Here is a 144,179-nt window from a genome sequence, read left to right on the forward strand (position 1 = left end):
GAAATCCAAATAGATTTGAGATTCTTCAAAGTAGCCACCCTTTGCCTTTGCTATGCATACTCTTGGCATTCTCTCAACCAGCTTCATGAGGTAGTCACCTGGAATGCATTTCAATTAACAGGCGTGCCATGTTAAAAGTTAATTTGTGGAATTTATTTCCTTCTGAATGCGTTTGAGCCAATCAGTTGTGTTGTGACAAGGTAGGGGTAGCATACAGAAGATAGCCCTATTTGGCAAAATACCAAGTCCATATTATGGCAAGAAGAACAGCTCAAGAACAGCTCAAATAAGCAAAGAGAAATGACAGTCCATCATTACTTTAGGACATGAAGGTCAGTCAATCCGGGACATCTGAAGAACTCTGAAAGTTTCTTCAAGTGCAGTCGCAAAAACCTTTACGGGCTATGATGTAACTGGCTTTTTTTATTTAACCTTTATTTAACTAGGCAAGTCAGTTAAGAACAAATTCTTATTTTACAATGACGGCCTACCCCGGCCAAACACTCCCCTAACCGGACAACGCTGGGCCAATTGTGCACCACCCTATGGGACCCCTGGGATCGAACCAGGGTCTGTAGTGACGCCTCTAGCACTGAGATGCAGTGCCGTAGACCGCTGTGCCACTCGGGAAATTAGATAGGTGGAAATCTGTCATTTGGTCTGATGAGTCCAAATTGGAGATTTTTAGTTCCAACGGCTGTGTCTTTGTGAGATGCAGAGTAGGTGAACGGATGATCTCCACATATGTGGTTCCCACCGTGAAGCATGGAGGAGGAGGTTTGATGGTGTGGGGGTGTTTCGCTGGAGACAGTCAGTGATTTATTTAGAATTCAAGGCACACTTAACCAGCATGGCTACCACAGCATTCTCCAGCGATACGCCATCCCATCTGGTTTGCGCTTAGTGGGACTATCATTTGTTTTTCAACAGGACAATAACCCAACACACCTCCAGGCTGTGTAAGGGCTATTTGAGAAAGAAGGAGAGTGATGGAGTGCTGCATCAGATGCATCAACAATCACACAACCTCAAACCAATTAAGATGGTTTGGGATGAGTTGGACCGCAGAGTGAAGGAAAAGCAGCCAACAAGTGCTCAGCATATGCGGGTACTCCTTCAACACTGTTGGAAAAGCATTCCTCATGAAGGTGGTTGAGAGAATGCCAAGAGTGTGCACAGTTTTCATCAAGGCAAAAGGTGTCTACTTTGAAGAATCTAGAATCAAAAATATATTTTGATTTGTTTAACACGTTTTTACATACGACATGATTCCATTTGTGTTACTTCATAGTTTTGAAAAACCCTTGAATGAGTAGGTGTGTCCAAACTTTTGACTGGTACTGTATATTTGTGGTCAGTCCCAGCAGTCAGTCTTTAAGTGTTTAGCCAGTCTCTCCCAGTATGGCCGTCCAGTGAGGCGGAGAGACCGCCAGGCTGCCCTGTTCCAAAATGGCCGTCTCTAGTGCTTGACCTCAAGCATGGAGGGGTTGGACTCCATGATGGCCACAATGATGCGGTCGATGTAGTCCTGTAGTCGGAAGTTGACGTCCTCCTGCTTGCGGATGGCTTCCATCAACTGCAAACAACAAAACAGATGAAATGTTTAGAAGGATAGTAACTTATATGAACTTTTCATTTGCATGGAACAATTATTTAAGAAGTTAAAAAAAAGGACAGAACAATACAGATTTCAACAATCTGCATTTAAGATTCAGAATTTTGATGGGGGATGCGTCATGGGCACCAAAGTTGCAAGAAATGTATTTTATTCCACCTTTATTCATCCAAATTAGTCTTACTGAGATAAAAATGGACATGGAAATACAGTATATTTATGGCCTGTATATCAATGCGGCAGGTAGCCTAGTGGTTAGAACGTTGGACTATTAACCAAAAGGTTGCAAGATCAAATCTCCGAGCTGACAAGGTAAAAATCTGTCTTTCTGCCCCTGAACAAGGTAGTTAACCCACTGTTCCTAGGCCGTCATTGAAAATAAGAATTTGTTCTTAACAAGTCACATAATAAGTTGCATGGACTCACTCTGTAATAGTGTACCCCACACATACAATTACCTGTTAGGTCCCTAAATCAAGCAGTGAATTTTAAACACAGATTCAACCACAAAGACCACGGAGGTTTTCCGTGGCTCACAAAGAAAAGCACCTTTTGGTAAATGGGAAAAAAAAAGAAGCAGACATTGAGTATCCGTTTGAGCTTGGTGAAGTTATTAATTACGTTTTGGATGGTGTATCAATACACCCAGTCACTACAAAGATACAGGCATCCTTCCTAACTCAGTTGCTGGACAGGAAGGAAACACCACAAGGCCAATGGTGACTTTAAAACAGTTACAGAGTTCAATGGCTGTGATAGGAGAACACTGAGGATGGATCAGCAACATTGTAGTTACTCCACAATACTAACCTAATTGACAGAGTGGGAAGAAGGAAGCCTGTACAGAATACAAATATTCCAAAACATGCATCCGGTTTGCAACGAGGCACTAAAGTAATACTGCAAATAATGTGGCAAGCAATTCACTTTTATCCAGAATACAAAGTGTCCAACACAAGACATTACTGACTACCACTTTCCATATTTTCAAGCGTAGTGGTGGCTGTGTCATCTTATGGGTGTGCTTGTAATCATTAAGGACTGGGGAATTTTTCAGGATAAAAAAATTAACTTAATGGAGCTAAGCAGAGGCAAAATCCTAGAGGAAAACCTGTTTCTGTGCGCTTTACACCAGACATCTGGAGATTAATCCACCTTTCTGCAGGACAATAACCTAAAACACAAGGCTAAATGTACACTGGAGTTGCTTACCAATAAAGCCGTGAATGTTCCTGAGTGGCCGAGTTACTGTTTTGACTTAAATCTGCTAGCAATGATAAATAACCAAATTGACAGACATTGAAAAATGTTGAAAAGAATAACGGGTGTGGAAAGCTCTTACCAAGAAAGACTCACAGTTGTATTGACTGAGGGTTGAATACCTATCTAATCAAGATGTATTAGTGTTTTATTTTTCTTACATTTTTTACAAATGTTATCATTTTTCTTCCACTTTGACATTAGAGTATTTTGTGTAGATTGTTGACACCAAATGACAATTAAATCCATTTTATTCCTACTTTGTAACTAAACAAAATGTGGAAAAAGGCAAGCGGTGTGAATACTTTCTGAAGGCACTAGATATACAGAGAAGGCTTCGCATTTTTTTTTTCTTCAACCTTTATTTAACTAGGCAAGTCAGTTAAGCATATGTTGTCCTGAACTAATTTAGGCTTGCCATAACAAAGGAGTTGAATACTTATTGGCTCGAGACATTTCAGCTTGTCACTTGCAATACATTTAGAAGATTTTTGAAAAACATAATTCTATGTTCACATTATGGGGTATTGTGTGCAGGCCAGTGACAAAAAAAGATAGAAATGTTATCAATTTTAAATTCAGGCTATAACACAATAAAATGTTGAAAAAGTCAAGGGGTGTGAATACTTTTTGAAGGCACTGTATATGTGTATCTGCTGTCTACTATCTATATTGTGACTCACTTCTCCCCGGGACACAGAGTTGATCTCGGCCGCCAGTGACTCGGAGAAGGAGGCCGTCATCAGGTTCTTGGCTCCCTGGATGCTCAGGTTGATGATCTGGCAGTTTAGCTCGTCGTTCTGCTCCTTCAGACTGCGGTTGTCTTGCTTGAGGCGTCGGATCTCCTGCTCCAGCTCGGCCTCACGGGTGCGGCTCTGGTACTCTTGCAGCCCAGCACTGGGCGAGAGCCCCCTCCTGGCCTCTGCCTCCAGCTTGTACAGCTGTAGGTGCTCCAGCTGCTTCCGCAGGTCCTCAATCAGCTGGTTGAGGGAGGGGAGAGAGACAGACTGCTGTTAGAGAGCGATACCGCAATAGTCTATTCTGCAAGAGCAACTAGTCACCAACCGTTGGAAGGGATGGATGAGAAAAAAACAATAATTGTAGGTATCCTTTTTTACTAGGGCACTCAAACGATTTAAATAAATGTGATTAATCACATGATTTTCTATAGTTAATTGCGATAAATCAAATGTTTTGAATTTGCTCAAATTTGTCCCTAAAGAAAGATTTTTCAATTTAAAAAGCAGTGCATTGAGTTACAGGCATACTATGCTTTGATTGTAAGGGATGGAAACACAAAATAATCTCTATCAGAAACAAAATGCTCCAAATGTTTAAGTAGGCCTATTCTCTGTTATCAATGTTTTTGATGTTTAACATTTTGCATGCACGCGCACAAATTCTGTTAAAGCTTCAGGTTAACTGTAGGAAAAAAATAGAACTGGCTCACTGGATACAAAGAGCATTTCAACCTGTCCAACAATATTATGAATTCCACAGATGACAATAACAACAGATCAGCCAGAGGAGTATACTACGACTGAAGCTAGATCTACTCAGGGTTTTCTAAAGCTAGCCAGCTTCAGTTAGCTTCACATTCAAGCTCAGGCTTCATCCGTACTACGGCGGTAGATATTGCTTGTCCGCCTGCTGCTAACTACATTTTACATTTTACATTTTAGTCATTTAGCAGACGCTCTTATCCAGAGCGACTTACAGTAGAGTGCATACATTTTTTATTATTATTTTTTTTTTTACATACTGAGACAAGGATATCCCCTACCGGCCAAACCCTCCCTAACCCGGACGACGCTATGCCAATTGTGCGTCGCCCCACGGACCTCCCGGTTGCGGCCGGCTGCGACAGAGCCTGGGCGCGAACCCAGCCCAGCCTGGGCGCGAACCCAGAGACTCTGGTGGCGCAGCTAGCACTGCGATGCAGTGCCCTAGACCACTTGTAACTGCGTGCATTGAGATAATGCTGAAACATCAATCAATGGGTGGGTCTGTGCCACATTTTAATTTGTTCCGAAATCAAAATGAAAGAAAAGTTATCTTTCAAATTCAGCAGGCTATGGTGTGAAATAGGCTTGTTGAAGTGCCGTCTTTATTTTATTACTTATCGTTAATGCCGTCTTTGGTGTGCTTATCAATGCACAAGCACCTTTTTTCACATTCCTATCGATAAAATAATTATATTAAGTTATACACAAGTTTTACTGTGCGTGAAGTTTAAAATCTATTCTGACATTACTAAATGTAAAATGCAATAGGTATTTTAACATGACTATTTTTTAACACACAAAGAAACATTTTATCAGTCGTCTTCCTCAAATGAAGGGGATGATGACGCAATCTTTGCGAGAGGGAGGGAATATGATTTAATAGGTTCGCAACTCGCAGTTCAGACACTTCATTCAGAATAAATGGAGTTAGCCTGCGCGGGAGCAGGTTAGTTCTGAAGGATTCGTTGCCATTGAAATGAACCTGTCTAAAAGGTGAGCCACTTTCATGGTACCGGTTATCCCATGTTGAACTGGATGACCATTGTTGCCTTGCTAACTCCTCAAACCACGTACGTAGTATACGGCTAACATCTGAGTTAATGTAATACAGTTATTAGATCTAGCCTAGGAACAACTTATCCATGTTCTTCAACATGAACTAGCTACAAGTTGCTTCTACTAGGATTGTGATAATTTGCTTAAAGATGCACTATGCAGAAATCACGCCGCCATTTTCTTCGTTGCAAAAATTTGAATAGTTTTCCTAATTTCAGTTTATGTGACAAAACAAGCAAATATAGTGTACCATTGTGCAACCTAAACTGCTGTCAAATATATTTTCAATAACCAAAAACATTTTATTTGAAGCAGGTGTACAAAACCTAAAAACGAAACTTAAGAACGGGAAGCATACAAATAACAGACATAACAGATCTATCACTTCTTAGACTGGTTTTTAATTAGAATGACAGATCTATAACTCACATTTCTATATGAATTTGGTCGGGTCTCCCAAAAAGTTACATATTGCAGCTTTAAATCTTTGACTGGAGAACTACAACAAAACAGTAGCTAAATGGAATGGATGTCCTGTTCAGATTCAAATCAATGTTGGAAGTTCGAGTTATATAAAGAGGCATTCAGCGATGGCCATTTTAAATATTTGTTTGGTTAGCTACAGTAGCTAGCTAACGTTAGCGTAACCAGGTCTTAATTAGAGCCGCATCCTGTCGGCACCTCTCAGACTTGCCCTTGTGTGTTCCGGCGCCTATGTGCCCGGCTTCGGTACCTCACACGGCATAATTTTTTATACAATTTGTTCACTGTAAACATAAAAAAGTGATCAGAGTTAAATAAAGTTGACTCCTGGTTATTTCTCCCGCTTCCCAGAAAAAAAAAATGTAAAAGCATGGTGATCCTTCTGTGGAATCATCCTAATCTGTCACGACTTCCGCCGAAGTCGGGTCCTCTCCTTGTTCGGGCGGCGCTCGGCATCGCCGGTCTTCTAGCCATCGTCGATCCACTTTTCATTTTCCATTGTGCACATTCCCCGTGAGCGCACAACGGGTTATTTTTGCTCAAGGTAGTAAGGATCTGCTGTCTCTTTGGCCTCTCCTCCCCACAAGTCATAATAGGGTCTGTCTGGGAAGTTGTTGGCTGCCGTTTTTGCCTTTGACGTTTTAGTTGCCTGTCTGCGGTTCAAGAGCCGTTTCTCTCTCCTTAGGCCGGTGCTGGTTGGCCCTCTCCAGGAGTCTGAGGTGCGGGAGGTTCCTCCGCCCCCTCTGGACATCGAGGGGGCCCCGGCGTACTCCGTTCGCTCTATACTGGATTCGAGGCGTCGGGCGAGGGGCCTTCAGTGCCTTGTGGAGTGGGAGGGGTACGGTCCGGAGGAGAGGTGCTGGGTTCCGGTGGAGGAAGTGTTGGACCCTTCAATGCTGCGGGAGTTCCACTCGCCCTCCGGGTCGTCCTCGAGGCCGGCGTTGGCGTGCGGTCAAGGGAGGGTACTGTCACGACTTCCGCCGAAGTCGGGTGCTCTCCTTGTTCGAGCGGCGCTCGGCGTCGCCGGTCTTCTAGCCATCGTCGATCCACTTTTCATTTCCCATTTGTTTTGTCTTGTTTTGTTTTTCCACACACCTGGTTTCAATTCCCTAATTTTCTTGTTGTGTATTTAACCCTCTGTTCCCCCCATTGTCTTTGTGTGGGATTGTTTATTGTAGTGCTTATGCACATTCCCCGTGAGTGCACGACGGGTTATTTTTGTGCCCATTAATCTTGTTGTTCTGGATGCCGTTGGTTTTGCTTATTAAATCTCCGGTTATTACCCAGTTCTGCTCTCCTGCGCCTGACTTCTCTGCCGCCAATTACCTACCCCGCTACATAATCCTTCCACATTGATTTCAAACCTGCTCTCTTATTTGTACATATTGGTTATGGGGCGGGCCCGGCGAGGTAAGTAACTGATCTTGAAACAGATCTTGGCAGTGGTGGTCAGCTGGTGAAGAGGTCCCTACGTAATCACGTCACGTAGCCTAGGCTAGTCGTCTCCCTACTGAATTTGAAACTGAGGGAGAGCCAAATCAAAAATGTATAAGAAAAGGCAATCAACTTTGATTAAGTTTTTCAAGTCCAAACGTCATGAAAAATATGGTGAATCAAACCCGAAACGAGCCAGAGAACTGTCAGTGCCGGATGAGAGGAGTGAGAAGCAAACTGCTCCTGATGGCAATGCCTTAGATAGCAGCGCTGCTTATCCTGCCAGTTCAGCATCACCACTGGCACCTCCACTAGCTAGTAGGTATATTAATGAGTCAGTGCATCCACCAACGTAGTGCCCGGAACAGGTGCAATTTGGACAGAGGCTCAGTTCAAGACCAAGCAAACTTATAAGCCCTGGCTTGTCAAGTAAAATTCAAAGCTTGGCTGTCCAACATGCAAAAAGGTATGGAGTTTGGGCCCAGAATAGACTGGAGGGATGAAACTAGCAAAAGAGTGAGTGAAATGTACAGTAACAAAGAGCCCCGAACATGCCCAAACCAAGGCCCATTTAGCTGCAACACGCATTGTAGACAAGTCTAAAGAGGACACCTTAACACAGGTTGTAGTTAAAGCTCAAAATAAAAACATAGACACTACAGCTAGTCTTTTGAACAGCTTATAAGGAGGCTAAACATCACAGACCCGCTCACGGTTTTGAGCAAGAAATTGACTGTCAGGAGTTAAATTAACTTGAGATGGGGAGAATTCTCCATTCCAATGTTGCTTGCTCCAACATACAGCAACATATTTCATCCGAAATGAAGCAAAAACGATTTGAAAGAATAGTACAGCTCTCTCCCAAAATCAGCCTAATGCTCGATGAGGCTACTAGTTTGAATAAAAGAGTGCCATCATTGTATATATCAGACTTCAGCTGGCAGATATGGATATACCGGCAAACATTTTTGTTGATCTTGTGGAACTGGAGGATTTATCTGCTGAGGGAATTGTCTGTAATCTGTTATCTGCATTAGAGGGTATAAAGTTTACTGAGGACTTTCTCTCCAAAACCCTCATTGAAATTACGTGTGATGGTGCGTCTGTCATGCTGGGATGCAAGAGTGGAGTAGCAACAAGGCTCCAGGCCCTCTTCCCTAATTTAACTGTTTGGCACTGCTCGGCACACAGGCTTGAGCTTGCAGTAGGCGATGTGGTAAAAGTGATGGGATCTATCAATCATTTAAAAATACTAAAGGACAAGCTATTTGCGCTTTATAGCATATCCAACAAAAAATTAATGGAGCTGAGGGAGTGCACAGAGTGTTTAGACATTCAGCTGTGCAAAATCGGCAGGATCTTGGACACTAGATGGGTGGCATCCAGTTTTAGAACTGGAGAGTCTGTGTGGAACAATTACCCGGCTCTTCACAAGCATTAACAAGTATTTCACAACAGAAGCTGAGGATGCTTCCCACGACGGCGTGACCCATCAGAGCTGTAGTGGCCTGGCCATGCGCATTTCCTTGCATGCATTTGTTAACAATCTAGGCCTTATATGTGATGGACTTCCAGAACTATCAGAATTGTCACTCAAGCTCCAAAAGAGAGACTGCACAATTATTACTGCACACAAGGCAGTCACCAGGGAAGCGAGGGTGTTCAGGGCAATGGCAGAGCAGCCAGGCCGACACGACACACACAACTCAGCCAGAGAGGGATTCAGGAGAACTCTTTCCAATGCGTCAAACTGAATGGTGGAAGACCCAGTGCCTCTCTGCATACCTCCACCATATCAGGGCTACTCTTTCTGAACCTTGTTGGCCCACCCCTGACCAAATTCAACCCAGTCCCCTATATGAGGTCATGGATTGCTAAAGGACACAAATGTGTCACAGACACCAGGAGCAAAACAAGAAATAGGGAGGAGAATACGCACAAGGAAATGGCTGTGTTGTGGGAGGTTTTGGAAAACTAAGGTAGGAACATCTTTTTCCTTTACAAACTTGTTCTGTAAAGTTAATCTGAATATGCGCTTCATATTATCACATAGGCAGGAGGCCTATTTATTATAATATATGTTCTGCTATAGCTTACATTTATTTATTTGATTTGAAGTATATTCTGATATCAAATCAAATGATTGTGATATGTTTGTTCTACTGCTACATTGATGTCTTGAAAGGTATATGAAATTCGAGTCTTGCAAGCCCCACAGCTGGGTATGTGTGTATATGCATATGGCGGGTGTTCTGCAGTGACGCCTAAATATTATGCTGGACATTCTGCCCTATCAAGCAAAAGAGCAGTAAATGCATTTGTTCAAAAAAAATTGTTTACATTTTTTATACATGCTTTATCATGTGGACAAAAATCCTGACTCCATTGTGTTATGGAGAAAATGGGGGGGGGGGTCATGTTTGCAGTAACTGCAAAAAGTTACAGTGAAACCAAGGAAAAAGGCAGAAACTGCCATCACACACACGTTAGTTACTGCCTTTTACCTTGGTTTCACTGAGCTTTGGGCTGCAGTGTCTATGGTTGACCATGGTATAATTTATTATTCTTCGCGGATACAAGTATCGAACTATATGACACTGACAGCTACATACAAACAAATATATTAACACAAGTTGGTGTTAAAAAAAAATCGTAATGGAAACGTATTCCAGTGGGTGTACCAAGCAAGAAGGTAACTGCCGTCTAGGGTCAAAGGTCATATTAGAGGTCAGGGTAAATATAAATAAAAAATAACCTCACAGTAAGACAACATCTCCAATGGTCTGTTACAATTGTGACCCGTTTCAGGAAACTAGGCGTATGTCGCCGGTCACTACTTCACAGGAGAGCTGTTTGAACAACTTTTTTAAAATATCAAAATGCATTCTTTGGCAGAAATGCCTTCTCGAACATGTGAACTTTCATGTGCCTTAATAACAAACGTGTATGCCATCTGTAAATACAAATAAAATTGTTAAATTACAAGCCTAGTTGGTTTAGCCACAGAAAAAGTCAGCAACCTTCCCGCTAGCCATGATTGGCTGAGATAATGAGTGGGCTGGATATGCCGAGAGATGAGTTTGGATTGGTTTGCCATACAGCACGCTTCTGTCCATTTAAGCTGGTCAGTATGTGTAGGTAATCCTGCTTAACGCAGCTTTAAAAATGTTTTTATCGCGTAGTAAACTGCATATATGTTGCTCTACATTTCCTGGAGCACCGAGTTTTGAAATCAGTGTAATTGAGTATGATAGCTAAGGTAATGGAGAAAACACCTGTCTCCGGATTACATCTTCAAACTAAGGGCAACCATGGCATCCGTGACAGGAGAAGCTTCCATCCATGATGTATATGGGTAAGATGGTCTAGCTAGCTACATTTTCAGATATTACACGTTTCTAATTTTGACAGAAAGTGGTTTAATTTCAAGTTAAAGTGTACTGTTAGCTAGCTAACGTTAGCTTTCTGGCTCGCTAGCTAACGTTACGTGTATGACCTTATTATTCTTATCTCAGAAACATTTGCTTGGCTAGTTATAGCCTAATGTTAGTTAGCTAACATTGAACCTTGTTGGTTAGCTACCTGCAGATTTATGCAGGCTAGTAACGTCATTAGGTGGGATTACGGTGAATTGTTTACCTAGCTAGCTACATGTCTTAACAAAAGACTCCACTATGCAAGTAACCATTTCGGGTGCGTTCCTAAATTCAGTCTGGCCATTTACTCCGATTTCAGAGCACTCTCGTCTGAGTGTGCTAGAGTGCAAATAACGGATGAATTTACGAACGCTCAACACCCATTGAATATGGACGGTGTCAGTAAACCTCTGCAAAAAAACATAAATTATTGCCAGCGGCACAGTTACCAACGCTCTGGATAACATGAAAACAGCCTAACCAGCTCTGCTAGGGTGAGTAAAATGGGCAGCGTTTGGGTGGCGGCTAAAGCTTAAGAGGGTGTGAATGATGTTGAATGGGTGTAGACAAAGAAGAGCTCTCCAGTAAGTACCAAAACATTCAAAGGCCATTTTCTCAAAAGTGAAGTTATCAAATTTCAAAGCAGAATTACTTAACCATTGTTCCTCAAATGCAGTGTATGATATACCATTTTGTAGCTCTGTGTCTCTGATTTTATCCAATGTAAAAAACACAATTTCAAACTTTGCTACATAAGACCGAATCAAGGCGGTCGGTCACAGATTGGCTGGACAATGAAAAAACGTTTGAAGTAATTTTTCTCAGTTTCACTCTATGAGCAGTTACTAAGCTTTTACTTGGTAGGGCAGCATTGAAAATTAGGCTATAAGAAATTCAGACCTGTAAGCCCCACAGCTATACTAGAGTATGTGGGGATAGTATATGTTTGAGACCAACGTGACCGTGGCTGTGTGAGAAGTGCGCCAGTATCTCACATAACTAGAATGAGATTCACTTTCTATGATCTCTCTCGCTCTCTGCTCCGATAGACATGAGCCTGAACACTCATCTCTCAAGTGTTGCACTTAATCATTTATTTAGACTATGCTGTAGGCCACCAAAATATTTAATCAACTTCCAAATATTGAGAGATAGGCTTTTGGCACGAGTGCATCGGCCATCACCAGTGAGTGAGCTGCCCATCATTGGGGGAATCAGTGAAACTGGAAAGCATTTTTAGGACTATAATTCCTCCTCATATTGTAGCCTACAATATGTGTCTCCACACACCTAGGCCTAGGCTATTGATGGATTCAAGACAAGGTCGTTTTTATTGATCTCTGATTCTCAGTTTGTCAGTGTCAAAAAAGCCTGCAATTTTGATCATTTGTGTGGTATTAACAAAGATTCCAGTCATGAAAAATTTCGTAGAATTGCATGAAATGCGTTTATAAAAGGCCAACCTTTTATGCAACTAAAAATGTACCCCCATGTGTGCAACTTCTGTAAGTGCCTCTACTCTACTGCTCTATGCCACTACTCAAATGATATGAATGCAATGCTTTAATATAAAGGATTTTTTTTTCATGCATTCCGGTAACTCAGAACTCTCCAGGTCCCCCCCTTCTCGTGCTCACTGTTTGTTCCTGCACCTCCCGGTTTACAAATTAAGCACTGAGCATGACTCGCTAGCTACTTGATGCTTTTGCGGTTATCTAAAGAAACACCTGGGAATGTGTTTATCATTAAACTTTCAGTAAGTTTTTCCTTGTTGCTCAAAGCTGTGCATATAGTGGATGTTTAATTAAGCACCACATTCAGACAGACATCACTACACAACAGAAGCTGCTGCCACCGAGTGAACACTGTGTTGTGTGTTGCGCTTCATAGAGTCCGTGCAGAAACTTTGACAGCCATATTTATTTCTTGATTATTATTTTTTCTACCCAGGAGATGAAAAATAACGAAAGCCAAAAGGAATCCTAATCCCACTCATTGACGGAGCAAAACTAAATGACAGACAGGACAACATTTGACGTTTATTCAGAGTCAGATGGACGTACAGTGGGTTGCTATGTACAGGTGTGACCTCATGACCTCTCACCTCCTGCGTGTGCTCCTTCTCCTTCTGGTTTTGGTGGCGTTCGTGGGTCAGCTTGTCGGACGTCTTCCTGCGGGTTTCCAGCTCCTCGTTCAGCCTCTCAGTCACATCCTCCACCTCATCCTCTAGCTTCCTCTTCTCCTAATGGGCAAACAAGAGGAAGGAGGGATGAGAGGAGAGATACAGTGAGTTCCAAAAGTAATGGGACAGTGACAATTTGTTGGTTGTTTTGGCTCTGTACTCCAGCACTTTTGGATTTGAAATTCCTACTTTTGGTCCCCTAAAATGGCGGAACTATTTACAAAAAGTGCTGTAATTTCTAAACAGTTCACCTGATATGGATGAAAACACCATCAAAGGAAAGCTGACCGTTTGCACTTTAACCTCAGTCATTGTATAATTTAAAATCCAAAGTGCTGAAGTACAGAGCCCCCCCCCTAAATAAGTGTGTCACTATACTTTTGGAGCTCGCTGTAAATACACAAGGTGTGGGAGGGAAGAGAAAGAGATGAGGGGAAGAGATAGAAACTGGAGAAATGGGGGTCATAAAGGAGAGAAGAGGTAAATAGACAAGCGATTGGAGCGAAGAGCTAAATAGACAAAGGATTGGCGGGAAAAGAGATGGGGGAAGAAAAGAAAACTGGAGAATTGGCACGATATGGAGGTGAAAGGAGAGGAACGGGAGGGACGGGAGAAAAGACAGTGCTCTTACCTCCTCTAGTCTCTCAATGTTGGCACGGTAACAGGGTACACAGGACCTCAGCTCACTGTTCTCCTCATCCAGCTGCTGCAGCCTACGATAGAAAACAGCACAGTTTGATAACATACACCAATGATATAGCCACAGTGCAGTACACATTGACAACCCCTATTCAAAATCAAATTATATTGTATTCGTCACATGCTTAGTAAACAACAGGTGTGGACTAACAATGAAATGCTTACTTATGGGTACTTCCCAACAATGCAGAGAAAGAAAATAGTGAAATAATAGAAAAGTAAAACATGTAATAATAAAAGCAATAACAGATACACAATGAGTAACGATAACATGTCTATGTACAAGGGGTACGAGTACAGAGTTTATGTGCAGGGGTACATGGTAATTGAGGTAGATATGTACACATTAGGGATGCACGATATATCGGTAAGCATATCAGAATCGGACGATAATAGCTAAAAAATGACAACATCGGAATCGGCCCGATGTCGTCTAGTTTAACGCAGATGTGCAAAACCAATGTCAAAGCTGACGTGCATACAGTTGAAGTCGGAAGTTTACATACACCTAGGTGTTAGTTTACATACACTCATTTTTCAACCACTCCACACATTTCTTGTTAACAAACTACAGTTTTGGCAAGTCGGTTAGGACATCTACTTTGTGCATGATACAAGTAATTTTTTGTTTATAGACAGATAATTTCACTTATAATTCACTGTATCACAATTCCAGTGGGTCAGAAGTTTACATACACTAAGTTGACTGTGCCTTTAAACAGCTTGGAAAATTCCAGAAAATTATGTCATGGCTTTAGAAGCTTCTGATAGGCTATTTGACATCATTTGAGTCAATTGGAGGTGTACCTGTGGATGTATTTCAAGGCCTACCTTTAAACGCAGTGCCTCTTTGCTTGACATCATGTGAAATTCAAAAGAAATCAGCCAAGACCTCAGAAAAATAATTATAGCACTCCACAGGTCTGGTTAAACCTTGGGAGAAATTTCCAAACGCCTGAAGGGACCACGTTCATCTGTACAAACAATAGTACGCAAGTATAAACACCATGGGACCACACAGCCGTCATACTGCTCAGGAAGGAGACGAGTTCTGTCTCCTAGAGATGAACGTACTCTGGTGCAAAAAGTGCAAATCAATCCCAGAACAACAGCAAAGGACCTTGTGAAGATGCTGGAGGAAATAGGTACAAAAGTATCTATATCCACAGTAAAACGAGTTCTATATTGACAAAACCTGAAACGCCGCGCAGCAAGGAAGAAGCCACTGCTCCAAAACCGCCATAAACAAGCCAAACTACAGTTTGCAACTGCACATGGGGACAAAGATCGTACTTTTTTGAGAAATGTCCTCTGGTCTGATGAAACAAAAATAGAACTGTTAAGCCATAATGGCCATCGTTATGTTTGAAGGAAAAAGGGGGAGGCTTGCAAGCTGAAGAACACTATCCCACCCGTGAAGTACGGGGGTGGCAGCATCATGTTATGGGGGTGCTTTGCTGCAGGAGGGACTGGTGCACTTCACAAAATAGATGGCATCATGAGGGGAAATTATGTGGATATATTGAAGCAACATCTCAAGACATCAGTCAGGAAGTTAAAGCTTTCAATGGGTCTTCCAAATGGACATTGACCCCAAGCATACTTCCAAAGTTGTGGCAAAATGCCTTAAGGAAAACAAAGTCAAGGTATTGGAGTGGCCATCACAAAGCCCTGACCTCAATCCTATAGAAAATTTGTGGGTAGAACTGAAAAAGCATGTGCGAGCAAGGACGCCTCCAAACCTGGCTCAGTTACTCCAGCTCTGTCAGGAGGAATGGGCCAAAATTCACCCAATTTATTGTGGGAAGCTTGTGGAAGGCTACCCGAAACGTTTGACCCAAGATAAACAATTTAAAGACAATGCTACCAAATACTAATTGAGTGTATGTAAACTTCTGACCCATTGGGAATGTGATGAAAGAAATAAAAGCTGAAATAAATTATTCTCTCTACTATTATTCTGACATTTCACATTCTTAAAATAAAGTGGTGATCCTAACTGAGAGATTTTACTATAATTAAATGTCAGGAATTATGAAAAACTGAGTTTAAATGTATTTGGCTAGGGTGTATGTAAACTTCCGACTTCAAATTTATATCACGTACACCACAGTTCAAAAGCTTGGGGTCGCTTAGAAATGTCCTTGTTTTTAAAAGAAAATAAAAAAAATTGTCCATTAAAATAACATCAAATTGATCAGAAATACAGTGTAGACATTGTTAATGTTGTAAATGACTATTGTAGCTGGAACGGCTGATTTTTGATGGAATATCTGCATAGGCGTACAGAGGCCCATTATCAGCAACCCTCACTCCTGTGTTCCAACGGCGCGTTGTGTTAGCTAATCCAAGTTTATAATTTTAGAAAACCCTTTTGCAATTATGTTAGCACAGCTAAAAACTGTTGTCCTGATTAAATAAGCAATACAACTGGCCTTCTTTAGACTAGTTGAGTATCTGGAGCATCAGCATTTGTGGGCTCGATTACAGGCTCAAAATGGCCAGAAACCAAGAACTTTCTTCTGAAACTCGTCAGTCTATTCTTGTTCTGAGAAATTAAGGCTATTCCATGCAAGAAATGTCCAAGAAACTGAAGATCTCATATAACGCTGTGTACTACTCCCTTCAAAGAACAGCACAAACTGGCTCTAACCAGAATAGAAAGAGGAGTGGGAGGCCCGGTGCACAACTGAGCAAGAGGACAAGTACATTAGAGTGTCTAGTTTGTGAAACAGATGCCGCACAAACCCTCAACTGGCAGCTTCATTAAATAGTACCCACAAAACACCAGTCTCAACGTCAACAGTGAAGAGGCGACTCTGGGATGCTGGCCTTCTAGGCAGAGTTGCAAAGAAAAAGCCATATCTCAGACTGGCCAATAAAAATAAAATATTAAGATGGGCAAAAGAACACAGACACTGGAAAGAGGAACTCTGCCTAGAAGGCCAGCAACGTTTGTGCTGCTATTATTTCCAGAGGAGGGGAGAAAGTGAAATCTTTCAATACCACAAACCTAATTATTCATTTGAAAGTGCATAGCCCCCCAGACGTTCAACGACTACTTAGAACAAAAGAAGAAAAAAACGAAGCACACACTTCCAACAACTAAACAAGTTCAAGGCGAGTAGTCATTTGAAAGAGTAAGAAAATTTCAGCGAGACAACTCAAAGCGAAATCCATTAACGCCAAGATAATGGAATCCATTGCCCTTGACAATCAACCGTCCTCTGTCGTGGATGATGTTGGCTTTCGCCGACTGGTCGAGCATCTCAAGCCCCGCTACGCACTACCAAGTAGGCACTATTTTTCAGAAGTTGAACTACCGGAGTTACACAGTATTGTTGAAATGCACACCCATGAGCTTCTTGCTATTAGCTTCACGAATGACATTTGGACCAGCGATGTCAGCCCCATGAGCATGCTGAGTCTGACAGCACAGTGGGTCGACAAGGATTTTGTACTGAGGAAAGCCGTATTGCATGCTTAAGAAGGTGCTGGTTCTCATTCCGCTGCCATTTCAATAGCATTTGAGAACATGTTTAAAACTTGGAAACATGAACACACTCCTAGCTCCATTCGAACAACTGACTCGAGAAATAAACTTATCAACTGCGTCTGCAGCAGATGTGATACCCTCTGTCATGGCATTGAAACGCCTGCTCAACAAAACTGCCGACAGACCGTGGGGTTAAAACTTGCAAAAGTACTCTACTAGAGGCTGTGAACAAGCGATTCGGTGGCATTCTCTCTGAGCCTCTTTACTGTGTCGCCACCATGCTCGATGCTAGGTACAAGGACCGCTACTTTGATGCAGACAAAACACAGGGTTTACGTGAAATGTTACAGACATAGCTGGACAAGATGGAAACGGACACAGTGCGTACCGCGAAGAGGACCCACGACAGAAGAGGCCACGGACAGACAGAGCTGAAACTTCACCGCTTGACATGTATAATGAAATCCTGTTTGAGAATGAAACGACTGAATAAATGAACAACAAAACAGCACAGCAAGGAACTGAAAGAAATATATTTGGATGATGTTTTACTGGTAATGGGAACATATGTAAATGCCAACAAAATAACTTTTTGGTCAGTGTGTGTTTGAACTATTTAACTGTACTAGAAAGCTTAAAAGGCCGCAAAAAATGTAAATATCGGTTATCGGTATCGGGTTTTTTGGCAAGGAAAATATCGGATATCGGTAGCGGCCAAAAATGTCATATCGGTGCATCCCTAGTACATATAGCTAGGAATAAAGCAAAATTGAGTTAACAATAGCGTATGTGGTGAGTCAAAGTTAGTGCAAAAAGGGTCAATGCAGATAGTTAAATAATTAACCAAATAGCTACTCGGACTAACTATGGCTTGGGGGTAGAAGCTGTTCAGGGTCCTGTTGGTTCCAGATTTGGTGCATCAGACTTGCCATGTGGTAGCAGAGAGAACAGTCTATGACTTGGGTGACTGACAATTTGTAGAGTCTTCCTCTGACACCGCCTGGTATAGAGGTCCTGGATGGCAGGGAGCTCGGCCCCAGTGATGTACTGGGCCGTAAACACTATGCTCTGTAGCACCTTGCGGTCAGATGCAAAGCAGTTGCCATTTTTTTTCACCTTTATTTAACCAGGTAGGCAAGTTGAGAACAAGTTCTCATTTACAATTGCGACCTGGCCAAGATAAAGCAAAAGCAGTTCGACACATACAACAACAGAGTTACACATGGAGTAAAACAAACATACAGTCAATAATACAGTAGGAAAATAAGTCTATATATAATGTGAGCAAAAAAAGGCCATGGTGGCGAAGTAAATACAATATAGCAAGTAAAACACTGGAATGGCAGATTTGCAGTGGAAGAATGTGCAAAGTAGAAATATAAATAATGGGGTGCAAAGGAGCAAAATAAATAAATACAGTAGGAGAAGAGGTAGTTGTTTGGGCTAAATTATAGATGGGCTATGTACAGGTGCAGTAATCTGTGAGCTGCTCTGATAGCTGGTACTTAAAGCTAGTGAGGGAGATAAGTGTTTCCAGTTTCAGAGATTTTTGTAGTTCGTTCCATCCATTGGCAGCAGAGAACTGTAAGGAGAGGCGGCCAAAGGAGGAATTGGCTTTGGGGGTGAACAGAGAGATATACCTGCCGGAGCGCGTGCTGCTATGGTGACTAGCGAGCTGAGATAAGGGGAGACTGTACCTAGCAGGGTCTTGTAGATGACCTGGAGCCATTGGGTTTGGCGACGAGTATGAAGCAAGGGCCAGCCAACGAGAGCGTACAGGTCACAGTGGTGGGTAGTATATGGGGCTTTGGTGACAAAACGGAAGGCACTGTGATAGACTGCATCCAACTTATTGAGTAGGGTATTGGAGGCTATTTTGTAAATTACATCGCCGAAGTCGAGGATCGGTAGGATGGTCAGTTTTACGAGGGTATGTTTGGCAGCATGAGTGAAGGATGCTTTGTTGCAAAATAGAAGGCCAATTCTAGATTTAACTTTGGATTGGAGATGTTTGCAGTTTAGAGTCTAACCAGATACCTAGGTATTTGTAGTTGTCCACATATTCTAAGTCAGAACCGTCCAGAGTAGTGATGCTGGAAGGGCGGGCAGGTGCAGGCAGCGATCGGTTGAATAGCATGGATTTAGTTTTACTTGTATTTAAGAGCAGTTGGAGGCCACGGAAGGAGAGTTGTATGGCATTGAAGCTCGTCTGGAGGGTTAACACAGTGTCCAAAGAAGGGCCAGAAGTATACAGAATGGTGTCGTCTGTGTAGAGGTGGATCAGAGACTCACCAGCAGCAAGAGCGACATCATTGATGTATACAGAGAAGAGAGTCGGCCCAAGAATTGAACCCTGTGGCACCCCCATAGACTGCCAGAGGCACGGACAACATGCCCTCCGATTTGACACACTGAACTCTATCAGAGAAGTAGTTGGTGAACCAGGCGAGGCAATCATTTGAGAATCCAAGGCTATCGAGTCTGCCGATGAGGATGTGGTGATTGACAGAGTCGAAAGCCTTGGCCAGGTCAATGAATACGGCTGCACAGTATTGTTTCTTATTGATGGCGGTTAAGATATCGTTTAGGACCTTGAGCGTGGCTGAGGTGCACCCATGACCAGCTCTGAAACCAGATTGCATAGCGGAGAAGGTGCGGTGGGATTCGAAATGGTCGGTAATCTGTTTGTTAACTTGGCTTTCGAAGACCTTAGAAAGGCAGGGTAGGATATATATAGGTCTGTAGCAGTTTGGGTCAAGAGTGACCCCCCCTTTGAAGAGAGGGATAACCGCAGCTGCTTTCCAATCTTTGGGAATCTCAGACGACACGAAAGAGAGGTTGAACAGGCTAGTAATAGGGGTTGCAACAATTTCGGCAGATAGTTTTAGAAAGAAAGGGTCCGGATTATCTAGCCCGGCTGATTTGTAGGTGATAAGACAGCTAACGATTAGCGGGCCGCAGATGGGCGTTCAGGTTCCGTCGCGACGGAGGGGCCCGTTGGATAACTCCCTCGGGCAGATAACGTTGGTAGTCCAGTCGTGAAGGCCCGGTGGGGCTCCGTATCGGCAGTAAAACGGGTCCGGATAGGTGATTGTAGCCCAGGAGTGGCCATACCAAGTGGTGATGCAGCCAGTCAAGATGCTCTCAATTAGCAACAGTTGGACTTATCCTACAGCCTTCTTAGACTTAACAACCCTGAAGCAACTATCAACAGAAAGAAAATAATCACTAAAAATAGAAATCTCCCCCAAATACACATTAGACAATGTTAAAACATTCACGTAAAGGAAAGCACCAGGAATCGATGGCTTTCCTATACAATTTTATTTAACATTATGGGAGACATTAGAGTGGCCAGCCTCAGAAATCGCAGGCCAAATAAATGCTTCAGAGTTCAAGTAACAGAGACATCTCAACATCAACTGTCTAGTGGAGACTGCGTAAAATCAGGTCTTCATGGTCGAATTGTTGCAAAGAAACCACTACTAAAGGATACAAACGAGAAGAAGAGACTTGCTTGGGCCAAGAAACACGAGCAATGGACATTAGACCGGTAAAAATCTGTCCTTTGGTCTGATGAGTCCAAATTTGAGATTTTTGGTTCCAACGGCTGTGTCTTTATGAGATGCAGAGTAGGTGAACAGATGATCTCTGCATGTGTGGTTCCCACCGTGAAGCATGGAGGAGGAGGTGTGGGGGTGCTTTGCTGGTGACACTGTCAGTGATTTATTTAGAATTCAAGAAACACTTAACCAGCATGGTTACCACAGCATTCTCCAGCGATACGCCATCCCATCTGGTTTGCGCTTAGTGGGACTATCATTTGTTTTTCAACAGGGCAATGACCCAACACACCTTCAGGCTGTGTAAGGGCTATTTGACCAAGAAGGAGAGTGATGGAGTGCAGCATCCGATGACCTGGCCTCAACAATCACCCGACCTCAACCCAATTGAGATGGTTTGGGATGAGTTGGACCGCAGAGTGAAGGAAAAGCAGACAACAAGTGCTCCTCATATGTGGGAACTCCTTCAAGACTGTTGGAAAAGCATTCCTTATGAAGCTGGTTGAGAGAATGTCAAAGCTGTCATCAAGGCAAAGGGTGGCTACTTTGAAGAATCTAAAATATATTTTGATTTGTTTAAAACTTTTTGGGTTACTACATGATTCCATATGTGTAATTTCATAGTTTTGATACTATTCTACAATGTAGAAAATAGTAAAAAATAAAGAAAAACCCTTGAATGAGCAGGTGTGTCCAAACTTTTTACTGGTACTGTACATATCCCAACCAGAAGCCATGGATTACAGGCAACATCCGCACCGAGATAAAGGCTAGAGCTGCCGCTTTCAAGGAGCGGGACACTAATCCGGACGCTTACAAGAAATCCCGCTATGCCCTCCGACAAACCATCAAACAGGCAAAGTGTCAATACAGGACTAAGAATGAGTCCTACTACACCGGCTCTGACACTCGTCGAATGTGGCCGGGCTTGCAAACTATTACGGACTACAAAGGGAAACCCAGCCACGAGCTGCCCAGTGTTGCGAGCCTACCAGATGAGCTAAATGCCTTTTATAATCGCTTTAATGCAAACAACACTGAAGTATGCATGAGAGCACCAGCTGTTCCGGGCGACTGTGTGATCACACTCTCCGTAGCCGATGTGAGCAAGACCTTTAAACAGGTCAACCTTCACAAGGACGCAGGGCCAGACGGCTTACCAGGACGTGTACTCAGAGCATGCGCGGACAAACTGGCAAGTGTCTTCACTGACATTTTCAACCTCTCCCTGACCGAGTCTGTAATACCTACATGTTTCAAGCAGACCACCATAGTCCCTGTGCCCAAGAAAGTGAAGGTAACCTGCTTAAATGACTTCTGCCCCGTAGCACTCACGTCGTTAGCCATGAAGTGCTTAAAAAGGCTGGTCATGGCTCACAACACCATCATTCCAGAAACCCTAGACCCACTTCCATTCGCATACCACCCCAACAGATCTGCAGATGACACAATCTCAATCGCAGTCCACACTGCCCTTTCCCATCTGGACAAAAGCAACACCTATGTGAGAATGCTATTCATTGACTACAGCTCAGCATTCAACACCATAGTGCCCTCAAAGCTCATCACTAAGCTAAGGACCCTAGAACTAAACACCTTTCTCTGCAACTGGATCCTGGACTTCCTGACGGGCCGCCCCAGGTGGAAAGTGTAGGCAACAACACACCTGCCACACTGATCATCAACACGGGGGCCCCTCAGGGATGCGTTTTTAATCCCCTCCTGTACTCCCTGTTCACTCAGGGCTGCGTGGCCAAGCATTACAACAGTGATAGGCCTGATCACCGACAATGATGAGACAGCCTATTGGGAGGAGGTGAGAGACCTGGCAGTGTTGTACAACCTCTCCCTCAATATGAGCAAGACAAAGGAGCTGATTGTGGACTACAGGAAATGGAGGGCTGAACACGCCCCCATTCACATGGACGGGACTGTATTGGAGCAGGTCGAGAGTTTCAAGTTCCTTGATGTCCACATCACCAACAAACTATCATGGTCCAAAATCACCAAGACAGTCATGAAGAGGGCACGACAACACCTTTTCCCCCTCAGGAGACTGAAAAGATTTTGCATGGGTCCCCAGATCCTAAAAAAGTTATACAGCTGCACCGTCGAGAGCATCCTGACTGGTTGCATCACCGCCTGATGTGGTTACTGCTTGGCATCCAACCGCAAGGCGCTAAAGAGGGTAGTGCGTATGGACCAGTACATCACTGGGGCCAAGCTTCCTGCCATCCAGGACCTAAATACTAGGCAGTGTCAGAGGAAGGCCCAAAAAATTGTCAAAGACTCCAGTCACCCAAGTCATAGACTGTTCTCTATGCTACCGCACGGAAAGCGGTACCAGAGCGCCAAGTCTAGGTCCAAAAGGCTCCTTAACAACTTCTACCCACAAGCCATAAGACTGGCCACCCAGACTATTTATATTGATCCCCTTTTTGTTTTTACACTGCTGCTACTCACTGTTTATTATCTATGCATAGTCACTTTACCCTTACCTACATGTACAAATTACCTAGACTAACCTGTACCCCCGCACATTGACTCGGTACCCCCTGTATTATAGCCTTGTTATTGTTACTTTTTTATTTTATTTTTTACTTTAGTTTATTTAGTAAATATTTTCTTAACTCTATTTATTGAACTGCATTGTTGGTTAAGGGCTTGTAAGTAAGCAATTCACGGTAAGGTCTACACCTGTTGTATTCGGTGCATGTGACAAATACAATTTGATTTGAATGTTTTTGGATCAATCTATTAAAATGATTCATTCAACAAATTCAAATAATTCCTATTCTGTTCCACACACTGACATTCACAGCTGAGCAGACACAGCACAACAAAACTAAGCTGCTGTGACACCTATGTGTCTACTCTACTAAAAGATTACTGCTTTGAACTCAAAGGATTTGCAAGGGTCAGTGGTAATCTAGACCAGTAGGAGGCAGTGATGTCTCACAGTGCAATTGACATACACAGTCATTTGCAGTGTTCACAATCACAGTCTCTAAAGGCCTATGCAACAGGCACAACTGCTGGCCACCCTCACTATATTTGTATATAGAAATCGAAAAGTTGCTTGCCATGCACCTGGCCTATGGGTCATCCATCCACTTCAACCCATCTCTCCATACTCACATACACAGTGCAGATATACATATAAACACCTGCGCCAGGTCCCCCATACACTTACAGACATACAAACAGACCTGCCCTATTAGCTTCTATAAGTCAACTTATTGTAGTTCTCACACATGCACACACACAACCGACACACATTCACCCCAACCGCCCACTCACCCCATACCACTGACCTAGCTTGCAGGTTCTCCAGCTCCAGGCTCCTCTCCCGCTCCAGCTTGGAGAGGGCGTCTTTGTGGCGGCGGGTCTCCTGGTGGAGGTGGTCCTCAGCGTGGAGCTCTTGCTCCTTGAGCTGCTCCTCTAGGGCATTGGCCCGGTGCACCAGCTGCAGGTTCTCCTGGCGGAGCCGTGTGTGCTGCTCCCCGCTGGCCTCCGAGTCCTTCTCCAGCTCTGCTGCACGACGCTCCAGCAGGAGCACCTGGGAGAGGGATGGGGTGAGGGTTAGAACAGAGCAGTGCTGTTTGTTTAATAGGATCTATTTTAGTCCACAACGGGGGGGGGGGGGGGGGGGGGGGGGGGGGGGGCGCTAATCTGTTATGTGGTACAACAGTGTGTGGAACTGACAGGTTTTTTGTGGCATTTAAGTGATTGAGAACTACATGATATTTTCTTTGATGTTCAGTGCTGTATAATATGGTGCTATTTGATGCTGAACTTTTTCTTTACATTAATATTCAGTGCTGTATAATGCTGTTTGATAAACTCTGTATGATGCTGTATAATGTTATGATGCTGTGTTGTGATGTTGAACTCTGACCTTCTCAGTGATGTCGGTGTCGGCCAGATCCAGTATGTCCCGGGACAGTTCGCCCATGCTGTCCAGCGTCATGGAGCTGTTCCGGAGGTGTCTGAAACACCGGAGAGGAAATATGATAAATGGTTTTCATAAAGAAAGCCCTGTTCTGTCCCTGAAAGCTTTTGCTATTCCACACCAGACTTAGCTACAATTTCAAGATAAGTCAAGATAGCTGGTTATGTTTATCCCAAAAAGACAACATATTTTCACATTCAATTTCAAATAATATTCTACAGAATGAATTCAACGAATACATTTTGACCTACCGTGCTACTTTCTTGCTGGACAGCCTCTTGCTGGAGCTGAATGGAAACCAGACAGGAAACCAGTCAGGAAGAGAGAAAGTATAAGAGGAAAGAGACACTGTCCATCTCCTGGTGTCCCTCTTTCCTACTCCCCACCCCCTCATCCCTCGCTCCAAAAAGCAGAGGGATAAAGAGGGTGTTATACTGAGAGGATAGGGTCCTAAAGTATCGTACATGTTCATATGCACATCTGAGTACTCACACACACAACCAGGGTCGTGTTCATTAGGGCACGCAACAGAAGATGTTATAAAATGTGTTGCAACAGGAAACGAACATGCGTGTTTCTTATTGGACAAGTGTGAGGCAGGCCTAGTCCCTCCCTGTTACAGTACATTTTCTTATGTTATGTGCCTAATGAACACAACCCAGGCACAATTTATTAATATTTTTTATCAGCACTCATTGAACAGGCACAAGATGATTAAGTCTATTTGTAAGGTTGCAATGGAATACTTGAAATGGAACATGAGAGCAATGACATAAGCCATACACCAATCATAATTTTATCTCGGCAGGCTTTTTATTTGAGAGAAACGGTGGTGAAGTTGACCCTGCTCAGTCAATCGACTGCTCTTCCCTCTGCCAGCCTTTAGCTGACTCGACAGTTAACCCGTCAACTTCTAGTGAATCTTTGTTTTCATTTCAATAATGTACTATCTGTGATGTGCTTTATACCTGCTTAAGATTGATGTAAAAAAAAAAAAAAAAAAACAGCTGGATCTGATATGCTTGATCCATTTTTACTGCAGCTCTCTGACCCCATGATTGTTGATTCATTAATCCATATTTCTAACCTGACGATTATATCTGGTACTATCCCCAAGGTTTGGAAGGAGGCCCATGTACTCCACCTTCGCAAAGGTGGTGACCCTTGTGACCTAAATAATTATTGGCCTATTTCTAAACTTTCTTGCCTAGCTAAAATATTAGAATCCTTGATTCAATCTCAGCTGAGATCTTTCTTATCTTTGAAATATAAATGTACATCAGTTGGGTTTTAAACCAGATCATATAGCCTTATTTCTGCTGCATTCCTAGTTATACATGTGGTTAACTGTTATACATGTGGTTAACATGTGGTTAACTCTTCATTGACATGAAGAGGGCAGCACTATACACACAGGTACACATGGATTTTGTGTTGTAGATATGTGGTAGTGGATTATGGGCCTGAGTGCACACATTTAGTGTGTTGTGAATTCTGTAATGAATGTATTGTAATGTTTTAAAAATTGTATATCTGCCTTAATTTTGTCGGACCCCAGGAAGAGTAGCTGCTGCCTTGGCATCAGCTACTGGGGATCCATAATAAATACAAATGTCAAAGGCTTTCGATACTGTTGATCACTCACTGGTAATTCAGAGGCTTTCCTCAAATTGGCCTAGACAAGGCTGCATGTAACTGGTTAAAAAATGACTTAACGGATAGATCCCCATTAGCTGCTGCTTTTGCAACAGCTAATGGGGATCCTAATAAAATACCAAAAATGTATATCTACTGATGGTGTTAAATCAGGTTTTCTGGATATTACGAAAGGTGTAGCGCAGAGGTCGATTCATGGTCTTGTACTTTTTACGGTTTAGATTACCAATATCGAGTTGTCTGTAAAAAATTGTAACCTGCACTTGTATGCCGATTATACTGTCGTGTATGCTATTGCCCCCACGGTTGACCATGCTCTATCTGAACTACAGACTGCCTTCATTGTATTAGAAAAAAAACTTTATTGACCTGAAATGTGTACTGAATGCTGATAAAACTAAGTATATGATGTTCTCTAGAGCGCATAAAAATAAGTCTGATGATTTAAGCATATGTATTTTGGATGGTGTCCATATTGATCGTGTCCATGCTTACAAATAACTGGGCATCTGGATAGATGAAAAGCTGTCGTTTAAAAAGCATATTGCGGAGTTAGTTAAGAAGCTGAGAATAAAAATGGCATTTTTCTATAGAAATAGGTCCTACCTCTCGCTAAATAGTAGAAAGCAGATCATTCAGTTGACGTTCGTATTGGTCCGATGCTTTGGCGACGTCATCAATATGAACGCAGCTGACAATTCAGCCGTTAGATGCAGTTTATCATAGCGCACTGCGCTGTAATACGGGCAAACATTTTTGTTCTCATCACTGCATTCACTGCAACCAGAAAGTTGGTTGGCCCTCTTTGATGTCACTTAACTTGATACATTGCTACGTGTTCATTTATAAAGCCCTTTTACAAAAAGTCCCACTATACCTAACAGCACCACTAAACTTTAGATGCACGAGTTACCACGCCCGGTCTCAGGGATGGCTAACTGTGGAAATTCCTTTGGTCTCTACTGAGTTAGGTAAATCAGCTTTAAGTTTTCCTGCACCTTATTTGTGGAACAATCTTTCTTAAAGGTGATGTTCTGGTGGCTGTAGGGCAATTCAGAAGGCTGATTGAGAACTTTATTACTGATGAAAGTGTGTTTTTAACGACTGTGTTTTTCTTTCAGCTTGCATTTTGTATTTATATTTTGATGTGTGCATTTTCTGTAATTTAGGGCTCATCTGTAAGAGAATTTGGTCTCAGTATGACTCCCTGATAAAACAAAGGTTCAAACCATTGTAATTGACATCACTGACCTGTGAAGTTAATTCAGATTTTTTTTTTTTTTTTTTTTACATTTGTCACTGCACAGATAGAATTCTTTCCATGAGCTTGACAGGATGTGAGATACAGTATGTATATATGAAACGTATAAGGCATGCACTGATATGAGCAATGGGAACTCCGGGCAAACCTTCTGTTGGCAACATAGCACCAACAGCTAGAGCAAAGCATGACAGTCCACCAAACTCAGTTTAAAAACAACCATGCCCTTTAACCTTATGAATCCTATTATAACAATGCAGTACAGATACGATGAGCAAGCTTGAGTTTGAGTGAGAGGTTCTCCCCAAAACAAGCTCAGTCAAGCCAAACACCAATGCTGTCAACACACCACAACTCACACACAAACGTGCACTGAAGAGTGAAGATGAGTGGAGCGAGTGAGATGTGTGTGACGAACCTATTCAAAAACACACAAACACCGTCATAATCTGTGCATGTGTCTGTCTATTTGACATTAAACACAGCACGCGTGTGTGCATCTTACCAATTGAACATAACAGGGCAGCACATGCACAGACAACTAAAGTAATGTGTTTCCTTGTCAACACGGCAACACACACACACACACACACACACACACACACACACACACACACACACACACACACACACACACACACACACACACACACACACACACACACACACACACACACACACACACACACACACACACACACACACACACACGGGTAAGCTTAGTGGTGGTGAGAAGTGTTACCTATTCATCTCTAGGAAATTGAGGCGGGTGGAGAGGTCCTCCAGGCGAGAGATTTGTTTGTGACATTGGTTACAGAAAAAGTCCAGCGCCTCCTCCCTAAGGAAGCTCTGAAAGCTTGCAGGGAGAGTAGTTGGGGCGCTGGGGAGAGGAAGAGAGGAGGGGGAAAGGAGAGGGAGTGAGTGCCGGAAAAGTGGGGTGCACAGTGAGGAAGCTTTGGGGATGAAGAGCGCAGGATTATCAGAGTTTGTGAAAAGTGAGGCAAATTGGGCTGTGGGGTTTACTGAAAGGTTGGAATCCATCTCAGTGTTGTTACATCCGAGGTTTCGTCCTGTCATTGGGCTCACTTTAATACACTGAGTGTGTAAAACATTTAAGAACACCTGCTCTTTCCATGACATAGACTGACCAGGTGAATACAGGTGAAAGTTATGATCCCTTATTGATGTCACTTGTTAAATCCACTTCAAATCAGTGTAGATGAAGGGGAGAAGACTGGTTAAAAGAATGATTTTTAAGCCTCGAGACAATTGAGACATGGATTGTGTATGTGTGCCATTCAGAGGGTGAGTGGGCAAGACAAAAGATTTAAGTGCCTTTGAACCGGGTATGGTAGTAGGTGCCAGGCGCACTGGTTAGTGTCAAGAACTGCAACGCTGCTGGGTTTTTCACACTCAACAATTTCCTGTGTGTATCAAGAATGGTCCACCACCCAAAGAACATCCAGCCAACTTGACACAACTGTGGGAAGAATTGGTGTCAACATGGGCCAACATCCCTGTGGAATGCGTTCAACACCTAATAGAGTCCATTCCCTGACGAATTGAGGCTGTTCTGAGTGCAAAAGGTGAGTGTGCAACTCAATATTAGGAAGGTATAGTGAAGGACACTAATGTGAAGTAACAGCGGCAGTAGGTTATGTATGTGTGTGTTGCAGTAGGTAGTGACGCAACAGCGTGTGTTTGTAGACAGAGTGGCAGTGAAGCAGCAGTGTACCGTCTCTAGGTGTGTGTGTTTGTCTTGTAAGACGAGGAGTGGTTAACATCCTGTGTGTACAGAGGTGTCGTTTACACACATCTGTGTGAAAGGGGTCGTATCAATTTTACAGCTTTGACCAGTCGTACGTCTCTTGGCATCACCGCACACAGCACTGCACTAACCACAATGCTCCTGCAACACACTGTAAATCACAGTGGACTGATTCAAACTGGCTTAGTGCCCATTAATTCTAGTTGGAAGGAAGTTATGGTTGTAACGTTGAATTACCGAGGGGGAGAAAGGTTTAGTATTACTTGTAACTCAGAAGGAATCAATAAAGCCAAGCCATTTAGGCCAGCTTATTTCCATATTGTGACCGAGAGAGAAAATCTAGGTAGTTAGCTGGCTAAGCGCTTGGGAAAATATCACGCAAACGGGAATTACGCATTATCCGGCTTAGCGTCTCTGATGTAAACAAAGGGGGGGGTGGAGTGACCGCAGAAAAACGAGAGGAAGTGCTCAGGGGTGTTCAGGCAGAGCAGTACCGTGTCAGAGGAAGGAGAGAGGGGAGTGAGTGGTCAGGTGAAACAGACACGTATCCATATTGCCCGGCTCAACCCCCAGCTTTGTTAGGCAGCATATGGACTTTCAATGTTGTCTAAATTCCATTCCAGAAACATGGCTCTGTTTGCCCTTGATAACTTGCCCTTGCAAACTCAAGGGGACTGGATGTGTGAAAGTATATGGTGTGAAGTAGCTCTGCCTGTCCTTCAAACCAATTTTTTTATAAATGAGTTTGCACCATATTGCTTTCACCTGCCTAGTCCTTTCAGATACCTCAGAGCGAGCAATGAAGGGCAGAGAAGGGAGCGAGTTTTTTGGAATGGAATCCAGCCAGTGTCCTCAGTTTCACTGAGTAAGCAGCAACAGGGAGAGAGAGTGTGAGTAAGTGAACTTTGCCCATGTTCCCTTTTATCTCACCCTTCAGGAACAGGAGGCAGTAGGGGTGGAATGGGAAGGACGTCTCCAGAGAGTCCTTGTCATGTTTGACCTCCAGTCTTTCCAAACATATAGCCAGTCAGTCTGGTTATAACCGGGGGAGGTTGTGACTGTTAAAATGTAGCTAATTAAATCTACCCTGCTACTCTATCCAGCAGGACAACAATTTCCCTGTTCCCAGACAGGAGCCAATGACGAAGACTACAAACAACTGTGTTTGACTTTAGAGGTGATATCCTAGGATTAAATAATATTATCGTTGGTAACAATATGGCAGATACTGTGGGAGACCTTCATCCGACATGTCTGTTTTCAACTGATTAGTGGTACTAAGCCTAGCCTACACATTCCTATATGTCACAGTCATACTTTGAGTGCTTAGTTGGTGTGGGCTATTGACTGGGTCCGTTCTTTAAGGGTGGTCCGTACCTGGGAGAGAGTAGCAGGGAGGAGCAGTTGTTCTGGTCCAGGGTCTGGAGGTGGGACGAGTCCCCCTCTCCATCTGTCCCCTCCTCAGTGGTGTCCAGCAGCAGCTCCGAGGTGTTGCTCTCCCCAAAGTCCTCAAAGTGCTCCTCCTCCCTGCCGATCACTGTCACCAGGGAGAGGCTGTGCAGCTCTGAGCTCAAGGAGAACCTGAGGGAGAGAGGGAAAAGGGAGGATAACAATGAGTGTGTATAAAAGAGAAAAAAGAGAAAAATAAGAGAAGAATAGCCCTTCAAGTACACACAGCAAACCTATTTAAAAAAAAGTATTTTCCTGCACTTAGCCAATTTTGGAGGTACTGGATTTTGTGTGAATGTTGTCAGGGGTGGAAATGCAGGTAAATGCTGGTAAACCTTGTTTGATCATTTACAGGCTTCATGGTTTGTGGTTCTATGCATCTACAAAGCATTCAGAAAGTATTCAGACCCCTTCACTTTTTCCACATTCTGTTACGTTGCAGCCTTATTCAAAAATGTATTAAAATATTTTTTTTGTCAACCATCAATACACAATACCCTATAATCACAAAGCGAAAACAGGTTTTTAGAAATTTTTGCAAATCTAAACAAAAACCCCCAGAAATACCTTATTTACATAAGTATTCAGACCCTTTGCTATGAGACTCGAAATTGAGCTCAGGTGCATCCTGTTTTCATTGACCATCCTTAAGATGTTTCTACAACTTGATTGGAGTCCACCTGTGGGAAATTCAATTGATTGGACATGATCTGGAAAGGCATACATCTGTCTATATACAGTCACACAGTTGACAGTGCATGTCAGCACAAAAACTAAGCCATGAGGTCGAAAAAATTGTCCGTAGAGTTCCGAGACAGGATTTTGTTGAGGCACAGATCTGGGGAAGGGTTTCAAAAAAATTATACAGCATTGAAGGTCCCCAAGAACGCAGTGGCCTCCATCATTCTTAAATGGAAGAAGTGGAACCGAACTGGAACCACCAAGACTTTTCCTAGAGCTGGCCGCACGGCCAAACTGAGCAATCGGGGGAGAAGGACCTTGGTCAGGGAGGTGACCAAGAACCCAATGGTCACTCGACAGAGCTTCAGAGTTCCTCTGTAAATATGGAGAAACTTCCAGAAGGACAACCATCTCTGCAGCACTCCACCAATCAGGCTTTTATGGCCAGACAGAAGCCACTCCTCAGTAAAAGGCACATGACAGCCCGCTTCGAGTTCGCCAAAAGGCACTTAAAGCACGCAGACCATAAGAAACAAGATTCTCTGGTTTGATGAAACCAAGATTGAACTCTTTGGCCTGAATGCCAAGAGTTACGTCTGGAGGAAACCTGGCACCATCCCTGCGGTGAAGCATGGTGGTGGCAGCATCATGCTGTGGGGGATGTTTTTCAACAGCAGGGACTGGGAGACTAGTGAGGATAGAGGCAAAGTTGAACAGAGCAAAGTACAAAACCTGCTCCAGAGCGCTCAGGACCTCAGGCAGGGATTAAGGTTCACCTTCCAACAGGACAACGACCCTAAGCACACAGCCAAGACAACGCAGGAGTGGCTTCGGGACAAGTCTCTGAATGTCCTTGAGTGGCCCAGCCAGAGCCCGCACTTGAACCCGATCGAACATCTCTGGAGAGACCTGAAAATAGCTGTGCAGCAATGTTCCCCATCCGACCTGACAGAGCTTGAGAGAATCTGCAGAGGAGAATGGGATAAACTCCCCAAATACAGCTGTGCCAAGCTTGTAGTGTCATACCCAATAAGACTCAAGGCTGAAATCGCTACCAAATGTGCTTCAACAAAAGTACTGAGTAAAGGGTCTGAATACTTGTGTAAATGTAATATTTAAGTTTTTCATTTTTAATAGATTTGCAAAAAATTCTAAAAAACTATTTTTGCTTTTCATTATGGGGTATTGTGTGAAAATTGATAACGAAAAAAACTATTTGATCCATTTTAGAATAAGGCTGTAAGGTAACAACATGTGGAAAAAGCCAAGGGGTCTGAATACTTTCCGAATGCACTGTACATGTATGTGTGATTGTGAACAGCCCGTTCCACAAATCTCATGCACACTTATGAGGCTTTAGCTAAAGTAAGGTTAAGTTAGAGTCTCTCTTCACTTGACTCGCATCTATTACTGTTTATCACTGCTTCTATAAAAACTAGAGGACAACCGATTAATCGGCATGGCAGGCAATGGCATGGCAATGCGGTGCCTGTTAATTTATCATCGAATCACAGCCTACTTCGCCAAACGGGTGATGATTTAACAAAAACGCAGTTGCGAAAAAAGCACAATCGTTGCACCAATGCACCGAACCATAAACATCAATGCCTTCCTTAAAATCAATACACAAGTATATTTTTTTTAAACCTGCATATTTAGTTAAAATAAATTCATGTTAGCAGGTAATATTAACTCGGGAAATTGTGTCACTTCTCTTGCGTTCAGTGTAAGCAGAGTCAGGGTATTTGCAGCAGTTTGGGCCGCCTGGCTCGTTGCGAACTGTGTGAAGACCATTTCTTCCTAACAAAGACCGTAATTAATTTGCCAGAATTTTACATAATTATGACATAACATTGAAGGATGTGCAATGTAACAGCAATAATTACTTAGGGTTGCCACCCGTTCGATATAATACGGAATGGTTCTGTATTTCACTCAAAGAATAAACATTTTTTTCCCCGAAATGATAGTTTCTGGATTTGACCATATTAATGACCTAAGGCTTGTATTTCTGTATGTTTATTATATTATAATTAAGTCTATGATTTGATATTTGACAGAGCAGTCTGACTGAGCCGTGGTAGGCAGCAGCAGGCTCGTAAGCATTCATTCAAACAGCACTTTCCTGTGTTTGCCAGCAGCTCTTCGCAATGCTTGAAGCACAGCACTGTTTATGACTTCAAGCCTATCAACTCCCGAGATTAGGCTGGCATTACTATAGTGCCTATAAGAACACCCAATAGTCAAAGGTATATGAAATACAAATGGTATAGAGAGAAATAGTACTATAATTCCTATAATAACTACAACCTAAAACTTCTTAACTGGCAATATTGAAGACTCATGTTAAAAGGAACCACCAGCTTTCATATGTTCCAACGTTCTGAGCAAGGAACTTAAACATGAGCTTTTTTTACATGGCACATATTGCACTTTTAGCTTTCTTCTCCAACACTGTGTTTTTGCATTATTTAAACCAAATTGAACATGTTTCATTATTTATTTGAAACGAAATAGATTTTATTTATGTATTATATTAAGTTAAAATAAAAGTGTTAATTCAGTATTGTTGTAATTGTATATAATTTATATAATTGTATATATATATAAATAAAAATCTGAGGATTAATCGGTATAGGCTTTTTTTGGTCCTCCAATAATCGGTATCGGCGTTGAAAAATCATAATCGGTCAACCTCTAATAAAAACAGATCTGGGTTCATCCACCTCCAGACCACAGTGGCATCATTAGTTAACATGGCTATACTAAACAAAAATATAAATGCAACAATTTCAAAGATTTTACTGAGTTACAGTTCATATAAGGAAATTAAACCATGAACCATAAATTCATTAGGGCCTAATCTACGGATTAGGGCCTCCCACTGGGGAGCCAGGCCAAGGCAAATTAGAATGAGTTTTCCCCCACAAAAGGGCTTTTTTACAGACAGAAATACTCCTCAGCCCCCGGCTCAGACGATTCCGCAGGTGAAGAAGCCAGATGTAGAGGTCCTCGACTGGCGTGGTTACACATGGTCTGTGGTTGTGAGGCCGGTTGGATGTACTGCCAAATTCTCTAAAACGATGTTGGAGGTGCCTTATGGTAGAGAAATGAATATTCAATATTCTGGCAACAGCTCTGACGGTGCTGATAAAGATGGCAGCTTCGCTTCTAGTCCTTAAAAACAAAAAAAATACTGCACAGTTTTCTATGTATTATTTCTTACATTGTTAGCCCAGAAAACCTTAAGTGTTATTACATACAGTCGGGAATAACTATTGGATATCAGCGAGACGTCAACTTACAACCAGCACTACGACCAGGAATACAACTTTCCCAAAGTGCACCTCCCAGGGCATTCGAACTGATTCCAGAGGCCAACCCAAAACAACGCCTCCGGAGGAGAGGGTGCCGGAGCGGTCTTCTAGTCAGGCTTCGGATGCGCGCACACCAACCACCGCTTCCGAGTATATTACTCGCTAATCTCCAGTCCCTAGTTAACAAAGTCAACGAAATTAGGGCAAGAGTTACTTTCCAAAGAGATATACAGGATTGTAACATACTCTGTTTCACGGAAACAAGGCTAGCTTGTACAGCCAACGCAATTTTCTGTGCATCGCGCGACAGGAATAAACATCTCTCCGGTAAGAAGAAGGGCGGTGGTGTATGTTTCATGATTAACGACTCATGGTGTAATTGTAACAACATACAGGAACTCAAGTCCATTTGTTCACCTGACCTAGAATTCCTCACAATCAAATGCCAACATTATTATCTCCCAAGTGAACTCTCTTCCGTTATTGTCACAGCCGTGTATATCCCCCTGCAAGCGGATACCAAGACGGCCATCAAGGAACTTCACTGGACTTTATGCAAACTGGAAACCATATATCCTGAGGCTGCATTTATTGTAGCTGGGGATTTTAACAAAGCTAATTTGAGAACAAGGCTACCTAAATTCTATCAGCATATCGATTGCAGTACACGAACGAGTAACACGCTCGACCATTGCTACTCCAACTTCCGCGATGCATACAAGGCCCTCCCCCGCCCACCTTGTTGCTCCCCTCCTATTGGCAGAAACTAAAGCAGGAAGCGCCCATGCTTAGGTCTATCCAATGCTGGTCTGACCAATCGGATTCCACGCTTCAAGACTAACTTTTACAGGTGCACAATCGAGGGCTTTCGGGCTGCATCACCGCCTGGTACGGCATCAGCACCGCCCACAACCGCAGGGCTCTCCAGAGGGTGGTGCGGTCTGCACAACACATCACTGGGGACAAACTACCTGCCCTCCAGGACAGCTACAACACCCGCTGTCACAGGAAGGAAAAAAATATCATCAAGGACAACAACCACCCGAGCCACTGCCTGTTCACCCCGCTTCCATCCAGAAGGCGAGGTCAGTACAGGTGCATCAAAGCTGGGACCGAGATACTGAAAAACAGCTTCTCTCTCAAGGCCATCAGACTATTAAATAGCCATCACTAGCACAAGCAAGTAGCAACTCACCCACTACTCAGCCCAACACTGAAGTCCCTAGTAAGGTCCCGCACATAGAGGGCGGGTGATGAGAGAGACCGCATCTTTAAACGCTGTCCGCTGCCCCCGCATCTCAACCTCGGAGCAACTGGAAACAGACAACCTCCAGCCAACCAGAGCGGAATCCTGAACACTCATTTGCTACACCAACCCGAGTAGTACTGCCCAGTTCTCCAGTTAAGAGACGATCCCAAAGACCTTGTCCACTTGAGATCAGTCTACTATCCCCAGAAAATGGTAATGTAAATTGCACTCTTCTTTCCTTACAGTGAATGTTTAAAACCTTTCTGGGATAGGGGGCAGTATTTTCACATCCGGATAAAAAGCGTGCCCAAAGTAAACTGCCTGCTACTCAGGCCCAGAAGCTAGGATATGCATATAATTAGTAGATTTGGATAGAAAACACTCTGAAGTTTCTAAAACTGTTAATAATGTCTGTGAGTATAACAGAACTGACTTGGCAGGCGAAACCCCGAGCACAATCCATCCAGGGAATTTTTTGTTGTTGATGTCACTGTGTTTTCCAATGGGTTTCTATGGGAGACCTGATTTATTAGGGCCCAGATTGCAGTTCCTATGGCTTCCACTAGATGTCAATAGTCTTTAGAAATTGTTCAATGTTTTACTTTTGAGAAATGAAGAAGTATGGCTGTTCTTTGTAGGTGTTACTCTGAAGGGCTTTAGTATTTTGTTGCGTGTGAACTGGAGCGGCTTCACGTTGTTTTTATCCGGTATTAGAAACAGTTTATTCCGTCTTAAATTGTATCATTTATTTACATTTTAGGATACCTGAGGTTGGATTAGGAACATTGTTTGAAATGTTTGGACCAAGTTTACAGGTAACTTATTAGACACTTTGTAGTCATGTTGGAACCGATGTATTTCTGAATCAAACGCACCAAATAAATGGAAATTTTGGGGATATAAAGAAGGAATTTATCGAACAAAACGACCATTCATTGTCACAGACATTTGAGATTGCAAAAAGAAGATCTTCAAAGTTAAGGCATTTATTATATGGCTATTTCTGACTTTTGTGGTGTCGCACCTGCCTGGTTGAAAAATAATTTGCATGTGTTTGTATACAGGGCACTGTCCTCAGATAATCGCATGGTTTGCTTTCGCCTTTTTGAAATCTGACACAGCAGCTGGATTAACAAGAAATTAAGCTTTATTTTGATGTATTACACTTATATTTTCGTGAAGGTTGAATATTGATATTCCTGTAGTTTGAATTTGGCGCGCTACAATTTCACTGGATGTTGTCAAATCAATCTCGCTAACGGGATTCGAGCAGGATTCACGCTTAGGGATCCCTAAGAGGTTAATTAATAGGTTACCACCAACGTGGGCGACTAGAAAGTGTTCATCACAGTCTGTCCCCACAAATGATCAGTACTCACAAGTGACCAGTCGGTCATTCCCTGTTACCATGGGCTCTTCCTCATAGACTTGAGTCAAGATGGGGAGGCAGGCTGTGAGTGCCTGAGGGTTAATCAAATTTAGGGCTAAACAGGGGCACCAGGCAGGCGCAGTGACTGGCCAGGGCCCAGCCTAGTGGGGGGATGCTGGGGTAGGACAGGACGGGTGGATGGGGTAGGGTGGGTAATCCTGTTAAACTCCTAATCCCCAACCAAGACCCAAGGCATCCCCAGTCAAGGCATTCAAGGACTAGGTTTGATGGGAAGTTGTGAAGTCATCAGCCATCCCCCTTGCTAGAGGAGCAATAGAGAACAAAATAGAAAAGGCCCATCCCCCACATTTGCTATGTCATGACATACCTGGACCACCTATTGAGATGTGCCGTTTGTTCAGTAGATCTGGTGTTAAATTAAGTGAAAAGGGCACTGGAGTGCCCTATTGTTAAACGTTACTGACACAGTGTTGAGTCATCGTGTGTGGGATCAGGAAATTAGTCTAGTTGTTAATGCAAGAGCACATGACTGAGGCAGGAGTGTGTTGTTATTGTGCTGATTTGCTTAATTTGTTTTGTTTACCTTTACCTCTGATGGTCAAAGGTGACTATTGATCCCACCCCTGCCAATTGTAAACCTTTTTACACTGACATCAACTAAAAATGGTTGTGGTTGGTTTCTGTAATTCACCTGCAGTGATCTTCTGACCCATCAGTGACAGACAGGACAACACAGGAAATGTGGAACTTAAAGAAGGAACTGAGTTGAAACACAGACAAATCTGCATCAGGGAAGACTGTATAGGTAAGGCCTGAGATAACCACTCTAAGCTGAAGTGAGAAAGTTATATAAAAAAACACCTGTATGGCAAGAGTAACAGGAGCATGATCTGACATAGATAGCAGAGTAGAAAAGGGATGTCAGATAGACTGTTGTTTGGCAGTGGAATATATTTCCATTCAAAATGTGTCAACAAGTTGCCTGACAGCACAGAGAAAGGTCAACATTTACAGAAAGTGATTTATTCCAGGGGAAGTTCAGCTCTGGTGAGCCAGGGGAAGACCTTCCATAATTACGGCCAAATCGCTAACAGTGCAGGACTGCTGAAACAGGATCAAGTGGAAGTGTCAGAGTCTCTGCCGGCCTGGGCGTTGGCCCCCTTCCGCATGAACGAAAGAGGTGTCAGGGAGCAGAGGAGGGAAGATGGGGCCCTCTCCAGAAGAAAAAGGAAAAGAGTGAAAAAAAGCGAACTCCACACTTCCTGGAATTCAAGGCTCAACTGTGAACAGGAAGTCCAAACACATCCCCCCCAATCCGTCATCAAGCCGGAGAGATGGGTAAACGCAATCAGCAGACAAGGCCTTATATGCCCCTACACTTCCTCCTCCCTCGTGACTGACCCCAGCACTACATGCAAAAACAACTCATAAATACACTCAGAATAAAGACCCCAAACAGTAGCTATTGTACACTGCTCAAAAAAATAACGGGAACACTTAAACACAATGTAACTCCAAGTCAATCACACTTCTGTGAAATCAAACTGTCCACTTAGGAAGCAACACTGATTGACAATAAATGTCACATGCTGTTGTGCAAATGGAAGACACAACAGATGGAAATTATAGGCAATTAGCAAGACACCCCCAATAAAGGAGTCGTTCTGCAGGTGGTGACCACAGACCACTTCTCAGTTCCTATGCTTCCTGGCTGATGTTTTGGTCACTTTTGAATGCTGCCGGTGCTTTCACTCTAGTGGTAGCATGAGACAACCCACACAAGTGGCTCAGGTAGTGCAGCTCATCCAGGATGGCACGTCAATGCGAGCTGTGGCAAGAAGGTTTGCTGTGTCTGTGAGCGTAGTGTCCAGAGCATGTAGGCGCTACCAGGAGATAGTCCAGTACATCAGGAGACGTGGAGGAGGCCGTAGGAGGGCAACAACCCAGCAGCAGGACCGCTACCTCCGCCTTTGTGCAAGGAGGAGCACTGCCAGAGTCCTGCAAAATGAACTCCAGCAGGCCACAAATGTGCATGTGTCTGCTCAAACGGTCAGAAACAGACTCCATGAGGGTGGTATGAGGGCCCGACGTCCACAGGTGGGGGTTGTGCTTACAGCCCAACACCGTGCAGGAAGTTTGGCATTTGCCAGAGAACACCAAGATTGGCAAATTCGCCACTGGCGCCCTGTGCTCTTCACAGATGAAAGCAGGTTCACACATTTACATTACATTTAAGTCACACACTGAGCACATGTGACAGAAGTGACAGTCTGGAGACGCCGTGGAGAACGTTCTGCTGCCTGCAACATCCTCCAGCATGACCGGTTTGGCGGTGGGTCAGTCATGGTGTGGGGTGGCATTTCTTTGGGGGGCCGCACGGCCCTACATGGGTTCGCCAGAGGTAGCCTGACTGCCATTAGGTACCAAGATGAGATCCTCAGACCCCTTGTGAGACCATATGCTGGTGCGGTTGGCCCTGGGTTCCTCCTAATGCAAGACAATGCTAGACCTCATGTGGCTGGAGTGTGTCAGCAGTTCCTGCAAGAGGAAGGCATTGATGCTATGGACTGGCCCGCCCGTTCCCCAGACCTGAATCCAATTGAGCACATCTGGGACATGTCTCGCTCCATCCACTAACGCCACGTTGCACCACACTGTCCAGGAGTTGGCGGATGCTTTAGTCCAGGTCTGGGAGGAGATCCCTCAGGAGACCATCCGCCACCTCATCAGGAGCATGCCCAGGCGTTGTAGGGAGGTCATACAGGCACGTGGAGGCCACACACACTACTGAACCTCATTTCGACTTGTTTTAAGGACATTACATCAAAGTTGGATCAGCCTGTAGTGTGGTTTTCCACTTTCATTTTGAGTGTGACTCCAAATCCAGACCTCCATGGGTTGATAAATTTGATTTCCATTGATAATTTTTGTGTGATTTTGTTGTCAGCACATTCAACTATGTAAAGAAAAAAGTATTTAATAAGAATATTTCATTCATTCAGATCTAGGATGTGTTATTTTAGTGTTCCCTTTATTTTTTTGAGCAGTGTATTTACTTACACTGAGGGCAGACACCCTCTCTCTTTCATAGAGCAGATTGATATGGTCAACCTATAGGCCTAAAGTAAAATCAAGTTAATATAGTCGTAGCCTACATCAAAAATGGCTTGATGTAGGCTACATTTCTTCAATTAGTATCAAACACTTGACAGAGATATCTGGAACGTGAAAAGGACATTGTCAAGTGGGGTGGCAGGTAGCCTCGTGGTTAGAGCGTTGGGCCAGTAACCGAAAGGTTCCTAGATCGAATCCCCGAACAAATGAACAAAGCAGTTAACCAACTGTTCCTAGGCCGTCATTGTAAATAAGAATTTGTTCTTAACTGACTTGCCTAGTTAAATAAAGGTAAAAGGAGAAAACAAAGTGGCTGTTCCAAACAGGTGATTGATAATACTACAAAAACAGGCAAAAGGTGCCTTCCCCTAAACAGAAAACATAGTTAACATGTAACCTATCTGAGTTTAGGTAAAGTCGGCGATGGGTCGAAGCCAAAAAACGTTAAGTGATCGATCCCTGTCAAGGGAGGAGCTGATCTTTGTATGACAGTAAAACATTCTTACGATGACTATAACATTTGTTGACACCTTCTGTTCTTGCACATTATCTCATAAAACGCTTATTTCAACACTGTCTGCTCAGGCAAATTTTCCAAGCAATATGGAATATGGAATATTTTTAAATGGTCATACCAAGGATAATTTTGCTATATGATTTAAGTTAAGACCATATATATATATATATATATTATATATATATAAATATATATATAATATATTATATATATATATAAATAATATATATAGACATAAAATTATTTGATGAAATTCTGCTATTAGCCCAAACGCATTGAACAACAGATTCACTACATGGAACAACAGATAGTCCCCCAAAAAATCTAAAGTAAGTCTGTTCTGAAGTGTCTGCCCTATATCTCTCATAACACTGTCATGACCCATATATTTACACCTGTTGTGACATATATTGTGTTATTTTATGGCTGGTTATGACACCTACATCAGAGTGTCAAAACCCACATTTATTCAAATTAGTTGTTCCCTGCCTAGAAGTTTCCTTGTATTATTTCTTACATTATTAGCCCAGAAATTTGATTATGTTATTACATACAGCCGGGAAGAACTATTGGATATCAGAGCGGTGGTAACTCACCAGCACTGCCAGCATTACGACTTTCCCAAAGCGAATCCTTTGTTCGCAACCCCCAGGGCAATTGAACTGATTCCAGAGGCCGACCCAAAACACCGCCGGCAGAGAAGAGGTACTTGGAGTGGTCTTTTAGTCCGACTTAGGAGACGCACACACCACCCACCGCTCCCAAGTATATTACTCGCTGATGTTCAGTCTCTAGATAATAAAGTTGACGAGCTCAGGGCAAGGGTTTCTTTCCAGAGAGACATCAGGGATTGTAACACATTCTGTTTCACGGAAACATGGCACTCTCGGGATATACTGTCTGAGTCCGTCCAGCCGTCTGGGTTCTCAGTTCATCGCATAGACAGGAATAAATATCTATCTGGGAAGAAGGGCGGGGGAGTATGTTTCATGATTAACGACTGTGATTGTGATAACATACAGGAACTCAGTCATTTTGTTCTCCCGACCTAGGATACAACACAAGAGAATTCTCTTCGGTTATAGTCACAGCCGTGTATATCCCCCCTCAAGCCGATACCACGACGGCCCTCAAAGAACTTCAATGAACTTTATGCAAAGCCCGCATTTATTGTAGCTGGGGATTTTAACAAAGCAGATTTCAGGAGGCCGCCGAAGTTCTATCAACACATTGACTGTAGTACTTGCGCGGCTAAAGCACTCGACCACTGCTACTCCAACTTCCGGGATGCCTACAAGGACCTCACCAGCCCACTTTTCTGCAAATCTGACCACGACTCCATTTTGCTCCTCCCGTCCTATAGGCAGAAACTCAAACAGGAAGTACCCGTGCTAAGGACTATTCAACGCGGGTCTGACCAATCAGAATCCATGCTTCAAGATTGTTTAGATCACGCGGACTGGGATATATTCCGAGTAGCTTCCAAGAATAATATTGACGAATATACTGATATGGTGACTGAGTTTATCAGGAAGTGTATAGCAGATGTTGTACCCACAGTGACTATTAAAACCTAACCTAATCAGAAACCTTAGATAGATGGCAGCATTCGTGCAAAACTGAAAGGGCGAACCACCGCATTTAACCATGGCAAGGTGACTGGGAATATAGCAGCATACAAACAGTGTAGTTATTCCCTCCGCAAGGCAATCAAAACGGCAAAACGCAATTCAACGGCTCAGACACGAGACGTATGTGGTAGGGTCTACAGACAATCACGGATTACAAAAGGAAAACCAGTCACGTCGCGGACACCAACGTCTTGCTTTCGGACAAACTAAACACCTTCTGCTGCCAGGCCAGACGGCATTCCTAGCCCGTCCTCAGAGCATGTGCAGACCAGCTGGCTGGTGTGTTTACGGACATATTCAATCTCTCAATCTCTCTCTGAAGTGCTTTGAGAGACTAGCCAAGGATCATAACACCTCTACCTTACCTGTCACCCTAGACCCACTTCAATTTGCTTACCGCTCCAATAGATCCACAGACAATGCAATCGCCATCATACTGCACACTGCCCTAACCCTTCTGGACAAGAGGAATACCTATGTAAGAATGCTGTTAATTGACTATAGCTCAGCACTCAACAACATAGTACCCTCTAAACTCATTATTAAGCTTGAGGCCTTGGGTCTGAACCCCGGCCTGTGCAACTGGGTCCTGGACTTCCTGATGGGCCGCATCCCTGGTGGGGAAGGTAGGAAACAACACCTCCACTTCGTTGATCCTCAACACTGGGGCCCCACAAGGATGCGTGCTCAGACCCCTCCTGTACTCCATGTTCACCCATGACTGTGTGGCCATACACGCCTCCAACTCAATCAGTTTGCAGATGACACAAAAGTAGTTGGCCTGATTACCAACAATGACGAGACAGGGAACAGGGAAGAGGTGAGTGCCTCTCCAACCTCAAGAGGCTGAAGAAATTTGGCTTGGCACCTAAAACCCTCAAACTTTTACAGAGCATCCTGTCAGGCTGTATCAACGCCTGGTATGGCAACAGCACCACCCGCAACTGTAGGGCTCTCCAGAGGGTAGTGAGGTCTGCACAACGCATCACCGTGGGCAAACTACCTGCCCTCCAGGACACCTACAGCACCCGATGTCACAGGAAGACCAAAAATATAATCAAGGACAACAACCACCCAGGCCACTGCCTGTTCACCCCGCTATCATCCAAAAGGCGAGGTCAGTACAGGTGCATCAAAGCTGGGACCGAGAGACTGAAAAACAGCTTCACTCTCAAGGCCATCAGACTGTTAAATAGCCATCACTAGCACATAGAGGCTGCTGCCTATATACATAGACTTGAAATCACTGGCCACTTTAATAAAATGGAACACTAGTCACTTTAATAATGTTTACATATCTTGCATTACTCATCTCATATGGTATTATATACTATTCTACTGTATCTTAGTCTATTCCACTCTGACATTCCATTCCTTTACTTAGATTTGTGTGTATTGGGTAAATGTTGTGAAATTGTTAGATATTACTTGTTAGATATTATTGCACTGTCAGAGCTAGAAACATAAGCATTTCGCTACACCCGCAATAACATCCGCTAAACACGTGTATGTGACCAATAAAATGTGATTTGATTTGCTTCATCTTAGCTAACCAGTCACCACCAGCTTTCTAGTTAGCTACCCTTTGCCTGGTTAAGAAACACAAGCTGCTTTACGAGTTAAATAGTAAAACAGTCTAGCAATGTTTTTCTCTCCCTTGAGTAGGCTATAGAAAAGTAGTCTAAATCTGTAGTCTTGCTCAACTCTCCCACTGCATTTCATATACAGTTTTGGTTGCCAACGTAGCCAAGTCTCCACCTTTTCCTCTGTCGTGCATAGGCAGGCCGCATTTTACATTCATAAAGCATATCGCGGGCTGTTCTAAAACTAGGGTACTTGCGGACTGGACCATTAACCATTTGTTTAGGCTAGGGCTGAACCCATTAAGTCTACTCGTCGATAGGCTGTTGGTTGACCGAGATTTCTTTTAGTTGAGCTGTCGCAAATAGATTTTTACCCATGGCACAACGAGACACCTGTCTGATTTGCAAGGCACGTCTCTCTCCAATGCACTCTCTCCCGCCATTTCATGTCTATTCATTGTTTCATAACTTGGTCCCGTGTGGCTCAGTTGGTAGAGCATGGCGCTTGCAACGCCAGGGTTGTGGGTTCATTCCCCACGGGGGGACCAGGATGAATATGTATGAACTTTCCAATTTGTAAGTCGCTCTGGATAAGAGCGTCTGCTAAATGACTTAAATGTAAATGTAATAACTTCATTGTGTGCATTGTTTGCAGTGTCTATCAATTCCCCATTACATACATCAACAGTAGTAGCCTATGGTTAATTCCCATTATTTCTAATCTGCAATGTTTGGTTACGGTAATTTCAATGTATTATTATTACAGTCCTTTACGATTCTCATTGTCAGAGTGGACACGTTGTATGCAGAACTCACAACCTATACCACACTTGTGAGAAACAAGTTTTTGTTTATTACATTCCATTTACGATTTCTGTAAATGTATTAATTGTCTTTTGTTTTAAAACGCTCCTGTCAATATTGAGTAAGGATGCGCATCTGATTACGCATATAGAAGTAGGACTGGTCTACCTGGCCTGCGTGCAAATATAGGCCTATAAATGTGGCCATTTGGGGATGTTTGATAGTATTTCTGATTGTCTTAACTTACCATTACTAACAAGCTGTGGAACTTCTCAAATAAATGTTTTCTTCACCTCAAACAGTAAGTAAACAAAGTCTGTTTTAGAATCAATTGAGAATGACAATAGTTCCTCAAAGTACTTGAAAAATATGAACAGCTTTCATCCTTTAAATAACCACTCGGCATGAAAGGGAAAAATGTAATACTCTGATCCAGTGGAAACGTCATAAAATACCCGATTACTTCAAATCCCTTGCACAAATAGCCCACAGATGTGTCTGTCCCGAGCTCACTGACGCAGTAAACTGTGGGCCCAGAATATTTTGTATTATGTACGCTAATTCTACATAGCTGGAAATGGTAATAAAAGTTACTTTTAGATTTGTATCATTAACTACAGACAATGATTTTTAGAGAAAAGGTATATTATAAATGAAACTGTTCCACGAAAATGTGCATACGTGCAAATGTGCACCCTCTCGCCTGACTAGCATCACTACTCTGGACAGTTCTGACTTAGAATATGTGGAGAACTCCAAATACCTAGGTGTCTGGTTAGACTGTAAACTCTCCTTCCAGACTCACATTAAGCATCTCCAATCCAAAATGAAATCTAGAATCGGCTTCCTATTTCCCAATACAGCCTCCTTCACTCATGCTGCAAAACATACCCTCGTAAAACTGACTATCCTACCGATCCTTGACTTCGGCGATGTCATTTACAAAATAGCCTCCAACACTCTACTCTGCAAATTGGATGAAGTCTATCACAATGCCATCCGTTTTGTCACCAAAGCCCCATATACTACCCACCACTGTGACCTGTATGCTCTCGTTGGATGGCCCTCACTACATATTTGTCGCCAAACCCACTTGCTCCAGGTCATCTATAAAAGTCTATTCTAGGTAAAGCCCCGCCTTACCTCAGCTCACTGGTCACCATAACAACACCCACCCGTAGCACGCACTCCAGCAGGTATATTTCACTGGTCACCCCCAAAGCCAACACTTCCTTTGGCCGGCTTTCTTTCCTTCCAGATCTCTGCTACCAATGACCGGAATGAATTGCAAAAATAACCAAAGCAGGAGTCTTATATCTCCCTCTCTAACTTTAAGCATCACCTGTCAGAGCAGCTTACCGATCACTGTACCTGTACACAGCCAATCTGTAAATAGCACACCCAACTACCTCGTCCCCATGTTGTTACTTATCCTCTTGCTCTTTTGCACCCCAGTATCTCTACTTGTACATCATCATCTGCACATCTATCACTCCAGCGTTAATGCTAAATTGTAATTATTTCGCCTCCATGCCTTATTTATTGCCTTACCTCCCTACTCTTCTACATTTGCACACACTGTACATATATTTTTCTATTGTGTAATTGACTGTACATTTGTTTATGTGTAACTCTGTGCTGTTGTTTTTGTCACACTGCTTTGCTTTATCTTGGCCAGGTCGCAGTTGTAAATGAGAACTTGTTCTCAACTGGCCTACCTGGTTAATAGATAGATAGGCTGTGATGGCTGGGGCTAGTATTACTTTGACTTTTCCGAGTTGGTCACCGATAGTATTTAGTCAAAGGCCTCATACATTTACTTTATCTGTTACAGTGCAAACCCTAGTGTCTGAGTGATGAGCAGTGATATCGTGGTTTCAGGACAGCTTTTAGTGGTGCGTGGGTAAGCTGTTTGTTCACCCGCACCGGCCCGCAATTGCTAATAGCCCATCCGCAACTGCCAACTATATGTGATAAAGTGAAAATCTGAGGCTGGCAAACAACCATAACCCTCTAATATAGAAAATGCACTACAGTCAGAGACAGCAGAACAATTTGACAGGATTTTGTTGGCGTAACTTAGATATGTTTCTGTTTATAATTTCTGATTTTTTTTGTAGGCTCTTTCGAGAGCTTGGGACTATACGGTTCTATCTGAATTTGTCAAAAAAAAATTATTAGGCCTCCCGAGTGGCGCAGTGGTCTAAGGCACTGCATAGTACACTAAATACCCCAATCCATGCTAATAAGTTTAAAAGAAAACAAAATATAAGTTGCTGACACAATTCAAACCAATGAGGGTTTGTAAAGCCAATTATATCAGAATCATCTCTTTCCCAAGCTCTCGATTTGTTAGTCAACTGTCTATAATTAGATACAAGCAGCTTCTCTTCTGTCATTATACAGTGCCTTCAGAATTCAGACTCCTTGACTTTTTCCACATTTTGTTAGGTTACAGCCTTTTTCTAAAATTGATAAAATCGTTTTTTTCCTCATCAATACCCCATAATGACAAAGCAGAAACAGTATTTTTTGGGTTGTTGAAATGTTTGCAAATGTATAAAAAATATCACATTTACATAAGTATGCTCAGTTTGGCCGGGCGGGCCAGCTATAGGAAGAGTCTTGGTGGTTCCAAACTTCTTCCATTTAAGAATGATGGAGACCACTGTACTTGGGGACCTTCAGTGCTGCAGACATTTTTTGGTACCCTTCCCCAGATCTGTGCCGACACAATCCTGTCTCGGGAGCTCTACGGACAATTCCTTTGACCTCATTGCTTGGTTTTTGCTCTGACATGCACTGTTAAACGTGGGACCTTATATAGACAGGTCTGTGCCTGACCAAATCGTGTCCAATCAATTGATTTACTCACAGGTGGACTCCAATCAAATTTCGAGTCTCATAGCAAAGGGTCTGAATACTTATGTAAATGTGTAAAAAAATCAAAAAAACTGTTTTCACTTTGTCATTATGGGGTATTGTGTTTAGATTGTTGAGGATTATAATTTTTTTTTATCCATTTTAGAATAAGGCTGTAACGTAACATGTGTAAAAAGTCAAGGGGCCTGAATACTTTCTGAAGGCACTGTATGTTGCCCTAGAAGACTAAATAAACCCTTGCTCACCAGAATGTCATAAATTGATAGAATGAATGCTTCAATCTAGTTGACATCGGTAAGTTCTCTCTCATCTCTGCTTCTTTCGCGGAGCAAAGACGTTTAAGCACAGAGAAAATGCAATAACCGTGCAAAAGAACGGAAAAGGTTTTCTGTGCAAAATGTCTAAATGACATCAGTTTGACCAGTTGAAAGGAAATAGAAAGCTGTGAAAATGATCCAACATGTTTCTGATAATATTTCAGTTCGGGTTGGATGCATATTTTACGTGGTTGAAATACCACTTTTTATGGCGCTGATAGAGATAGGCTAGATTAGATTGGCTACATCTAAATTCAAGTCCAAATTCGAGTCTGCAATTTAAAGCACTTCAAACCCAAGAGCTGAGCCCAGAAACGAGCCCTCTCAGTCAGCTGGTGTTGGACCTAACCAACCAAGCTGACACCAGCACTGCTTCAAAAGAAATAATTCCAATAAACAAAATCATGAACCAATCAAAGGACTCATATTTACAACATTGGAAAAACGAAACAAAATCCCAAAGCCGACTAAATTGCTATCTGACCCTAAACAGAGAATATGAATTGGCTGAATATCTCTACTCTGTCAGAGATTCGAAGCAGAGACAGATCCTTACCAAGTACAGGCTGAGTGACCACCGATTGGCAATAGAAACCGGCAGACATAAAAAGACATGGCTACCCAAAGAGGAGCGTGTATGTGGTCACTGCCTGACAGGGGACGTAGAAACAGAGATGCACTTTCTCCTTTACTGTGATAAATATTCCTCACCAAGAGATTCATTATTCACAGAAATGACTACATTTATTCCAAATTTTAACTTATTAAACCCAGAGGAAAAACTAAAAATACTCATGGGCGAAGGAGCAATGGCTTCTCTTGCAGCCAAATATGTATTTACCTGCCATAGCCTGAGGGACACTGAATAATAACATCTGCATAGTAAGCAGTAACTTACTTATTATGACTGTTATTGTTATTACTGTTATTAGTATTATTATTGTTGTTTATCATTCCAAATAGTAATGGTATGGGTGGTAATGGTAATGATAGCAGTTTAATGATGGTGGTGGTGGTAGTGGTGCATTACACCATACATTACATTCGACTATTGACTGTTACCATTTTATTGTTACTATTTTTATATTTAATTTTGTATTATTATTTACTGCCATTCTATATTATTGTTTGTCATTGTTTTAATTGTATTACAATGTATATTGTATACATTGTTGCTTTGGCAATATTGACAATGTTTTTCATGCCAATAAAGCAGCTTGAATTTGAATTTGAATTTGATAGGGACGTCTGTAGAGGTACTAACTGTGCATTTACATTCTCTCAAACGCTGAAAGAAATAAATCATATTTCTCCACTCCTGTTCCCGAGTCAAAATATACATTTGTGACCCACAACCTGGATTTGGTCCTATGTAGCAACATTTTAAATGGCGTGTTTTACATTGGATAAAAGTAGAGACTCAGAGCTAGAAAATTGTATATTGTACACTGCAGTTGAGGAACAATGGGAAAGTAATTCTGCTTTGAAAGTTGATAAACTTGTTATCCCACTTTTGAGAAAATGGCCCTTGAATGTTTTGGTACACCTACTGGAGAGCCCTTCTTTGTCTACACCCATTCAGCATCGTTCACACCCTCTTAAGCTTTAGCGCCACCCATCTCTTTAAGGATTCACATGTGAATCCATGTGTTAAACAGAGTGAGTAGTGTAGGTAACAACCAAATATTTCATGACTAAAAGTGGTAAAAGTAGTAGCCTACAGGAAGGAAAAACTCCAGGTAAAAAAAACACTTTTGGCCTATATCCTAACCTGACTTTGGTGCAGGTCATGTTGTTCTTCACATTACTGTCTCTGGTAAACACAGACTAAATCAAATCAAATCTAAGTTTATTTGTCACATGCGCAAGATACAGAAGGTGTAAACGGTACAGTGAAATGGTTACTTGCATATTTGCATAGTAGCAATATCAAAAACAAAAAGTGTCCAGATAATTATTAGATGACGTTTACCCAGACACACTTGTCTAAATTGATGAGTCATGTGAAAGAAATGCTATAGCCACCCCCCAGCCACATCTAGCTAAGTGGATGGGTCAATATTGTCTAGACATGTACACATGTTCATGAAATACAATAGATGGCCGTAATCTGCGGTAGAAAGGATTATCAACACACACTGAGCAGGCCACGTTAGACAGAAGCAAGCTACATGGCAGACCAATCCAAACTCATCTCCCGGCATGTCCAGCCCATCCATTAGCGCAGCCAATCATGGCGAGCGGGAAGATTCCTGTCTTTTTCCGTGGCTAAACCAACTAGGCTCGTAATTTAATAATTGTATTCGTATTTACAGATGGAATACAAGTTTGTTATTAAGGCACATGAAAGTTCACATGTTCTAGAAAGTATTTCTGCCAAAAAACGCATTTTGATAAAAATAAATAAAAAGACGTTCAAATGCCTCTCCTGTGAAGTAGTGACGTGCGACATACGCCTAGCTTCTTGAAACTGGTCACATTTGGTATATAATGTTACTGCAAGAAATACTTAATTCTGCAGGCTATGTGAAAAGTTACAGCCCTAAAGTCAGTGTCTAGATTTCAGTGTCCCATCTGAATAGTAGGCTACAGTTCCCTTGATGTGCCATAGGCCTATTTGAAGGCCTTGTCTTGTGACTGTCGAATCTGTATAGCACCTCACAATAATAACACACAAACAACATAGCCAGCACTGCTATCATACTATTTTACCACTTCACCAAATCTTTCGCAAACATTACTTTTACAGCCCTGCCTTCTCATTATTTTCAACTCTCCATTTCGTAGCTTTTCTCTTACTGAATTCAACTCTGACATTGTTCCATTTGCTTCAGTGGATCAACATGGACTTTTTCCTGCCCTTTTCCAAAAGCACTAAAGCTTATACTCTTATGCACTAATGCCATATAGCCTGAAAACAATTAAAGATACATGTCAATGTAGCCTATAGATAAAATTGCACAAGAATTTTACATTTGTATTTTTTATATATTGTTTTCTCTATTCAATTCAAACACACCCACCCTTCATCCACACAATATTTCATGACCCTAAACCTGCCCTCCCCGTGGATATAACTACGGGACATGAGTCAACCCGTACATCACTAACAGTTTTGACCCACTTCTGCCTCAACTGCTTCACCTCGACTTAGCTACAGATGTCATTGAAACATTACCTCAAGGTTAATGTTTATGGTAGTTCTAAGTAGGAGGGGAACGTGTATGGGGTTAGGGTTTGACTTTGGCCAACGGTATGTGGGTCGGGTTAAGGTTAGAGGTCACGGTCAGGACTGACTATTGGACCATGGGCCTGTCCTGAGGAGAAGCAGAGAAAAACGCAAAGGACATGCAGCCCTATGCTCCACATGGAGTAAAGAGGCTTAAGTAAGTCAGAACTGACCTGTTGTGGCTGTCCTCGGGGTCGTGCAGCGTTGCGTCGATGCCACTGTCCGTCTCCACATCCTCGTGCATCTCTGGCTGGACTAGGGCTCCCGTGTCTTCGTCTGTGAACATCTCACACTCACTGTAGTTGCTCTCCGAGCCCAGGTAGGCACTATCCGTCACCTCGTTCTGCTACAGGAGGGAAATAGGAACATTTTAGTAATGTTATTAGATCAAGTTGGGAATCCTATAACTTCACAATAGTGGTCCAAAGTATCTGGGACAGAGAGAGAGAGTTAAGTGGACATCGTTTAAATTGAGAAATCATTAACAGGTGACTAAAAATAGCAGTATGAGGGCTGGTACAGTAGCTGATATGTGGGTGGACTGTATGTATTAGCTAACGAACAGTAAACACACCCAGTTGAGAGGTGATGACTACATACTGTAGGCTGTATTGTATACCAGTTTGAATGTTACACCCTACTTTTTTCCTAACTGTAACTTTGCTGACAGACTTGCTGACAAACAGGTAAACAACTTTACTTGACACCCAACATCATAACACGGTCATAACCATGTCATAATATGTCATAACAGCTGACACAACTTTGTCATTACACTGTCATGACACATTTTTACCTGTTGTGACATACACTACATGACCAAAAGTATGTGAACACCTGCTCGTCAAACATCACGCAAGTCATTTTAGCATTTGTGCAGGATCAGGAAGAGGCCTCATACCTCGCGTTGGTCAACGTGTGAAGCTGGGCACAGTGAGCAGTTTGACAAGGCTACTGATATTCCCTGGGGTTGGTCAGCATGAAAAATAACTTGCAGGTCATTGACTGTCAACACAATTACAATGCTTAGTTCAACACTGAAGGAGAGGACGCATCCGTTCTACATCTGCATGGCTTGCTGTTTGGGGATTTAAGCTGGGTTTCTGTATAGCACTTTGTGACATCGTCTGATGTATTTTTATAAATACATTTGATTGATTGATTGATCAGTTGTCACAAAAGATGAGGTGTTTTCAGAAGGAAGGAAGTCATATGAGCAAAACATTTCAGTGAATCTGTGATTCGTAACGTTTGAATACATTTGCTGACCAATGCATGATACATTTGGATCGGTTTGGGGTCTGCGGAACGATGCAGTCGTATCTTAAACATTTGAATCGTCACAAGCATACAATATAGGTCATTATTTGAATTACATATAGTGCATTCATAAGGAATTCAGACCCCTTCCCTTTTCCACATTTTGTTATGTTAGAGCCTTATTCTAAAATTGATTTAAAATACTTTCAAAATCCCTCTATATACACACAATACCCCATAATGACAAAGGGAAAAGAGGTTCTTAGAAATGTTAGCAATTTTTTTCCAAATACAAATAAATACCTTATTTACATAAGTATTCAGATCCTTTGCTACGAGACTCAAAATTGAACTCAGGTGCATCCTGATATGGGAGGTGCCCAAGAACCTGATGGTCACTCTGACAGAGCTCCAGAGTTCCTCTGTGGAGATGGGAGAACCTTCCAGAAGAACAACCATCTCTACAGCACTCCACCAATCAGGCCTTTATGGTAGAGTGGCCAGACAGAAGCCACTCCTCAGTAAAAGGCACATGACAGCCCGCTTGGAGTTTGCCAAAAGCCACTTAAAGGACTCCCAGGCCATGAGAAACAAGATTCTCTGGTCTGATGAAAGCAAGATTGAACTCTTTTCCTTGAATGCCAAGTGTCACGTCGGGAGGAAACCTGGCACCATCCCTACGGTGAAGCACGGTGGTGGCAGAATCATGCTGCAAGAATGTTTTTCAGCGGCAGGGACTGGGAGACTAGTCAGGATCGAGGGAAAGATGAACTGAGCAAAGTACAAAGAGATACTTGATGAAAACCTGGTCCAGAGCGCTCAGGACCTCAGACTGGGGTGAAGGTTCGCCTTACAACAGGACAACAACCCTAAGCACATAGCCAAAACAACACAGGAGTGGCTTCGGGACAAGTCTCTGAATGTCCTTAAGGACCTTGGGAGTGTGGTGCCAGGGAAACAACTTCTCACCCAACGTCAACAAAACAAAGGAGCTGATTGTGGACTTCAGGAAACAGCAGAGGGAGCAAGCCCCTATCCACATCGATGGGACCGCAGTGGAGAAGGTGGAAAGCTTCAAGTTCCTTGGCGTACACATCACTGACTAACTGAAATGGTCCACACACACAGAGTGTGGTGAAGAAGGCACAACAGGACCTCTTCAACCAGGAGGCTGAAGAAATTTGGCTTGGAACCTAAAACCCTCACAAACTTTTACAGATGCACAATTGAGAGAATTCTGTCGGGCTGTATCACCGCCTGGTACGGCAACTGCACCGCCCGCAACCGCAGAGCTCTCCAGAGGGTGGTGTGGTTATTATTGGTCACATACACATGGTTAGCAGATGTTATTTCGAGTGTAGCGAAATGCTTGTGCTTCTAGTTCCGACAGTGCAGCAATATCTAACATGTAATCTAACAATTCCACAACAACTAACTAATACACAAAAATCTAAGTAAAGGAATGGAATAAGAATATATACATATAAAAATATGGATGAGCAATGACAGAGCGGCATAGGCAAGATGCAATAAAATGGTATAAAATACAGTATATACATTTGAGATGAGTAATGCAAGATATGTAAACATTATAAAGTGGTATTATTAAAGTGACTAGTGACCCATTTATTAAAGTGGCCAATGATTTCAAGTCGGTATGTAGGCAGCAGCCTCTCTGTGTTAGTGATGGCTGTTTAACAGTCTGATGGCCTTGAGATAGAAGCTGTCTCTCGTTCCAGCTTTGATGCACCGGTACTGACCTCACCTTCTGGATGGTAGCGGGATGAACAGGCAGTGGCTCGGGTGGTTGTTGTCCTTGATTATCTTTTTTATTTAACCTTTATTTAACTAGGCAGGTCAGTTAAGAACAACTTCTTATTTACAATGACAGCCTACCCTGGCCAAACCCTAACTTGTACGGCGCTGTGCAAATTGTGCTCCGACTTATGGGACTCCCAAACACGGCCAGTTTTGATACAGCCTGGAATCGAACCAGGGTCTGTAGTACCGCCTATAGCACTGAGATCCAGTGCCTTAGACCGGTGCGTCATTCAGGAGCCCAAATGGCGCAGGGTTTTTGAGACTGCACTTGAAGAAACTTTCAAAGTAATTTCTGACTGTCGTTTCTCTTTGCTTATTTTAGCTGTTTCTTCCATACTATGGACTTGTTTTTTTTACCAAATAGGGCTATCTTCTGTATACCACCCTTAACTTATACAACCGATTGGCTCAAATGCATTAAGGAGGAAAGAAATTCCACAAATTAACTTTCAACAAGGCACACCTGTTAATTGAAATGCATTCCAGGTGACTACCACATGAAGCGTGCCAAGATTGTGCAAAGCTGTCATCAAGGCAAAGGGTGGCTACTTTGAAGAATTTGTTTAACACTTTTTTGGTTACTACATGATTCCATATATGTTATGTCTTCACTATTATTCTACAATGTAAAAATAAAGAAAAACCCTTGAATGAGTTGTGTACAAACTTTTGACAAACTATGTAAATGTAATATTTTTGGGGTTTTTTTTGCAAACATTTTTAAAAACCTGTTTTTGCTTTGTCATTATGGGGTAATGTGTAGATTGATGAGGGGGGAAAAAAGATGTACTACATTTTAGAATAAGGCTGTAACATAACAAAATGTGGAAAAAGTCAAGGTGTCTGAATACTTTCCGAATGCACTGTATTTTATAGTCGTTTTTGCTCATGTTTTTCAAGGGTGCCAACAATTGTTCCATACCAGAACATGAAAAATGGTTCCGTACTAGAATTTTGGTTACTTTCGGTACTTCTGTGAAAATGTATCTCACAGATCAACTCTGTCCATCAACGCAGCTGCTGTCCCCCTACAGCACGAGGCGTGCACCGTGACTATTCTACTTACTAATTCCTAGCCTGCACTGGGAGTCTAAGCTACATCATGTTAGCTCCCTACTCATGCTGCACAGAAATGAACACAATTGAATAGTGCGACAAGGCATGTCTACATTTGAAACTTAATTACTGTTTGCAAAACAATGTGCATGCACGCTACAACACTTTGCAATGCTTGAAGATAATTAGCTTACAACTGAAACTAACAAATTCACTACCTGTAGTACTTTGTTTGTGATGATATGCAAACCATAACGCAAAATATTCTGATTTCAAAGCTGATTGCCACCAAAAACACTCTCCATCACATCTCTCCATCAGCCAAAGATGATCTATTGAACAGTCAGTGTATGTGAATAGTGCTCAGACGGGCAGCACCCATTGTAATTCATTATAGGTCATATTTGATAGAAATCTGGTGTCACGCCCTGACCTTAGATATCTTTTTCTATATATTTTGGTTAGGTCAGGGTGTGACTAGGGTGGGTACGCTAGTTTGTATGTCGAGGGTTTTTGTATGTCTAGGGTTTTTGTATGTTTATGTACTCCCGGCGCCGACCGAGATGGCCGCCTCGCTTCGCGTTCCTTGGAAAATATGCAGTATTTTGTTTTTTTATGTGTTATTCCTTACATTGGTACCCCAGGTAATCTTAGGTTTCATTACATACAGTCGGGAGGAACTACTGAATATAAGAGCAACGTCAACTCACCATCGTTCCAACCAGGAATATGACTTTCCCGAAACGGATCCAGTGTTTTGCCTTCAACCCAATACAATGGATCTGATCCCAGCCGGCGACCCTATGCGACGCCGTAAAAGGGGCAAACGTAGCGGTCTCCTGGTAAGGCTTCGGAGACGGGCACATCGCGCTCCACTCCCTAGCATACTACTCGCCAATGTCCAGTCTCTTGACAATAAGGTTGATGAAATCCGAGCACGGGTAACATTCCAGAGGGACATCAGAGATTGTAACGTTCTCTGCTTCACGGAAACATGGCTAACTCAAGAGACGCTAACGGAGTCGGTGCAGCCAGCTGGTTTCTTCACGCATCGCGCCGACAGAAACATACATCTTTCTGGTAAGAAGAGGGGCGGGGGGGTATGCCTTATGATTAACGAGACGTGGTGTGATCATAACAACATACAGGAACTCAAGTCATTCTGTTCACCAGATTTAGAATTCCTCACAATCAAATGTCGACCGCGTTATCTACCAAGGGAATTCTCTTCGATTATAATCACAGCCGTATATATTCCCCCCCAAGCAGACACAACGATGACCCTGAACGAACTTTATCTGACTCTTTGTAAACTGGAAACCACACACCCTGAGGCTGCATTCATCGTAGCTGGGGATTTTAACAAGGCCAATCTGAAAACAAAACTCCCTAAATTCTATCAGCATATCGATTGTGCTACCAGGGCTGGTAAAACCTTGGATCATTGTTATACTAACTTCCGCGACGCATATAAGGCCCTCCCCCGCCCTCCTTTCGGAAAAGCTGACCACGACTCCATTTTGTTGCTTCCAGCCTACAAACAGAAACTAAAACAACAAGCTCCCTCGCTCAGGTCTGTTCAACGCTGGTCCGACCAATCTGATTCCACGCTTCAAGACTGCTTCGATCACGCGGATTGGAATATGTTCCGCATTGCGTCCAACAACAACATTGACGAATATGCTGATTCGGTGAGCGAGTTCATTAGAAAGTGCATTGACGATGTCGTACCCACAGCAACGATTAAAACATTCCCAAACCAGAAACCGTGGATTGACGGCAGCATTCGCGTGAAACTGAAAGGGCGAACCACTGCTTTTAACCAGAGCAAGGTGACTGGAAACATGACCGAATACAAACAGTGTAGCTATTCTCTCCGCAAGGCAATCAAACTAGCTAAGTCCCAGTACAGAGACAAAAGAGTCGCAATTCAACAGCTCAGACACAAGAGGTATGTGGCAGGGTCTACAGTCAATCACGGATTACAAAAAGAAAACCAGCCCCGTCGCGGACCAGGATGTCTTGCTCCCAGACAGGCTTAATAACTTTTTTGCTCGCTTTGAGGACAATACAGTGCCACTGACACGGCCCGCTACCAAAACCTGCGGGCTCTCCTTCACTGCAGCCGAGGTGAGTAAAACATTTAAACGTGTTAACCCTCGCAACCCCAGACGGCATTCCCAGCCGCGTCCTCAGAGCATGCGCAGACCAGCTGGCTGGTGTGTTTACGGACATATTCAATCAATCCTTATCCCAGTCTGCTGTTCCCACATGCTTCAAGAGGGCAACCATTGTTCCTGTTCCCAAGAAAGCTAAGGTAACTGAGCTAAACGACTACCGCCCCGTAGCACTCACTTCCGTCATCATGAAGTGCTTTGAGAGACTAGTCAAGGACCATATCACCTCCACCCTACCGGACACCCTAGACCCACTCCAATTTGCTTACCGACCCAATAGGTCCACAGACGACGCAATCGCAACCACACTGCCCTAACCCATCTGGACAAGAGGAATACCTATGTGAGAATGCTGTTCATCGACTACAGCTCAGCATTTAACATCATAGTACCCTCCAAACTCGTCATCAAGCTCGAGACCCTGGGTCTCGACCCCGCCCTGTGCAACTGGGTCCTGGACTTCCTGACGGGCCGCCCCCAGGTGGTGAGGGTAGGTAACAACATCTCCACCCCGCTGATCCTCAACACTGGGGCCCCACAAGGGTGCGTTCTGAGCCCTCTCCTGTACTCCCTGTTCACCCACGACTGCGTGGCCATGCACGCCTCCAACTCAATCATCAAGTTTGCGGACGACGCTACAGTGGTAGGCTTGATTACCAACAACGACGAGACGGCCTACAGGGAGGAGGTGAGGTCCCTCGGAGTGTGGTGTCAGGAAAATAACCTCACACTCAACGTCAACAAAACAAAGGAGATGATTGTGGACTTCAGGAAACAGCAGAGGGAGCACCCCCCTATCCACATCGACGGGTCAGTAGTGGAGAAGGTGGAGAAGTTTTAAGTTCCTCGGTGTACACATCACGGACAAACTGAATTGGTCCACCCACACAGACAGCGTTGTGGAGAAGGTGCAGCAGCGCCTCTTCAACCTCAGGAGGCTGAAGAAATTCGGCTTGTCACCAAAAGCACTCACAAACTTCTACAGATGCACAATCGAGAGCATCCTGTCGGGCTGTATCACCGCCTGGTACGGCAACTGCTCCGCCCACAACCGTAAGGCTCTCCAGAGGGTAGTGAGGTCTGCACAACGCATCACCGGGGGCAAACTACCTGCCCTCCAGGACACCTACACCACCCGATGTCACAGGAAGGCCATAAAGATCATCAAGGACAACAACCACCCGAGCCACTGCCTGTTCACCCCGCTATCATCCAGAAGGCGAGGTCAGTACAGGTGCATCAAAGCAGAGAGACTGAAAAACAGCTTCTATCTCAAGGCCATCAGACTGTTAAACAGCCACCACTAACATTTAGTGGCCGATGCCAACATACTGACTCAACTCCAGCCACTTTAATAATGGGAATTGATGGAAATTATGTAAAATTGTACCACTAGCCACTTTAAACAATGCCACTTAATATAATGTTTACATACCCTACATTACTCATCTCATATGTATATGTATATACTGTACTCTATATCATCTACTGCATCTTGCCATCTCTATGTAATACATGTATCACTAGCCACTTTAAACTATGCCACTTTATGTTTACATACCCTACATTACTCATCTCATATGTATATACTGTACTCTATACCATCTACTGCATCTTGCCTATGCCGTTCTGTACCATCACTCATTCATATATCTTTATGTACATTCTTTATCCCTTTACACTTGTGTGTATAAGGTAGTAGTTGTGGAATTGTTAGGTTAGATTACTTGTTGGTTATTACTGCATTGTCGGAACTAGAAGCACAAGCATTTCGCTACACTCGCATTAACATCTGCTAGCCATGTGTATGTGACAAATACAATTTGATTTGATTTGATTTGATGTTGGCCTGATATGGTTCCCAATCAGAGACAGCTGTTTATCGTTGTCTCTGATTGGGGATCATATTTAGGTAGCCATTTTCCTCGTTTGTGTTGTGGGATCTTGTTCTATGTTTAGTTGCCTGTCTGCACTATTCGTATAGCTTCACGTTTCGTTCGTAGTTCTTTATTGTTTTTGTTTAGAGAGTTTCTCTTTATTAAAAGTATGTGGAACTCTATACACACTGCGCCTTGGTCTCATCATTACGACGAACGTGACATCTGGAGATTACTTTAAGCCAACAGTGTAATATCATCAATCATAGACAGTTAATGAGTAACAAAAGAGTAGGCTATTTTCAGAGGAGACCATATTCACAATTTAACTGTTGCCAATGGCGCTTAAAAGCCAATTAGAGCAACGTCCAAACAGCGGTTGGATTTTAACAGTGAGGAGGCTGACAAAGTCGCTGGATTTGTTTTTGCCAAAGTGAGGCTTTTAATTTAGAAGTTTAAGAATTGATACAGCTGCCGAAACCTTACAATATATATTCTGTACAAAAATATAAACGCAACATGTAAAGTGTTGGTCTCATGTTTCATGAGCTGAAATAAAAGAACCCAGAAGTTTTCCATACGCACCAAAAGCTTTTTCTCTCAAATGTTGTGCACAAATTTGTTTACATTCCTGTTAGAGAGCATTTCTCCTTTGCCAAGATAATCCATCCACCTGAAATGTGTGGCATATAAAGAAGCTGATTAAACAGCATGATCATTACACAGGTGCACCTTGTGCTGGGGGACAATAAAAGACCACTAAAATGTGCAGTTTTGTCACAGAACACAATGTCACAGATGTCTCAAGTTTTGAGGGAGAGTGCAATAGGCATGCTGAATGCAGGAATGTCCACCAGATCTGTTGCCAGAAAATGTTATGTTCATTTCTCTACCATAAGCAATATCGTTTTAAAGAATTTGGCAGTACGTCCAATCGGCCTCACAACCACAACCATGGCATCGTGTGGGCAAGCGGTTTGCTGATGTCAACGTTGTGAATAGAGTTCCCCAGGGTGGCAGTGGGATTATGTCATGGGCAGGCATAACCTACGGACAAAAAAATACAATTGCATTTTATCAATGGCAATTTGAATACACAGAGATATCGTGACGAGATCCTGAGGCCCATTGCCGTGCCATTCATCCGCCGTCAACACCTCATGTTTCAGCATGATAATGCACGGCCCCCTGTCGCAAGGATCTGTACACAATTCCTGGAAGTTGAAAAAGTCCCAATTCTTCCATGGCCTGCATACTCACCAGACATGTCACCCATTGAGCATATTTGTGATGCTCTGGATCAACGTGTACGACAGCGTGTTCCAGTTCCCGCCAATATCCATCAACTTCGCACAGTCATTGAAGAAAAGTGGGACAACATTCCTTAACCACAATCAACAGCCTGATCAACTCTATGCGAAGGAGAGGTGTTGCACTGCATGAGTCAAATGCTGGTCACACCAGATATGGACTGTATTTCTGATCCACTCCCCTACTTTTTTTTTTAAGTATCTGTGACGAACAGATGCATATCCGTATTCCAAGTCATGTGAAATCCATAGATTAAGGCCAAATTTATTTATTTCAATTGACTGATTTCCTTGTATGAACTTTAACTCAGTAAAATTGTAGAAATTGTTACATGTTGCATTAAAATATTTGTTCAGTATAAAAAAAACAAAATCACATTAATTACTACCAGCACACCTATCAATAAAGGTGCCACACATGCTTTTAAGCATAAATACAACCTGGGATATAAACATGTACGTCCCGCGGGATAAGCTTCCGCATTACCCATACCATTCATTAAGTATGCGCTCAATGCACCCCATTTCCCCATCAATTCTCAGACCAGGAAATGAACAAAACCCTTTTCAATAAACAAGGATAACAAGGTAAGCATCTACATTGAAGCTTAACCCTCACAATTTAATCGTCAAAAATGATTACATCACAATTGTACTTCCTGATCATAAATACATGAATAAAGTTATATAGTGGGCAACACACAACAATAGGTTTAACACGCACAAACCAATTGACGGCGTGCGACCGCAAACTCACATACGCCTCCTCTCATTTGCATTTCATCAACAATCAATACACTGCTAAACCCACATTATAATCAATAAACATTGTCTGGTTACTCATAAAATTAGGCTTAACTTTAACTTAGGTGACCGAGGACATAAGGACAATAGTCAAAGAGCCTCCCCTACCGGTCTGTGTGGAGCTCCAGGAGTAACCGGGCCCAGAGGGCTGTCCACCTTTCCCAAAACCATTATGTCTGCCTGGGGCTCACAGGTAGGAAGACTGGCCTGTCATGAGACCGACCACCCGTAATTTCCCCCTAGCGCTTCCTCCCTTTCACTCTCAGAATGCAAGAGTAAAAAACATAGAATGCCCAACACCTATTTCAGCTCCAGTGGGTTCTCAAAATGGGTGGAGTCTGTAGACTGAAAAGAGTCCGAAGGGCAGGGGAAGGAAACGGTATAGCATACGGCACCTCAACTACCAGCCAATCTACTCCTCTCACTGAATTTGATATATCACATGAAATAGAGGGAGCAATGTCCCCTTTAAATTTTTCAGTTTCAATGACTAGTTCCTGGACGAATTTGACAGGGTGAATCATTAAGCCACCCCCTCTTCTACCAGTCTTTATAGGCTTGTATGATTGGACAAATAATGCCATATACTGTATGTGCATAGCCATAAACTGACTCACTGTTTACTTATTTATTTTACTCACCGTTTACCTTAAGGAGACAAAACCAGCATGAAGTAAGCCTAGAGAATGAACCTTGTGCCTGGGGAGGAGGCTGAGGAGAGGGGGCTGGATTGGCTGTGTTAATGCACCTCTAGGCTTAGAGAAAAGAGAAAGGCCACAAGAAGAGGTTAGCCCACAATGGCTATGTACTGACAGAGAAATATTATCTCACAATGACAGATGGAAACCACACACTGGCTGGGTGTTGGTTTGAGAGCGTGAAGGCAAAGTTTGGTTTGCTTTCGTCGTAAAGCCTTTTTGAAATCGGACACTGTGGCTGGAGTTATAACAAGTGTATCTTTAAAATGGTGTAAAATACATGTATGTTTGAGGAATTTTAATTATGGGATTTCTGTTGATTTGAATTTGGCGCCGTGCAGTTTCACTGGCTGTTGAAGAGGTGGGACGCTACCGTCCCACATACCCTAGAGAGGTTAAAACCACATCAGGAGACCACTTTTGGTGAAAAAAATAAATATATTTTTATACATTTGCATTTTTGGGTGTAGATACCCTTTAATTCAACTGCAGCATCAGAGAGACTTGATTGATTAGCTGTGTTTCTGTAGCACGTGTATCTGCAGAGTTTGCTAAACAAATTGCCACTGGAGTAACATAAATAATCATGATACCAGGTCAATATACTTTCTAGATATTTTATTGAGGTTTTTGGGAAAGCCTTTCCATCCACAAGAAGACTGTTGTCATTATTAGCATCATCGCTAATAGCTACACAAAGTGGTAGTCAAACAGCACACAGACGGGCAATCCTGCGTTGCCTCTTCAGAAAATGTAAGGAAAATATGAATCACTGCACTTGATGAATTTATGAAATTGCTTCTGCCAATTATTTATAAACATGCACCTGTTAAGAAACTGACTGTTAGAACTGTTAAGGCTCCATGGATTGATGAGGAATTGAAAAACTGTATGGTTGAAAGAGATGGGGCAAAAGGAGTGGCTAATAAGTCTGACTGGCTTACTTACTGCAAATTGAGAAATTATGTGACTAAACTTAACAAAAAAAAAAGAAGAAACTGTATTATGAAGCCAAGATCAATGATATAAAGAATGATAGAAAAAAACGTTGGAGTACTTTAAATGAAATTATGGGCAGAAAGACAAATTCAACTCCATCTTTCATCGAATCAGATGACTTATTCATTACAAAACCATTTGATGTTGCCAATTATTATAATGATTATTTCATTGGCAAAGTGGGCAAACTTAGGCAGGAAATGCCAACAACGACCAGTGAGCAATAGTATTATTGTATAAAACAAATAATAATGAAAGAAAAGCGTTGCAAGTTAGAATTTTGAAAAGTTAGTGTGGGAGAGGTGGAATAATTATTGCTATCGATCAATAATGACAAACCTCCTAGCATTGACAACTTAGATAGAACGCTACAGAAGATGGTAGCTGACTCTATAGCCACTCCTATCTGTCATATTTTAAATCTGAGCCTTGAGGAAAGTCTATGTCCTCTGGAGGGAAGCCAAAGTAATTCCGCCACCCAAGGGTGGTAAAGTGGCCTTTAAATGATTCTAACAGCAGACCTATAAGCTTGCAACCAGCTCTTAGCAAATAATGGTGTTTAACCAAATACAATGTTATTTCTCTGTAAACAAATTAACAACAGACATTCAGCATGCTTATAGAGAAGGGCACTCAACATGTACTGCACTGACACAAATGACTGATGATTGGTTGAAAGAAATTAAAAATAAGATTGTGGGAGCTGTACTGTTAGATTTCCGTGAAGCCTTTGATATTATTGACCCTAACCTGTTGTTGAAAAAACGTATATGTTATGGCTTTTCAAACTCTGCCATATCGTGGATTCAGAGCTATCGATCTAAAAGAACTCAAAGGATTTTATTTAATGGAAGCTTCTCAAATGTCAAACATGTAAAGTGTGGTGTACCACAGGGCAGCTCTGTAGGCCCTCTACTCTTTTCTATTTTTACGAATGAACTGCCATTGGCATTAAACACAGCATGTGTGTCCATCTATAATGCTGTTTCAACCATATAAGCATCAGCAACCACACCTAATGAAGTCACTGAAACCATCAACAAAGAGTTGCAGTCTGTTTTGGAATGGGTGGCCAGCAATAAACTGATCCTGAACATCTCCAAAACTAAGAGCATTGTATTTGGTACAAATCATTCCTTAAGTTTTAGACCTCAGCTGAATCTGGTAATGAATGGTATGGCGGATGTTGAACAAGTTGAGAAGACTAAATTACTTGGCGTTACCTTAGATTGTAAACTGTCATGGTCAAAACATTAACAGTTGAAGTCGGAAGTTTAATTATTTCTTTCAGCTTTTATTTCTTTCATCACATTTCCCAGTGGGTCAGAAGTTTACATACACTCAATTAGTATTTGGTAGCATTGCCTTTAAATTGTTTAACTTGGGTCAAACGTTTTGGGTAGCCTTCCACAAGTTTCCCACAATAAGTTGGGTGAATTTTGGCCAATTCCTCCTGACAGAGCTGGTGTAACTGAGTCAGGTTTGTAGGCTTCCTCGCTCGCACACACTTTTTCAGTTCTGCCTACAAATGTTCTCTAGGATTGAGGTCAGGGCTTTGTGATGGCAACTCCAATACCTTGACTTTGTTGTCCTTAAGCCATTTTTCCACAACTTTGGAAGTATGCTTGGGGTCGTTGTCCATTTGGAAGACCCATTTGCGACCAAGCTCTAACTTCCTGACTGATGTCTTGAGATGTGGCTTCAATATATCCACATAATCTTCCTTCCATGATGCCATCTATTTTGTGAAGTGCACCAGTCCCTCCTGCAGAAAAGCACCCCCACAACATGCTGCCACCCCGTGCTTCACGGTTGGGATGGTGTTCATCGGCTTGCAAGCCTCCCCCTTTTCCTCCAAACATAACGATGATAATTATGGCTGAACAGTTCTATTTTTGTTTCATCAGACCAGAGGACGTTTCTCCAAAAAGTACAATCTTTGTCCCCATGTGCAGATGCAAACCGTAGTCTGGCTTTTTTATGGCGGTTTTGGAGCAGTGGATTCTTCCTTGCTGAGCGGCCTTTCAGGTTATGGCGATATAGGACTCGTTTTACTGTGGATATAGATACCTTTGTACCTGTTTCCTCCAGCATCTTCACAAGGTCCTTTGCTTTTGTTCTGGGATTGACTTGCACTTTTCGCACCAAAGTACGTTCATCTCTAGGAGACAGAACACATCTCCTTCCTGAGTGGTATGACGGCTGCGTAGTGCCATGGTGTTTATACTTGTGTACTATTGTTTGTACAGATGAACGTGGTACCTTCAGGCATTTAGAAATAGCTCCCAAGGATGAACCAGACTTGTGGAGGTCTACAGTATTTTTTCTGAGGTCTTGGCTGATTTCTTTTTATTTTCCCATGATGTTAAGCAAAGAGGCCCTGAGTTTTAAGGTAGGGCCTTGAAATACATCCACAGGTACACCTCCAATTTACTCAAATGATGTCAATTAGCCTATCAGAAGCTTCGAAAGCCATGACATACTTTTCTGGAATTTTCCAAGCTGTTTAAAGGCACAGTCAACTTTTTTGTTGAAAACAATTTTGTGAAAAATTACTTGTGTCATTGTAACGAACGTCGTCGGGAGAAGGAGAAGAGGACCACGGTGCAGCGTGGTAAGTGTTCATATTTTAATTAAACAACTGAACAAAACAACAAAAACGACAAACGAACAGTTCTGTAAGGGGACGACATACACTAAACAGAAAATAACTACCAATAAACACAGGTGGGAACAAGCTACCTAAGTATGGTTCTCAATCAGAGACAACGATTGACAGCTGCCTCTGATTGGGAACCATACCAGGCCAAACACAGAAATACAAAACATAGAAACAAAACATAGAATGCTCACGCCAACTCACGCCCTGACAAAACCAAAATAGAGACATAAAAAAGGAACTAAGGTCAGAACGTGACAGTCATGCACAAAGATTGACCTAGATAGTTTGTGTATGCATTGATATGTAGGCTACGTGTGCCTTTTACATTTTTTTTATGTAGTTCTGTCCTTGAGCTGTTCTTGTCTATTGATGTTTTGTATTATTTCATTCTGTATTATGTTTCAAGTTTTGTGTGGACCCCGAGAAAGAGTAGATGCTACTTTTGCAACAGCTAATGGGGATCCTAATAAAATACCAAATACATCTAATGTCAAAAAAAATAAAATCACAGTATCGAACCGCAATAAAGTGCATGCGGAAAGAATTCAAACCCCTTGACTTTTCCCTCAAAAAATGTAAGTTACAGCCTTATTCTAAAATGGATTAAAAAGTTTCTTTCCCTCATCAATCTACACACAATACCCCATTAAGGTGAATTCGTAAAAAAACTGAAATGTCACATTTCACATTAAGTATTTTGACCCTTTCCTCGGTATTATCTTAAAGCACATTTGACAGCGATTACAGCCTCAAGTCTTCTTGGGTATGACGCTACAAGCTTGGCACACCTGTAGTTGGGGAGTTTCTCTCGTTCTTCTCTGCAGATCCTCTCAAGCTCTGTCAGGTTGGATGGGGAGTGTCTCCGCACAGCTATTTTCAGGTCTCTCCAGAGATGTTCGATCGGTTCAAGTCAGGGCTCTGGCAAGGTCACTCAAGGACATTCAAAGACTTGTCCCAAAGCCACGCCTGCATTGTCTTGGCTATGTGCTTAGGGTCGTTGTCCTGTTGGAAGGTGAATCTTCGCCATAGTCAGAGGGCATGAGCACTCAGTTCATCTTTCCCTCAATCGTGACTAGTCTTCCCAGTCCCTGCTGCTGAAAAACATCCCCACAGCATGATGCTGCCACCACAATGCTTCACTGGATGGTGCCAGGTTTCCTCCAGATGTGACGCTTGCCATTCAGGCCAAAGAATTCAATCTTGGTTTCATCAGACCAGAGAATCTTGTTTGTCATGGTCTGAGAGTCTTTAGGTGCCCTTTGGCAAACTCCAAGTGGGCTGTCATGTGCCTTTTACTGAGAAGTGGCTTCTGTCTGGCCACTACCATAAAGGCCTGATTGGTGGAGTGCTGCAGTGATGGTTGTCCTTCTGGAAGGTTCTCCCATATCCACAGAATAACTCTGGAGCTCTGTCAGAGTGACCATCGGGTTCTTGGTCACCTCCCTGACCAAGGCCCTTCTCCCCCGATTGCTCAGGTTGGCCAGGTGGACCAGCTATAGGAAGAGTCTTGATGGTTACAAACTTCTTCCATTTAAGAATGATGGAGGCCACTGTGTACTTGGGGACATTCAATGCTGTAGACATTTTTTGGTACCCTTCTCCAGATTTGTGCCTCGATACAATCCGGTCTCGATGCTGTATGGACAATTCCTTCAACCTAATGGCTTGGTTTTTGCTCTGACATGCACTGTCAACTGTGGGACCTTAAATAGACAGGTGTGTGACTTTCCATGTCTTATACAATCAATTGAATTTACCACAGATGGACTCCAATCAAAATGTAGAACCACCGCAAGGATGATCAATGTAAACAGGATACACCTGAGCTCAATTTTGAGCCTCATAGCAATGGGTCTGAATACTTATGGAAATAAGGTATTTCTGATTTTATTTTTAATACATTTGCTAAAAATAAAGAATCTGTTTTCGCTATGTCATTATGGGGTATTGTGTGTCAATTGATGAGGGAAACAATAATTTTAAAAATGTTATAATAAAGCTATAACGTAACAAAACGTGGCAAAAGCAAGGGGTCTGAATACTTCCCAAATGCACTGTGTATATATATATATATATATATATATATATATATATATATATATATATATATATATATACATATACAGTCGTGGCCAAAAGTTGAGGATGACAAATATTAATTTCCTAAGTTTGCTGCTTCAGTGTCTTTAGATATTTGTCAGATGTTACTATGGAATACTGAAGTATAACTACAAGCATTTCATAAGTGTCAAAGGCTTTTATTGACAATTACATGAAGTTGATGCAGAGAGTCAATATTTGCAGTGTTGAGCCTATATTTTTAAGACCTCTGCAATCCACCCTGGCATGCTGTCAATTAACTTCTGGGCCACATCCTGACTGATGGCAGCCCATTCTTGCACAATCAATGCTTGGGTTTTGTTTGTCCACCCGCCTCTTGAGGATTGACCACAGGTTCTCAATGGGATTAAGGTCTGGGGAGTTTCCTGGCCATGGAACCAAAATATCGATGTTTTGTTCCGAGCCAATTAGTTATCACTTTTGCCTTATGGCAAGGTGCTCCATCAGGCTGGAAAAGGCACTGTTCCTCACCAAACTGTTCCTGGAAGGTTGGGAGAATTGGCTCTCGGAGGATGTGTTGGTACCATTCTTTATTCATGGCTGTGTTCTTAGGCAAAATTGTGAGTGAGCCCACTCCCTTGGCTGAGAAGCAACCCCACACATGAATGGTCTCAGGATGCTTTACTGTTGACATGACACAGGACTAATGATAGCGCTCACCTTATCTTCTCCGGACAAGCTTTTTTCCGGATGCCACAAACAACCGGAAAGGGGATTCACCAGAGAAAATGACTTTACCCCAGTCCTCAGCAGTCCAATCCCTGTACCTTTTGCAGAATATCAGTCTGTCCCTGATGTTTTTCCTGGAGAGAAGTGGCTTCTTTGCTGCCCTTCTTGACACCAGGCCATCCTCCAAAAGTCTTCGCCTCACTGTGCGTGCAGATGCACTCACCTGCCTGCTGCCATTCCTGAGCAAGCTCTGTACCGGTGGTGTCCCGATCCCGCAGCTGAATTAACTTTAGGAGACGTTCCTGGCGCTTGCTGGACTTTCTTGGGCGCACTGAAGCCTTCATTACAACAATTGAACCGCTCTCCTTGAAGTTCTTGAAGATCCTTTAAATGGTTGATTTAGGTACAATCGTACTGGCAGCAATATCCTTGCCTGTGAAGCCCTTTTTGTGCAAAGCAATGATGACGGCACGCATTTCCTTGCAGTTAACCATGATTGACACACCTGTGTTAATGAGAGAATCACTGACATGATGTCAGCTGGTCCTTTTGTGGCAGGGCTGAAAAGCAGTGGAAATGTTTTTTGGGATTCAGTTAATTTGCATGGCAAAGAGGGACTTTGCAATTAGTTGCAATTCATCTGATCACTCTTCATAACATTCTGGAGGATATGCAAATTTCCATCATACAAACTGAGGCAGCAGACTTTGTGAAAATTAATATTCTTCATTCTCAAAACTTTTGGCCACCAGTCAAAAGTTTGGACACACCTACTCATTCAAGGGTTTTTCTTTATTTTTACTATTTTCTACATTGCAGAATAATAGTGAAGACATCAAAACTATGAACACACACATAAGGAATCATGTAGTAAACAAAAAAGTGTGAAACAAATCTAAATCTATTTCATATTTGAGATTCTTCAAAGTAGCCACCCTTTGCCTTGATGAAAGCGTTGCACACTCTGCATTCTCTCAACCAGTTTCATGAGGTAGTCACCTGGAATGTATTTAAAATAAACAGGTGTGCCTTGTTAAAAGTTAATTTGTGGAATTTCTTTCCTTAATGCGTTTCAGCCAATCAGTTGTGTTGTGACAAGGTTGGGGTGGTATACAGAAGATATCCCTATTTGGTAAAAGACCAACTCCATATTATTGCAAGAACAGCTCAAATGAGCAAAGAGAAATGACAGCTCATCATAACTTTAAGACATGAAGGTCAGTCAATGCGGAAAATTAAGAACTTTGAAAATGTCTTCAAGCGCAGTCGCAAAAACCATCAAGCGCTATGATGGAACTGGCTCTCATGAGGACCGCCACAGGAAAGGAAGACCCAGAGTTATCTCTGCTGCAAAATGTTCAATGGAGTTAACTGCACCTCAGATTGTAGCCCAAATAAATGCTCCAGAGAGTTCAAGTAACAGACATCTCAACATCAACTGTTCAGAGGAGACAGCGTAAATCAGGCATTCATGGTCAAATTGCTGCAAGGAAACCACTACTAAAGGACACTAATAAGAAGAAGAGACTTGATTGGGCCAAGAAACACAGGCAATTGACATTAGACCGGTGGAAATCTGTCCTTTGGTCTGACGAGTCCAAATTTTAGATTTTTGGTTCCAACCGCCGTGTCTTTGTGAGACGTAGATTAGGTGAACGGATGATCTCCGAATGTGTTGTTCCCACCGTGAAGCATGGAGGAAGAGGTGTGATGGTGTGGGGGTGCTTTGCTGGTGACACTTGCCAGTGATTTATTTAGAATTCAAAGCAAACTTAACCAGCATGGCGACCACAGTTTTCTGCAACTATACGCTATCCCATCTGGATTGCCCTTAGTGGGACTAACATTTGTTTTTCGAAAGGACAATGATCCAACACACCTCCAGGCTGTGTGAGGGCTAATTGACCAAGAAGGAGAGTGATGGAGTGCTGCATCAGATTAACTGGCCTCCACAATATCAGATTAACTGGCCTCCACAATCACCCGACCTCAACCCAGTTGAGATGGTTTTTGATGAGTTGGACCGCAGAGTGTAGGAAAAGAAGCCAACAAGTGCTCAGTATATGTGGGAACTCCTTCAAGACTGTTGGAGAAGCATTCCAGGAGAAGCTGGTTGAGAGAATGCCAAAAATGTGCAAAGCTGTCATCAAAGCAAAGAGCTACTTTAAAGAATCTCAAATATAAAATATATTTTGATTTGTTTCACACTTTTTTGGTTACTACATGATTTCATATGTGTTATTTCATAGTTTTGATGTCCTCACTATTATTCTACATTGTAGAAAATAGTAAAACAATTATATAAACCTGGAATGAGTAGGTGTCCAAACTTTTGACTGGTACTGTATGTATGTATGTATGTATGTATGTATGTATGTATGTATGTATGTATGTATATATATATGCATATACTACAGTTCAAAAGTTTGGGGTCACTTAGAAATGTCCTTGTTTTTGAAAGAAAAGCCATTTTTTGGCCATTAAAATAACATCTAATAGATCAGAAATACAGTGTAGACATTGTTAATGTTGTAAAGGACTATTGTACCTGGAAACGGCAGATTACTTATGGAATATCTACATAGGTGTACAGAGGCCCATTATCAGCAACCATCACTCCTGTGTTCCAATGGCACGTTGTGTTTGCTAATCCAAGTTTATCATTTTAAAAGGCTAATTGATCATTAGAAAACCCTTTTGCAATTATGTTAGCACAGCTGAAAACTGTTGTGCTAATTAAAGAAGCAATAAAACTGGCCTTCTTTAGACTAGTTGAGTATCAGCATTTGTGGGTTCAATTACAGGCTCAATATGGCCAGAAACAAAGAACTTTCTTATGAAACTCATCAGTCTATTCTTGTTCTGAGAAATGATGGCTATTCCAAGCGAGAAATTGCCAAGAAACTGAATATCTCGTAAAACGCTGAGTTCTACTCCCTTCACAGAACAGCGCAAACTGGATCTAACCAGAATAGAAAGAGGAGTGGGAGGCCCTGATGCACATCTGAGCAAGAAGACAAGTACATTAGTGTCTAGTTTGAGGAACAGACGCCTCATAAGTCCTCAACTGGCAGCCTCATTAAATAGTACCCGCAAAACACCAGTCTCAACGTCAACAGTGAAGTGGCGACTCCGGGATGCTGGCCTTCTAGGCAGAGTTCCTCTGTCCAGTGTCTGTGTTCTTTTGCCCATCTTAATCTTTTATTTTTATTGGCCAGTCTGAGATATGGCTTTTTCTTTGCAACTCTGCCTAGAAGGCCAGCATCCCGGAGTCGCCTCTTTACTGTTGACATTGAGACGGGTGTTTTGCGTGTACTATTAGGCAGCATACAGTGCACTCGTACTACAGTGCTCGAAGCAAACTGATGGAATAACAGTCGAAAGAAAAGGTTTAATCTTGTGGAGGCAGCAGAAAGGATTAATAAATAGTCAAAGTCCACGCACGAGATGAGCCAAGAATTTCAGACATGCTCACCGCAGCTGAAAAAACATAATAGAATACATGTGTATATATGACCAGAGACTCTAACCATTCAATACTTGGTCGAAAGAAAAATACAATGTGAAAATTCTGCCAGATGTCATCGGACCCTGTGCCAAACCGTAGTGTTCAGCATGCGGAATATTCACGGAGTGGTAATGATAGCTTTGCTGGCCACTCGCTGAATTACTGTGGAATGAGTGAGAGCGCAGAGTTCAGCCAGGGAATTCTGTATGCAAAGGGACAATGGTAACAGCACAACTGGACCACACAATGTCATAATATATTACAAATGGGCAGTCACAGTGGTATACCATGCTATACCACTATACAGGACTGCTCATTCACATTTGACCACCCTGGCCCATATCATGCTGCTTTATGTCGGGGGGGTTCATTGATATTCTGTGCAGTCACACTGCTATTATAATGTATGTGTTGAGTGGTCATATTGTCAGCAGTAACTGTAATGTAACCAATAACTGTGATGACTATATCCAATGACATCACCTACCTCATCGTACTCCTCTGGGCAGCCCACTGCTCCGTCCCCTGGGCTGAAGTGCGCATCGTAGAGCTGGGGCTCTGTACCTGCAAACACATACAGAACAAAGTCAACAAAATGCTATTGTAAAGACAGAGCCAATATGCCACGAAAACAATAGAACACTGCCACTAAACAAATGTAATTAGGTAAGCAGAGTAAATAGGGTCAACTCAAAGTCAACAAAGATTTAAGTTAGAGCAGTGGTATTCAAACTTGTTTGTCTCGCGACAACACTCCAAATCTAATGACACAACCTTATATTTTCAACAAATAACCACAATGAAAATAATTATCAAAATGAAAAGAAACCAATATATACATTTTCTAGGGTTAGGGAATCTTATTTTTCAAATAATATTTCTCAAAAACGTTTTTATATTGTCCCATACAATAATCTGTATTCTTAATTTTTGCACAAAAAAAAAAAAAGTATTATAATTTTAGCAACCCCACTGCAGTTCACCCGGGGTTGCAATCCCGACTTTGAATATCACAGAATGAAAGAATGAAAAATAGGCTGCATTGTGTTTAAGTCAAGTGAATAAAAAAAGGATTTCAACTTTATTACAAGTGCAAACTTTAAAAGTATACACAAGTATACGAAACATTAGGAACACCTTCCTAATATTGAGTATCCCACCCTTTTCCCCTCAGAACAGCCTCAATTCGTCAGGGCATGGACTCTCAAAAGCATTCCACAGGGATGGTGGCCCATGTTGACTCCAATGCTTCCCACAGTTCGTCAAGCAGAGTATATGTGAGCAGAGTTGAGCTGTCGGAAATTCCGCTCCTCACTCCACATCCTTTCCAACTGCGCCGCTAAAAACCCCTCGCTCACAGGAAATAAAACTGCCGCTCCAAATTTGCTTAATTCATTAAAATCCCCATTTAACACCCACCTATTTTTGTGACTACCTGGACCAACCATTTGGTTTGGAAATATTGAAAACAAACCATATGATTGGAATACAAAGTATTTGAATAAACATGAAAAGGTGACGGTAAAAAGCACTCATTTCAAATAGGCTACATGTGTTAAACAGCACATCAACACTAAATATGTCAGGAGCTAGATAGGTAGCCTAATAAGGAGCCTATTATTTAAATTCTATAGCCTACAACTAAATATATTGTGAAGCATGGGGCCAGCAGCATACCACCCTGCATCTCACCCCTGGCTTGCTTCTGAAGCTAAGCAGGTTTGGTCTGGTCAGTCCCTGAATGGGAGACCAGATGTTGCTGAAAGTGGTGTTGGGGGGCCAATAGGAGGCACCCTTTCCTCTGGTCTAAAAAAACATTCCAGTGTTTGGGGACATTGCCCTGTGTAGGGTTCTGTTTTTCGGATGGGATGTTTAAACAGGTGTCCTGACTCTCTGTGGTCACTAAAGCTCCCATGGCACTTATTGTAGGGGTGTTAACCCCGGTGTCCTGGCTAAATTCCCAATCTGGCCTTCACACCATCATGGCTACCTAATCATCCCCAATTTTCTCGTAACTATTCCCTAGGTCATTGCTGTAAATGAGAATGTGTTCTCAGTCAACTTACCTGGCAATATATGTGAGTGCAACACACTAGGCTGGCAGGAGCATTTAAACATTTTGTTGTATTAAATCATTAGTCTATAAATTGCGCATATATGCTGTGACTTACTTAGAATTAAATACAAATGAAGAAAAAAATGCCTAATTAGGATCTGTCTACAGTGCCTTTGAATTAACTTTTAGAAACACGAGTTCAGCCAAAGTCTGTGGCTTCTCAACAGCTTTTACCCCCAAGGCATAAGACTCCTGAACAGGCAATCAAATGGCTATTTGCATTGTGTCCCGCCAACCCCCTTTTTACACTGCTGCTACTCTCCGTTTATCATCTATGCATAGTCACTTTAACTACACCTACATGTACATATTACCTCAATAATCCCGAATAACCAGTGCCCCCACACATTTACTCTGTACAGGTACCACCTGTACATAGCCTCGCTACTGTTATTTTCACTGTAATTTGACTTTTCATTTTTTTTCTTCACTTATCAATTGTTTACCTAATACCTATTTTTTCTTTAAAGATTGCACTGTTGGTTAGGGCTTGTAAGTAAGTAAGGCTTGTAAGTAAGCATTTCACTGTAAGGTCTACCTACACCTGTTGTATTCAGAGCACGTGACAAATAAACTTTGATTTGATTTAATTTGATTCAGGCTCATGCGATGATGCCTGGAGAGCAGTCCAGCAGTGGAGAATACCCTCTCCGTGCTTGCAGAGCCACTGGGGAAGCTAAACACCCTTAGAGCCACTCTTGCAAGGTTGGGCAGGGATATGGAGTTTTTTCTTTTTCTTTAGGTAGGCCTAAAAGTTATGCAAAATAATCCTATCAAAACAGAATGTTCCTTCAGGCCTATTGGGCCAGAATCAATGCTAGTTAGCCTATTGTATAGATAATAGAACGAAATTGAACAAAACTTTAAGAGATCTGATTTTTAGTTTAGAAATACACTGCTCAAAAAAATAAAAGGGAACACTTAAACAACACAATGTAACTCCAAGTCAATCACACTTCTGTGAAATCAAACTGTCCACTTAGGAAGCAACACTGATTGACAATAAATTTCACATGCTGTTGTGCAAATGGAATAGACAAAAGGTGGAAATTATAGGCTATTAGCAAGACACCCCCAATAAAGGAGTGATTCTGCAGGTGGTGACCACAGACCACTTCTCAGTTCCTATGCTTCCTGGCTGATGTTTTGGTCACTTTTGAATGCTGGCGGTGCTCTCACTCTAGTGGTAGCATGAGACGGAGTCTACAACCCACACAAGTGGCTCAGGTAGTGCAGCTCATCCAGGATGGCACATCAATGCGAGCTGTGGCAAGAAGGTTTGCTGTGTCTGTCAGCGTAGTGTCCAGAGCATGGAAGCGCTACCAGGAGACAGGCCAGTACATCAGGAGACGTGGAGGAGGCCGTAGGAGGGCAACAACCCAGCAGCAGGACCACGACCTCCGCCTTTGTGCAAGGAGGAGCACTGCCAGAGCCCTGCAAAATGACCTCCAGCAGGCCACAAATGTGCCTGTGTCAGCATATGGTCTCACAAGGGCTCTGAGGATCTCATCTCGGTACCTAATGGCAGTCAGGCTACCTCTGGCGAGCACATGGAGGGCTGTGCGGCCCCACAACGAAATGCCACCCCACGACTGACCCACCGCCAAACCGGTCATGTTGGAGGATGTTGCAGGCAGCAGAACGTTCTCCACGGCGTCTCCAGACTCTGTCACGTCTGTCACATGTGCTCATGTGCTCAGTGTGAACCTGTTTTCATCTGTGAAGAGCACAGGGTGCCAGTGGCGAATTTGCCAATCTTGGTGTTCTCTGGCAAATGCCAAACGTCCTGCACGGTGTTGGGCTGTAAGCACAACCCCCACCTGTGGACGTCGGGCCCTCATACCACCCTCATGGAGTCTGTTTCTGACCGTTTGAGCAGACACATGCACATTTGTGGCCTGCTGGAGGTCATTTTGCAGGGCTCTGGCAGTGCTACTCCTTGCACAAAGGCGGACGTAGCGGTCCTGCTGCTGGGTTGTTGCCCTCCTACGGCCTCCTCTACGTCTCCTGATGTACTGGCCTGTCTCCTGGTAGTGCGTCCATGCTCTGGACACTACGCTGACAGACACAGCAAACCTTCTTGCCACAGCTCGCATTGATGTGCCATCCTGGATGAGCTGCACTACCTGAGCCACTTGTGTGGGTTGTAGACTCCGTCTCATGCTACCACTAGAGTGAGAGCACCGCCAGCATTCAAAAGTGACCAAAACATCAGCCAGGAAGCATAGGAAAGCTACCCACCTCATTCCTTTCTGTTAGCATGTGCAAGTAGTACACCATAATCCTTTTGGGGTACATGTCTTTAGTTTTCAGATTCCACAATGATTCTTTAGTTATGGATTTTACATCACCGCACTCCCTCTCTTGGTCCTCATCTTTGTAAGTCACCTTGATTTTGCGCCTATGTTTGTTTTATCAGTTCTTTATGAAAATATTTAGAGACCTTCATGACAATAGCTAAAGCTATAGCAGCACGAATAATTAGAGACCTCCATGATAATAGCTAAGGCTATAGCAGCACACAAGTAGCCTACAAATGCATGCTGGGCCGGGCATGCCCTGAGCTCGTGGAATGAGTGCTACTGGAGCAAAATTGGAACAGGCGAGAAGGCTGACACGTTTGGAAACTTGCTCCGCGCTCTAGTCAAATTAGGCACGCTCTGCTACGCGCCTACTACGCTTCACTCACTGTGGTGTCAAGTTGGCTGGATGTCCTTTGGGGGCTGAAGAAATGTGGCTTGTCACCTAAAACTCACAAACTTTTACAGATGCACAATTGAGAGCATCCTGTCGGGATGTATCGCCGCCTGGTATGGCAACTGCACCGCCCACAACCACAGGGCTCTCCAGAGGGTGGTGCGGTTGGCACAACGCATCCCCGGGGGCAAACTACCTGCCATCCAGGACACCTACAGCAGCTCGTAAATTCAGAGTTGTCAGATTGTCAGTTTGTAAATTCAGAGCGTATCGCTCTCGGAGCGCACACTGGACGCTCGGGCCGAGAAGTAGGGTTGATTTGAGCGTTCTGACAATGGCAATCAAGCACCCAAGCTAACGTTGGCTAGCTTGCTAGCTACTTCCAGAAACAAATGAAAGTGACCACTCTGACCATTTTACTCGCCCTAGAAGAGCTGGTTAGGCAGTTTTCATGTTATCCATGACTAACTATGACTAACTCTGTTGCTGGCAACAATTTAATTACGCTTTTTTTGCCGATGTTAACTGTCACTGGCCATATTCAACCGGTGTTGAGTGCCCATAAATTCATTATTCTGCTCTGGTACACTCAGACGAGAGTACTCTGAAATCGGAGTAGATAATTATTTTTAATTTCACCGTTATTTAACCAGGTAGGCTAGTTGAGAACAAGTTCTCATTTACAACTGTGACCTGGCCAAGGTAAAGCAAAGCAGTTCGACACATACAACAACACACTTACACATGGGATAAACAAACATACAGTCAATAATACAGTAGAAAAAGTCTATATAAAGTGTGTGCAAATGAGGTAAGATAAGGGCAATAAATAGGCCATGGTGGCGAAGTAAATACAATATACCAATTAAACACTGGAGTGATTGATGTGCAGAAGATGAATGTGCAAGTAGAGATACTGGGGTGCAAAGGAGCAAGATAAATACAGTAAGGCGATGAGGTAGTTGGATGGGCTATTTACAGATGGGCTATGTACAGGTGCAGTGATCTGTGAGCTGCTCTGGCAGCTGGTGCTTAAAGATAGTGAGGGAGATATAAGTCTCCAGCTTCAGTGATTTTTGCAGTTCGTTCCAGTCATTGGCAGCAGAGAACTGGAAGGAAAGGCGACCAAAGGAGGAATTGGCTTTGGGGTGACCAGTGAGATATACCTGCTGGAGCGCGTGCTGCTATGGTGACCAGTGAGCTGAGATAAGGCGGGGCTATACCTAGCAAAGACTTGTAGATGATGACCTGTGGGTAGTATATGGGGCTTTGGTGACAAAACGGATGGCATTGTGATAGACTGCATCCAATTTGTTGAGTAGAGTGTTGGAGGCTATTTTGTAAATGACATCGCCAAAGTCGAGGATCGGTAGGATGGTCAGTTTTACGAGGGTATGTTTGGCAACATGAGTGAAGGATGCTTTTTTTGCGAAATAGGAAGCCGATTCTAGATTTAATTTTGGATTGGAGATGCTAATGTGAGTCTGGAAGGAGAGTTCACAGTCTAACCAGACACCTAGGTACTTGTAGTTGTCCACATATTCTAAGTCAGAACCGTCCAGAGTAGTGATGCTGTACAGGCGGGCAGGTGCGGGATCGATCGGTTGAAGAGCATGCATTTAGTTTTACTTGCATTAAAGAGCAGTTGAAGGCCACGGAAGGAGAGTTGTATGGCATTGAAGCTCGTCTGGAGGTTTGTTAACACTGTGTCCAAAGAAGGGCCAGAAGTATACAGAATGGTGTCGTCTGCGTAGAGGTGGATCAGAGAATCACCAGCAGCAAGAGCGACATCATTGATGTATACAGAGAAGAGAGTTGTCCCGAGAATGGCACCCTGTGGCACACCCATAGAGACTGCCAGAGGTCCGGACAACAAGACCTCCGATTTGAGTTCTTGCTCACGCGCTTTCCTCATTATATCGTCTTGCGTTCCATTACTTAAAGAGACTGAAAATAATTATCCGGTTGGAACCTTATTGGATATAAATGATAACAACATCCTGAAGATTGATTCTCTACTAAGTTTGAACAGTTTATTCGACCTGGAATATAACTTTTTGAAGTTTTCGTCCGAGTTCGCCTGGACCGGCGCCAGCATTTGGACACGTGAACTAAACGTGCTAGCAAAATTAGCTAATTGGACACTAGTAATGGACATTATCGAACAAAACAACGATTTATTGTGGAACTAGGATTCCTGGCACTGCATTCTGATGAAAGATCAAAGGTAAGGGAATATTTATGATGTAATTTCGTATTTCTGTTGACTCCAACATGGCGGAGAAATGTTGTGTATTTGAGCACCGTCTCAGATTATTGCATGGTATGCTTTTTCCTAAAGTTTAAAAAAAATCTGACACAGCGGTTGCATTAAGAACCAGTGTATCTTTAATTATATGTAAAACATGTATCTTTCATCAAAGTTTATGATGGGTATTTCTGTTATTTGACGTGGCTCTCTAATTACTCCGGGTATTTTGGAGGCATTTCTGAACATGGCGCCAATGTAAACCGAGATTTGTGGATATAAATCTGCACATTGTCGAACAAAACATAAATGTATTGTGTAACATGATGTCATATGAGTGGTCATCTGATGAAGATGTTCAAAGGTTAGTGATTCATTTTATCTCTATTTCTGGATTTTGTTACTACTATCTTTTGCTGGGAAAATGGCTCTGTTTTTCTGTGGCTATGTACTGAGCTAACATAATTGTTTGGTGTGCTTTCCCCGTAAATCCTTTTTGAAATCAGACATGTTGGCTGGATTCACAACATGTGTAGCTTTAATTTGGTGTCTTTCATGTGTGATTTCATGAAAGATTGACTTTTATAGTAATATATTTGAATTTGGCGCGCTACATTTTTTATGGATTTTGGCCAAGTGGGACGTTAGCGTCCCACATATCCTAGAGAAGTTAACTTGGCTTTCGAAGACCTTAGAAAGGCAGGGTAGGATAGATATAGGTCTGTAGCAGTTTGGGTCTATAGTGTCTCCACCTTTGAAGAGAGAGAAAGAGAGAACAGGCTAGTAATTGGGGTTGCAACAATTTCGGCAGATCATTTTAGAAAGAGAAGGTCCAGATTGTCTAGCCCGGCTTATTTGTTGGGGTCCAGATTTTGAAGCTCTTTCAGAACATCAGCTGTCTGGATTTGGGTGAAGGGCAGTTGACCGGGGTAAGGGTAGCCAGGTGGAAAGCATGGCCATCCGTAGAAAAATGCTTATTGAAATTCTCAATTATAGTGGATTTATCGGTGGTGACAGTGTTTCCTAGCCTCAGTGCAGTGGGCAGCTGGAAGGAGGTGCTCTTATTCTCCATGGACTTTACAGTGTCCCAGAACTTTTTTGAGTTTGTGCTACAGGATGCAAATTTCTGTTTGAAAAAGCTAGCCTTAGCTTTCCTAACTGCCTGTGTATATTGGTTTCTAACTTCCCTGAAAATGTGCATATCACGGGGGCTATTTGATGCTAATGCAGTACGCCACAGGATGTTTTTGTGCTGGTCAAGGGCAGTCAGATCTGGAGTGAACCAAGGGCTATATCTGTTCCTGGTTCTACATTTTTTGAATGGGGCGTGCTTATTTAAGATGAGTGAATTTACGAAAGCACCCGAATGTCCATTGAGAACGCACAACGACTATACCATTTAGCTAAGAATGATGTGAATAATCAAGTCAATAAACGTTGGGTAGTTAGTTAGCCTATAGTTAACATACTGGCAAGTTTGATGTATAAGTAGCCAACTAACGTTAGATAGCTAGCTAACATACCGGTACATACTCCTGTAATGATATGCTAAGTGGCTATTAAGGACAGCGTAGCTAACAAATTGTCAGCCAACATAAGGTAACTTATTGGAAAAGGAATTACTGTATTACATTGCTAAACATTTTGTTAACATTTGTCATAATTAGTTAAAGCAATGAATTTGTATCCGCTATCGTTGGACTTACTTTCCGACATGTTCTTCAAATCTGAAAACGATGTGAAGCCACGACCATTTCCTGAAGAATTGCATTATGGGCCCTTAACGTACAGAAATCGTGTCCTTTGCGTGTATACTTCATATTTTGGCAAATTTAGTACGACATCCGGGAACTTTTGGCATACAAACTATATCCATACATATGACCATATACTCAATTCATGACACAAATAGTACAGTTAGTGTGGGTAGTATGAGTATTCGAACACAGCATATATCTTTTTTACTTTTTAAAATGTAGATGTTCCAAAGGCCTGCACCAGTGGCATGTTGACAATAGGACAAAATGGGCCATGTCAGTCAGAGCACATCCGCCTAATTTTCCAAATAAAAGTCCAACTATGATGGCAATCATCGTCATCCCAGCTTCGAAAGGAAGATCCTCTGACTCACTTCCATTGCTGATGGCCGTGATTCCTCGATAGAAGTCCTCGAAGCTGATCACCCCCAGCCCACTAGGATCCAGGAACTTGGTCAGATCCTTCACCTGTAATATAGAGACAACCATGAGAGACCTTTCAAACACATCAATCATAAAGCTCACTTCACACTATCATTAAATCAGCTTTGTTGCCCAAATGCTTTAAGAATAAATCAGATTGCATCCTGTCCAAATGAACGTGATGTAACAGGCAATGAGCACACAGGGTAAAACTGAGCAAATTGAATTAAGAAACAGGGGACAGCATCCAAATTGAAAGGTTGTGGCTTTGCTATCTCAGAGTACATCTGAAAATGGACTACCTAAAACGACTGATATTTCATTGAGCTCAGTCACGTCATGGAAATATGTCTAGGGCTGTAAAAACATCCTTGAAAATCGTTAAAATCACAAAACTGTCTCACTGAGGCTTCTGTGGTTAGGCTACTTCAACTGGTATGTTTCTTTCCAAGATGAGACAATAGGAACCAATACAAAAGTTATTTGTTTCTGCACACGTAGACATTGATTTCTTAACTCTTTTATAAAATGTACATAGAAATATGTGCTTCAATTTTACAGGGTTGCAGTGTCCTCAGACAAGGTAACCAGGGTTGAGCTCCAAGTGTCTCGCCTCCCTCAACACAAGGCCAACACTTCTAGGCCTACATAAAGCAAAACACACACACACAGAAACAAAACCTTGCTACACAACTTGAAATGCACAACTTGCAGCAATAAAGATTTATATAACCAAAGACACAGTGTGCACCTAACCCGGCACTCAAATGACAAGACACTGTACAATCAATCAGTCACTTGATGTCCCACATCCATTCCCCGGGTAACCTGGCAACAAGTGAGGTGGTATCCAGGTAGATAGGCCTACAAGTGTGTGTGCTTTACACCCCAATGATGTATTAGGCATAGACCTCAAGAGCATTGTAGACCTTATAGCCTTATAGACATTGTCTTGGAATGTTTGGAATGCACTTCATTGTTTTGGTTTCTTAAGAATAGGCTCAGAAGAAGAATCACTTCTAGTTGTGACCCAAATTCGTACATTTTTTGGGGGTTAAGTTTAAAAGTCGTTCCCTGGAGCTTTAACCGTGGCGCCCTTGGCAACCCAGAATATGATCAGGCTTTTCCTAGAAATGAGAGATACAAATTCGGTATGTTGCGATTAAACATGTCCCATACTCATTACGGTGTCATTCCATGCATGTATCATTTACAATAAGCTGGGAGGGAAGTTTGTGTGCAAAACACAAGTGGAGGCCTTGGGAAAACCTTCAACTTCAACATGAGAACAGATGACACAAAACCAAAGTACAACCCTGACTGGGCTTTAACTTTTTGGAATGGGCATTCCTGTATCGGTTACATACACCCAAATAGTCGATCTGCTTAGAAAACATGAGCTCCATCTCTAACAGCTTACAGTCGTGGCCAAAAGTATTGAGAATGACACAAATATTAATTTCCACAAAGTTTGCTGCTTCAGTGTCTTTAGATATTTTTGTCAGATGTTACTATGGAATACTGAAGTATAACTACAAGCATTTCATAAGTGTCAAAGGCTTTTATGGACAATTACATGAAGTTGATGCAAAGAGTCAATATTTGCAGTGTTGAGCCTTCTTTTTCAAGAACTCTGCAATCCGCCCTGGCATGCTGTCAATTAACTTCTGGGCCTCATCCTGACTGATGGCAGCCCATTCTTGCATAATCAATGCTTGGAGTTTGTCAGAATTTGTGGGGTTTTGTTTGTCCACCCGCCTCTTGAGGATTGACCACAAGTTCTCAATGGGATTAAGGTCTGGGGAGTTTCCTGGCCATGGACCCAAAATATCGATGTTTTGTTCCCCGAGCCACTTAGTTATCACTTTTGCCTTATGGCAAGGTGCTCCATCATGCAGGAAAAGGCATTGGTCGTCACCAAACTGTTCCTGGAAGGTTGGGAGAAGTTGCTCTCGGAGGATGTGTTGGTACCATTCTTTATTCATGGCTGTGTTCTTAGGCAAAATTGTGAGTGAGCCCACTCCCTTGGCTGAGAAGCAACCCCACACATGAATGGTCTCAGGATGCTTTACTGTTGACATGACACAGGACTAATGGTAGCGCTCACCTTATCTTCTCCGGACTAGCTTTTTTCCGGATGCCCCAAACAATCGGAAAGGGGATTCATCAGAGAAAATGACTTTACCCCAGTCCTCAGCAGTGCAATCCCTGTACCTTTTGCAGAATATCAGTCTGTCCCTGATACAAACTGATGCAGCAGATTTTGTGAAAATTAATGTTTGTGTCATTCTCAAAACTTTTGGCCACGACTGTAGAGAGGGAGCAACTGAAACTCTTAGCAAACTGTGGATTGACTGAGATGTACAGCCCTCAAGGTGATAGACCGACATATGTTTCCAGCTAGTCGATTAAACTCAGCTCACGATTTAGAGGCGAGATGGGAATGGTTTGCCTTGTTTTGTGGTTTAACACTAAAATGATGAAGAGTTCAGGTTAAATGTTTACAGTCAAGCTCTTCCTGCTCCCCATCTCTGCTATGCAAATCTTCCATAAATTAGGTTGACCAGAGGGTGGGTGGTAGTGAATAGATGGGTCGTTTAAAGTGGTTGCAGATATTTTAACAGCAGTAAATGAGATGGAGGTTGACATTTCAGAGGTGAGAGTGGGTGTTCCCCCGCAATGGAGCTTTTTACTTGATTCTCCTCAGAACAGGCCAGTCAACCTGAGGGCAGGGTCACTATAACACACAGGAAACGCCTCTCTTCACACCTCGAGTAAGAGAGTGGGTGAGACCAGCACCCATCTACCAACAGGTGCCCTTCTTTACGAGGCATTGCAAAACCTCCCTGGTCTTTGTGGTTTCATCTGTGTTTGAAATTCACTGCTCGATTGAGGGACCTTACAGATAATTGTATGTGAGGGGTACAGAGATGAGGTAGTCATTAAAACACCTTAAATATGCACTATGCAGAAATCATGCCACCATTTCCTGGATGCTAAAATTCTAATCATCAGCTTAATTTCAGTTTATGTGACAAAATAAGCAATAATAGTGTAGAGAATCATTCTACCATCGCAGTGAAATATCTTTTCCATAAACAAAAATATTTTATTTTCAGCCGTTTGAAGCTAGTGTACAAAACTGAAAGTAAAAAACTAAAGGGAAACACAGAAGAAGCGCACAGAAAAGATATACCGCTTCTTAGACTTGATTTCAATGAGACTGACAGATCTATGACATACATTTCTATTTGAGTTTGGAGAGGTCGCCCAAACATTTACATATTGCAGCTTTAAACGCTATTATCGCACACAGTGGGAGTCCATGCAACTTATTATGTGACTTGTTAAGCAAATTGTTACTCCTCAACTTATTTAGGCTTGCCATAACAAAAGGGATTAAATACTTAGACTCAAGACATCCCCTTTTCATGTTTAATTAATTTGTAATAATTTAAAATAAAACATGAATCCACTTTGGCATCATGGGGTATTGTGTGTAGACCAGTGACAAAAAAGCTATAGTTAATCCATTTTAAATTCAGGCACAACATTTTGAAAAAGTCAAGGGGTGTGAATACTTTCTGAAGACACTGTATTATCTGTCCTCTTCTTGTTCACTGTTCTCTCCTCCCACTCATCCACACTGTTGCCTGATTGTCACACCACAAGATCACTAGCTCCTCTTCCTGGAATAATTCCGGGATGGGATTTGCATTCAACTCTGAGGCCCCATTAAAGAATCACGACAACAATGCAAATATCAGATATCTGATATCACACCATACATGCAATTTCTTCACCCATCTACAATGATCAATTCAGGGAATGTCCTATACAGGCCGAGCAGTGTGAAGTTAGCTAGGCTAGAAATGAATTCTCCTCTGCTCAGACCTACTTGTGAAACATTTTTGGTTACACACACGAGACTTGCCAAGAGCTTTCACCACAAGGAAAATACAATTATTTGTGAAACTTACAGGCACAATAAAAAGCCACAAGGAACGACAACGTTTACCACATTCAGAAGATAAATTGCTATAAACAAACTTTATAGGCCCACACTGTTATGCTTAATGCCTTTATGGACCTTTTTAGGCTATATTTTGTTTATGGCATGGCATCTCACTCATTCACATGAATTATGGTGCAGAAACCAGAAAGAGCATTGCATTTCTGCAACCTCATTACTGAGAAGCTTGTATTACCGCTGAGCAAGGAGGGAATTACCAAGATTAATCTGTATATAGGTTAGGCCTAGTCCTATTGTCCTTTTAACAAAACCAAGATGGATTTTTGATATCACTAACTCTTGGTAGCTAAATTATATGTGCTCTATATGGCTGTTTAGCCTACAGGATGGAACATTTGTATTAACTAGGCCAGATACCATACAGTCCTTGAATCAACAACCCCAAATCCACTCAAAAGGTCATTACATATCATTATCCAAATTCTGGAGGTAAGTCTACTGCTTGATTACTTTCCTAAATTATGAAAGCAAACAAGTCTGAGCCTATTTTTCTTTCTATAGTCACGATAGGTCATCTGAGTAGCAATTGAATTAGCTGTGAAGGGCACAAACTTGCCCACAGCTCTTGGAAACCAGATATGTAAATACCGCATTTCATTGCGAGACACTGATGTTATCAATCTACACAATCTGGTTTGCGATCCAAAACAAATCCTTGAGAAACATAGAAGCAAGGAAACCTCAAGGATACTACGGAGCTTCACGTGGAAGAGTCCATCAGAAACCAAACACCATGGAATAACACCGCGTTAGTCTACACCAGCGAACTGGGAAGGTTTATAAAATGTCATGTTAATTTATCTTGTGCCACAAAAACAGAATATGGTACCTCACGGTGATGGTCGAGAGTGAAGCAGCCACCTCCCTCTCAGAAAACGGGGTCATGGGCAGATGGCGGTACCCTACCGATTACAGCCCCTCTGACTCAGGGGGATACATTCTACTCTTAATCCTCCCTAACCACTCCGCCTAGGGAGCCATAGATGCCTACGGCGGTGTACAGTACTGAACAGGGGTGACAGGGGCTCTTTAAAATGTGGGAACGGGATTAAAATAGGTGATTAGTCAGCCAGCAACAGAGCCTGCTAATCTATCCCATTCCTGTTGGAACCAGCCTCCTGTGCATAGAGTTATATGGTTCATAAACATTTGGAATCAATGTTTTTTTGTTTGGTATACATTTTAAAGAGAAAAATCTGAGTGTCTGTTTGATTCCGTTACCATAAGTTCATAAAATGCCCACACCAACAAAAATGCACTTTTTGCAGCCGAAAGACTATTCCCAGAGCCTACCCATGATTTTGCAAAAAAAGTCAATAAGTCATCGTTTTAGTCAAAGTATGATATATTTGAGCTTGAACAGAGAAATCCATGTTGTGTGCTTCCTGATCAAATTACGTACATTTAGATCCGACTATACGCGTCTTGTGAGGGCTGGCTTTAGTTCATTTGGAACCACCTACGAAACATGTACAGTTGAAGTCGGAAGTTTAAATACACTTAGGTTGGAGTCATTAAAACTCGTTTTCAACCACTCCACAAATTTCTTGCTAACAAACTATAGTTTTGGCAAGTCGGATAGGACATGTACTTTGTGCATGACACAAGTAATTTTTCCAACAATTGTTTACAAGTCTGGTTCAACCTTGGGAGCAATTTCCAAACGCCTGAAGGTACCACGTTCATCTGTACAAACAATAGTACACAAGTATAAACACCACAGGACCACGCAGCCATCATACCGCTCAGGAAGGAGACGCGTTCTGTGTCCTAGAGATTAACGTATTTTGGTGCGAAATGTGCAAATCAATCCCAGAACAGCAGCAAAGGACCTTGTGAAGATGCTGGAGGAAACAGGTACAAAAGTATATATATCCACAGTAAAACAAGTCCTATATCAAATAACTCGAAAGGCCGCTCAGCAAGGAAGAAGCCACTGCTCCAAAACCGCCATAAAAAAGCCAGACAACGGTTTGCAACTGCACATGGGGACAAAGATCATACTTTATGGAGAAATGTCCTTTGGTCTGATGAAACAAAAATAGAACTGTTTGGCCATAATGAACATCGTTATGTTTGGAGGAAAAAGGGGGAGGTTTGCAAGCAGAAGAACACCATCCCAACCGTGAAGCACGGGGGTGGCAGCATCATGTTGTGGGGGTGCTTTGCTGCAGGAGGGACTGGTACTCTTCACAAAATAGATGGCATCATGAGGGGGGAAAATTATGTGGATATATTGAAGCAACATCTCAAGACAGTCAGGAAGTTAGAGCTTGGTCGCAAATGGGTCTTCCAAATGGACAATGACCCCAAGCATACTTCCAAAGTAGTGGCAAAATGGCCTAAGGACAACAAAGTCAAGGTGTTGGAGTGGCCATCACAAAGCCCTGACCTCAATCCTATAGAAAATCTGTGAGCAGAACTGAAAAAGTGTGTGCGAGCAAGGAGGCCTACAAACCTGACTCAGTTACACCAGCTCTGTCAGGAGGAATGGGCCAAAATTCACCCAACTTATTGTGGGAAGCTTGTGGAAGGCTACCCAAAACGTTTGACCCAAGTTAAACAATTTAAAGGCAAAGCTACCAAATACTAAGTGAGTGTATGTAAACTTCTGACCCACTAGGAATGTGATGAAAGAAATAAAAGCTGAAATAAATCCTTCTCTCTACTATTTTTCTGACATTTCACATTCTTAAAATAAAGTGGTGATCCTAACTGACCTAAGACAGGGATTTTTTACTTGGATTTAATGTCAGGAATAGTGGAAAAACTGAGTTAAAATGTATTTGGCTAAGGTGTATGTAAACTTCCGACAACTGTACTTGTGTGGACTGACTACTTCCTGTTTACAACCTGGTGCTACATCTTACTGCTGTCTATAATGCACTTAGTTCAATCTGGAGCTGTTGTATGGTCTGACTGAAACGGTGAGTAAGAAAAAAGCTAATATTATTCTGATGAGCTACTGATGTACACTTGGCTATAGTATGCAGGCTGGCAAGGCACACGTTGACTAGCTTCATGGTTAACTTCACCTTGATAACATTAGCTGGATAGCTAGCGTGTGACATCAAAAGTGGGTGAAGACGTGGATAGGTGAAATGTCAGCACAGCTGGGATACAGACCCGTTTCTGAAGACATGTTATGCACGGAAGCGCTACAAAGGCCTATGGGTCATTAACAAGTTTAGCTAGCTATAGTATAGGTAACAGTGCGGTGAAGTAAATCCATATGAAGTAGCTAAAATCATATATATATATATATATACATACATACTCACAGCTTTACCAGTACTAACGTGACTGCACCGCTTTTATGTTATCAAACACCAAGGTGTCTCCAAAACTGTAAGGTGCCTATAGTAATAAACCTAGCTGTCAAAGGGAATATGTGCTTGCTGGTAAATGTGATACAAAATACTGCACATATCAAAACGTGCTAACTACAGTTCAGATAAAGTTGTAAGGGCAAAACATAATTATGTTTAATTTGCTAGCTAGCTCGCTTTCAAAGATGAGATTGGGCGTATATAGCTAGTAAAACTCGTTAATCCCTAAATGTTTCACTTCCGTGTTTAGCAGAGTAGTAACATTCTGTCCTATCCAACAGGCACCAAATGTGTGAACTAACATTAGTGTTGCCTATATGCCATTTTCTCTTAGACTACCCAACCCATCCTCCTCTGCTCTGCATGGCCACAAGAGTGAAACCATGGCCAAACAGACACCTTCCGCTCCACGGATAACCCTTGAGTATGTCATTGTCAAGTTCATAGAATGTAGGCTATACATTGATCAATGAAAGACAGAAAATGTGTCTATTCACAAACTCCACCTTTGTGTCTGTGTTTCAGGAGTCAACATTCAACAACAATTCAGCCTCACTGAAGTTTGTCCAGAAAAATGCAGTGTACACATTTATTTCTGTATCTTATTGTGAAAGTTGCCGATGTCACTGTAAATAACTCACACACGCCCAGAAAACAGATAGGATTCTCTCTCTCACAAAAAATGCAAATCAGGTCACTGTCCATGATTGTCCAAACCTGCTAAAATCCCTACAACAATACATGAAGTAAAGTCAGGACTACAAAAACACTGAACAATCATGGGTGGATTGACCTGGGTGTTGATGCATACAGTGGGTAGGAACCCGACAGCACTGTCTTGACTGTATACAGAGAGAGCTAATCCCTGGCTGATTCTCAGATCTGTGGGCTAAACTGAAAACAGCTAAATGGTAATGTATGAACCAGCTCCATGACAGACGATGACAATTCAACAACCTACCTACAGTATGTATTTCATGTGTCTTACAGGACTGAGGATTCCCGGGCTGTGTGATGAAGACCAAAGACAGAGCTGAGCAAGCAGAGGCTGAGCAAGCAGCAATATGTTGACATTGACAAAGTGAGGATGAGGATTTAAAAAATATATATAATAATTATCACAGAATGGGTCCATATTTTGTTCTGTTGTCATTCAATGCCTGTTCTGATAATGTTTACAAAGTACAGCAAAAGCCCAATGTTCATTATAGTCTACTCCTGCGCTCAGGGTCCTACCTCACATTGACTACTGAGGGTTCCCAATGTTACAATATGTTTCAGGGGGGCCACATGGACATTTCAATCGTTATGGGGGTCCTCATGAGCACAACTGAAATTAGAACCATGTCTGTGCTCTAACATGCCACCACTTCCTTCTCTCTTGACCATAACCTATTTTAAACTGGTGTTCTTGTTCGGAGAATACAAGCTAACTAGTCATTTTTTACTCCATGCACATCAATAGTGTAATATCTGGATGAAGTTTGATAATTCAAAGTAAATAATAAAGAACATGAATATCATGTAATTCTACTGTATTGTATACATGACAGTGTAGTTAGGGAAATTGAGAGGGGGAGGGGTTTGCCTCTTAATCAAAAACAGCTGGTGTGCTGACGCGAGCGCGGTGGAAGTGTCAACCCACTGTTCACCAGTCTTGGAATACCTCATGGTCAAATGCAGACCCTTCTACCTCCCGAGGGAGTTTTCAGCTGTTATTGTGCTGTTCTATAAATTCCACCAAAAAATAACAAGCTGGCACTTAACGGACTGTGCGAGGCTATAAACAATCAGGAAAACGTACTGCTTTTCTGGTTGCCGGTGATTTTAAATCCGTGTCATTCAGACACGCGATGTCCTACTTCTATCAACAAAGTCCTAGACCACTGTTATTCTACCCACAAGCAAGCATACAAGGTCGTCCGCCATTCGTCAAATTGGATCATGACTCCATACTCCTGCTTCCTGTTTACAAACAAAAGCTCAAACAGGAAGTACACATGACTCACTCCATTGAGAAATGGTCACTAGAATCAGAGATGCTACAGAACTGCTTTGCTAGCGCTGATTGGAATACGTTTCGAGACTCCGCCGATAACGTCAACGAGCTAACCACCTCAGTCACTGGCTTCATTAGGAAAGGCAACGGCGACGTTGTCCTCATGGTGAAGATTCGCTGCTTCCCCAATCAAAAGCTCTGGATTAACTCTGAGGTTGGCGCTAAACTAAAGGACAGGGTTACCGCACACAGGGCTATCACAGACAACCCTGAGGCTACGGCTGAGGACAGGAACAAGAAGTCCCGCTATGACCACCGCAGTCATCAAACGAGCAAAAGGACTATATAGGAATAAGGTGAAATTAAATTACACAGGCTACGACGCAAGCCGCATGTGGCAGAAGCTACAGTCCATTACAGATTACAATGTAAGACCCAGCAGTGATCTGCCCCTCTCTACCAGACAAACTTAATGCACGCTTTGACAATAACAACATTGTGCCGGGTGTGAGGGCCGCCACTGACCCAGAGGATTGGGTGATCTCGTTCTCCGAGGCCGAAGTGAGTAAGGTCTTTAAATCAGGTCAACACCCGCAACTATACAGCTGAAGGCATTCTCAGAGCATGCGCAGAACAGCTGGCAGGTATATTCACAATCATTTTCAACCTCTCCTTGTCCCAATCTGTATTCCCAACGTTTTAAGATGGCCACCATCATTCCTGTTCCCAATAACTCTAAGGCTACATGCCACAATGACTACCGCCTTGTAGCACTCACATCTGTAATCACGAAGTGCTTTGAGAGACTGGCTATAGCACACATCAACTCCATCCTTCCAGACACACTCCAATTTGTGTACCAACCAAACTTATCCAGAGACGACGCAATCTCAATTGCACTACACACTGCCCTCACCCACCTAGATAATAGGAATACCTATATGAGAATTCTGTTCATTGACTACAGCTCAGAATTCAACACCATTGTTCCCACCAAGCTCGTCACGAAGTTTAGGACCCAGGGACTGAACACCTCCCTCTGCAACTGGAGCCTGAACTTCCCGATGGGCAAACCCCAGGTGGTGAGGGTAGGCAACATTACCACCTCCACGCTGACCCACAACACGGGGGACCCACAGGGGTGTGTGCTTAGTCCTCTCCTATACTCCCTGTTCATCCACGGCTGCGTGGCCAAGCACTACTCCAACACATTCATCAAGATTGCTGACAACACAACAGTGGTAGGCTTGATCACCGGCAACGATCAGACAGCATACAGGGAGGTGGTCAGTGACCTGGCTATGTGGTGCCGGAACAACCTCTCCATCAACGTCAGCTAGAACAAAGAGCTTATCATGGACTACAGGAAACGGGGCTACAGTGGAGCGGGTCGAGAGCTTCAAGTTCCTCGGTGTCCAAATAACTAAGGACTTAAAATGGTCCACACGGACACGTGCACAGTCGTGAAGGCACGACAGCGCATCTTCCCCTTCAGGATGTTCAAAAGGTTTGGCATGGGCCCTCAAATCCTAAAAGAAAAAAACTATACAGCTGTACCATTGAGAGCATCTTAACTGGCTGCATCATTCATTGGTATGGCAATAGCACCGCCCTCGATTGCATGGCGCTAAAGAGAGTGGTGCGGACAGCCCAGTATATCACTGGGGCCGAGCTCCCTGCCATCCAGGACCTCTATATCAGGCAGTGTGAAAGGAAGGCCCGGAAAAGCACTAAAGAGTCCAGCCACCCAAGCCATAAACTGTTCTGTCTGCTTCCGCACAGCAAGCAGCGCCGGTGCATCAAGTCTGTCCAACATGCTCCTGAATATCTTCTATCCCCAAGCCATAAGACTGCTAAATAGCAACAACAGAAAATACAGTGCCTTCAGAAAGTATTCGTACCCCTGGACTTATTCAACATTTTGTTGTGTTAACAGCCTGCATTCAAAATGGATTAAATATATTTATTCTTACCCACCTACACACAATACCCCATAATTTCTAAACTAAAACATGATCAGACATTTTGTTAATTTACTGAAAATGAAATACAAAAATCTAATTTACATAAAGTATTCACACCCCTGAGTCAATACATGTTAAAATCACCTTTGGCAGTGATTACAGCTGTCAGTCTTTCTGGGAAAGTCTCTAAGAGCTTTGCACGCCTGGATTGTACAATATTTGCCTATTATTCATTTTAAAAATCTTCAAGTTCTGTCAAATTGGTTGTTGATCATTGCTAGAACCATTTTCAAGTCTTGCCATAGATTATCAAGCAGATTTAAGTCAAAACTGTAACTTGGCCACTCCGGAACATTCACTCTCTTCTGAAAGGTGAACTCATCTCCCAGAGTCTGGTGGAAAGCAGACAACCAGGTTTTTCTCGAAGACTTTGCCTGTGCTAAGAAACTAAAAACTGCCCAGTTCTTAACAAAGACAAGCATACCCATAACTAGATGCAGCCACCACTATGCTTGAAAATATGGAGAGTGGTACTCAGTAATATGTTGTATTGGCTTTGCCCCAAACATTCCAAGGATGCCTGTATCTGTGTAGTGACTGGGTGTATTTATACACCATCCAAAGCGTAATTAATAACTTCACCATGCTCGAAAGGGATATTCAATGTCTGCTTATTATTTTATTTTTACCCAACTACCAATAGGTGTCCTTTGCCAGGCACTGAAAAACCTCCCTGGTCTTTGTGGTTGAATCTGTGTTTGAAATTCACTGCTCGACTGAGGGACCTTACAGATAATTGTATGTGCAGGGTACAGAGATGATAGTCAAAATCATGTTAAACACTATTATTGCACCTAGAGTGAGTCCATGCAACTTATTATGTGACTTGTTAAGCAAATGTTCACTCCTGAACTTCTTTAGGCTTGCCAAAACAAAGGGGTTGAATACTTATTGACTCAAGTCATTTCAGCTTTTCATTTTTTATAAAATGTATAGGCTATTGTGTGTAGGCCAGTGACAAAAAAAAATCTCAATTCAAATTCAGGATGTAACAACAAAATGTGGAAAAAGTCAAGGTGCGTGAATACTTTCTGATGGCACTGTAGCTAACAAAATGACTACATGGACAATTTTAACTGTGCTCCATCTCTATGCACACTCAAGCACCCCGACACACAAACACACACAGAAACACTCACTCCATCATTTGCTCACACACACATGTAATATGCACATATATTTATACTGACACACTCAATTTACATACACTCATATAGAGTGCATTTGGAAAGAATTCAGACCCCTCGACTTTTTCCACACTGTTACGTTACAGCCTTTTTCTAAAATTGATTAAATAAAAAATCCTAATCAATCTACACACAATACCCCATAATGAAAAAGCAAAAACTGTTTTTTTGAAATTTTTGCTTAACTTCTCTTGGGTAGGGGGCAGCATTCGGAATTTTGGATGAAAAGCATGCCCAAATTAAACTACCAGCTACTCATCCCCAGAAGATAAGATATGCATATTATTAGTAGATTTGGATAGAAAACACTCTGATGTTTCTAAAACTGTTTGAATCATGTCTGTGAGTATAACAGAACTTATTTAGCAGGCGAAACCCCGAGGACAAACCATTCCGATTTTCTTTTAGGTCACTCTTTTCAATGAGTTTTCATTGGGAAACAAGATTTCTAAGGGACCTTCTTGCAGTTCCTACCGCTTCCACTGGATGTCAACAGTCTTTAGAAATTGTTTGAGGTTATTCCTTTGTGTAATGAAGAAGTACGGCCATCTTGAAGAAGGGTCACTCGAAGTGTCCTGTTTGTTAGAAGCCGTGACCAGAAAGCTAGCTACAGTTGTTTTTAATCCTGTATTGAACACAGATCATCCCGTCTTCAATTTTATCAATTATTTACGTTAAAAAATACCTAAAGTTGTATTACAAAAGTAGTTTGAAATTTTTTGGCAAAGTTTACAGGTAACCTTTGAGATATTTTGTAGTGACGTTTCACAATTTGGAACCGGTGTTTTACTGGATCAAACGCGCCAAATAAAATGGACATTTTGGATATAAACTGCTCAAAAAAATAAAGGGAACACTAAAATAACACATCCTAGATCTGAATGAATGAAATATTCTTATGAAATATTTTTTTCTTTACATAGTTGAATGTGCTGACAACAAAATCACACAAAAATGATCAATGGAAATCAAATTTATCAACCCATGGAGGTCTGGATTTGGAGTCACACTCAAAATTAAAGTGGAAAACCACACTACAGGCTGATCCAACTTTGATGTAATGTCCTTAAAACAAGTCAAAATGAGGCTCAGTAGTGTGTGTGGCCTCCACGTGCCTGTATGACCTCCCTACAACGCCTGGGCATGCTCCTGATGAGGTGGCGGATGGTCTCCTGAGGGATCTCCTCCCAGACCTGGACTAAAGCATCCACCAACTCCTGGACAGTCTGTGGTGCAACGTGGCGTTGGTGGATGGAGCGAGACATGATGTCCCAGATGTGCTCAATTGGATTCAGGTCTGGGGAACGGGCGGGCCAGTCCATAGCATCAATACCTTCCTCTTGCAGGAACTGCTGACACACTCCAGCCACATGAGGTCTAGCATTGTCTTGCATTAGGAGGAACCCAGGGCCAACCGCACCAGCATATGGTCTCACAAGGGGTCTGAGGATCTCATCTCGGTACCTAATGGCAGTCAGGCTACCTCTGGCGAGCACATGGAGGACTGTGCGGCCCCCCAAAGAAATGCCACCCCACACCATGACTGACCCACCGCCAAACCGGTCATGCTGGAGGATGTTGCAGGCAGCAGAACGTTCTCCACGACGTCTCCAGACTCTGTCACGTGCTCAGTGTGAACCTGCTTTCATCTGTGAAGAGCACAGGGCGCCAGTGGCGAATTTGCCAATCTTGGTGTTCTCTGGCAAATGCCAAACGTCCTGCACGGTGTTGGGCAGTAAGCACAACCCCCACCTGTGGACGTCGGGCCCTCATACCACCCTCATGGAGTCTGTTTCTGACCGTTTGAGCAGACACATGCACATTTGTGGCCTGCTGGAGGTCATTTTGCAGGGCTCTGGCAGTGCTCCTCCTGCTCCTCCTTGCACAAAGGCGGAGGTAGCGGTCCTGCTGCTGGGTTGTTGCCCTCCTACGGCCTCCTCCACGTCTCCTGATGTATTGGCCTGTCTCCTGGTAGCGCCTCCATGCTCTGGACACTACGCTGACAGACACAGCAAACCTTCTTGCCACAGCTCGCATTGATGTGCCATCCTGGATGAGCTGCACTACCTGAGCCACTTGTGTGGGTTGTAGACTCCGTCTCATGCTACCACTAGAGTGAAAGCACCGCCAGCATTCAAAAGTGACCAAAACATCAGCCAGGAAGCATAGGAACTGAGAAGTGGTCTGTGGTCACCACCTGCAGAACCACTCCTTTATTGGGGGTGTCTTGCTAATTGCCTATAATTTCCACCTGTTGTCTATTCCATTTGCACAACAGCATGTGAAATTTATTGTCAATCAGTGTTGCTTCCTAAGTGGACAGTTTGATTTCACAGAAGTGTGATTGACTTGGAGTTGCATTGTGTTGTTTAAGTGTTCCCTTTATTTTTTTGAGCAGTGTATATATAAATTCAGTCAACACATATCTTTAGAATATAATTAACATTTTTGGTTCTCTTTGAATAAAAACCTTAGTGTAACAACAGTTTTAATAAGTGTAACAACAGTTTTAGTAAGTAATATGCTACAGTCCAGTTACAGCTTCTGTAACAAAAAAAAATAAGTATTTTTTCGGGTGTGCGTGCAGGACAGAAAAATATCAATTCTTACACTATTGTTCTAAATTCAAACACCTTCATCATTCAGTTAATTGAAATTCAATGTTGAAGTTGTGCACAATTATCAATTTCTACTTGGTTAATATCGCCCATTCATTGTCTGGTAGAGACACATTAGGCCTTGAGACCCAAAAGCATAATCAGTGCTCTAACTCCCCCTTGTGGTGGTCTGGAGCAATGAAGCAGTGATGCAGGGTAATGTACTAAACCACAAATTACCTCTAAATCCAGCGGCATAATCTCAAAACGTTCAATTGATGAACCACTATATGTACCTCGCTTTGTGCACGGGGGCATTGTCATGCTGAAACAGGAAACAGACTTTCCCAAACTGTTGCCACAAAGGAAGCACAGAATCGTCTAGAATGTCATTGTATGCTGTAGCATTAAAACATTCAATTTTTTTATGATCCTCTGTGGCCAAATCATGCTTTCTGGTGTGGAAGCCTATTTTGAATGATTTTATTTATGTATAGACAGTAGTAAGCTAATTAGGTTATAATTTTGGCAATTAAATTCAATTTACTTTAGGGGAAGTTTAGCTTACGGACAGTTACACTGGTATTTGCATCCAACCTTGCGCCTGTTATTGGCAACTGAAAGGTCGGGTACTTACTGGAAGTAGGCCTAGGTCTACTTGTTATAAAACAGACCTGAGACTGGCACAAAGACAAGAATGTTGAACAGAAGAACCTGACACCTTTTTAACTTCGTTGTTTATGTACTAAAATTAGCTTTTTGTGTACAGATAATAAGACATCAACACCTTAGCCCAGCCTGTCCGCTTAGCCAAATAATAAAAATGGCCTCCATAGCCTTGCCGAGGAATACATCAGGATGTGTTCTGAGTAAAACTGAAGGACTATTAAAAAAAACTAAGATGAAACTCTCTACCCACATCACCCCAAAAACAATTATTTTCACAAAAGGGATGCCAATCAAATTATTTGACACCTTTCACTGCCCAACAGCAGTGGAGGGCTTTTGTATGGTTTTCTTGACATGGCAACATTTCCTAAGTAAAACCACATAATTGAAGTGATAGGTCTGGGTGTAACGCAAGATGCCTGGGACAGATTGGAGAATGGGTGAAGGTCACAGGTGGGGCAGGACAGAGCAAACATTTCTCGAGATTATCCAGTACAATGGGATGAGGTATGTTGCCTAATGACTCATTTGGCCATCTTCCTGGCTCGCTTTGTCGAATAAGGCTGAAGGTACTTGGCCAGCCCTGTCAGAATTCATTTCAGCCCATGTTTTCATTCAGATTTATCACTACGTTCATGCCGAATCCCAGCTCTTGAACACTGACCATCCTCACATAATTCACGTCAAAACCAAGCTATAGAGCATGAAAATATTCTCAAACCTTGTCTGGTCATGTTTCAATAGTGTATTACAAACCCTTTGTAGCCTAGTTTACTTTTATTGCTGATAAAATAAATGTAAAGCTGGAGGTTTACCTTTAGGGTTTGAATTATATAATAGCCTGTGTTGCTCAGCAAAGCCCTAGTGCTCAGGTTTATGGTTCTATCGCATTTTGGGGTAACGTAAACCCCCAGTGAGCTCCCTCATCATGGAAAAGAAAAGCATTTGAACAAATAAGAGTGTATGCCTATTCTATGTGAGAATATGTTGCCTGACGTGTATAATCTAGGCTCCTCTTACTCTGAAACTGGTTGTGATAATGAGCATTAGCAAAGGCCTACCAGTTAGCTTGGCTGCCTAGCCTTTCGTACAAAATAGCTTACAAATAAAACCCTTTTACCCTTTGAGGAAACACTGATAGAGGGATGGATTTCAGTTTATGTAATTAACTAAGCTTTTAAAGGAAGCGCTCTAAAGTAAAGTGGAGAATCAATAGTAAATCATTTCGAATGAGCCTCATGATCTCTAGGTAAACAAGCATACAGAACCCTTTCATATTGCCAATTAACCTTATACTCAATTGTCCACTGACTGGGACCAGAATAACAAAAACAACACAGACAAAAATCTAAAAGGAGGTGTGTCTCACCTGGTCAGCCCCATAGGCAGCAGCAAACTCCATAAACTCCTCAATGCGTAGAAATCCATCCCCATCCTGGTCCAGAGCATCAAACACGGCCTTCAGAGGTGACGGGTCTTCCTCTCTCCGATTCACTATGGGAACCACAGGCATGGAGTCAGACCCCACCATCTTAGAGAGTGAGAGATTCTCCACTGCTTGTTCACTTGTCCATCCAGACTCAGAAGACGAACCATTCAAGTCCAGAACCAGGCAATCAAAACTATCCCGTTTGTGACAATCTGTGGTTCTGGCAAATAGGTCCAAGTCTGCAAACCTTTCCCCATCGCTCTGTTCAGTTTGTAAAGCAGGAATACCGTCACCCTGTATAGCCTCGGGTGGTTTCAAGTCCAAAGTTTCCTCATCACGTAGCACGTCTGAGGTAATGCACTGATCCAGAGCCATTTCCTCCTCTCCCTCATGTTTAGTAACATCACAGATAATTTTGTCTTCCATCAAATCCTGGGAGCCATTTTTCTCTGAGCTACAGCCACTGGGCAGGTGATCCAGGATCGAAGCATCTCTGTCAGAAAGTACCTTTGGCAACAGGGGTTCAATCAATGGTGAGGAGTTCAGAAGGAGGGACAAGTCCCCCTCACCTCTGTGGTCTGAGAGAGTCAGGATTGCAGTAGCCAACGTGTGTTCATGCTCTGAATCCTCTGCAGTTGAATCTGATGGAGCACCTGTGCAGGTAGGTGAGTCGAGATGAGTAGGACAGAGGCTGGGGCCACAGTCGGGAACCTCCAGATCCAGCAAAGGCACAGATCCCGCCTGAACCTCTGGAGATAGGCTAGGGCGGTCAAAAGGGATGGTGTTGTGTGAGAGGCTGCTCTCAGGTAAACCTTCTGAGGTAATGTTACTGACTGTGGGCAGATCAGTCACAGGTCCTAGGAATAAACCTTTGTCCCCATTTTCAGGTGGCACAGTCTCCCCACCTTGCAAGGGAGGAGGTTGGCCTCTGTCCTGATCCAGAGATGGAAATAAAAGCTTCTCACTGACACCCTGTGGGTTTACCTCACCTGAAAGAGCAGGGCCGGAGGGAAAAGGGGAGTGTTCAGATAAGAGGTGAACTACCAACAAAGAGGACACCTCAGTGTTAGTATCTGGAGTCCTATCTGGAACCTTCACAGTGGAAGGAGGTTCACTGAGGGTTATCAGCTCCCTGTGACAGGTAACAGGGTCTCTGTCACCCACAGGTGGATTTTGTTCGTCGCAGGCTGAGATGTCCCTGAACAAATTAGCAATTTTGGAGAATAACAGCCCAGGTAGTGGACTGTCACTGACATTGTTTTGTTCCTCAATTTTGTCTTTGAGAGGCGATACCTCTGCTGGTTTACCCAGGGGAACATCTTGGGAATGATTAGATTGACATCCCTCCCAGGGCAAGATCTGGTCTCCACCAGAATAACTGGAGGTCCTGAAAAGGCTATCTAAATTTAAGGCGTTCTCCTGAAAAAGCTCTTCCAGGCTTAGAGATACACCCTGGTCGACTTTCTGGAAATCCAATCCTGTCTGACCACTTTCTCTCTGAGGCAGCATGGCTCCTTTGTCTGAATCCATGAGGAGGAATCGATGGGAGGGTATGCGTTCTGGATCCCACTCTGAATACCCCAGAGGGCTAGACATCAGAGTATGTTCCATTTGAGTAGATAGCTAATTCCTGAGTAAACTAGAAAAGTATAATTTATTTCAAAGCCAACATCCAATTCTTCCTCAATTTCAATATTGTTATTCTACACATGGTAGTCAACGTCCTTGACAAGATCTACGGGCAGATTTTGATGATGGTAAAACACCTGCCTTCACTGTCTCGTTCTGAATGTATGACATTTTAGCACTGTGTAAACACCTTAGTGCTTAAAACCAGTGTACTTCCCATATTTATTGATTTGTCTACTTGCCATAGTTGTTGCCTAAATAATCCACGACTCATGCATTTACCCCGTCTAAGCATGCACTTTTTAAATGTTGTCAACAAGACAAATTTGCATTTTCAGATGAATTTATAATTAATTCCATAGAATTATGAACTTTGATTTCTACTTTGGAATTCAACAAATACATTGGTGACATGGGACTTATCAAAATAGTGCTAAAACTAAATAGAAATGTTCTAAGAACCAACATATTACTGAGGCAACAACAGGCTAACGTCATAAAAGGTCTCTATGATTCACAAAAAACATGAAGCGATACCACACACAAGAAGACAAGTTCCTGTAATAGTAAGTGACTTGATCAATTTAGCGTGTTATCTAAAACACTCATTCACTGTCCCCATCTCCAGCATTGGGACTAACGCGAGGGGACCTTCTTGCTTACACAACTGACTGCCGAACACATCAGTTAGAAAATATTTAGCATAACATGGGATTCATGCTATAAATTGGATGCAATAAATACCACGAACGCGTTAAAGTTATTTTAAATAGTTAACATGTGCTAACAAGGTCCAAAATGTTATCCACAATTTGGTTGCAGTGTGACCATTTGTAACAGGCTAGCCAGCTAGCTTTTAGCCAATGCGATATACGTTGTGCTTGACAGTGCCAGTGGATGAAAATACGCCAACCTTGGAGTGAGTAAATAAATAGCTTTCTAGCTAACTTGGCTAGTTAGCAACGCTTGATTCTTTTTACATAAGGCATGTCCAATTGAAATAGTTAGGCTTGCTTACTGACTGACATGTTTAATAATTTAATAACATTGACTTAACGCTTCCAAACCTCCCCACTCTCATATCTTGAAGGACGCTTTAATTAGCTAGCAAACGTTAACTAGCTAACAAGCCAAATGATCAATCTCTGATTCTGAAACTAAATTGGACTGGCTATGAGGACATTTAACAAATATAATCTTCCCAGTAAAGTTTGTTCGTTTTGTCAATAATTCTAATTTACATCCGCGTTTGGTGTTTTCTCCATACGTTTCGAATCCAAGATAGCTAATTTAACGTTATTCCAAGAATCATCCACCTGTGTCAGGAACTAATTCAGTCTGCTTGTTTAAAATTTCTTCAGCTATTCCCAGCCTCTCGAAATGTATTTACCATCCCAACGCACTCCAAAGACATGATGACCGTCAGAAGATGCTCCGAGATGTGTCAAACATACAAAATATGTTGCCAATATTTAGCTAGAACAGGCCGTTCACAATTTCATCAGCAGCAAATGCCCCTGCCACCCCCCTCAGCCGCATACAGCAGTGACGTTTCACGCACGCGCATAGAACGAACCGCAGTTTCCAAAATAGGACGCAAAAATACAGTACATGACCAAAAGTATGTGGACACCTCCTTGTCGAACATCTCATTCCAAAATCATGGGCAATTAATATTGAGTTGGTCCCCTTTTGTTGCTATAACAGCTTCCACTCTTCTGGGAAGGCTTTCCACTAGATGTTGGAACACTGCTGTGGGGACTTGCTTCCATTCAGCCACAAGAGGATTAGTGAGGTTGGGCACTGATGTTGGACGATGAGGCCTGGCTCGCAGTCAGCGTTCCAATTCATCCCAAAGGTGTTCGATGGGGTTGAGCTCAGGGCTCTGTGCAGGCCAGTCAAGTTCTTCCACACAGATCTCAACAAACCATTTCTGTATTTACCTCGCTTTGTGCATTGGGGCATTGTAGTACTGAAACAGGAAAGGGCCTTTCCCAAACTGTTGCAACAAAGTTGGAAGCACAGAATTGTCTAGAATGTCATTGTCTGTTGTAACTTTAAGATTTCCCTTCACTGGAACTATGGGGCCAAGCCCAAGCCATGAAAAGCAGCCCAGACCATTATTCCTCCTCCACCAAACTTTACAGTTGGCATTATGCATTTGGGCAGGTAGCATTCTCCGGGCATCCGCCAAACCTAGATTCGTCTGTCGAGCTTTACATCACTCCAGCTGACGCTTGGCATTGCGCATGGTGATCTTAGGCTTGTGTTCGGCTGCCATGGAAACCCATTTCATGAAGCTCCTGACGAACAGTTCTGGAGCTGATGTTACTTCCGGAGGCAGTATGGAAGTAGGATTGTCGCATCCGAGGACAGACGATTTTTACGCACTACGCGCTTCAGCACTTGGCAGTCCCGCTCTGTGAACTTGTGTGGCCTACCACTTTGGTGCTGAGCCGTTGTTGCTCCTAGACGTTTCCACTTCACAATAACATCACTTACAGTTGACCAGGGCAGATCTAGCAGGGCAGAAATTTGATAAACTGACTTGTTGGAAAGGTGACATCATATGACAGCGCCATGTTGAAAGTCACTGAGCTCTTTAGTAAGGCCATTCTACTGCCAATGTTTGTCAATGGCTGTGTGTTCGATTTTATACACTGACAGGTGTGGCTAAAACAGCCAAATTCACTCATTTGTGTCCACATACTTTTGTATATACATTCACATTGTACCTCTGTGTAGGCTTTTAAAAGCATTGTCTAACCATTGTTTATCTGATATTTGTACATCTATGGGGCCATGCTCATTATCCAGAAAACGTCAAATAACACCAACAGTGACTGTGAGTGGTACCTAGTCTTCCTAATGTAAACAATAAATTAAATGTTCTTGGTTTTCTTGGGCTTTTTATCATAATGGTGAACGATTAATGTAAATGGTATATTGAGAATGAAGTTCAACATCTGAGCAACACAAAATGTGATGTCTTACTTTAGTGTCTACCAAATTAGTAAATTATCTACACCAGTGTTTTCTTCTTTTTTGAAGAAAACAAATATTGGGAAAAATATGACCCCCCAAAAATATATATTTACGTTATTTCAATTTTAATAGGCAGGAAAACATTTACTGAGGTCAGTGGTGTAAAATCTCTAGTTATTGTATATTTATAGGCCTACTTTTTTTTTTACTTTAGTTTCGGTGTGTGCGCATTGCTCTGTCTACCTGGCCTCTGCGCGCCCGCCGGTTGGCTCAATGTTTGATCCTCTGCTCGCGCTAGATCGCAGAAACTATGATTGATAAGACAGCAGCTGATGCACTGATACTGTAACATTTTCAAATAACACGGTGTACCGTAGGATCGATGACATGGGCGTTGACATTGTTGCTCAATTGGTGAAAAAAATTCGAATTATTCCGGTCTATTTTCTCTGCAGTTAGACGAATCGACTGTCGTTAATGGGGAAGCCCAGTTGATTGCACATTCTGTTCTGCTAGAAGCTATCCAGGAGAACTACAAGTGAGGATATGTTTAACGTTGGTGACGTTTTTTTTCTGAGCACAATCAGGATTGGAAATCCTGTGTTCATGTATGCACGGATCGTGCTGCATCAATGCCTGTGAGAGTGAAATTATGAATTGCCCACATATAGAAGGTAAATCCCACTGTGTCCAGGCCTCTGAATCACCGAATGATTTAGAGGCTCTGAGATGACAGCACTAGCAGCTACTGCTTCACACCGACGTCTAATCAGATGGAAAACGTTACAAAGGCTTTTTGAGTTGCGTGCCGAAGTGATTTTCTGTCTGAGCACTCACACCCCCTTGTGGATGTGTTCGAGAACACAGACTGGGTATCCTACCTTGCTGATGTGTTCAGCATACTGAACAACGTGAATCTAACTCTGCAAGGTAAAGACACACGCATTCTACAAGTATGACAAAGTGAGCGGATTCATGAAGAAGATCTAACTTTGGGAGAGGAAATGTGAAGTTGTTTCCAGCAACTTGACACCTACATTTTTACAGGTGACGTTGACAGGGCTCCTATGGTGCAAATAGTAAGCTCACATTTAGCCAAGCTCAACTCCTTATTCCCTGACAATGAAAAGAAGTCTGCCCAACTCGACTGCGTGCGTAAACAATTTTTTAAATAAAATGTACACCTAATTTAGGAATCACGCTGGTCGCACACGCATGACGGGGTACTTCAGGCAGGTGTACAGTACCCAAAAAGTGTTGGGAACCACTGATCTGCACACGTTGCAGCCAAACCAAAGGTGCCAATTTCAGCTCCATTACACATTGGCGACCCCCTTTGGTGGATCTGCGTGAATGCATATTTAACGAAAGAAAAGGTTGTGATATTCAATATGCAGGTGTAACGGATGTGAAATGGCTAGCTAGTTAGCGGGTACGCGCTAGTAGCGTTTCAATCAGTTACGTCACTTGCTCTGAAACCTAGATGTAGTGTGCCCCTTGCTCTGCAAGGGCCGCGGCTTTTGTGGAGCGATGGGTAACGACGCTTCGTGGGTGTCAGTTGTTGATGTGTGCAGAGGGTCCCTGGTTCGCGCCCGGGTCGGGGCGAGGGGACGGTTTAAAGTTATACTGTTACATTGGTGCCGTGACCCGGATCACTGGTTGCTGCAGAAAAGGAGGAGGTTGAAAGGGGGGTGAGTGTAACGGATGTGAAATGGCTAGCTAGTTAGCGGGTACGCGCTAGTAGCGTTTCAATCAGTTACGTCACTTGCTCTGAAACCTAGATGTAGTGTGCCCCTTGCTCTGCAAGGGCCGCGGCTTTTGTGGAGCGATGGGTAACGACGCTTCGTGGGTGTCAGTTGTTGATGTGTGCAGAGGGTCCCTGGTTCGCGCCCGGGTCGGGGCGAGGGGACGGTTTAAAGTTATACTGTTACACAGGCACAGTTTTTAAGTGTCATTATTAAAAGGTTTATTAGGAAAGTTCTGGACATTGTATGTGTAAATTGTAAGTGCTTTACAATAAAATTTTAACAACTAGACTACATGATGGAAAAACTACAGAGTTCATCAGCATATTGATTCTTAATCCAAAGTAGTTGAATAATTAGAATCTAAAACTGGTGTGGATTAACTCAAAATAACCCAACACTTAGAACATGATTTGGACCGTATATCCAGTTTCAACATGTGGATGTGAAGCCTTAGGTCAATATTTTTTTGCTAATATTTGAGTGTATACCTCCTATTTTCCTTTTAACCACTATCAGCTATGGCAGCTTTCTAGTCTCAAAGATTGTACATGGCAAATCCATTGATTTATATGTTGCATATTATTCATAATCTGCCACTTTATCTTCACCATCTACTTGTCTCTTCAGTTAAGAAGCTCCGGAGTGGTGCAGCGGTCTAAGGTAGTGCTAGAGGTGTCACTACAGACCCTGGTTCGATCCTGGCGCACAATTTGCCCAGCGTCGTCCGGGTTAGGGGAAGGTTTGGCTGGGGTAGGCAGTCATTGTAAATAAGAATTTGTTCTTAACTGACTTGCCTAGTTAAATAAAATAAAAAGAAACACAATTTGATTTAATAGTATCTGCATATCAAAAAATAACAGTCAATGCTTCTCTATCTAAAGTATCCAAGGAAAATTGAACAAATTAGGAAATCAGTTATGTCAAACACAGGGCAAAACACCACCCCTATAACTATGCCACTGCGCCAGAAAAAGCGCATTTCTAGATTAAAGTTAAATGCACTATACTTAGCGTCTTGACAGTATCCACAAAACAACTTCACGACGTCCTCCTCCTAGATCTACATCTCCACCTCCTCTTCTGTCCTACACACCTGTGATGGGGGGAGGGGCCGTGTCAAGAGTTTAGCAGATTGAGAGGAAGCTATACCGAGCAGCATGGATACGTCATTGGCCGAAGTGAGCCAACTCCCACCGTCCTCCACCATGATGTGGCCCGTCAACAGGAGGAGGCGAGGCTGTTCAGGAACAGCTCACCGTGGGCCAGCTCCATCTTGTTGCCGACCCGCTGCGGTGGGATGGATGAGAAGGCATCCATGCTCTCTGCTCTGTTGCCACCTGAGGACAAGAGAGAGGAGGGTGAGAAACAGAATTTGGGGCAAAGAGAAATGAGACTGAGGACTTCATGTAGTTTACCTCTCCTCAGGCTCTGTTCTTGATAACTTTGACCTCACTAGCATAGAAATAACACAGAATTACCCAGATCTACTTAATCAAGTGTATACTAAAACCTACTTAACTAAAAGTTAAAGAGTGGCAAGATTAATCACTAAAAAGTATGTGTGGCCATGTGTGATTTTGGCATATGGCTTAATAAATCAAACGTGTGTATCAAATCCCACCTAGGCAGCCACAGCCTACGGAAGCCCTCTGTGCCCGAAATAGGACCTGGTGCCAGTGTGTTAACCCTTACCCCACTTGGTCCCCACTCAACGGCCAGGTGCTTGATCATGGCATCTGGGGGAGAGAGATGTGGACAGGAAAAGGGGAGTGGGGTGAAGAAAGAGAGGGAAAGTTATCTGTGGGCTTCCTAGGTTATGTCTGAGAAAAAGTGGTTAAACTAAAAGACTATGGGAACCCTTTGGAAATACCTGGATTTCTGCATAAATTGGTCATAAAATGTGATCTGATCTTCATCTCGGTCACAAGAATAGACAAACACAGTATGCTTAAACTAATAACACAAACAATTCTACATTTTCATGTCTATTGAACACACCGTGTAAACATTCACAGTGCAAGGTGGGAAAAGTATGTGAACCCTTGGATTTAATAACTGGTTGACCCTCCTTTGGCAGAAATAACCTCAACCAAACGTTTTCTGTAGTTGCAGATCAGACCTGCACAGCGGTCAGGAGGAATTTTGGACCATTCCTATTTGCAACACTGTTTCAGTTCAGCAATATCCTTGGGATGTCTGGTGTGAACTGCTCTCTTGAGGTCATGCCACAGCATCTCAATTGGGTTGAGGTCAGGACTCTGAATGGGCCACTCCATAAGGCGTATTTTCTTCTGTTGAAGCCATTCTGTTGTTGATTTACTTCTGTGTTTTGGGTCGTTGTCCGGGTGCATCATTCAACTTCTGTTGAGCTTCAATTGGCGGACAGTCTAACATAGTCTAACATTCTCCTGCAAAATGTTTTGATAAACTTGGGAATTCATTTTCCTGTCAATGATAGCAAGCTGTCCAGGCCCTGAGGCAGCAAAGCAGCCCCAAACCATTTACATTTTTTACATTTTTAGTCATTTAGCAGACGCTCTTATCCAGAGCGACTTACAGTAGAGTGCATACATTTTTATTAAATTTTTACATACTGAGACAAGGATATCCCTACCGGCCAAACCCTCCCTAACCCGGACGACGCTATGCCAATTGTGCGTCACCCCACGGACCTCCCGGTTGCGGCCGGCTGCGACAGCGCCTGGGCGCGAACCCAGCCCAGCCTGGGCGCGAACCCAGAGACTCTGGTGGAGCAGCTAGCACTGCGATGCAGTGCCCTAGACCACTGCGCCACCCGGGAGGTCACGACCATGATGCTCCCTCTACCATACTTTACTGTTGGGATGAGGCTTTAATGTTGGTGTGCTGTGCCTTTTTGTTCTCCACACGTAGTGTTGTGTTTCCTTCCAAAACAACTCAACTGTAGTTTCATCTGTCTAAAGAATATTTTGCCAGTAGCGCTGTGGAACATCCAGGTGCACTTTTGCAAACTTCAGACGTGCAGCAATAGGTTTTTTTGGACAGCAGTGGCTTCTTCCGTGGTGTCCTCCCATGAACACCATTCTTGTTTAGTGTTTTACGTATTGTAGACTCGTCAACAGAGATGTTAGCATGTTCCAGAGATTTCTGTAAGTCTTTAGCTGACAGTAGGATTCTTCTTAACCTCATTGAGCATTCTGCGCTGTGCTCTTGCAGTCATCTTTGCAGGACGGCCACTCATAGGGAGAGTAGCAACAGTGTTGAACTTTCTCCATTTATAGACAATTTGTCTTACCGTGGACTGATGAACATCAATGCTTTTAGTGATACTTTTGTTCTTTATTCTGCTCACTCCACTCTACAGCCAGAGGTTGTCATGTCTCTTGATGCTGAAAAGGCTTTTGACCGGGTTGAGTGGGAATATCTATTTACATTACTAGAGAGCTTTGGGTTTGGCCCGTCATTCCTTTCCTGGATTAAGATGGTGTACTCGTCCCTAGTAGCTTCTGTTCGCACCAACAATGTTACCTCCAGCTACTTCCCTCTCCACAGGGGGGCCAGGCAGGGTTGCTGTTTATCCCCTTTCCTATTTGATATGGCTATTGAGCCTCTTACTATCGCCCTGCAGACACTTTTCTTTTATACTCTAACCCTGTGGAGTCTATACCCTATCTCTTGGACATGCTACAAGGTTTTGGGACATTCTCTGGTTATACGTTAAACCTAACCAAAAGTGTGCTCCTCCCCATTAATTAGTTAGCAGAAGGAATTGGGTTTGCCAATTTCCCATTTAAGGTGGAGCATCAGGTCTTTACTTATTTGGAGATAAAGGTCGCACGATCATTTAAGGCTCTGTTTAAACAACTTCAAAACACTCCTGGAGCACACTAAGCAGGATTTCATAAGGTGGTTGTCTCTTTCCATTTCATTAACAGGTCACATTAATTCTGTTAAGATGACTGTACTACCTAGGTTTTTGTACTTATTCCAAATTATTCCCATTTTTCTGCCAAAGTTGATGTTCAAACAACTGGACAGCTACATTTCCAACTTCATTTGCAATAAGTCAAATCCACGAATGAGAAAGGTATATCTATAGAGACACCTTCCCAATTTTTTACACTACTACTGGTCAGCAAATATATATCTAAATGTGTTTATTGAGGTTTCTACATTTGAAAACAAGGATGGCCCAACTTGGGCCATCATAGTTACTGTCAAGCCTTCCAACTTCTCCGGACTCACCCCTGTGCTCCCCAATGCCCATGTACCTTGGCACCCATGTGTTGAACCCCATTGTTAAGAACTCCCTTAAAATCTGGTCCCAATTCCGAAGTCAATTTAGTCTTAAACAAGCAAGCGGCTTCTCCCCATTAACATCGAATCATCCCCATTGAGACCGTGTCTGTGCCTCGACCTAGGTTGGGCAAAACTAAACATGGCGGTGTTCGTCTTAGCAATCTCACTAGAATAAAGACCTCCTCCATAACTACCATCATTGAAAGAGATCGTGATACCTCACATCTCAAAATAGGGCTACTTAATGTTAGATCCCTCACTTCAAAGGCAGTTATAGTCAATTAACTAATCACTGATCATAATCTTGATGTGATTGTCCTGACTGAAACATGGCTTAAGCCTGATGAATTTACTGTGTTAAATGAGGCCTCACCTCCTGGTTACACTAGTGACCATATCCCCCGTGCATCCCGCAAAGGCGGAGGTGTTGCTAACATTTACGATAGCAAATTTCAATTTACAAAAAATAAAAAAGGATGTTTTCGTCTTTTGAGCTTCTAGTCATGAAATCTATGCAGAGAACGACTGAGGCAGAGTTGCGCATTAGCACAGTTGAAGATACCATCGCTCGACATGACCAGGTCTTGATACAACTACAAAAGGACAATGCCTACCTCAAAAACAAGGTAGTTCAGATGGAGAACCAGAGTAGACGTAGTAATATCCGTGTGGTGTGATTGAAAGAGGACAGCGAGGGCCGTGACCTGGTCCGTTTCTTCACTCAATGGATCCCGGATGTCCTAGGCATAATCAACTTCACCAAGCCACTGGAAATCGAACGCGCCCACAGAACATCAGCGCCGAAACCCCGGCCAGATGAGCCCCCACGGGCCGTCCTGATCAGGTTCCTCCGCTTCCAAGACAGAGAGAAGATACTGCAACTCGCAAGAGCCAAAGGGGACATCACCATCGATGGCAAGAGGGTCAGCCTTTTCCCGGATATGAGCGCGGATCTCGCCAGACGTCGCAAGCAGTTCAGACCTGCCGCCAAAGCATTGAAGGAGAAGAACATCACCGGCTACCTCATCCACCCTGCGCGGATGAAAGTTCAGTACAAAGGCTGAAGCCATCTCTTCAACACACCAGGAGAAGTGTACACTTTTCTCAAAGAACTGAACAACGTCTGAGCCAGGACGGTCTCTCTGGGGGATAAGATGCAGTTTGTTTGTTTTCTCTTATCCGGACTGAACTGCTGATATCTTCCGGTCGCTATAAATGATTTGTACATTTTCAACTAACCGTATCTTTCCGGGGTGAGTTCTATTACATTTACAGGAGAGTATATTTTGGTTTAGTCCATATCCACTGGGCGAAGCAAATAAGTGGGTTTAGGCCCACTGCTTTCACCCTCATTTATGTTAATCTTTCGAAAAGAGACTCAAGCAGCCCTTACCGTGGGCAATAAATATTCAGCCATAAATGTCTATTCACAACGTTTGTTTTCAACTTGGAGAGCTCGCAGGTTTTAGTTTACGCCAAGGTTTAGCTAGTAAGAGCAAGATGGAAAGCGAGCAGCAACGTATCTCTACAAGTGTATTCATGTTTGATTGTTGGGATTGTTGTTTTAGTCTGACAATCGGGGTGGGTGAGATTTTATTTTTTTCCTTTTTTCTATGTTTATTGTTTCCTTCCTAAAGAGACACATAGGTCACTTCTCTGTTCAAACCAAAGTTGAAACATTTCCTAACTATCTACATATGATAGATTTCCATTCAGTTACATATTTGAAACTCAACCTATGCTTAATCCACTAAAATATGTCACATTCAACGTAAAAGGTCTTAACAGCCCGATTAAAAGGAAAAGAGTCTATACATACCTTAAGAAATTAAAGGCTGACATTGTGTTTTTACAAGAAACACATCTTACAGCCAGTGAACACAAGAAATTGAAGAGGGAATGGGTAGGACAAGTTTTTGCGTCCTCTTTTAACTCCAAGCAAGAGGAACTGCAATTTTGATAAGTAGACACATCCCCTTCTGCGTCAACAACACCATCTCTGATCCCTCTGGCAGGTTTGTTTTGGTGCAGGCATATGTTTTCAGAGTCTTGGACACTATTGAATATTTATGCTCCTAACTTCGATGACCATATGTTTATTCAGAATGTCTTCCTTCAGGTCGCTCAAGCACCACCAGGATGGCTACTGGTTGGAGGTGATTTTAATTTTTGTTTAGATACAGTTCTTGATAGGTCCTCTGATAAACCATCCCTTCTTACCAAGCCGGCAAACTCACCATGTCATTCATGAAAGATCTCAATTTACTAGACATCTGGAGACAGTTGCACCCACAGGATAGGGACTACTCTTTTTATTCACACCCACACAAGACACACACACGCATAGATAACTTTTTACTATCGACACAACTGTTTCATAGAGTGTTAGATGTCGAGTATCTCCCCAGATTGCTTAGTGACCATTCTCTGGTATTATCAATCTCCATTCCTACCAAGGTAAATGGAGCATATAGATGGAGACTAAATTCTACATTCCTAAAGCAACCTGAATTTTGTGCATTCATCAAAGAGCAGATCAATATTTTTACTCTGACAAACAAACCCTCCGCTCTTGACAGTTTCATTCTTTGGGACACAATGAAGGCCTATCTGAGGGGACAGATCATTTCCTATACTAAAGGGCTGAAGAGAAAACACGGTGCGGAACTGAGTGCCCTTGAATCTGAAATCTCCGAGCTAGAGAAAACCTACCAGAGAGGCCCGACTAAAGATCTATACAGGCTTTTGGTAAATAAAAAACTGAAATATAATATTCTGAACACATATCAAGCTGAGAGGGCCATCACTAAATCAAAACAGCGTTATTACGAGCTTGGAGAGAAAGCTCACAAAGTATTGGCATGGCAACTGAAAGCAGAGGAAAGTAAGAGGACAATTAATGCTATAGAAACTCTTACTAATGAGATATCTTTCGACCCGACTGAAATTAATAATACTTTTAAGAAATACTATGAAGACCTCTACACTTCCCAATCAAGCGATGATCTATCAGAGATCGACTCCTTTCTCTCCTCTCTCAACCTCCCATGCCTGTCAGGGGAAGACAGCGAGCGCCTGAGTGAACTTCTCAGTTCCTGAATTGTTAGAGGCCATTAAATCCTTACCTTCTAATAAATCTCCTGGGGAGGATGGCTTCCCTCCAGAGTTTTATAAAGAATTTAGGGAGCTGTTGGTCCCCTACCTTATGGAGGTACTTAAAAAAGCCAGGGAAGAGAACTGCTTTCCAGAGTCTTTCTCTCAAGCAGTGATTACTGTAATCCACAAGAAAGGGAAAAAAAACTAGCGTGTGCCTCCTATAGACCAATCTCTCTCCTTAACACAGATTGTAAATTGGTCACCAAGATGCTATCTAAGAGACTTGAGTCATGTCTTCCCCTGTTGGTCAACCCAGATCAGACTGGCTTCATAATTAATAGATTGTCCTCCAATAATCTCAGAAAGTTCTTTGATATAATTCACCTTGATAAAAAAAACAAAATACCTAGTGTCGCAGTCTCCCTCGACGCTGAAAAGGCCTTTGATAGGGTTGAGTGGCCATACCTCTTTCGCGTCTTGGAAAAGTTTGGTTTAGGTACCGTGTTTGTAAATTTGATAAAATCACTCTACAAATCTCCTAAAGCTAGGATTGCTACCAATGGGATTACTTCCTCCTCTTTCCCTCTCTATAGGGGGAACAGACAAGGTTGCCCAATTAGCCCCCACCTCTTTGCCCTCGCCATCGAACCGTTGGCTGAGGCTATTAGAACGTGCCCTGACATACATGGCTTTGAGGTGGGCCCCCATACCCATAAATTATCACTCTTTGCGGACGACCTTATCTTATTTCTAACAAACCCAGAACACTCCCTCTCTCACTTGCAGATCCTACTATAGTGTTATAGTTCTTTCTCTGGATATAAGGTCAATTTTGATAAAAGCGAAATCTTACCGTCGTCTGTCTTTGACCATCATACCATCAAGCACAAGTTTCCTTTTAGATGGTCGCCTATGGGCTTCACATATTTGGGCATAATAGTGGATGGTAATCTGAACAACCTCTATGAACTCAATCTGGCCAGTTTGTTGCAAAAGGTGGAGGGTGACCTTTGTAAATGGATGGACTTACCTCTCACCCTACTGGGTAGAATCAATGTAATTATAATGAATGTCCTGCCCAGATTTCTATATCTGTTTCAATCTCTCCCTATCCCTGTTCCCGCAGCATTCGTATCCTCTCTCGACAAGCTGACCAGACGGTTTATCTGACACGGCAAAACCCCTTGGGTTGGCCTGGATAAACTGACCCTTGATTACAGTCAAGGGGGCTTAAACCTCCCCAATTTTAGAATGTACTACTGGGCTGCACAGTCTAGGTATCTGGCTCAGAGGTTTGACAATGGTCCCTCTCCCTCATGGTTGAACATTGAAAAGCTTGAGGTAAATGATGACACCGGGGCAGAATTGTTTTACAAATGGGGCAGAAAATCTATAAAAACCATCACAGACAACCCTTTAATCATACATTCTGTCCTGGCATGGTGCAAACTGCATGAGCTGTTCGGACGAGGGGGATTCCTTTCCCCTAAAACCCCTTTATGGAACAATAGATTGATTCCTATGTTTTTCCAGAATAGTAACGTTAGACCATGGTCTGATAAGGGGATCACTCTTCTGGAACATTGTTACGAGGAGGGAGTTCTTATGTCTTTTGATCAGCTGAAACAGAAATACCACTTGCCTAACAGGGACTTCTTTAGCTACCTACAACTACGAAACTTTATTAGGGTGACTCTCAAGGGACAATGGAACCTACCTAAGATGTCACCTATTGAACAACTCTGCCACGCAGACCAACCACTATTCAAGACCATTTCCCGTGTTTACGATGCTCTTATGTCAGGACTAACACTGCCTGGGCTAGATAAACCCCGACTTAGATGGGAAAAAGATCTGGGTATTGATCTTGATGAGGGTCTATGGAGTGACCTATGCAGGGATGGCGTTACATCCACATTGAACTCCAGATACAGACTGATCCAGTTTAATTTCCTCCATCAGCTCTATATCACCCCATCTAGACTGCACAAGTTCAACCCTGATATCTCCTCCCTATGTTTTATATGTGGCTCAGCTGAAGGAACATTCCTCCATTCCACTTGGCAGTGTTCAAAACTACACGGTTTCTGGCAGGGGGTATGCGATACCATATCCTCAATTCACGGGGTTGCATTCCCTTTAGACCCGGAGGTCTGTCTACTGGGCAACTTTACTAACACCAATCTTAGGCAAAGCCATACTATAAAGCTAACAGAAATATTGCTAGCGATTGCCAAGAAATGTATTGCCTTGAAATGGAAATTGGATTCCTCCCTGCCAGTTGCAATGTGGCTATCGGAAGATAATAGTTGTATCCCACTGGAGAAAATCACTTACTGCTTGAGGAATAAGTTAAAGACATTTTATAGAATTTGGCAACCTTTTATTGACTATGTGGAGAATCTCCCCCCACATCACATTGATTGAATCTCTATATAATCCTTATATAATGTTTCACACGTAATGTATAATATGTAGCCTACGGCAGGTGACCATATGATCCAATATCTCATTATATATATTTTATTTTTATTGTATGTTTGTATATATAATTATAATTTTTGTTTTGTTTTTTTGTTACGCTCGCCTGTTACTGTCACTTTGTCCTATTGTTGTCTATCTTTTCACTTTTGTTTTGAATGTTCTTATTTGGAAAATGCAAAATAAAATATATTTTTAAAAAAATGTTGTGGATCTTAATGTTTTTCCTCATAATCCTGGACTATCGGACCACCATTTTATTACGTTTGCAATCGCAACAAATAATCTGCTCAGACCCCAACCAAGGAGCATCAAAAGTCATGCTATAAATTCTCAGACAACCCAAAGATTCCTTGATGCCCTTCCAGACTCCCTCTGCCTACCCAAGGGCGTCAGAGGACAAAAATCAGTTAACCACCTAACTGAGGAACTCAATTTAACCTTGTGCAATACCCTAGATGCAGTTGCACCCCTAAAAACTAAAAACATTTGTCATAAGAAACTAGCTCCCTGGTATACAGAAAATACCCGAGCTCTGAAGCAAGCTTCCAGAAAATTGGAACGGAAATGGCGCCACACCAAACTGGAAGTCTTCCAAGACAGTACTGTCAATTAAGTTGGAAAGACAGTACTGTGCAGTATCGAAGAGCCCTCACTGCTGCTCGATCATCCTATTTTTCCAATTTAATTGAGGAAAATAAGAACAATCCAACATTTATTTTTGATACTGTCGCAAAGCTAACTAAAAAGCAGCATTCCCCAAGAGAGGATGGCTTTCACTTCAGCAGTAATACATTCATGAACTTCTTTGAGGAAAAGATCATGATCATTAGAAAGCAAATTACGGACTCCTCTTTAAATCTGCGTATTCCTCCAAAGCTCAGTTTTCCTGAGTATGCACAACTCTGACAGGACCTAGGATCAAGAGAGACACTCAAGTGTTTTAGTACTATATCTCTTGACACAATGATGAAAATAATCATGGCCTCTAAACCCTCAAGCTGCATACTGGACCCTATTCCAACTAAACTACTGAAAGAGCTGCTTCCTGTGCTTGGCCCTCCTATATTGAACATAATAAACGTCTCTCTATCCACCAGATGTGTACCAAACTCACTAAAAGTGGCAGTAATAAAGCCTCTCTTGAAAAAGCTAAACCTTGACCCAGAAAATATAAAAAACTATCGGCCTATATCAAATCTTCCATTCCTCTCAAAATGTTTAGAAAAAGCTGTTGCGCAGCAACTCACTGCCTTCCTGAAGAAAAACAATATATCCGAAATGCTTCAGTCTGGTTTTAGACCCCATCATAGCACTGAGACTGCACTTGTGAAGGTGGTAAATTACCTTTTAATGGCGTCAGACCGAGGCTCTGCATCTGTCCTCGGGCTCTTAGACCTTAGTGCTGCTTTTGATACCATCGATCAACTTTCTACTTTTAAACTCGGACAAAACATGCGTGTTCTAGGTCCCAAGAAACAAAGAGATCTTCTGTTGAATCTGACAATTAATCTTGATGGTTGTACAGTCGTCTCAAATAAAACTGTGAAGGACCTCGACGTTACTCTGGACCCTGATCTCTCTTTTGATGAACATATCAAGACTTTTTCAAGGACAGCTTTTTTCCATCTACGTAACATTGCAAAAATCAGAAACTTTCTGTCCAAAAATTATGCACAAAAATGTATCCATGCTTTTGTTACTTCTAGGTTAGACTACTGCAATGCTCTACTTTCCGGCTACCCGGATAAAGCACTAAATAAACTTCAGTTAGTGCTAAATACGGCTGCTAGAATCCTGACTAGAACCCCCAAAAAATATAATTTTACTCCAGTGCTAGCCTCCCTACACTGGCTTCCTGTTAAGGCAAGGGCTGATTTCAAGGTTTTACTGCTAACCTACAAAGCATTACATGGGCTTGCTCCTACCTATCTTTCCGATTTGGTCCTGCCGTACATACCTACACGTACGCTACGATCACAAGACGCAGGCCTCCTAATTGTCCCTAGAATTTCTAAGCAAACCGCTGGAGGCAGGGCTTTCTCCTATAGAGCTCCATTTTTATGGATCGGTCTGCCTACCCATGTGAGAGACGCAGACTCGGTCTCAACCTTTAAGTCTTTACTGAAGACTCATCTCTTCAGTGGGTCCTATGATTGAGTGTAGTCTGGCCCAGGAGTGTGAAGGTGAATGGAAAGGCTCTGGAGCAACGAACCGCCCTTGCTGTCTCTGTCTGGCCGGTTCCCCTCTCTCCACTGGGATTCTCTGCCTCTGACCCTATTACAGGGGCTGATTCACTGGCTTACTGGTGCTCTTCCATGCCGCCACTAGGAAGGGTGCGTCACTTGAGTGGGTTGAGTCACTGACGTGGTCTTCCTGTCTGGGTTGGCGTCCCCCCTTGGGTTGTGCCGTGGCGGAGATCTTTGTGGGCTATACTCGGCCTTGTCTCAGGATGGTAAGTTTATGGTTGAAGATATCCCTCTAGTGGTGTGGGGGCTGTGCTTTGGCAAAGTGGGTGGGGTTATATCCTGCCTGTTTGGCCCTGTCCGGGGATATCATCGTATGGGGCCACAGTGTCTCCTGACCCCTCCTGTCTCAGCCTCCAGTATTTATGCTGCAGTAGTTTGCGTCGGGGGGCTAGGGTCAGTCTGTTATATCTGGAGTACTTCTCCTGTCTAATCAGGTGTGAATTTAAGTATGCTCTCTCTAATTCTCTCTTTTTCTCTTTCTTTCTTTCTCTCTCTCTCGGAGGACCTGAGCCCTAGGACCATGCCTCAGGACTACCTGGCATGATGACTCCTTGCTGTCCCCAGTCCACCTGGCCGTGCTGCTGCTCCAGTTTCAACTGTTCTGCCTGCGGCTATGGAACCCTGACCTGTTCACCGGATGTGCTACCTGTCCCAGACCTTCTGTTTTCAACTCTCTAGAGACAGCAGGAGCGGTAGAGATACTCTTAATGATTGGCTATGAAAAGCCAACTGACATTTACTCCTGAGGTGCTAACTTGTTGCACCCTCGACAACTACTGTGATTATTATTATTTGACCATGCTGGTCATTTATGAACATTTGACACATCTTGGCCTTGTTCTGTTATAATCTCCACCCGGCACAGCCAGAAGAGGACTGGCCACCCCTCATAGCCTTGTTCCTCTAGGTTTCTTCCTAGATTTTTGCCTTTCTAGGGAGTTTTTCCTAGCCACCGTGCTTCTACACCTGCATTGCTTGCTGTTTGGGGTTTTAGGCTGGGTTTCTGTACAGCACTTTGAGATATCAGCTGATGTAAGAAGGGCTATATAAATACATTTGATTTGATTTCACTATGAAAAAATATAAGGAAGAAATTCAGAGACAACTCAGTAATGAACGTTTCTATAGAAAACTGAGTGTTGATCCCACACAGGTGTTCCAAAGGGATATATGCTCTAATCTGGAGCAAGCCCTATTAAACCACCTTATCTCAAAGCCTGAATATGAATATCTTTGCTGCAAATGTGCCATACGTCCATGCTTGTACAATTTACCGAAATTACACAAACCTAAAACACAACAAGACAACTATCCAGGCAGACCAGTGGTTGCAGGAATAGGCTCAATGCTAGAGCCATTGTCGAACTTTGTAGACTCTTTTAATAAAACTCATGTGCAAGCATTGCAATCATATGTAAAAGACTCTATAGACTACATAAACAAGATCTCACCAATAACGGGTTTAAAAGAAGACTGTATTTTGGTCACATTAGATGTCGAGAGTCTATATACCAGCATTAACATATTGAAAACCAAGACAGATGATGAACGGTAGAATGGCCTTGACAGCAACAGCGGCAAAACTAGAAGAACTTGTAAAATCACCTCCCACATGCACTAGTACACCAACTAAGACAATGGCAAAACCACAAGAAAGTGGGGGTTGATGCAGAAAATCAGGACATCTGTTACCAACTGGTGTAGCCACAATGAAGAAACTACCCCAGAATCAAACATTGACCAAAAATTTAGAAAAGCAATAAAAAAATGGCTGGTATAAGTGGGCTCGGCAAGCCAGCCAAAAAGTTTACACGTAACAAAGTATAACCATGTACTCAATGTAACAGTTGCTGAGTGATAAAGGATGTTAGACCTTCTGAATATCTGTTCGCCTAGACATGTATGTGACAGAAGGGTTTGTCCTCAATCTTCTAACAGGTTTTTCACTTATGTCAAAAATAGTTGTTAGAGAGGTGTCTGCGAGGGAGGGCAATATGTTTAGGTATCATATTGAGAATGACATTATAAGGGTTTATTATGTTTAGTTTATTGTTGTTATTGTTTTTACTATTTTTCTTGTATTTTAACTGAGATAACCTCGGGCAAGGCTAAGAAATGCACATGCTTTAACACGATATGTGAAAGGAGATGTTTGGTCCTGACTCACCAGTGTATATGAGAAAGTGGAGCTGTAAAGGCTTTCTTCCAGGGGTGAAGGAGAGGACCAAAGTGCAGCGCGGCTAGTGTTAAACATGTTTAATACAAGAACAAGTGAAACACTACAAACATACAAAATAACAAATGTGCAAAACTGATACAGACCTATCTGGTGCAGAACACAAACACAGAGACAGGTAACAAACACCCACAAAATCCCAACACAAAACAAGCCTCCTATATATGAGTCTCAATCAGAGACAACGACTACCATCTGTCTCTGATTGAGAACCCACACTAGGCTGACATAGAAACAGACAAACTAGACACACAACATAGAATTCCCACCCAGCTCACGTCCTGACCAACTAAACACATACAAAACAACAGAAAACAGGTCAGGAACGTGACAGAACCCCCCCCTCAAGGTGCGAACTCCGGGCGTACCCCTAACAACTCAAGGGGAGGGTCTGGGTGGGCATCTGTCCGCGGTGGCGGCTCCGGCGGTGGACGAGGGCACCACTCCACCATTGTCTTTGTCCACCTCCTTAGCGTCCCTTGAGTGGCGACCCTCGCCCCCGACCATGGTCCAGGAACCTTCACCAACTCCCCTCTACAATAGAGGAGACAACTCAGGACAGAGAGGTAGTTCAGGACAAAGAGGTAGCTCAGGACAGAGAGGTAGCTCAGGACAGAGAGGTAGCTCAGGACAGAGAGGTAGCCCAGGACAGAGAGGTAGCCCAGGACAGAGAGGTAGCCCAGGACAGAGAGGTAGCCCAGGACAGAGAGGTAGCCCAGGACAGAGAGGTAGCCCAGGACAGAGAGGTAGCCCAGGACAGAGAGGTAGCCCAGGACAGAGAGGTAGCCCAGGACAGAGAGGTAGCCCAGGACAGAGAGGTAGCTCCGGACAGAGAGGTAGCTCCGGACAGAGAGGTAGCTCCGGACAGAGAGGTAGCTCCGGACAGAGAGGTAGCTCCGGACAGAGAGGTAGCTCCGGACAGAGAGGTAGCTCCGGACAGAGAGGTAGCTCCGGACAGAGAGGTAGCTCCGGACAGAGAGGTAGCTCCGGACAGAGAGGTAGCTCCGGACAGAGAGGTAGCTCCGGACAGAGAGGTAGCTCCGGACAGAGGGACAACTCTGTACTAATGGCAGCTCCGGACTGGGTGGCAGCTCCGGACTGGGTGGCAGCTCCGGACTGGGTGGCAGCTCCGGACTGGGTGGCAGCTCCGGACTGGGTGGCAGCTCCGGACTGGGTGGCAGCTCCGGACTGGGTGGCAGCTCATGACTGGAGGGCAGCTCATGACTGGAGGGCAGCTCATGACTGGAGGGCAGCTCATGACTGGAGGGCAGCTCATGACTGGAGGGCAGCTCATGACTGGAGGGCAGCTCATGACTGGAGGGCAGCTCATGACTGGAGGGCAGCTCATGACTGTAGGGCAGCTCATGACCGTAGGGCAGCTCATGACCGTAGGGCAGCTCATGACCGTAGGGCAGTTCATGACCGTAGGGCAGCTCATGCAGCTCCTGACTGGCTGGCGGCTCTGGTTGCTCCTGACTGGCTGGCGTCTCTGGCAGCTCCTGACTGGCTGGCGGCTCTGGCAGCTCCTGACTGGCTGGCGGCTCTGGCAGCTCCTGACTGACGGACGGCTCTAGCGGCTCCTGACTGACGGACGGCTCTAATGGCGCTGGGCAGACGGATGACTCTGATGGCGCTGGGCAGACGGATGACTCTGATGGCGCTGGGCAGACGGATGGCTCAGACGGCGCTGGGAAGACGGACGGCTCAGACGGCGCTGGGCAGACGGACGGCTCAGACGGCGCTGGGCAGACGGACGGCTCAGACGGCGCTGGGCAGACGGACGGCTCAGACGGCGCTGGGCAGACGGACGGCTCAGACGGCGCTGGGCAGACGGACGGCTCAGACGGCGCTGGGCAGACGGACGGCTCAGACGGCGCTGGGCAGACGGACGGCTCAGACGGCGCTGGGCAGACGGACAGTTCAGACGGCGTTGGGCAGACGGGCAGTTCAGGCACCGCTGGGCAGACGGCAGACTCTGGCCGGCTGAGACGCACTATAGGCCTGATGCGTGGTGCCGGAACTGGAGGTACCGGGCTGAGGGCACGCACCTCAGGGCGAGTGCGGGGAGGAGGAACAGGGCTCTGGCGATGCACTGGAAGCCTGGTGCGTGGTGTAGGCACTGGTGGTACTGGGCTGGGGCGGGAAGGTGGCGCCAGATATACCGGACCGTGAAGGAGGACACGCGCTCTTGAGCACCGAGCCTCTCCAACCTTACCAGGTTGAATGGTCCCCGTAGCCCTGCCAGTGCGGCGAGGTGGAACAACCCGCACTGGGCTATGCAGGCGAACCGGGGACACCACCTGTAAGGCTGGTGCCATGTACGCCGGCCCGAGGAGACGTACTGGAGGCCAGATATGTTGGGCCGGCTTCATGACATCCGGCTCGATGCCCAACCTAGCCCTCCCAGTGCGGCAAGGTGGAATAGCCCGCACTGGGCTAAGCACGCGTACTGGGGACACCGTGCGCTTTACCGCATAACACGGTGTCTGACCAGTACGACGCCCTCTCACTCCACGGTAAGCCCGGGGAGTTGGCTCAGGTATCCAACCTGGCTTCGCCACACTCCCCTTTAGCCCCCCCCCCCAAGAAATTTTTGGGTGAGCCTCTCGGGCTTCCAGCCTCTCTTACGTGCTGCCTCCTCAATCCACCGCTCCTGGGCTGTGGCTGCCTCCTTCTCCTCCCGAGAGCAGCGATTCTCTCCCACCTTTGCCCAGGGTCCTTTTCCGTTTATGATTTCCTCCCATGACCATTCCTCCTGGTACCGCTGCTGCTGTTGCTGCTGCCCGTTGCCACGCTGCTTGGTCCGGGTTTGGTGGGTGTTTCTGTAAAGGCTTTCTTCCAGGGGTGAAGGAGAGGACCAAAGTGCAGCGCGGCTAGTGTTAAACATGTTTAATACAAGAACAAGTGAAACACTACAAACATACAAAATAACAAATGTGCAAAACCGATACAGACCTATCTGGTGCAGAACACAAACACAGAGACAGGTAACAAACACCCACAAAATCCCAACACAAAACAAGCCTCCTATATATGAGTCTCAATCAGAGACAACGACTACCATCTGTCTCTGATTGAGAACCCACACTAGGCTGACATAGAAACAGACAAACTAGACACACAACATAGAATTCCCACCCAGCTCACGTCCTGACCAACTAAACACATACAAAACAACAGAAAACAGGTCAGGAACGTGACAGGAGCTCAGATTGTTAAGATGGATGTGAGGTTGATTACCTCCATAGAGTTTCAGAAGGTGCTCCCCGTCTCATCTATACTGGAAAATGTAATTGTGTGGAACTCTGTAAGTTCGAAAGGGAGGTTATGTAGGTAAAAATGTATGACTATGGTTGATTTTCCAGTATTTAGATTGTTCTCCCAGAAGTATTGAGACAGAAAACATGGGGTTAATTAATAGACATGGGTAAGCAGAATGAAGGCTGAGCCCATGTGAGTGTACAAAGCTGGATCAACATCGAATTGACCATTTGACATGTATAAAACAGAACGTAAGCAGAATCTGTGTGGATGAGGCATGGTAGACCAACAAGACGTGACTGGTCTGGGCCATATCTGATCTTGTGAAGGCTACTGGACATGCACATGGGTTAATCATACATAAACAACATCAGCCTGAACTTGAAAAGACCTTTTGAGAGGAACATTAGCTAATCAGTGAGGGGCACCAGTAGGACTGTGCATGTCACGCCACCAATAGAATCTATGCCCTAATGTCTGAGCCAATAAGAGAATGGAAACTAAGTAAGACAACAAGATTCATAAAGTGGAGTGACGATGTTATGTAAGTACTAAGAATGAAGAGTTAGTTCTTCCGTGGAATTGCTCGGCTTTGTTACTGTTTGTAATAAAGTCTAATTGAATTCACAAGTTCTGGTATTGGTGAAATATTTGATTCAATATTTTCCACAACAATCGCTGCAGCTGTACACAGCCCATCTGTAAATAGCCCATCCAACCAACTACCTACCTCATCCCCATATTTGTTTTTGTTTTTCTGCTCTTTTGCACACCAGTATTTCTACTTGCACATCCTCATCTGCACATATCAATCCATTGTAAATTGCTAAATTATAATTACTTTGCCACTATTGGCCTATTTATTGCCTTACCTCCTTGCTTCATTTGCACACACTGTATACAGATTTTTCTATTGTGTTATTGACTGTACGTTTGTTTATCCCATGTGTAACTCTGTTGTTTTTGTCCCACTGCTTTGCTTTATCTTGGCCAGGTCGCAGTTGTAAATTAGAACTTGTTCTCAACTGGCCTACCTGATTTAAAAAAAAAAATATATAAAATACAATACGTTGTAACGGGTGTCCTACTCCTCTTCGGAAGAAGAGGAGGAGTAGGGATTGACCAAAGCGCAGCGTGATAATTTGACATAATGAAGTTTATTAAAGAAAAGACGAAAACCCGAAAACACTTCAACAAACTACAAAATAACAAAACGACGTAGACAGACCTGAACATGGAACTTACATAAATACACGAAGAACTCACGAACAGGAACAGACTACATCAAACGAACGAACAAACCGAAACAGTCCCGTATGGTGCAACATACACAGACACGGAAGACAATCACCCACAAACAAACAGTGTGAACAGCCTACCTTTATATGGTTCTCAATCAGAGGAAACGTCAAACACCTGTCCCTGATTGAGAACCATATAAGGCTAATTACCACTAACCTAAACATAGAAACACAAAACATAGAATGCCCACCCCAACTCACGCCCTGACCAACTAAACACATACAAAATTAACAGAAAACAGGTCAGGAACGTGACATACGTGGAGAGCCTGTCTTTTACTTAGTGTAACTTGCATAGTTTGGTAAGCAGTCATGTCTGTTCTAGTGGCCATTTGTGCTGATAAGAATTTTTATTGAACTTTTTCCCCCATTGTTTTTGTTTCTATTACTGTTTGTTTCTGTTTTCCTTTCCTATTTTACTTACTTTTATAGATGCCATGGTGGGTGGGTGGGTTGGCGGTTTGGAGGGAGTGGATGGATGGATGGGAGAATGAGGGGTTGGGGTTGTACTGTTTTGGTTGTTTATATCTGAAAATCTATAAATAACGTTTTTTTTTTAAGTTTAAAAATGAAATAGTCAGAGGTCACGAAGTGCAACATAGCTTCAGGGTGTAAATTTGCTAGAAATTGTCTTTGGCCCGCTCCCAGTAGGTGGAAGTGATAAGCTCGCTGGTTGAAAAATGTTTAGGGTCCCTCCCAAAAGATAGAATTTGTAGATAATTGGCCCTCTTTCTGGGACTCACCCACAAACAGGACCAAGCCTGGCATGCTGAGGAGTGACGGACTCCATCCTAGATGGAGGGGTGCTCTCATCTTGTCTATCAACATAGACAGGGCTCTAACTGCTCTAGCACCACAATGAGATAGGGTGCAGGCCAGGCAGCAGGCTGTTAGCCAGCCTGGCAGCTTAGTGGAGTCTGCCACTAGCACAGTCAGTGTAGTCAGCTCAGCTATCCCCATTGAGACCATGTCTGTGCCTCGATCTAGGTTGAGCAAAACTAAACATGGCGGTGTTCACTTTAGCAATCTCACTGGAATAAAGACCTCCATTCGTGTCATTATTAAAAGAGATTGTGATATCTCAAAGTAGGGCTACTTAATGTTAGATCCCTCACTTCCAAGGCAGTCATAGACAATGAACTAATCAGTGATCATAATCTTGATGTGATTGGCCTGACTGAAACAAGGCTCAAGCCTGATTATTTTACTGTGTTAAATTAGGTCTCTCTTCCTGGTTACACTAGTGACCATAGCTCCTGCGCATCCCGCAAAGGTGGAGGTGTTGCTATCATTTACAACAGTAAATTTCAATTTACAAAATAAATGATGACTGTGTTTTCATCTTTTGAGCTTCTAATCATGAAATCTATGCAGCCTACTCAATCACTTTTTATAGCTACTGTTTACAGGCCTCCTGGGCTGTAGACAGCGTTCCTCATTGAGTTCCCGGAATTCCCGGACTTTGTAGTCATGGCAGATAATATTCACATTTTTGGTGGCTTTCAGAGCCATCATCGACTCAGTGGGTTTTGTCCAACATCTCTCCGGACCTACTCATTGCCACAGTCGCACCCTGGATTTATAGCCGTGCTATAAATTCTCGGACAACCCAAAGATTCCTAGATGCCCTTCCAGACTCCCACCACCTACCGAAGGACGTCGGAGTAAAAAAATTGGTTATCCACCTAACTGAGGATCTAAATTTAAGCTTGCGTAATACCTTAGATGCAGTCGCACCCCTAAAAACAAAAAACATTTGTCACAAGAAATTTGCTCCCTGGTATACAGAAAATACCTAAGTCCTGAAGCAAGCTTCCAGAAAATTGGAATGGGAATGGCACTCCACCAAACTGGAAGTCTTCTAGCTTGGAAAGACAGTACCGTGCAATATCGAAGAGCCCTCAATGCTGCTCGAACATCCTATTTTTTACAACCGAATTGAGGAAAATAAGAACAATACAAAATGTATTTTTTATACTGTCGCAAAGCTAACTAAAAAGCAGCATTCAACGAGAGGATGGCTTTCACTTCAGCAGTGATGAATTCATGAACAACTTTGATGAAAAGATCATGATCATTAGAAAAAGATGACGGACTCCTCTATGAACCTCTGTATTTGTAACGGCTGTTGGTGGAAGAAGGTGAGGACCAAGGTGCAGCGTGGTACGTGTACGTCATTTTGGGAACAGGCTACCTAAGTATGGGTTCTCAATCAGAGACAACGATAGACAGCTGCCTCTGATTGGGAACCATACCAGGCCAAACACATACAAAAACAAGGACAACATAGAACAACAGACATAGAATTCCCACCCAAACTCACGCCCTGACCAACCAAAATAGAGACATAAAAAGGATCTCTACGGTCAGGGCGTGACAGTAACCCCCCCCCCCCCAAAGGTGCGGACTCTGGCCGCAAAACCTGAACCTATAGGGGAAGGTCTGGATGGGCATTTCACCGTGGTGGCGGCTCTGGTGCGGGACGTGGACCCCGCTCCACCTTAGTCTTGGCCCACTTAGGTGGCGCCTCTGGTGCGGGGACCCTTACCGCCAACCCCGGACCGGGGAACCCTCGCAGCAGGCCCCGGACAGGAGGGCGACTCTGGCTGCTCCGGACAGGAGGGCGACTCTGGCTGCTCCGGACAGGAGGGCGACTCTGGCTGCTCCGGACAGGAGGGAGACTCTGGCTGCTCCGGACAGGAGGGAGACTCTGGCTGCTCCGGACAGGAGGGCGACTCTGGCTGCTCCGGACAGGAGGGAGACTCTGGCTGCTCCGGACAGGAGGGAGACTCTGGCATCTCCGGACAGGAGGGAGACTCTGGCAGCTCCGGACAGGAGGGAGACTCTGGCAGCTCTGGACAGGAGGCTCCGGACTGGACAGGAGGCTCCGGACTGACGGCCTTCGTAGGGGGCCTCGTGCCATAACTCCTCACTGGAGGCTTCGTGCCATGGATCATCACTGGAGGCTTCGTGCCATGGATCATCACTGGAGGCTTCGTGCCATGGATCATCACAGGAGGCTTCGTGCCATGGATCATCACTGGAGGCTTCGTGCCATGAATCATCACAGGAGGCTTCTTGCCATGGATCATCACTGGAGGCTTCGTGCCATGGATCATCACTGGAGTGGAGAGACACACAGGAGGCCTGGCTCTGGGAGAAGGCACAGGACTCACCAGGCTGGGGAGACATGCAGGAGGGTTAGGGCTTAGCACAGGCACAGAACTCACCAGGCTTGGGAGACATGCAGGAGGCCTTGTCCTTGGCCGAGGCACCGGATGCACTGGGCCGTGGAGGCGCACTGGAGGTCTCGAGCAACGAGCCTGCACAACCTGTCCTGGCTGGATACCCCCTGTAGCCCGGCAAGTGCGGAGAGTTGGAACAGGCCGCACTGGGCTGTGCTGGCGAACTGGGGACACCGTGCGTAGGGCTGGTGCCGTATAACGTGGGCCGAGGAGACGCACTGGAGACCAGATGCGCTGAGCCGGCATCATCCCTCCTGGCTCGATGCCCACTCTAGCCCGGCCGATTCGAGGAGCTGCGATGTAGCGCACCGGGCTATGCGTGCGCACTGGGGACACCGTGCGCTTCACCGCATAACACGGTGCCTGCCCGGTCACTCTCTCGCCACGGTAAGCACGGGGAGTTGGCTCAGGTCTCCTACCTGACTCCGCCAATCTCCCCGTGTGCCGCCCCCCAGAAGAATTCTGGGGCTGCCTCTCGTGCACGTTACCTCGAGCCAATTCCTCGTAGTGTCGCCGCTCCGCTCTAGCTGCCTCCAGCTCCTCTTTCGGACGGCGATACTCTCCCGGCTGTGCCCAGGGTCCCTTGCCGTCCAATATTTCCCCCCATGTCCAGGAGTCCATTACACGCTGCTTGGTCCTTTGGTGGGTGGTTCTGTAACGACTGTTGGTGGAAGAAAGTGAGGACCAAGGTGCAGCGTTGTACGTGTTCGTCATTTTTATGGTAAAGCTGAACACTAATACAACAAGCAACGAAAGAACAACCGAAACAGCTCCGTCAGGTGCAAAACATACTAAACAGAAATTAACCAACCACAAACACAGGTGGGAACAGGCTACCTAAGCATGGTTCTCAATCAGAGACAACGATAGACAGCTGCCTCTGATTGGGAACCATACCAGGCCAAACACATAGAAATACAAAAACAAGGACAACATAGAACACCAGACATAGAATGCCCACCCAAACTCACGCCCTGACCAACCAAAATAGAGACATAAAAAGTATCTCTACGGTCAGGGCGTGACAGTATTTCTCCAAAGCTCAGTTGTCCTGAGTCTACACAGAACTGCCAGGACCTAGGATCAATGGAGACACTGAAGTTTTTTAATACTATATCTCTTGACACATTCATGAAAATAGTCATGGCCTCTAAACCCTCAAACTGCATACTGGACCCTATTCCAACTTAACTTCTGAAAGAGCTACTTCCTGTGCTTGGCCCTCCTATGTTGAACATAATAAATGGCTCCCTATCCACCGGATGTGTTCCAAACTCACTCAAAGTGGCAGTAATAACCACTCTTGAAAAAAACAAACCATGACCCAGAAAATATTTTAAAAACAATTGGCCTATATCGAATCTCCCATTCTTCTCAATTGTTTTTGAAAAAGCTGTTGTGAAGGTGGTAAATTATATATAAATGGCGTCAGACCAAGGCTCTGCATCTGTTCACGTGCTCCTAGACCTTAGTGCTGCATTTGACACCATCGATCACCACATTCTTTTGGAGAGATTAGAAAGCCTAATTGGTCTACACGGACAAGTTCTTGCCTGGTTTAGATCTTATCTATCGGAAAGATATCAGTTCGTCTCTGTGGATGGTTTGTCCTCTGACAAATCAATTGTAAGTTTTGGAGTTCCTCAAGGTTCCATTTTAGGAACACTATTGTTTTCACTATAGATTCTACCTCTTCGGAAACACAATGTCAACTCACTGCACAGCTGTACATTTCGATGAAACATGGGGAAGCCCCAAAATTGCCTACCCTGGGAGCCTGTGTTTCAGACATAAGGAAGTGGATGGCGACAAATGTTTTACTTTTAAACTCGGACAAAACAGAGATGCTAGTTCTAGGTCCCAAGAAACAATTTATCTTGATGGTTGTACAGTCGTCTCAAATAAAACTGTGAAGGACCTCGGCGTTACTCTGGCCCTGATCTCTCTTTTGACGAACATATCAATAATATTTCAAGGACAGCTTTTTTCCATCTTCGAAACATTGCAAAAATCAGAAACCTTTTGTCCAAAAATGATGTTGAAAAGTTCATCCATACTTTTGTCACTTCTAAATTAGACTACTGCAATGCTCTACTCTCTGGCTACCTGGACAAAGCACCAAATAAACTTCAGTTAGTGCTAAACACGGCTGCTAGAATTCTGACTAGAACCATAAATGTTGATCATATTACTCCAGTGCTAGCCTCTCTACACTGGCTTCCTGTTAAGGCTAGGGCTGATTTCACGGTTTTACTGCTAACCTACAAAGCATTACATGGGCTTGCTCCTACCCATCTCTCCGATTTTGTCCTGCAGTACATACCTACATGTACGCTATGGTCACAAGACGCAGGCCTCCTTATTGTCCCTAGAATTTCTAAGCAAACAGCTGGAGGCAGGGCTTTCTCCTATAGAGCTCCATTTTTATGAAATGGTCTGCCTATCCATGTCAGAGACGCAGACTCAGTCTCAACCTTTAAGTCTTTACTGAAGACTCATCTCTTCAGTATGTCCTATGATTGAGTGTAGTCTGGCCCAGAGGTGCAAAGGTGAACGGCAAGGCATTGGAGTGGCGAACCGCTCTTGCTGTCTCTGCCTGGCAGTCTCCCCTTCCCTCTCTCAACTAGGATTCTCTGCCTCTGACCCTTTTACGGGGGCTTAGTCACTGGCTTACTAGTGCTCTTCCATGTCGTCCCTAGGAGGGGTGCGTCATTTGAGTTAGTTGATTCACAGAAGTGTACTTCCTGTTCGATTTTGAGCTGCGCTCGTGTGGTGGAGGAGAGCTCAAGGTAGCAAGTTGGTGGTCTGTTGATATCCCTCTAGTGGTGTGGGGGCTGTGCTTTGGCAAAGTGGGTGGGGTTATATCCTGCCTGGTTGGCCCTGTCCGGGGTTATCGTCAGACGGGGCCACAGTGTCCCCCGACAAACCCCTGTATCAGCCTCGTCTATGTGACGTGGGGCTAGGTTCAGTCTGTTTTATTTGGTGTAATTCTCCTGTCTTATCTGATATCTTGTGTGAATTTAAGTATGCTCCCTCTAATTCTCTCTCTCTCCCTCCTCTCCCGGAGGACGTGAGCCTTAGGTTCATGCCTCAGGACTACCTGGCCTGATGACTCCTGGTTTTCCCAGTCCACCTGGTCGTGCTGCTCCTCCAGTTTCAACTGTTCTGCCTGCGGCTGTAGAACCTTCACCTGTTCAACGGACGTGCTACCTTTTCCCTGACCTGCTGTTTTCGACTCTCTCTCTCTTTACCGCACCTGCTGTCTCGACCTCTGAATTCTCGGCTATGAAAAACCAACTGACATTTACTACTGAGGTACTGACCTGTTGCACACTCTATAACCACTGTGATTATTATTTGACCCGGCTAGTCATCTATGAACGTTTGAACATCTTGAAGAACAATCTGGCCTTTATGGCCAAGTACTCTTATAATCTCCACCTGGCACAGCCAGAGAGGACTGACCACCCCTCAGAGCCTGGTTCCTCTCTAGGTTTCTTCCTAGGTTCCTGCCTTTCTAGGGAGTTTTTCCTAGCCAACGTGCTTCTACATCTGCATTGCTTGCTGTTTGGAGTTTTAGACTGGGTTTCTGTATAGCACTTTGTGACATCAGCTGATGTAAAAAGGGCTTTATAAATACATTTGATTGATTGATGACAGGTTAGGGGTGAGGGGCAACATGTTCTGTGTGTGATGACATGTTTGAGTTGCCTTTAATTGTGATTTGTGGATGACAAGAGGCTATAGGTGGAACACAGTGGCATAAGGTGAGAAGTCCCAGGTGTATGCAGGGTACAATGTGATGGGAAAGTGATAAATGATGGGTGAGAGGTGCAGGGACATACTCAGCATCTTGACAGTATTCACCAAACAACTTCACAACGTCCTCCTTCACAAAGACCTACATCTCCACTTCCTCTCCTATCCTACACATGTGATATACCAAGAGGTCAAAGGAGACAGGCCCCATTCAATGTCTTAGGTCAGAGGTGAGAGAAGATAAGCAGACACAGGCCGGGATAACACAACCATACAGTCTCATGGAGCATGGGGGAGTACGTTGGACACTACAAGTACAGTACCTCATGAGCACTTCAGTGATGCATAGTCCAATTCCAGATCTCCCTCCAGTTATGAATGCCACTTGGTCTCTGTGGAAAGACATTGTTAAAAAATGATGTACAGTACTGGCAATATTCAGAGGGCCCAATGTTTGTTTGTCAAGTGTAACTCTCTTGCGTTGTGCTTTTAAAGAAAGGACTGTCCAGCCAGTGAGCCCAGTTGATTGGTGTTTATTCTGACGATAGACACAAGTAAGCACATTAGATGTGCAGGACAACAGTATGTTGATGGCTGTAGATCCGGGATTCGTCGCTTGTATGTCAATATCAGACTGGGTATTTTGTAATAAACATAACAATGGCAAAAATAGTACAAAATACAATAAATTAAGTCCCTGACGATAGACACAAAGAAGCACATTAGATGTGTATATCCCACCGGAAAGCATGGAGGAGGAGTTGTTATGGTGTGGGGGTGCTTTGCTGGTGACACTCTCTGTGATTTATTTAGAATTCAAGGCACACTTAACCAGCATGGCTACCACAGCATTCTGCAATGATACGCCATCCCATCTGGTTTGGGCTTAGTGGGACTATCATTTGTTTTTCAACAGGACAATGACCCAACACACCTCCAGGCGGTGTAAGGGCTATTTTACCAAGGAGAGTGATGGAGTGCTGCATCAGATGACCTGGCCTCCACAATCCCCCGACCTCAACCGAATTGAGATGGTTTGGGATGAGTCGGACCGCAGTGTGAAAAGAAAAGCACCCAACAAGTGTTCAGCATATGTGGGAACTCCTTCAAAATTGTTGGAAAAGCATTCCAGGTGAAACTGGTTGAGACAGTGCCAAGAGTGTGCAAAGCAGTCATCAAGGCAAACACTTTTTTTGGTTACTGCATGATTCATATGTGTTATTTCATAGTTTTGATGTCTTCACTATTATTCTACAATGTAGGAAATAGTCAAAATAAAGAAAAACCCTTGAAATGAGTAGGTGTGTCCAAACCTTTGACTTGTACTGTATGTGAAATTTGTAATGATTATCATGCACCTGTCTCAAAACATGGCCAGGGGAAAAATACATGTCATCTATGCACTTACAGTTGAAGTCAGAAGATTACATAGACTTAGGTTGGAGTCATTAAAACAAATTTTCTTGTAAACAAACTATAGCGTTGGCAAGTTGGTTAGGACATCTACTTTGTGCATGACACAAGTAAGTTTTCCAACAATTGTTTACAGACAGATTATTTCACTTAGAATTCACTGTATCACAATTCCAGTGGGTCAGAAGTTTACATACACTAAGTTGACTGTGCCTTTAAACAGCTTGGAAAATTACAGAAAATGTCATGGCTTTAGAAGCTTCTGTTAGGCTAATTGACATAATTTGAGTCAATTGGAGGTGTACCTGTGGATGTATTTCAAGGCCTACCTTCAAACGCAGTGCCTCTTTGCTTGACATCATGGGAAAATCAAAAGAAATCAGCCAAGACCTCATAAAAAAAAATTGAGACCTCCACAAGCCTGGTTCATCCTTGGGAGCAATTTCCAAACGCCTGAAGGTACCACGTTCAGCTGTACAAACAATAGTACGCAAATATAAACAGCATGGGACCATGCAGATGCCATACCGCTCAGGAAGGAGATGCGTTCTGTCTCCTACAGATGAACGTACTCTGGTGCAAAAAGTGCAAATCAATCCCAGAACAACAGCAAAGGACCTTGTGAAGATGCTGGAGGAAACAGGTACAAAAGTATCTATATCCACAGTAAAACGAGTCCTATATCGACATAACCTGAATAGCCGCTCAGCAAGGAAGAAGCCACTGCTCCAAAACCGCCATAAAAAAGCCAGACTACGGTTTGCAACTACACATGGGGACAAAGATCGTACTTTTTTCAGAAATGTCCTTTGGTCTTATGAAACAAAAATAGAACTGTTTGGCCATAATGACCATTGTTATGTTTGGAGGAAAAAAGGTTGAGGCTTGCAAGCAGAAGAACACCATCCCAACCGTGAAGCACGCGGGTGGCAGCATCATGTTGTGGGGGTGCTTTTCTGCAGGAGGGACTGGTGCACTTTACAAAATAGATGGCATCATGAGGCAAATGGGTCTTCCAAATGGACAATGACCCCAAGCATACTTCCAAAGTTGTGGCAAAATGGCTTAAGGACAACAAAGTCAAGGTACTGGAGTGGCCGTCACAAAGCCCTGACCTCAATCCTATAGAAAATTTGTGGGCAGAACTGAAAAAGTGTGTGCGAACAGGGAGGCCTACTAACCTGACTCAGTTACACCAGCTCTGTAAGGAGGAATGGGCCAAAATTCACCGAACTTATTGTGGGAAGCTTGTGGAAGGCTACCCGAAACGTTTGACCCAAGTTAAACAATTTAAAGGCAATGCTACCAAATACTAATTGAGTGTATGTAAACTTCTGACCCACTGGGAATGTGATGAAAGAAATAAAATATGAAATAAACAATTCTCTCTACTATTATTCTGACATTTCACATTCTTAAAATAAAGTGGTGATCCTAACTAACCTAAGACAGTACATTTTTACTAGGATTAAATGTCAGGAATTATGAAAAACTGAGTGTAAATGAATTTGGTTAAGGTGTATGTAAATATCGAATTGAGGACGCTATTCCCGTGGTTCACTATCATGCCAGCCAGGTAGGCTATACTCCTGTTGTAAAGATAAGCAATGTGCTTAATATTAGGAAAGTTGAGAGATAAATATTGTAGGCCTAGCCGATGGGACGCTCCTCTTTTTAATAAAGTCCATCACTCTGTTTTCTCTCGCAATTGAATAGCCTATAGAAATGTTTCAACACGAGCTCAGGGGCTATCATGAAGTATTTGATTAGATTTTCGATTACATTCGCATTGATGTCAGAGTGATTAAAGGGACAATCGAGTGCTGAATACCAGACAGTTAGCAAGTTTGGTAGGCCATCAGCAGCATCAGAGCTTGGAGAAGCCTAATTTACGTGACTAAACGGTCACGTGAAATTTGACTGCCTTCATGACTCATGACCGCCGGTATGGTGGTAATATGGTCACCGCAAGCAACAGCCCTAGTGACAGGTCAATTGTGTGAGTCAGGGGCTGAGCCAAGAGGCAAAAAAACTATTACAGAGTATTTTAAAGTTTTTTTGTCCAACCACTGGAGCCTGCTCTCATTGTTCAAAATACACCAGAGAGCATAATTTTGCCACAGAGGATCAATACGTTCAACCAAAATAAATAACTGTATTAAATATTAATATTAAGCGCACACAGGTAACTGCCAAAATAAAGGTAACACCAAAATAAAGTTTCTTAAAATTGTATTGGGCCACCACGAGCTGCCAGAACAGCTTCAATGTGCCTTGGCATGAATTCTACAAGTGGACCTAAATCATGACAGGAAAATGCACACCATAACATAGACGTTGTATCCTTCATTTACTCAAGTGTTTCCTTTATTTTGGCAGTTACGGATCGCCTACAGTCGGGAAGGCTGCAATTTGGGCAGCATGCGTGCCAAATATACAGCTTGTGGGCATAGACATATAATCCATAGAATGGTTTTGTAACCTCTTACCCTGGCAATTTGAGTGTTAAACTCATGTACACTAGCAATGGCTGCCAGTCCTGACTTGAATGGGAACTGCCATCTATGGATTATATTTCTATGATTGGTTGCGGTGGTCTATTTGCCTTTTGCAAATTTCCTAATACAATCGCGGGACAAACGTACAGTTTGGAATCTCATAGCAAAGGGTCTGAATACTTATGTAAATTATTATAATAATTTTTTGTACGTTGAATACATTTGCAAACATTTCTACAAACCTGTTTTTGCTTTGTCATTATGGGGTATTGTGTGTAGATTGCTGAAGATGTTTTTAATTTAATCAATTTTAGAATAAGGCTGTAACGTAACAATGTGGAAAAAGTCAAAGGGTCTGAATACTTTTCGATGGCACTGTATATACTGCCCCCTAATATTGTATGATCTGTGTGTCGCTTCATTGGCCTGGGCTATTGTTTGTTTGAATTCAAGACCAGATTGATCTCAGTTTGTCAGTTTCAGAGTAGCCACTCATTTCGGTCATTTGTGCGGTCTTAAAAGAGATTCAGCTAATGTCTTCTGTCTTGTAAATGATGTAGAATTGCATGAAATGCGTTTTTAAAAGGCAAAAATAGATAAATTAAGCACCATAGACTGCCATTTCTTAATTCAAACCTGACGTCAAAGCTATTTTTTGTGAAAGGACAACAAGTGCATTTGGGGAAATGTGATTGTAGTGAGAGAAGGGACTGTTCAAATGTCACACACATGCTGTACAATAGTTTTCCATCCATGCAGGGGATAGAACATGTGTTCCTTGCTTATTCATAGCAATGAAGGGAGAGAATATCTAGTGTTCTTTTTTTCAACATGCTTAAACTACAAATGCCTCAAGGCTCACACAGACATGATAGACATGTTTCTAAGTTCTACCGCAAGGCCAGAATGAATACATGTAATCAGGACCTTTAGTCTCGGGACCCCAGACCTAGGAAAGAGCAGGAACATTGTTACATTGTGGGAGGAAAGCCGTCGGTCTCTGGGGAGACTACAGGACCTTCAGATAAGATACACAAACAAGAAAATCATTGTTCTCATTGTCAATAGTGTTTCAGTAACACCATATTCTGGGTGCACACCCATGAATACAAAGCATTTTTTTTCTTACACTGAACAAAAATAGAAATGCAACATGCAACAATTTCAAAGATTTTACAGAGTTTAAGTTCATGTAAGGAAATCAGTCAATTGAAAAAAATTATTATGCCCTAATCTATGGATTTCACATGACTGGGAATAGAGATATGTATCTGTTAGTACCTCACAGGTACCTTAAAAAAAGGTAGGGGCGTGGACCAGAAAACCAGTCACTATCTGGTGTGACCACCATTTGCCTCATGCAGCGCGACACAGCTTCTTCGCATAGAGTTGATCAGGCTGTTGATTGTTGTCCCACTCCTCTTCAATGGCTGTGTGAAGTTGCTGGATATTGGCGGGAACTGGAACACACTGTAGTACCCATCGATCCAGAGCATCCCAAACATGCTCAATGGGTGACATGCAGGCCATAGAAGAACTGGGACATTTTCAGCTTCCAGGAATTGCAACATGGGGACATGCATTATCATGCTTAAACATGAGGTGATGGCGGCGGATGAATGGCACGACAATGGGCCTCAGGGTCTTGTCACAGTATCTCTGTGCTTTCAAATTGCCATCAATAAAATGCCATTGTGTTCGTTGTCCGTAGCTTATGCCTGCCCATACCATAACCCCACCGCCACCATGGGGCACTCTGTTCACAACGTTCGTTGACATCAGAAAACAGCTCGCCCTCACGAAGGCATATACGCTGTCTGCCATCTGCCTGGTACAGTTCACCCATGAAGAGCACACTTCTCCAGCGTGCTAGTGGCCATCGAAGGTGAGAATTTGCTCATTGAAGTCGGTTACGATGCCGAACTGCAGTCAGGTCAAGACCCTGGTGAGGACGATGAGCACGCAGATGACCTTCCTTGAGACGAGTTCTGATTGTGCAAACCCACAGTTTCATCAGCTGTCCGAGTGGCGTGTCTCAAATGATCCCGCAGGTGAAAAGCCGGATGTGGAGGTCCTGGACTGGCGTGGTTACACGTGGTCTGCGATTGTGAGGCCGGTTGGACTTACTGACAAATTCTCTAAAACGATGTTGGAGAAAATGTATGGTAGAAAAATGTATATTCAATTCTCTGGCAACAGCTCTGTTGGACATTTCTGCAGTCAGCATGCCAATTGCATGCTCCCTCAACTTGAGACATCAGTGGCACTGTGTGTGACGAAACTGCACATTTTATAATGGCCTTTATTGTCCCCAGTACAAGGTGCACCTGTGTAATGATCATGCTGTTTAATCAGCTTCTTGATATGCCACAAAGGAGAAATGCTCACTAACTGGGATGTAAACTAATTTGTGCACATAATTTGAGAGAAATAAGCTTTTGGTGTGTATGGAACATTTCTGGGATCTTTTATTTTAGCTCATGAAACATGGGACCAACACTTTACGTGTTGTGTTAACTATTTTGTTCAGTATATATGTATCTATGCATGTTTAGGGAGTGCAGTATAACAGTGTGTCATTTACAGGGCCTATGGCCCTTCATAACCAGATGTAAAGTGTTCCTGGTATTCCCTCCCACTTTTCAAAAACATTAACCCCTTTTTCCAAATCAGAGGGAAGTTGAAATCTATTGATCGATTAGCTCATCTCTTATGACCCTCAGATTTTTAGAAAGGGATGACCCCAGGGAGTGTTTCTGCTGGTAAACGGACACCAGATTTAGTTGGTGAATGCAATGAGTTTCCGGGATCGATGCATTAGTGGTGATGCATTAGAGTACATTAGGATGGTGGATAACTTTCTCTCATTCTGTATTTAGAGATTTTATTGACTGGAAGAGCCCTGTGAAATGGATCCCTCATTGTTCAGGGCTATTCCACCCAAAGCACTTAGGCTGTGTGTATGCCTACAGTATCTATTAATGCATGCCAGCCTGGACAGTTGTATCAACAGTTTTCTGTCTCCTGATAAAGGGCCCATTATATTTGAATTTGGGGAAACAGTAAGTTGAGTGAGGTGATGCTTTGTAATAGTGAAACAATGTAGCAGATATTGATGCTGGAGGAGAACATCAATCAAATACCAAGAGCGCAAGACATGGTTAGTAAGTAACATATTTTGGGGGGAGACAGTCAGAGCCTGCAGAAGCCCTGCGGGGGTTAAACAATGTTTTCTTTGATCTATGTTTTCTTCATTACATAAGCGGTCAACATGTGTTTCCCTCTGAGTTTGATAGCTCACCACCAGGTGGTGGTGGCAGCTTACACTTTAAAACACAAGCAGAGCAGTGTTAATTTTTGGCACTCTTTTTTTTGATAATAATAGTCTAGTCTTAGTCATTTTTGACTAAAATATCATTAAGTCACATTTTTGTCAATTGAATAATGACTTACTCGAGTTAATGTCAAAATGACCAAAACAGCAGGCAATTTTAGTCAAAGTCAATGCCCTTTTATTTTAGTCATATTTTGGTCACATCACATTTGTATTGCCTCATTAACCTACAGTATAGTAAACATAAATCACTGACTTCCATGTGCACAAACATACATAGCCTTGTCTTACCAACATATTTTTCTGCATAACATCCTATTTGTCCCAAGTATGACAAACATATACACTGAGTGAAATAAACATTAAGGACACCTGCTCTTTCCATTACATAAACTGACCAGGTGAATCCAGGGGAATGATATGATCCCTCATTGATGTCACTTATTAAAACCACTTCAATTAGTATAGATAAAGGGGAGAGACAGGTTAAAGAAGGATTTTTAAGCCTTGAGACAATTGAGACATGGATTGTGTATGTGTGCCATTCAGACGGCGAATGGGCAAGACAAAATATTTAAGTGCCTTTGAACGGGGTATGGTAGTAGGTGCCAGGCACACCGGTTTGAGTGTGTCAAGAACAGCAACATTGCTGGGTTTTTCACACTCAACAGTTTCCCGTGTGTATCAAGAATGGCCCACCACCAAGGACATCCAGCCAACGTGACACAACTGAGGGAAACATTGGAGTCAACATGGGCCAACATCCCTGTCGAACACTTGACACCTTAAAGAGTTCATGTCCTGACAAATTGAGGCTGTTCTGAGGGCAAAAGGGGTGCAACTCAATATTAGGAAGGTGTTCTTAATATTTTGTATACTCTGTGTATACTTTCATATAACAATATCCATAGTCTACTACTGTATATCCCTATAGGCTTTTCTTTAAAAAAATATTATTTTCATTTATCTGCATGCCTCTTGTACTTGATTGAGTCTTTTTATTAGTATATTATATATACTGAACAGAAATATAAACGCAACATGCAACAATTTCAAATCAGTCAATTTAAATAAACTCATTAGGCCCTAATCTATGGATTTCACATAACTGGGAATACAGATATGCATCTGTTGGTCACAGATACCTTTAAAAAATTGGGCCTCACAATGAACCTCAGGATCTCGTCACTGTATATTTGTGCGTTCAAATTGCCAATCGATTAAAATGCAATTGTGTTCGTTGTCCATAGCTTATGCCTGCCCATACCACAACCCCAAAGCCACAATGGGGCACTCTGTTCACAACGTTGACATCAGCAAACAACTGGCCTCACATCCGCAGACCATGTGTATTTAATCCCAGTAAAAATTCCCCGTCTTAGGTCAGTTAGGATCACCACCTTATTTTAAGAATGTGAAATGTCAGAATAATAGTAGAGAGAATGATTTATTTCAGCTTTTTTTTCTTTCATCACATTCCCAGTGGGTCAGAAGTTTTTCGGGTAGCCTTCCACAAGCTTCCCACAAATAAGATGGGGGAATTTTGGCCCATTCATCCTGACAGAGCTGGTGTAACTGAGTCAGGTTAGTAAGGCCTCCTTGCTCGCACACGCTTTTTCAGTTCTGCCCACATATTTTCCATGGGATTGAGGTCAGGGCTTTGTGATGGCCACTCCAATACCTTGACTTTGTTGTCCTTAAGCCATTTTGCCACAACTTTGGAAGTATGCTTGGGGTCATTGTCCATTTGGAAGACCCATTTGCGACCAAGCTTTAACTTCAAGACTGATGTCTTGAGATGTAGCTTCAATATATCCACATAATTTTCCTCCCTCATGATGCCATCTATTTTGTGAAGTGCACCAGTCCCATTTGGCACCCCCATTTGGAAATTGCTCCCAAGGATGAACCAGACTTGTGGAGGTCTACAATTTATTTTCTGAGGTCTTGGCTGATTTCTTTTGATTTTCCCATGATGTCAAGCAAAGAAGCACTGAGTTTGAAGGTAGGCCTTGAAATACATCCACAGGTACACCTCCAATTGACTCAAAGGATGTCAATTAGCCTATCAGAAGCTTCTAAAGCCATGACATCATTTTCTGGAATTTTCCAAGCTGTTAAAAGGCACAGTCAACTTAGTGTATGTAAACTTCTGACCCACTGGAATTGTGATTCAGTGAATCATAAGTGAAATAATCTGTCTGTAAACAATTGTTGGAAAAATGACTTTGTTGGAAAATTTAAATTAGTCATGCACAAAGTAGATGGCTTTTTCTTTGCAACTCTGCCTAGCAGGCCAGCATCCCGGAGTCGCCTCTTCTCTGCCATGACAATTCAGGAATGGCTTCGGGACAAGTCTCTGAATGTCCTTGAGTGGCCCAGCCAGAGCCCGGACTTGAACCCGATCAAACATCTGTGGAGAGACCTGAAAATAACTGTGCAGCGACGCTCCCCATCCAACCTGACAGAGCTTGAGAGGATCTGCAGAGAATGGGAGAAACTCCCCAAATACAGGTGTGCCAACATTGTAGCGTCATACCTAAGAAGACCCATGGCTGTAATTATTGCCAAAAGAGCTTCAACAAAGTACTGAGTAAAGGGTCTGAATATTTATGTTAATGTGGTATTTCAGTTTTTATATTGTAATAAAATTGCAAACATTTCTAAAAACCTGTTTTTGTTTTGTCATTATGGGGTAGTGTGCGTAGATTGAACAGGAAAAACAACTATTTAATACATTTTAAAATAGGCTGTAACGTAACAAAATGTGGAAAAAGTCAATGAGTCTGAATACTTTCCGAATGCACTGTATGATCTCTGTGGGCCTAGTAGCCTAGGCCTAGTAAAGATTTGTGATATCACTTCTAACATGCATTCCCTTTTAATGTGGCATAAATCAAATCAAATTGTATTGGTCACAACCAGTCATGATGTTTTCTTCTGATTATCAAACAAAATAATTCCACCATTCACGAAATAATTCCACCATTCAAACAGTGCACTTCAAATCAAATTTTATGTATCACATGCGCCGAATAAAACAGGTAAAACCTTACAGTGAAATACTTACTTAATGGCCCTTAAGCAACAATTCAGTTTTAAGAAAAATAAGTGTTAAGAAAAAAATAGATAAGTACAAAAAAAATAAAAGGAACAAATAATTCAACAGCAGCAGTAAAATAACAATAGCAAGGCTATCTACAGGGGGTACCGGTACAGAGTCAATGTGCGGGTGCACCGGTTAGTCGAGGTAATTGATGTAATATGTACTTGTAGGTGGAGTTAAAGTGAGTATGCATAGATAATAAACAGAGAGATGCAGCATAGTAAAGAAGGGTCTGGATAACCCTTTGATTAGCTGTTCAGGTGTCTGATGGCTTGGGAGTAGAGTAGAAGACTTTTGGAACAAGACTTGTCGCCTCAGTATCGCTTGCCGTGCGGTAGCAGAGAGAACAGTCTATGACTAGGGTGGCTGGAGTCTTTGACAATTTTTAGCGCCTTCCTCTGACACCGCCTGGTATAGAGGTCCTGGAATGCAGGAAGCTTGGCCCCAGTGATGTACTGGGCTGTACAAACTACCCTCTGGAGTGGCTTGCGGTCGGAGGCCGAGCAGTTGCCATACCAGGCAATGATGCAACGAGTCAGGATGCTCTCGATGGTGCAACTGTAGAACCTTTTGAGGATCTGAGGACCCATGCCAAATCTTTTCAGTCTCCTGAGGGGGAATAGGTTTGTCGTGCCCTCTTCACGACTGTCTTGGTGTGCATGGACCATGTTTGTTTGTTGGTGATGTGGACACCAAGGAACTTGAAGCTGCTCCTGTTAATCCGTCTGGCCCTGCGGCTTTGTGAATGTTGACCTGTTTAAAGGTCTTACTCACATTGGCTGCAGAGAGCGTTATCACACAGTTGTCTGGAACAGCTGTTGCTCTCATGCATGTTTCAGTGTTACTTGCCTTGAAGTTATTTAGCTCTGCTGGTAGGCTCATGTCACTGGGTAGCTTGCGGCTGTGCTTCCCTTTGTAGTCTGTAATAGTTTGCAAGCCCTGCCACATACGACGAGCGTAGGAGCCAGTGTAGTACGATTCAATCTTAGCTTTGTATTGACGCTTTTCCTGTTTGATGGTTCATTGGAGGGCATAGCAGGATATCTTATAAGCTTCAGGGTTAGAGTGCCGTTCCTTGAAAGCGGCAGCTCTACCCTTTGGCTCACTGCGAATGTTGCCTGTAATCCATGGCTTCTGGTTGGGGTATGTAAGTACGGTCACTGTGAGGACGACGTCATCAATGCACTTATTGATGAAGCCAGTGACTGATGTGGCGTACTCCTCAGTGCCATCGGAAGAATCCCGGAACATATGGCATCTGCTTCATCTGACCACTTTTTTATTGACCGAGTCACTGGTTCTTCCTGCTTTAGTTTTAGCTTGTACGCAGGAATCAGGAGGATAGAAATGTCTTACCAGAGGCCTCTGACCTCTCCTGCCGAAAAAGCGTTAAACCCGCCAGCTGAATGTTATTCATGTCGTCGTTCAGCCACGACTCGGTGAAACAAAATATTTTTGTCCCGTTGGTAAGATATACGTGATCGTAGTTTGTCTATTTTATTATCCATTGATTGTACGTTGGCTAATAGGACTAATGGTAAAGGGAGATTACCCACTCGCTGTCGGATCCTTACAAGGGACCCAGACCTTTGTCCCCGATATCTCCGTCTTTTTCTCTTGCGAATGACGGAGATGAGGGATGGACATGTCGGGCGTCTGAAGTAAATCCTTCCTGTCTGACTCGTTAAAGAAAAAGTATTCCTCCAGTACAGGGTGAGTAATCGCTGTCCTGATATCTAGAAGATCTTTTCGGTCATAAGAGACGGTGGCAGAAACATTATTAACAAAATAAGTTACAAATAACACAAACAAACACACACAATAGCACAACTGTCACGATCGTCTTGACTTGGAAGAGAGGACCAAAACGCAGCGTGTGAAAAATACATTCTCTTATATTAGAGAGACGAAACAACGAACGAAACAAAACAACAAACTGACGACCGTGAAGCTATATAAACAAATGGTGCTGACACTGACCACTACACAATGACATAGGCATTGGGCTGTTGTGGGTAATTGTCTATGGCTGCCTTAAATATGGCTCCCAATCAGAGACAAATGAATGACAGCTGTCTCTGATTGAGAACCATTCAGGCAACCATAGACATACCTAGAAACCTACACTCAACACTAACCCATACACTCTAACAAAACCCCCTAGACACTACAACCACCCAAGACAAGACAAAAACACAAACATCCCCCCTGTCACACCCTGACCTAACCAAAATATTACAGAAAATAAAGATAACTAAGGCCAGGGCGTGACAGTACCCCCCCCCCCAAAGGTGCGGACTCCGGCCGCAAAACCTGACACAGAAGGGGAGGGTCCGGGTGGGCCTTCCTACGGCGGCGGCTCGGGTGCGGGACGTGGCCCCCACTCCACCATAGTTAATACCCGCTTTGGTGGCTCTGGCGGATCCTGGCTGACTGGCGGCTCTGGCGGATCCTGGCTGATTGGCGGCTCTGGCTGCTCATGGCTGGCTGGCGACTCTGGCTGCTCATGGCTGGCTGGCGACTCTGGCTGCTCATGGCTGGCTGGCGACTCTGGCTGCTCATGGCTGGCTGGCGACTCTG

At 43.2% G+C, this 144,179-nt stretch overlaps 1 protein-coding gene across 1 annotated transcript; it reads right to left on the reverse strand.

Moving 5' to 3' along the window:
• Positions 1-1,306: 1,306 nt before the first annotated feature.
• LOC120060835 (rab11 family-interacting protein 3-like) lies at positions 1,307-109,618 on the reverse strand. The gene is made up of 15 exons (XM_039010255.1): positions 109,567-109,618; positions 107,040-107,078; positions 106,599-106,679; positions 98,921-99,969; positions 81,665-81,758; positions 72,960-73,036; positions 51,684-51,856; positions 30,724-30,927; positions 24,913-24,948; positions 24,608-24,698; positions 24,024-24,268; positions 13,583-13,664; positions 12,874-13,011; positions 3,559-3,855; positions 1,307-1,576 (listed from the first exon to the last, which is right to left on the reverse strand). Exons 1-15 carry the CDS (start codon positions 109,616-109,618, stop codon positions 1,460-1,462), a joined length of 2,775 nt encoding a protein of 924 aa, XP_038866183.1. The 3' UTR covers positions 1,307-1,459.
• Between the last annotated feature and the right edge of the window lie 34,561 nt (positions 109,619-144,179).

Source organism: Salvelinus namaycush, chromosome 16 (genome assembly GCF_016432855.1).
Source record: "Salvelinus namaycush isolate Seneca chromosome 16, SaNama_1.0, whole genome shotgun sequence".
In the NCBI taxonomy this organism is placed as follows: Eukaryota; Metazoa; Chordata; class Actinopteri; order Salmoniformes; family Salmonidae; genus Salvelinus; species Salvelinus namaycush.

Coding starts and splice junctions, on each gene's coding strand:
- LOC120060835 (XM_039010255.1), bottom strand. CDS start 109,618: ATGGGGTTCAACACATGGGTGCCAAGGTACATGGGCATTGGGGAGCAC. Junction 107,079..109,566: donor GGGCATTGGGGAGCACAGGG/GTGAGTCCGGAG, acceptor TCTCTCCCCCAG/ATGCCATGATCAAGCACCTG. Junction 13,012..13,582: donor ACATTGAGAGACTAGAGGAG/GTAAGAGCACTG, acceptor TTTGCCCATTAG/GAGAAGAGGAAGCTAGAGGA.